General features: G+C 43.9%; 2 protein-coding genes across 3 annotated transcripts; both read right to left on the minus strand.

The window, feature by feature from the left end:
- Positions 1-4,243: 4,243 nt before the first annotated feature.
- On the minus strand, positions 4,244-102,793 carry LOC144672946 (uncharacterized). Of its 2 annotated transcripts, XM_078534950.1 has the most exons (4): positions 101,883-102,793; positions 99,504-99,686; positions 93,677-93,890; positions 4,244-4,379 (listed from the first exon to the last, which is right to left on the minus strand). In XM_078534950.1, the coding sequence occupies exons 1-4, from the start codon at positions 102,339-102,341 to the stop codon at positions 4,366-4,368; spliced, it is 870 nt and encodes a 289-aa protein (XP_078391076.1). In that variant the 5' UTR covers positions 102,342-102,793; the 3' UTR covers positions 4,244-4,365. The 2 variants fall into 2 exon arrangements, with proteins under 2 accessions (XP_078391076.1, XP_078391075.1); XM_078534949.1 differs by lacking the exon at positions 4,244-4,379 and having other exon boundaries at positions 91,683-93,890.
- LOC144672949 (EF-hand calcium-binding domain-containing protein 12-like) lies at positions 42,012-91,599 on the minus strand. The gene is made up of 5 exons (XM_078534952.1): positions 91,450-91,599; positions 84,510-84,624; positions 57,072-57,197; positions 45,280-45,405; positions 42,012-44,408 (listed from the first exon to the last, which is right to left on the minus strand). Exons 3-5 carry the CDS (start codon positions 57,134-57,136, stop codon positions 44,138-44,140), a joined length of 462 nt encoding a protein of 153 aa, XP_078391078.1. The 5' UTR covers positions 57,137-57,197; positions 84,510-84,624; positions 91,450-91,599; the 3' UTR covers positions 42,012-44,137.
- Positions 102,794-141,941: the final 39,148 nt, after the last annotated feature.

The following is a 141,941-nucleotide window of genomic DNA, read 5'->3' on the forward strand; positions in this document are numbered from 1 at the left end:
ATGTAGGCAAATGTGAAGTCATCCACTTAAGACCTAAAAGGGATAGAACTGGGTACTTCCTAAATGGCGAAAAGCTAGAAACAGTTCCCAATTCTCCTAACCTCCTCCTGTTTATCAGTATTCAATATTCCACTGAACTTGAGTTTTGTCCAATTCCATTTTGTTAAAAGTTGTCATTTCCTCTTTCTGAAGTTTTAACTTATATTCATGCGCGTATTTGCATTCCTGCAGCTCTATAACACTGGATTCAGTTTTTCTATCCTCCCCCAAAGCATGTCTTTTCTTTGTCTCTTCATTAGCTGTGAAAACTGTCTCTATCAGCCTTGCCACATCTTGCACATGCTTTTTCTGTGTTTTTTTTTATTTAGGCTGTTTTATAACTTCTTGGGATTCCAAAGATTGGACTCAAAATGTTGCTGCCAGACCTGCTGAGTTTTTCCAGTATACTCTGTTTTTATAACTACATCTCTAACTGTCACTAACTTCTCCCCCTCGGCCTGAGGCTCTAATGTCCTTTTTAAATAACAGACTGAGTTTTTGATTCGTTCAACAAATCTCTAGTCAGAACATCAATTTTAATGTCAGGTTATTCTAAGTCACTCAAATTTCCATGTAAAACTTCAGTTTCAGCAGCTTCAGCCAGCTTTCCTGAAACCACTGGAGGCACCAATCATCCCCAGCCAAGTAATTTCCCGATAAGAAATCCACCCCTTCCATAGGGAAATTAGGAACAAGTAATAAGACCATTAACATAGTCACATTTTAAAATAACCTGATACAAAGGAACAGGTAAACAATTTCCAGCAATACCCCATATCAATACTTCATTATTCACTGAGCCTTTTGGAGAGAGCTTCAAATAATCTGCCACCATCAGTGACTGAGTTGCTCTAGTATCTCAGGATAACAATCAACTTGATGAAGGCAAAACACTGCAGATGCTGGAAAAACACAAAATGCTGGAAAAACTCAGAAGGTCTGACAGCATCTGTGGAGAGAGGAACAGAAACATTTTGAGTCTGTATGACTCTTCTTCAGGTGGGACCTTATTCTTATCCTTGTCATAAGATTTACCTACTATAACAGTACTCTCTGGAGGGACACTGGGCAACTGTACTAGTGCTAACACATTTCCTTATCCAGTTCCAAAGTTCCGCCTTTACATGTGCTTTTTTTTGTGACAAAAATAACAGGTCAGTCTCCTCGAATAAGACTTATCCGCTGGATTTTCTCTTTCACTAACTTGAGGACTGCCTGCGTCTTTATCTTTGCCATCTTTCTCACCAGAATCAGATTTCTTTTTAGTATCAAACACCCCCATCTCTCCAGTTTTTCTGTTAGATTCCAAACTGGGGTCTGTTGTTAATATGCTTGAGTAATTTCCTAATTATCTCCCATTTCCTCAATATCCTTTATTTTACGAACTTTACGTTCATCTAGGTGGGACTTTTTTCCCAAAGGGACACTTTTTAAATTCTTCCACCAGAATCATTTCCTTCAGGTTCTCAAAGCCTTGTTCAACCCCCATTGATCTATACCACTTATAAAACAACATCTCCGGCAAATTCCACAATGGTTTGACTACTTTCAAATTTCTGCAATTCTGGCTGTAGGCTCCTGGTACTAACTCATTGGCATTGAGGACAGCATTCTTTACTCTGTCATAGTCACCTGACTGCTCTTCTGAGTACATCTCTATGAGTACATCTCCAAAGCTTTTCCCAAGAAAACATTCTGTAAGAGTACAGTCCACCCTTCTTTAGGCCATTTCAGTTTTGTAGCAACTTTCTCAAATGACACCTAGTACATTCCTACTCCTTCCTCACTAAATTTAGGTACCAAGAGAATATTCTTTGCTAAATCGAAAATGTGAGGTGTTGGCTCTGGGTTATCCACACCATTCCCCACCAATGTACAGGCTTTAAGCTTGTCTCTTCCCAATTCTCTCTCTTTCCTTACTCTTTCCCTCGCTTTCTAATTTCTCTCTTTCTAATTCTAACTCAAATTTTCAGATCCTTCTTTCTCTTTTCCTATCTAATTCGGATTTCTTCATTTCACTTTCAAATTCAAGTTTTAACTTTTCTCATTCTAATTCACAGAATCACACAGTGCAGAAGAGGCCCTTCGGCCCATCGAGTCTGCACCGAAACGTGAGAAACACCTGACCTACCAACCTAATCCCATTTACCAGCATTTGGCCCATAGCCTTGAATGTTATGACGTGCCAAGTGCTCATCCAGGTACTTTTTAAAGGATGTGAGGCAACCCGTCTCCATCACCCTCCCAGGCAGCGCATTCCAGACCGTCACCACCCTCTGGGTAAAAAAGTTTTTCCTCACATCCCCCCCTAAACCTCCTGCCCCTCACCTTGAACTTGTGTCCCCTCGTGACTGACCCTTCAACTAAGGGGAACAGCTGCTTCCTATCCACCCTGTCCAAGCCCCTCATAATCTTGTACACCTCGATCAGGTCACCCCTCAGTCTTCTCTGCTCCAACGAAAACATCCCAAGTCTATCCAACCTCTCTTCATAACTTAAATGTTTCATCCCAGGCAACATCCTGGTGAATCTCCTCTGCACCCCCTCCAGTGAAATCACATCCTTCCTATAATGTGGCGACCAGAACTGCACACAGTACTCTAGCTGTGGCCTCACCAAAGTTCTATATAACTCCAGCATGAATTCTCAGACTCATAATTCTCAGACTCTATCTCTTTCCTCTCTTTACCTAATTCAATTTTTGCTAAATTGACCTGAATGTTTGTCTCTTCCTTAAGCGCCAAGTGCTGATCTACTACTTCAATCTCTGCTTTCCTACTTCAAGACAACCCTTAATTCCTCTGCCACATGCTTAAAATTAACTATTCCAAGGCACGAAGTGATAAATCTATGCTCTCCAGTAAGTTTCAGACATTAAAGGTAGCAATGTTGACTTCCACTAAATACAACAAAAACAAGTGTAAAATCTTGGTTTAAATTCTGGAAAATTCCAGTGTACCTGTTTTCACATGTCAGCATTTTAAGGTTGCAACTGAGTCCCCAATTTGCTACAATACCCGTGGAGACCGATAACTTTTAAAAAGAAATGAATCACCATGTCAACAGTGGAAAGAAAACCATTGGATAAGATTTCACAAACCAATTAAAATAAACATAATTCAGGCATTACCAAGTGTAGGGTATTTCAAATAAGGTACATTTCACTTTAAATAGTCAACACAACAAAGCTGTGCCTTGCTTAGTTATGCAACCTGCATTTTTCCACACAAATGTGGGAGCATGTGTAATCTCAGTCTTTCCAACTTGGCCTCTATTTTGTAGGATTTTTCATTTCCCATCCAATAGTTTTTAGCTTGAATCACATTCACCGACAGTGGTATTCCATCCGAAGACCCCAGACACAGTTACCACCAACAAGGCACGAATCTACAAACTCGCTCTCATTCGAGTCATGAGGGCCCTGATGGCACAGAATCTTCAGAGATACGCTTTTATATGGTCTGGTGGGCTCTGACACCACTTCAACAGCAGCAATGGGTATTGTCCAATCCTCAACACCTCACTCCTGTCTTCAGTGCTCTGTCCTTTCCCATCTGTACAACAGACTGCTGTATTCTCAGAGACCTGTTTAACCATCAGAGTCTGTTCAAAGACCTCCAAACTAAAAACTCTTCCATTTGGAGAAAAACTTGATTGTTTTCTCTTTGCACAAATTCCCAGTGTTCTGAACTGTGTTATGAACTGGTTAGGAACCGTTAACATGTAAAGAGAAATTCAAACACCTTTTATTAACTAATAGAACCACACCATAAAATTTTACTTCTTTAAACAAAACAAACTTCATTGTATATAAAATAATTAAAACAAGCAGTCTTAACATTATATATTTTAACTTATGTATGTTAGGCACTGAGTTTTACTCCTTACTTTCCCCTCACCCCTGAGCCTTTTCCTCATATGTTACAATACCTTAATGTTATTTACTTCTATAGGAAACAACAATAAGTATGCCACAGTCCTCCAGAAACTATCTTTAAGTCTCCTCAACTCCAGATGTTCCATCTCTTGAGTGTAGATATGTCACTCCCTTGTTCTGGTTCCTTTTCAACACTTCTAAGCTAACCTGTTGGTGGGAGGTATTGTGGCAGAGTGGTAACGTTGAACCTCTGGGTTCAAGTCCCTGCCAGGACTTGGCCATGGAAGGTGTGTTCATAGTGTGGCCAAACAGATTGATCATCAACCTGTAAATCCTTCTGATATGGCAGGCAGTAAGAGTGGGAGAGTTTCCAGGGCAGCCATCTGCAGTCCCTTCCAAGCATAACCATGGACCAATCACAGAAGTCCATTGTTGCCAACACCCTTTCATCAGGGCATGGTACCTGAAGAGAGAAAGAGAATCTGTTGGTTGCTTTCTTTGTCACAAGATTCAGGACTACTGTAGATTCTTCCACTACTTCCAAACTAGGCAAACTTCTGGCTTCTGCTCCCATCACAACAATTGGACTGAGATTAAGCCTCACCCACATTCCACACAGTAAATTATGAAGTTGGATTTTTACTCTGCTTACAATGCAGTTATCTAATTGTCATTTACCCTGGGTATCTTATGTCAGTGAGTTACAAACTGTGCACACCAGTTCCAAGTTGCAACAACTATTTGGATGGCTCTGCGTCGCTTTATATTGCATCAACCAGTCTGCCCAGAAGTTTTGGTTTCCAAATCTGAGGTTAAGTTTCTGTTTCCTTGGAAACGGGGAGGGTCAGTTTCCTTTCTGTGTTTCCTTTTTCAGCTTCCATTTACACTTTCTGTTTTCAGTTAGGGGGAGGTGATGGTGTAGTGGCATTGTTGCTGGACTAGTAATCCAGAGACCCAGGGTAATGCTCTGGGGACCTGGGTTTAAATCCCACCATGGCAGATGGTAGAATTTGAGTTCAATTAAAAACCTGGAATTAAAAGTCTGATGATGATGATCATGAAACCATTGTTGATTGTTGTAAATACTCATCTGGTTCACTAATGCCTTATAGGGAAGGAAATCTGTCATCCTTACCTGGTCTGGTCTGGTCTGGCCTATATGTGACTCCACACCCATAGCAATGTGGTTGACTCTTACATGCCCTCAGTTGTGACAAACTGCTACAAAGTCACAAAAAAGGAATGAAACCAGACAGACCACCCGGCATCGACCTAGGCACCGGAAATGACAATGGCAATCTCAGCCCTGTCGACCGTGCAAAGTCCCCCTTACTAACATCTGGGAGCTAGTGCCAAAATTGGGAGAGTTGTCTCACAGACTAGTCAAGCAACAGTCTCATATAGTAACCCTCACGGAATCATACCTTACAGATAATGTCCCAGACACCACCATCACCATCCCTAGGTATGCCCTGTCCCACCGGCAGGACAGATCCAGCAGAGATGGTGGCACAGTGTACACTCGGGAGGGAGTTACCCTGGGACTCCCCAACATCAACTCCGGGCCTCATGGCATCAGGTCAAACATGAGCAAGGAAACCTCCTGCTGATTACCACTACCACCCTCCCTCAGCTGATGAAACTGCTCCTCCATGTTGAACACCACTTGGAGGAAGCACAGGTGGCAAGGGCGCAGAATGTACTCTGGGTGGGGGACTTCAATGTCCATCACCAAGAGTGGCTCGGTAGCACCACTGACTGAGCTGGCCAAGTCCTGAAGGACATAGCTACTAGACTGGGTCTGCAGCAGGTGGTGAGGGAAAAACATACTTGACCCCATCCTCACCAACATGCCTGTGCAGATGCATCTGTCCATGGCAATATGGGTAGGAGTGGCTACTGCACAGTCATTGTGGAGATAAAGTCCCATCTTCACATTGAGGACACCCTTCATTGTGTTGTGTGGTACTACCACTGTCTTAAATGGGATCAATTTCGAACAGATTTAGCAACTCAAGACTGGGTATCCATGAGGCACTGTGGGCTATCAGCAGCAGCAGGATTGTACTCGAACACAATCTGTAACTTCATGGCCCGGCATATCCCTCTCTCTACCATTACCATCAAGCCAGGGGATCAACCCTGGTTCAATGAAGAGTGCAGGAGGGCATGCCAGGAGCAGCACCAGGCATACCTAAAAATGAGGTGTCAATCTGGTGAAGCTATAACACAGGACTACTTGCATGCCAAGCAGCAAGTGATAGACAGGACTAAGGAATCCCACAATCAACAGATCAGATCTAAGCTCTGCCACATCCAGCCGTGAATGGTGGTGGATAATTGAACAACTCACTGGAGAAGGAGGGTCCACAAATACCCCCATCCTCAATGATGGAGGAGCTCAGCACATCAGTGCAAAAGATAAGGCTGAAGCATTTGCTACAACCTTCAGCCATAAGTGCCAAATCCATCTCGGCCTCCTCCGGTGGGCCGCAGCATCATGGTCTTTAGCCAATTCGATTCACTCCACGTGATATCAAGAAACAGCTGAAGGCACTGGATACTTCAAAGGCTATGAGCCCTGACAATATTCCGGCAATAGTACTTAAGACTTGTGCCCCAGAACTTGCTGCGCCCCTAGCCAAGCTGTTCCAGTACAGCTACAACACTGGCATCTACCCGGCTATGTGGAAAATTGCCCCGGTATGTCTTGTACACAAAAAGCAGGACATACCCAACCCGGCCAAATACCACCCCATCAGTCTACTCTTGATCATCAGTAAAGTAATGGAAGGAATCATCAACAGTGCTATCAAGTGGCACTTGCTTAGCAAGAACCTGCTCACTGACGCATGTTTGGGTTCCTCCAGGGCCACTCAGCTCCTGACCTGATTACAGCCTTGGTTCAAATATGGACAAAAGAGCTGAACTCCCGAGGTGAGGTGAGAGCCCTTGACATCAAGGTCGCAATTGACCGAGTGTGGCATCAAGGAGCCCTAGCAAAACTAGTCAATGGGAATCAGGGAAATCTCTCCACTGGTTGGAGTCATACCTAGAACGAATGAAGATGGTTGTGGTTGTTGGAGGTCAGTCATCTCAGCTCCAGGACATCACTGCAGGAGTTCCTCAGGGTAGTGCCCTTGGCCCAACCATCTTCAGCTGCTTCATCAATGACCTTCCTTCCATCATAAGGTCAGAAGTGGGGATGATCGCTGATGATTGCACAATGTTCAGCACCATTCTAAACTCCTCAGATACTGAAGCAACCCATGTCCAAATGCAGCAAGACCTGGACAATATCCAGGCTTGGGCTGACAAGTGGAAAATAACATTTGTGCCACACAAGTGTCAGGCAATGATAATCTCCAACAAGAGAGAATTCAACCATTGCCCCATAATGCCATTGCATTACCATCACTGAATCCCCCACTATCAACATCCTGGGGGTTACCATTGACCAGAAACTGAACTGGACTAGCCCTTTAAATACTGTGGCTACAAGAGCAGGTCAAAGGCTAGGAATAGTGTGATGGGCAATCGACCTCCTGACTCCCCAAAGCCTGTCCACCATCTACAAGGCACAAGTCAGGAGTGTGATGGAATACTCCCCACTTGCCTGGATGAGTGCAGCTCCCATAACATTCAAGAAGCTGCACTCCATCAAGGACAAAGTAGCCCGCTTGATTAGCACCACATTCACTCCCTCCACCACCGATGCACAGTAGCAGCAGTGTGTACCAACCACAAGATGCACTGCAGGGATTCACCAAGGCTCCTTAGACAGCACCTTCCAAACCCATGACCACTACCATCTAGAAGGACAAGGGCAGCAGATACGTGGGAACACCACCACCTGGAAGCTCCCCTCCAAGTCGCTCACCATCCTGACTTGGAAATATATCGCTGTTCCTGCACTGTCGCTGGGTTAAAATCCTGGAACTCCCTCCCTAGCAGCACTGTGGGTATACCTACACCATATAGACTACAGCGGTTCAAGAAGGCAGCTCACCACCACCTTCTCAAGGGCAACTAGGGATGGGCAATAAATGCCAGCTCAGCCAGTGAAGCCCACATCCCATGAATGAATTTTTAAAAAATTAGGCCATGCAATGTTTAAGTTTCTACATCTGCTGTTTTGATGCTCTATCTCTTCTACTCTGACCTGTTTAAGTGTAATAACCTCCCAGCTTGTTTACATTCACCCCATTTTCTGCAGTTAAAATTTTAATTTTTATAACTACAAGTTATAATCCAAAACGATATTGTAAAACCTATGAACCATGAAATAGATATTCACAACTCTGCCCCACCAGAAAAAAAAATGAAAATTCATCATGTAATGCATTTTTGTTGATACCATTTAGAATATTACAGCTTACTATGTGTTACATATCTTAATAGCTATCATGCCACATGCAATACACACAATAATCAGGCATCCATTAATTGCCCAATTAATTTCACAAGTCCATCAGCACTCTGCTGAATTCCATATGCGTGAATCACAATCCATTTAAGGTGAAAAATATTTTTGCACTGTTTTCTTGCAATAATTATAGTCCAAAGTTCCAACTGCAAAAGAAGATTTTTCGGTGCTATTTGCATGTGAAGTTTCAGGCTATTTTGAAAACAGCCTGATTGGCTGTCAACTTCTACCATGTCTTTGACTTTTCTCATTGTTTAACTCTACAAAGAAAGTCCCAGTTAAGTCCATAGTTAAGTTATCATCTCCAAGCTCCACTGTAGCTACATTTTAAGTTTTATTTTCATTTTTGAGATAATGAATTGCAAATAGCTTCTATTTGTGCCACAAACTTCTTTGATCAAAAGGTTTCTTTGGCTGCTCCAAAAATATAATTTGACATTTTTGACAAGCCTCTGTACTACCCATTACTAGAATTGTTCAATCAGTACTTTTTCTAGCACCAGTTTCTTTCTTAACAAGAACATTCCTGAACTGTGGCATCACATATTGTGGAAAAACAACATTGCCTGCTATATCACTTCCCAATGTAAAATCTACATTGTCAATGAGTAATTTAGAAACACTGCCAACCACCCTTTTACCAGAGTACAATTTATCTTAAACTAGGAAAATCACTGAGGGTAAGGAAATACACACATCTTACAAACAAACATCCTGATTATGGACTGGAAGGAACCACACAAATCCACCTGGATCACTAAGATCCTTCAGTGAAGGAAATCTGCCATCATTACCTGGTCTGGCCTACATGTGACTCCAGATTCACAGCAATGTGGTTGACCCTTAACTGCCCTCTGAAATGGCCTAGCAATCCACTCGGTTCAAGGGCAATTAGGGATGGGCAACAAATGCTGGCCTTGCCAGCGACGCCGTCATTCTAAGAAAGAAGTTTTAAAAATTGAAAGAAATGGGACTGTGTGAAATCCACCACCAGACCGTCGCATAGTGTCTAATTAAGATTAACAGATCCTTTATGATGTTCCTTAACTTTGGGTGGGGAGTACATCAGGGCTGCCCCATGTTTGGCCAGTTATATTCCATTTGCATGGAGCCTTTCCTGTGCCCCTTGCGGAGGAGGTTGTCAGGATTGGCTCAGCGTGGCCAGACATGGAGGTCATCCTCTCGGCTAACGCTGATGATGTGCTCCCCATGTGCAAATGTCAACAAATTACTTTGCAGCATCCTCTGCCGGTATCAACTGGGGAAAATGTTCTGGACTCCTGGTTGGTAAGTTGTGGATGGACTCCCTGCTGGAGGAGCTCAGGCCTTTCGCCTTTACTTGGGGTCTTATCTTAGCCTTGCTGAGGGCTCCTGGCCAACAAACTGGCAAGAGTTGGAGGCCAAAGTCACCCTTCACCCAAGGTGCTGGATGGGACTATATAGGTGCTATCCTACAGGAGTCGAGTGCCCGTCATGAACCAGCAATGTTGGACATTGGATTGCTGCAACGTTGTGGTATCAGTTGGTCACTTTAGTTTCTCCCTCTGGAGTTTGTCACTAAGATACAAAAGAAGGTCATCGACATCTGGGGCAAAAGGATGCACTGGGTCGCTGCTGAGGTACGGAGCCTCCCACTTAGGGAGGCCGGACAGACACTGATGTACCTTTACACCCAAGTGTTGACTTTCCAACTTCAGACCCTGCAGCATCACCTTTACGTCAATTCCCCTCCCCAATGGTGTGCACTGGCGATGAATTTCTTCCTCCAGGTGTGTGGCCTCAATTATGACTTGCAGTTCCTGTCTGTAGACCTGGGAGGTCTCTGTGCATTGTGGCAGGAGTTGCCTGTCTTCCCAGGACAAAGTCTGGAACAAGGTTGACTCACATTGGAGCTCTCTCCCATCCAAGAGCCGCTGCTCAGGAACCTGCATCTCCAACAATACAGATTCATGCGGCTGGCTGAAGAGAGGGCTGCTGATTCTGGGGTGACCAGAATCAGGGATGTGTTTGATGGTGGAGGAACAGGCTGGATGATTCCACAAAAACTTGATTTCCAGTCAAAGCCATCCACAATCTGAAAACTGGTGTTCAGCCCCGACTACATTCCAGGTGTCAAGGCAGCTCAAGTGTGTGGTGGACTCCTGTCTGAACTGACCCGCATTTGGATGGAATTTCACATCAGCCCTAGGTCCTGAAACCTTCCTGAGGAACCTCAGTCCCACAGTTTGAGTTGTCTAGTGGAAATTCCCTCCATGAAACCCTCCTGTACAGGCTGATGCTGCACACCCTTCACTTCCTCACCCTCGTCAACCATCTGGACATGCCGTGACATTCTTTCCTGCCATCCAGAGGTGACGGGGACCCCTAGCAGAAGGCCCTCTATGCAGGAATCCCCTCCCCTTTACCATCACGGACTTGGCATGGAGGGTGATGTACACAACAGTCCTGTGAATCAAAAAATCTAAGGTGGTTCACAGACTCCCAGCCCACTTGTCTTTACTGCGGCCTTGAAGAGTCCATGTTCCACGTGAATATAGGTTGTGTGAGGTTGCAGCACCTTTTTGAATATTTGAGGGGCCACTCCTCAAGTTTTGGTTATACTTCAGCCCCACACTCCTGATCTTTGACCACCCGGTATGGAGGGGGTGGGGTGGGCATATCGGAGGGAGTGAATGTTTGTGGATGTGGTGCCAATCAAGCGGGCTGCTTTGACTTGGATGGTGCCAAGCTTCTTAAGTGTTGTTGGAGCTGCACTCATCCAGGCAAGTGGGGAGTATTCCATCACACTCCTGACTTGTGCCTTGTAGATGTTGGATAGGCTTTGGGGAGTCAGGAGGTGAGTTACTCATCACATGATTCCTAGCCTCTGACCTGCTCTTGCAGCCCATATTATTTATATGGCTAGTCCAGTTCAGTTTCTGGTCAATGGTAACCCCCAGGATGTTGACAGTGGGGGATTCAGTGATGGTAATGCCATTGAACATCAAGGGGAAATGGTTGAATTCTCTCTTGTTGGAGATTATCATTGCCTGACACTTGTGTGGCACAAATGTTATTTTCCACTTGTCAGCCCAAGCCTGGATATTGCCCAGGTCTTGCTGCATTTGGACATGGACTGCTTCAGTATCTGAGGAGTCACGAATGGTGCTGAACGTTGTGCAATCATCAGCAAACATCCCCACTTCTGACCTTATGATGGAAGGAAGGCTAACTAATAGAAGGCAGAGAGTAGGGATAAGGGGGGCATTTTCAGGATGGAAACCTGCAACTAATGGCATGCCACAGGGATCAGTGCTGGAGCCACAATTATTTACAGTATATGTTAAGGGCTTGGATGAGGGAAGTGAATGTACTATCACCAAGTTTGCAGATGACACAATAATAGGTGGGAAGGCAAAGTGATGACAAGGAGTCTACAGGGGGATATAGGCAGGTTAAGGGACTGGGCAAAATTTGGCAGATGGAATATAATATGGGAAAATGTGTTCATACATTTTGGCAAGAGGAATAGAGGAGCTGAATATTATTTAACTGGCGAAAGACTGCAGAAAGCTGCAGCACAGAGGGATTTGGGTGTCTTTGTGAATTAATCACAAAAAGCTAACATACAAGTTCAGCAGGTAATAGGGAAGGCAAATGGAATGTTGGCCTTCATTTCAAAGAGAATGGAGTATAAAAATAGTGAAGTCTTGCTAAACCTATACAAGGCACTAGTCAGACCACACCTAGGATACTGTGAACAGTTTTGGTCCCCTTATCTAAGGAAAGATATACTGACATTGGAGGCAGTCCAGAGAAGGTTCACTAGGTTGATCCTGGGCATGGGGGGATTTTCTTATGAGGAGAGGTTGAGTAGTTTGGGCCTGTGCTCATTGGGGTTTAGAAGAATGAGAGGCATATTGAAACATATAAGATTCTTAGGGGGCTTGGGCTTAACAGGGTAGATGCTGAGAGGTTGTTTCCCTTTGTCTAGGATCAAAGGGCATAATCTCAGAGTAAGGGGTCACCCATTTAAGACAGAGGGTTGTGAATCTGTAGAATTATTTATGGCATAGCGTTTTAGAGACTGGGTCATTAAGTATATTCAAAGACTGAGATGGACAGATTTTTAATCAGTAAGGGAATCAAGGGTTATGGGGAAAAGTCAGGAAAGTAGAATTGAGAATTATCAGATCAGCCTTGATCTCACTGAATGGTGGAGCAGACTCAATGGACCAAATGGCCTACTTCTGCTCCTATGTCTAATGGACCCCTCAGGATCTTATACGTTTCAATCAATTCACCTCTTACTCTTCCAAACTCCAGTGGATACAGGCCTAGTCTGTCCAACCTGGCCTCATAAGACAACCCACCCATTCCAGGTGGTAATGCTAATCATTCTCTGGACTTCTTCCAACGCACTTACATTCTTCCTTAAATAAGTTGACCAATATTGTATACAGTACTCCAAATGTATACAACTGAAGCATGACCTCCCTACTTTTGTATTCAATTCCCCCCACAATAAATGATAACATTCTATTAGCTTTCCTAATTACTTGCTGTACTTGCATACTAGCCTTTTGTGATTCATGCATTAGGACACCCAGGTCCCTCTGCACTTCAGAGCTCTGCAATCTCTCACCATTTATATAATATGCTTCTCTTTTATTCTTCCTGCCAAAATGGACGATTTCACATTTTCCCACATTATACTCCATTTGCCAGATCTTTGCCCACTCACTCAACCTATCTATATCTTTTTGTAGTCTCCTCATGTCTTCTTCACAACTTACTTTCTTACTTATCTTTTTGTCATCAGCAAATTTGACAACTATCCCTTCATCCAAGTCATTTACATAAATTGTAAACAGTTGCGGTCCCAGCACTGATGCCTGTGGCTCACCACTCGTTACATCTTACCAACCTGAAAAAGACCCATTTATTCCAACTGTCTGCTTCCTGTAAGCCAGCCAATCTTCAATCCATGCTAATATGTTACCCCCTAAACCATGGGCTTTTATTTTCTGCAATAACCTTTGATGTGGCACTTTATCAAATGCCTTCTGGAAATCTAAGTACAGTATATCCACCAGTTCCCCTTTATCCACAGCACATGTTACTTCCTCAAAGAACTCCAATAAATTGGTTAAACATGATTTCCCTTTCACAAAACCATATTGACTCTGCCTGATGACCTTGAGCTTATCCAAGTGCCCCGCAATAACTTCTTTAATAACAGTTTCTAACATTTTCCCTATGATAGATGTTACGCTAACTGGCCTGTAGTTTCCTGCTTTTGATTTCCCTCTTTTTTTGAATAACGGAGTTACATTTGCTATCTTCCAATCTAATGGGACCTTCCCCAAGTCTAGGGAGATTTGGAAAATTAAAACTAATGCATCAACTATCTCATTGGACACTTCTTTTAAGGCCATATAGGGGTGAAGTCCAGGACTGGGCTCTTGTCAGCCCACAGCTCCAACAATTTAACCTGTACCACTTCTCTGGTGACTGTAATTTTCCTGACTTTGTTCCCTACTTCCATTTCTTGGTTTATAGCTGCATCTGGGATGTTACTTGTATCCTCTGTAGTGAAACTGATGTAAAATATCTGTTCAATTCATCTGTCACCTCCTTGTTTTCCATTATCAATTCTCCAGACTCACTTTCTGTAGGACCAATGCTCACTTTGTTAACTCTTTTCTTTTTAAGATATTTACAAAAACTCTTACTATCTGTTTATATATTTCTGGCTAGCTTTCCCCGCTACTCTAATTTTTCCCACCTTATTAGTCTTTTAGTCATTCTTTGCTGTTCCTTATATTCTGTCCAATCTTCTGGTCTTCCACCTATCTTTGCACAGTTATATGCTTTTTCTTTAAGTTTGAAACTATCTTTAACCTTTCTAGTTAACTACAGATGGTATGTCCAACCCTTGGACTTTTTCTTACTCGTTGGAATGTATCTATTCTGTGCATTCTGAAATATCCCTTTAAATATTAGCCACTGCATTTCTATTGACCGATCCCTTAACCTAATTACCAATTCACTTTAGCCAGTTTAGCTTTCATGCCCTCATAATTGCCCTTATTTAGGTTTAAAAACTTAGTCTCAGACCCACTCCTCTCTCCCTCAAACTGAATATAAAATTCAATCATATTATGGTCACTGTTACCTAGGGGCGCTTTCACTATGAGATCATTAATTACTCCCATCTCCTTACACAACACTAGGTCCAGTATAACCTGCTCTCTGGTTGGCTCTAGAACATGTTGTTCTAAGAAACTATCCTGAAAACATTCAATGTACTCCTCATCTAGTCTATTTTTGCCCATCTGACTTTTCCAGTCTATATGTAAATTAAAATCTCCCATGATTATCGCCATGCCTTTCTGACAAGCTCCAATTATTTCTTCCTTTATGCTCAACTCTACCATGTGGTTACTGTTAGGGGGCCCTGTACACAACTCCCACAAGTGACTTCTTGCTTTTCCTATTTCTCATCTCTACCCAAACTGTTTCCACATCCTGGTTTCCTGGACTTAGGTCATCCCTCTACTCAACTTTTAAGAGGCCAGAACAGAAAGGCTGAATGGTTCACAACTGTATCTGTGTTTTCTTGAACAGCAAGTGTGAAGACTTTGCTGATTGCTGCTTCTCCCTACCATATACTTTCAATATCTGCAACACAACTTTATTACAGTATTTCAATACCTCAAAAAGCTCATAAAAGCATCAAGATAGAGTGGGATAGTAGGTAAGTAGACAAAAGGACAAGGTTGAAGTCAATGAAAATACTCAAGAAGCATGTGCAGTGTAAAACAGGTTACTGAATCACTATGAGCCCATTACATACTCCCGTTGTGACAATTCCATCCCACAAAACCTGCTCACAGTAAACTTCTATTAGCAACAATGAACAGAACTCCAGCCAAGATACCATCTGTTCGCAAGGTAATTATGGATGACAAAGGCCAGTTAGCCCAGTTCATCTCATCCATCCAAATGACATATAAAGATATGTATTAGAAGCAAGAGGAAGGTATTCAGCCCCTCGAGCCTTCTTGGCTATTTGACAATTTTGTCTATGTTATACCAGTGACTACTATAATTCAAACATACTTAATTGTTTATAAAGTGATTTGGGACACTGTGAAAGATGCTGTATAAATGTAGGTTTTGTCTTTCTTTCATTATACCTGCATGCAGTAGGCGGAGTGACTCTAGCAACGGTGAAATTGATGGCCCAATACTGATTCTCTAAAGATAATCAATCACAGAGCAATCAAATGATGTTGGAATTTGGCTACAAGGAAGTCACTACATTTACAAAACAATGTAACTCTGTAGCTAATGCAGCCTTACCATTCTGACTTCTCTGGCGCCAACCAACAATATACCAAAAATGGCATCTGCTCCTTTTACACTACACTCTCCCCAGGATTTGTCAATCAGATTTGTATCAGCAGTTCAGGAAAAATACACTTTGAATTATTGATTTGAATTTTTCAGAGAAGAATGATACAGTGTACAAAAACTCAGTATGGCCTTAACTCAAGAATTGGATTGTCTCCCCTTCCCCCAGAAGCTGTCACGCCAGTTGTGTTGTACACTGTAAACTTTCAGCCTATCTGGGATGAACCTAGGATGGTGTAGAGATTTGTAAAGCATTTCTTTAAGCAACCACCCAGTGACAAATAGGGATTTCATTCCCAAACTTTGCAAGAGTAATAAAATGGGTGATAGTCAGTGTTCCATCAATCCCAGTTTTTACTTTCTCACATTTACTTTGATAAAGCAAGCAATCCTTACAAAACTGGAGTTGATGGGAATCGGGGAAAACTCTCCGCTGGTTGGAGTCATGCCTAGCACAAAGGAATGTGGTTGTGGTTGTTGGAGGTTGGTCATCTCAGCTCCAGGACATCACTGCAGGAGTTCCTCAGGGTCGTGTCCTTGGCCTAACCATCTTCAGCTGCTTCATCAATGATGTTCCTTCCATCATAAGGTCAGAAGTGGGGATGTTCGCTGATGATTGCACAATATTCGGCACCATTCGTGACTCCTCAGATACTGAAGCAGTCCATGTCCAAATGCAGCAAGACCTGGACAATATCCAGGCTTGGGCTGACAAATGGCAAGTAACATTCGCGCCACATACATATCAGGCAATGACCATCTCCAAGTGAGAGAGTCTAACCTCACCCCTTGACGTTCAGTAGCATTACCATCACTTCAACATCCTGGGGGTTACCATTGACCAGATACTGAACTGGACTAGCCATATGAATACTGTGGCTACAAGAGCAGGGCAGAGGCTAGGAATCCTGTGATGAGTAACTCAGCTCCTGACCCCCCAAAACCTGTCCACCATCTACAAGGCACAAGTCAGGAGTGTGATGGAATACTCCCCACTTACCTGGATGAATGCAGCGCCCCATAACACTGAAGAAGCTTGACACCATCCAGGACAAAGCAGCCCACTTGATTGGCACTACATCCATAAATATTTACTCCCTCCACCACTAACACACAGTAGCAGCAGTGTGTACCATCTACAAGGTGCACTTCAGGAATTCAACAAGGCTCCTTCAACAGCACCTTCCAAACCCATGACCACTACCATCTAGAAGGATAAGGACAGCAGATAGGTGGAAACACCACCACCTGGAAGTTCCCCTCCAAGTCACTCACCATCCTGCCTTGAAAATATATTGGAATTCCTTCACCGTCACTGGGTCAAACTCCTGGAACTCCCTTCCTAAGAGCACTGTGGATGTATCTACACCACATGAACTGCAGCAATTCAAGAAAGCAGCTCACCACCACCTTCTTACGGGCAACTAGGGATGGGCAATAAATGCTGGCCCAGCCAGCGAAGCCTACATCCAATGAATGAATAAAAAATTTCACTGCAGGAGCTCCTCAGGGCAGTGTCCTTGGCCCATTCACCTTCAGCTGCTTCATCAATGACCTTCCTTCCATCATAAGGTCAGAAGTGGGGATGTTCGCTGATGATTGCACAATGTTCAGCACCATTCATGACTCCTCAGATACTGAAGCAGTCCATGTCCAATTGCAGCCAAGCCTGGACAATATCCAGGCTTGGGCTGACAAGTGGCAAGTAACATTCGCACCACACAAGTGCCAGGCAATGACCATCTCCAACAAGAGAGAATCCAACCATTGCTCTTTGACATTCAATGATATTACCATCACTGAATCCCCCACCATCAACATCCTTGGGGTTACCATTGACCAGAAACTGAACTAGACTAAATACCGTGTTTACAAGAGCAGGTCAGAGGCTAGGAATCCGGCAGCAAGTAACTCACCTCCTGACTCCCCAAAGCCTGTCCATCATCTAAAAGACACAATGCAAGAGTGTGATGGAATACTCTCCACTTGCCTGTATGAGTACAACTCCCACAACACTCATGAAGTTTGACACCGTCCAGGACAAAGCACCACATCCACAAACATTCACTCCCTCCATGTTATGGCACAGCTGATGGTAAGTGCTGAGTTGTTCAAATCCCAAGTAGAATCTTGTTTTGCCACAACTTGTTTTGCAATTTGTATAAATTTCGAGATACGTGCCCTGAATTCAGTTGTAATAAGACCACCAAGCCTTATAGGTTTTTACAAAACTAGATTAAACATTTATTAATTGAGGAAATTACTTTAAATACATACATAGATCTACAAATTACAACTATGACTTCTAAATCCTCTAATCAATCTAACTCCCAGTTCCACTTTTGTTAAAGCAACAGTAAGACACATATTTTTAAAAGATCCAGGCAAAGTAAATGATACCCTGAACAGTCGAATTCAAAGTGAGTTCTCTTAATTTCAGCCCCTGAAGGCAATAGTTTGGTACATACAGGCTGAAGGCACTGCACACATGTTGAGTCTTAGATTGCCTTTTCCTTACACACAGCCTTCGGTCCTTTATACATATTTTCCCCTTTGAATGCTGTCACAACTCACTGAGGATAGTGTGCCGTAGTATCAAGCCCCCACTGCTCTCTGAGCCATGACAAATATGAGAAGTTTAATCAGACCACCCAATTGCCCCAATTCTACCTCACCTTTTAATTTAGGTTAAAAAAATATGAGCACCAGGTTTGTAAACCTAACAAGTAAATAACTGTTTATTAAACAAATTGCCTGTAGCCAGTGGCAAAAGAAAGAAATATGAACTGCTAATCTTTAACTCCATAACTTAAACTGTTCCCCTTCTTAAGCCTCTATACAGAAACATGTATACACACACACACACACATAAGACACACAAAACATGGGCCAGGACTTTTGCTATGGTGTTCTGGGAGCGGGCGGGGGCGGGTGTGGAGCCGATTGCCACCTACAATTGGCTGTGCACCGCCAGTTTACACGGGCAGGCCAATTAAGGCCTGCCAAGCGTAATACGCGGCCAGTAGTGCTCAGCACTACCTGTGCATGTGGGGGGAGGAGGCAGAGTCAGGGCCAGCGCTCTTTCACGCATGTGCGCAAAAGAGCGCAGCAACCTCCCTGAGGCACAGAGCTGACTCAGGGAGATTGAATGGATATTAAAAGGATTGAATAAATGAGTTTAAAATTTATTTAAACATGTTCCCTCATGTGACTGTGTCATATGAGTTGGGACATGTTTTTAAATTTATGAAAATTATTCATTTAATAAAAGCTTCAGGAAACCTCATTCAGCAGCAGGAGAGAGTAAACTGGAAGGAGTGGAGGGTGCCTACCCAGATGGATTCAGATCAGGGAACTCATTTCACAGGGAGAGTCATTAAAGAAGTGTGTAATCTTATGGAGATTAAATAGAAATTCCATATTCCTTACCACCCCCAGAGTCCAGGGATGGTGGAAAGGATGAACTGAACTTTAAAAAAAAACGCCAATCAAGAGACAGGGAACAGCCCAATATTCTAATGCGCCGTGGGCTACCCCAAGCAGGACCGCCAGGTACACCCCATTTGAAATGATAACAGGAAGGGCCATGCAATTACCTGAAGGTATTATAGTAGGAGGTGTAGGGCCACTGAAAGGAAAAATACAGGACAATGTAAGGGAATTAAGTATGCAATTGCATGAGTTAAGGAAGGAAGTCAGAGACCGACAGGTGATTAAGGATATGGAAACAGGCAAATCCAAAGAGAAAGATACATGACAATTGACCAAGTGGTAACCCAGAGAATGGGAGCCGATGTTAATGTCTCCACAGATCTACGATCCTGGTCGTGGGCCTATCAGTACTGGCAACAAGGTCAGGGATCATCACTGCTCATCCTGCACCGCAAGAGGAACTTTGGTACAGCACGGACAGTGCCGAATGCGACACGCAATGGGGAATGATAAATGTAACAGTAGGAGAACAAGTGCTTTCAAATTGTAGTAAGGGTTTGCTTCAGATCGGGCGTTGGAGGTCTGCCCAAAAGAGCCACTACCCAGCCACCTCCCACCTCTACTTCCACAGTCTGAGTAGAGATAATTGAAGCCCCTCAAACCACACCGACTGACCCATCTTGTCCAACTATGCATCCAGGACCGACGAATGGTCTGGTACTGGTTAATCAGAAGTTTTGTATGATAATGTACACCATGAGCTGGTACCCGTAGTCTTGAATATATCTGGAATCGTCCTGCTCAACCCATACCCAAGCACTCTATACGGCTCTGACGCGCCAGTTGATGACTGAAGCAGTTCAGTTCAGTGGCAAGATGCGATCAGGCTTGGGAGGGAACCGCGTTAAGCGCAGCCTGATAAATGATGCCACTATGATATTCAATATAGGGACATCATTGGTTAATCCAAAGTCTGGCTACCGTGCTCGAAAGTCATGCGGGGACTATCAATAAATTAATTGAAATAGGGAAAAATATTTCAGACAAAGCGAGCAGAAATGATGTATGCAGCACCTATGTATCTTGGGCACTGGAACAAGCCCGAGAAAATTTAAGACAGATTAATGAAGGGGTAGTCCCTTTATGGGTAACTAATGAGCATCTATTGAATCTCTCACGACACAAGAATCATGACTTGACCGGTTGCCAGCTCAGGGGTTTAACACGTGTATGTAGAATGAATGTTGAATGTATAGTGAATATGCTAATATAGTGAATATGCTAATAGGCATTGTATTAGTAATACCTGTCATACCTATGTCAATGACATAACCCAGGTAAGACGCCCACAGTGACTGCTGGTACGGGACCCCAGCCATGGGGCCCATTTGTACACCTACAAATGGACTTTATACAAATGCCTAAATGTATGGAATATAATTATGTTTTAGTTCTAGTATGTTTGTTCTCGCGATGGGTGGAGGCGTATCCCACCCGACGAAATGATGCTGTTGTTGTTGTAAAATTGTTGTTTATTTTACTGCTAAAGTGATAAAGGAACTGTTGAAGGCCTTACAATGCAACCATCACCTTTCCTGCCCATACCACCCCCAGTCTACTGGAGCTTGGAAAGACAAAATGGTATTCAGAAAAACAAACTAGCTAAATTATGTGAAGAAACCAGCTCTACCCTTGGCTCTCATGACTATGCGCTCTCACCCTAACTGTACCACCTCCCTCTCTCCTTATGAACTTGTAATGGGACGTCCTATGCACCTCCCAGTGACCCCACTGCTAGGAAAATGGACATCCACGCTATGGCTGAGGGAATGATTACATACTGTATAGCACTCACTAATTCTCTCAAGAGCTTGCATATGCAGGTAGTAGAAGCTCAGAAAAAGCCCACCATTGAAGATTGCCATCAATACCAGGCCGGGGACCTAGTCCTAGTAAAGACCTTCAGGAGAAAGAACTGTTTGGAACCTCGATGGGAAGGGTCTTTCCAAGTCCTGCTCACCACCCATATGGCCGTGAAGGTTGAAGGACGCCCTTGTGGATCCACGCATCGCACGTCAAGTGGACGCTGACCTCGGACGGAAGTGCTTGTGCAAGAACTTTAACTGAGCTGTCAGAATGCTGACTCTGATTTGGATCCTGTCCTGCGTGGTCCTTGCGGGGGCATGGACTACCAATTCTGCGGTTCAACGAATGCAGGCCGTAGCCTCGCAAGTTATTCGGACTAAAGGTTGGATTTGTACTCATTTTCCTCTACGCAAAACAGCAGCTGAATTGCATGAGAGGGTGGAAAAGACCCTACCTTGTGCTGCTAACAACTCGAACGGCCCTGAAGGTTAAAGGGAAGGAAGATTGGGTCCACGCCACTCGTTGTAAAAAAAATACATTGTCCGGCAGTCCTATAACCGTCGTTACCAGTGAACTAATTTGCATTATGTATCGGATACTGCCTTTTGCTATATTCTGTGAAGTATACCCAAAGGATTCTCACCCCAACACCTTTTTGTCTTTATGCCGTGCCTATGCTAGACAAGTAGGACAGGGCGCCTGTTGGATATGTGCCCAGACTCCCCAACATGGAGGTGAGTCAAGCACCTATCAGGCAAAACCAATGACTGAGGAAGAAGTGAAGGATCTCACAAATTTCCACACCCAGTCAGATGATTCAGAATCCAATATGTTCAGGGGATGGTTCCGTCGCTCTCCACCCACTAATGGGTGGAACTATACAGATCATGGAATAAGAATCAAGCCTCCTCAGGAGCTGATAAACGCCACCTGTTGGCGTTCGAACCTTGCAACCGGTACCTATAACCTGGGAAACAGTAGTTGCAAAAACACCAAATCTACTAGACCTGGCAGTTATGACCCTCAAAATCCTCTAAATGGTACGTACTGGGTTTGTGGGGAAAAAGCATACCCCTGGCTGCCTGGGATGCTGCAATTATCTTCCTTCTTTAATCAAGATACTGGAAGTTTGGGTAAGGGCACTACCACTCCTACCTGGAGTGGTTGCTGCTACCTAGCATATTTGAATCCCTATCTTCGCTATATAAGTAAATTAGATATTCACCCACATCGGCGTCTACATCGCCGTGACATCTCGGAATCTGAACGATTTTGGATGATTGATATCCCCTCTTATGGAGCTGCTCGTAATTCCCGAGAGATTATCAACCTGGCAGCTGCACTTGGAAAACTAACAGTGTCTCTACTGGATTAGGAGGAGCTCCAGTTGTCCCTCAAATGATGTGCACTGGTCCCAGTGAGGCCCACTGGTGGGAAAAAAAAAGCTTTATCCTGCCGGAGATCGGCCTTTTCCTTATAGTTATGAACCCCCATATGATAATGAAGATACTATTCCTCATTGGTGTTAATCTTGAAGATTAACAAGGAGGGATTGTGGGAGAATACAGGATAACAATGGGTTAAGTGGTTAAACTATATAATGGAATATTACAACTAAGTGTCCTTGAAACTAGGCCCATCCGTTTTCTCACTAGCACATAAAATAATAGACTGGTCGCGCTATCAGCTACCTTCCCAGACTAATGGGTGCCAGATGGGTTGTACAAGTGTCAGATGTGGTTATAAACTAAAAGAACTATTGTGTGCATGCCAAAAGATATGTACTTTTTTGCTATAACTGTGTGTGTACTCTAATGCTTCTCAGAGTGCCGGCTAGCTCCGTTGTATGCTGCTGGGCTCTCCATGATATCATGATTCAATAAAGACTTCCGAGGCAAACCTCCTGGGTCTGAGTGTTCACTCCGTTTTCCGCGACACTATCTATATATTTAAAAAACCCCTTTGGGTTTTCCTTTATTCTACCCACCAATGCTTTCTCATACACTTTCTTAGATTTCCTAATTCCCTTTTTAAATTCCCCTCTGCATTTTTTATACTCCCCCAGGGACTCTGCCGTATTGAGCCCTCGATATCTGCCATAAGCTTCTCTTTTCATCTTAACCCTTGACATCCAGGGTTCTCTGGACTTGGTTCCCTGGCCCCCACATTGTCTTTATGAGAACATGTTTGCCCTGTGCTCTCGCTATTTCCTCCTTGAATGCCTCCCACTGCTCTGACACAGTTTTATCTGCAAGTAGCTGCTCCCAGTCCACTTGGCCCAAAACGTATCGCATTTTAGTAAAATTAGCCTTTCCCCAGTTTAGAACTTTTTTCCCAGCCCAACCTTATCCTTTTCCATAATTATCCTAAATCAAGCTAAGTTATAGTCACTATTTCCAAAATGCTCCCCTACTGATATGCCTTCTACCTGGCCGGGCTCATTTCCGAATATTAGGTCCAGAATTGCCCCCTCCCTTGTTGGGCTATCTCCGTATTGGCTAAAAAAGTTCTCCTGGATGCAACTGAAGAATTTTGCTCCCTCCCTACCTCATACACTAAAACTATCCCAGTTAATATTTGGATAGTTAAATCCCCTACTATTACTGCCTTATTATTCTTACACATCTCTGAAATTTGATTACATATTTGATCCTCTATCTCTCCTTGACTATTTGGGGGCTTATATCACACACCCTACAGCATGTTTGCCCCTTTTGTGTTTTTTATTTCTACCCATGTGGCCTCATGTGATGATCCTTCCAAGATATCATCCCTCATCACTGCTATAATTGATTCCTTGATCAATATTGCGGCCTCTCTTCTATCCCCCTCTCTGTCTGGTCTGAACACCTTATAACCAGGAATGTTGAGCTGTCAATCCTGCTTTTCTTTTAGCCAAGTCTCAGTTATAGCTTTGATATCATGCTCCCACATGCCTATCTGTGCCCTCAGCTTGTCTGTCATATTCCTCAGGCTCCTTGCATTAAAATATATTCCATTTAGCCTTGCTAAACTCACTTCTTTCTTATCTAGCCTATGTTTCCTCTGCCTTCCAGACTCACTTACTCACGTTTTAACTTTTAATTCCATCTCAACTTCTCTCCCCTCTGAAATATTTTTCAGGATCCCACCCCTCCTGTCAATTTAGTTTAAATCCCCCCAACAGCATTAGCAAACCTCCCCACGAGGATGTTGGTCCGGTTCGTGTTCAGATGTAATCTGTCCAACAAGTCCCACCTCCCCCATAAATGGTCCCAATGCCCCAGGAATCTAAAGCTCTCCCTCCTGCACCATCTCTCCAGCCACGCATTCATCTGCTCTATCCTTCTGATCCTATACTCACTACTGTGTGGCACCGGGAGTAATCTGGAGATTACTACCTTTGAAGTCCTGCTTTTCAATTTCCTACCTAACTCCCTAAAGTCTGCTTTCAGAACCTAATTTCTCTTTCTTCCTATGTCATTGATCCCAACATGGAGCACGACCTCTGGCTGTTCACCCTCCTCTTTCAGAATCTAGTCTGGTTTATTTAAAAATGCAAATGTTCCCTTGACACCGATGTTTTTAAACTTCCTTCATGTTTACCTAATTAACGCTTGAAACCTAACTTCTCTTCTTACATAAAAGCACCCAGGCTAGCTGCCTCTAATTCAATTAAGTCTCACACACACACACACACAGACACATAGACACATCCTACTATTACTCCATTTTACAATAAATACCAATAACATTATGAGAATTATTATATCTCCCTGACGCCTCACCACCAAGTCACAGTGGCAGCAGTGTGTGTCATCTACAAGATGCACTTCAGGAACACACCAAGGCTCCTTAGAGAGCACCTTCCAAACTCATGACCACTACCTTCTAAAAGGACAAGACAGCAGATAGATGGGAACACCACCACCTGGAAGTTCCCCTCCCAGCCTCCGTTCCTTCACTGTTGCTGGGACAAAATCTTGGAAATGCCTTCCTAACGGCACTGCAGTGAAGGCAGCTCACCACCAGTGAAATGCAGTGAGAAAGGAACTGGGGGAATAAAAGAGTGCGAGCAGGAGAAAGATAGCAGCTGGGAGGGTTAAACAGCATGAGAAAGAGCAAGACAGAAGCTGGGAGATAAAACAGTGCAAGAAGGAGTGAGAGAGGAGGCAGGGAGATAAAAGAGTGTGACAGGAGCAAGCGAGGAGACAGGAGATAAAAAAGCATCAGAAAAGGACAGAGATGAGCCAGAAGATAACAGTGCGTCAGAAGGAGCAAGAGGTAAACCAGGAGATAAAGGGAGTGAGAAGGAGCGAGAGAGGAGCCATTGAATGCGAGGTAATGCATTTTGGAAGTTCTAATACAGGTAGGAATTATACAGTAAATGGCAGAACCCTTAAGTGCATCGATGGGCAGGGGGATCTGAGTGTACAGGTCCACAGGTCACTGAAAGTGGCAACGCAGGTGGATAAGGTAGTCAGGAAGGCATATGGCATGCTTACCTTCATTGGCAGGGGTATTGAGTATAAAAGCTGGGAAGTCATGCTGCAGCTGTATAGAACCTTGGTTATGCCACACTTGGAATATTGCGTGCAATTCTGGTCGCCACATTACCAAAAGAATATGGAGACATTGGAGAGGGTGCAGAGGAGGTTTACCAGGATGCTGCCTGGTCTGGAGGTTATTAGCTATGAGGAGAGGTTGGAGAAACTCGGATTGTTCTCACTAGAGCGACGGAGATTGAGGGGCGACTTGATAGAAGTTTACAAAATTATGAGTGGCATGGACAGAATAGAAGCTTTTTCCCAGGGTGGAAGAGTCAATTACTAGGGGACATAGATTGAAGGTGAGAGGAGAAAACTTTAGAGGAGATGTGCGGGGCAAGTTTTTTACGCAGAGGGTAGTGAGTGTCTGGAATTCGCTGCCAGAGGAGGTGGTGGAAGCAGGTACGATAGTGGTGTTTAAGAGGCAGCTTGACAAATACATGAATAGGATGGGAATAAAGGGATACGGACCCCAGAAGTGCAAAATGTTTTAGTTTGACAGGCAATATGATCGGGGCAGGCTTGTTCTTTGTTCTTTGTTCTTTGAAATAAAAGAGCACGAGAAGCAGTGAAAGAGGAGCTAGGGAGATAAAAGAGTGCAAGAAAGACCAAGAGTGGAGACAGGGAGATAGAAGAGTGTGAGAAGGAGTGAAGGAGGAGCCAGGAGATAAAATAGAGCGAGAAGAGCTCGGGAGATAAAAAGAGCAAGAGAAAGAGGAAGAAAGGAGATGGGAGATAAAAGAGTGTCAGAAGGAGCAAGAGGTGAACCAGGAGATAAAGAGAGTGAGAAGGAGTAAGAGAGGAACCAAGAGCTAAAATAGCACAAGAAGGAGCACGAGAGGAGCCAGGTGAAAAAAGAGTGAGATAAAAGAGTGTGAGAAAAAGCGAGAGATGATCCTGAGTTAAAAAACCATCAGAAGGAACGAGGGCGGAGCCAGGAAAAAAACAAGAGTGAGAAGGAGTGAGAGAGGCGCTGGGAGATAAAAGAGTGTGAGAAGAAGCGAGAGATGAGCCAGGAGATAAAGAGAGTGAGAAGGAGTAAGAGAGGAACCTGGTGATAAAAGACTGAGAAGAAGCATGAGAGGAGTTGGGATAAAAGAGAGTGCAAGAAGAAGCGAGAGAGGAGCCAGAGAGAAATGAGTATGAGAAGAAGTGAAAGAGGGGCCAGGGAGATAAACCAGTATGAGAAGGAGCGAGAGATGTGCCAGGAAATAAAGAGCATGAAAAGCTGTAAAAGAGGAGTTGGGAAGTTAAAAGATTGAGAGAGGAACTGGGAGATAAAGGAGTGCAAGAAGCAGCTAGAGAGAAATGGAGATAAAAGTGAGCAAGAGAGGAGCTGGGAGATAAAATAGCATGAGAAGGAGCGAAAGAGGACTTGAGGAGATAAATGATGGTGAGAAGGGGCGAAAGATGAGCAGGAAATAAAGGAGTACCACAAGCAGCGAAAGAGGAGCCAGAGAAATAAACCAATGCAAGAAGGAGCGAGAGATGTGCCAGGAAATAAAGAGCATGAGAAGCCATGAGAGAGGATTTGGGAGATAAAGATTGAGAGAGGAACTGGGGGATAAAGGAGCGCAAGAAGCAGTTAGAGAGAAGTGGGAGATAAAAGTAAACAAGATGCAGCAAGAGAGGAGCTGGTAGATAGAGGAGTGTGAGAAGGAGCGAGGGACATGTGGGGATATAAAAGAGCATCAAAAGGTGCGAGGTAGGAGCTGGGAGAAAAAATAGAGTAATAAGAAGAAAGAGAGAAGCCGGGGGGATTAAACAGAAAGAGAAGGAGTGAGAGGGTAGCCAGCAGGTAAAACAGCATGAGAAGGAGTCAGAGAGGAGACGGGTAGGTAACAGAGTGTGTGAAGGAGCGAGAGTGGAGCTGGAAGATAAATGACAGCGGGAAGGAGTGAGAGAGGAGTTGGAAGATAAAAGAGCATGAGAAGGAGCGAGAGAGGAACTGGGAGATAATGGAGCATGATAAGGAACGAGAGAGGAGCTGGGAGGTAAAAGAGCACGAGGAGGAGTGAGAAACGAGTGGGGATATAAAAGAACACGAGAAGGAGCAAGAGAAGATCCAGAAGATAAAAGAGCGTCAAAAGGAGCAAGGTAGGAGCCAGGAGAAAAATAGAGCGATAAGGAGAAAGAGAGGATTAAATAGGGGATTAAAGAGCATGAGGAGTGAGAGAGAAGCCAGGAGATTAAACAGTGTGACAGAGGAGTGAGAGAGGAGCAGCAGAGAAAAGAGCATAAGAAGCAGTGAAAGAGGAGCCAGGGAGATAAGCCAGTGTAAGAAGGAGCGAGAGAAGTGCCAGGAAATAGAGTGAAAAGGAGTAAGAGAGGAGCTGGGCAAGAATAGGGCACGAGAAGGAGCCAGAGATGAACCAGGAGGTAAAGAGAGGGAGAAGGAGTAAGAGAGGTACTAGGAGATAAGAGTAAGTGATAAAAAAAAGTGAGAGATAAAAAAAAAGTATGAGAAGGAGTGAGACAGGAGTCATTGGAATAAAAGAACATAAGAAAGAGTGACAGGGGAGCCAGGGAGATAAAAGAGTGTGAGAAAGAGTAAGAGTGGAACTGGGAGATAAAAAGGTGTGAGAATGGAACTGGGAGATTAAAGGATGTGAGAAGGGTTGAGAAAACAGGTGGGTGATAAAAGAGCGTGAGAAGGAGTGAGGGGGGAGCTGGGAGATGAAAGAATGCAAAAAGGAGAAAGAGAACAGCTGGGGGGATTAAACTGCATGAGGAGTGAGAGAGGAGTAGGGAGATAAAGGAATGCGAGAAGGAGTGAGAGAGGAACCGGGTAGATAAAAGAATGCAAGGAGGAGTGAGAAGAGCCGGGAGGTAAAAGACCATGATAAGGAACGAGAACGGCTTGGGAGATAAAGGAGTGTGAGAACGAATGAGAGATGAACCAGGAGATAAAGAGAGTGAGAAAGAGTAAGAGAGGAACTGAGAGATTAAAGGGCACATGAAAAAGTGAGCGATGAGCCTGGAAATAAAAGAGCATCAGAAGGAGTGAGGGTGGAGCTGGGAGAAAAGAAGAGAGCAAGAAGAAGAAAGATGTTAATATGGCAATCATCTTGTTAAAGCCAATTGGTAGTAAAACAGGTGATAGGCATTAATTATCCCAACTGAATAGAATAAAAAGGTACAGCTGGAACACTTTGGGCTGGATTTTACCGTCGGCGAGCGTTCCCGATGTCACTGCGCCCCAGTTAACTTTTCAGGAAGGCGGGGGCACAGCAAAATCAGCTGCACGCCCGCCGACCTGTCAATGGCCAATTGAGGCCATTGACAGAGCAATTAAAGTAATTAGTGGACCTGCCCGTCCAACCTTAAGGCTGGTGGGCAGGCCAGGAGTCCCAGCGGGGAGTAGAAACAACATGAAACCTCATCCACAGGCAGGATGAGGTTTCATGTAGGGTTTTAAAAATTTTAAGGAAGTTTTTTGGAAATTATGAAAATGTCCCAACTCGTGTGACATTGTCACATGAGGGGATATGCAAGGGAATTTTTTTTTCCTATTTTTAATATTTTTGAAATCTCCCTGAGGCAGCACTTAGCCTCAAGGAGATGAGTGCGCTCTTTCGTGCGCATGTGCAAAAGAGTGCACTCTCGATTTTAGGCATTCCCCCCCGCTCGCACAGGGAGTGCATAGTGCTTCCGTGCGGACATCACGCTAGGCGGACCTTAATTGGCCCGCCCACGTAAAATGGTGTCGTACCCACCCATCAACTCCCCACCCCGATGGGGGGAAAATTCAACCCTTTGTGTGGAAGCTACTGCAGTGCCAGTGCGGGAGTTGTCTTCGAAATAAACCAGCTTTAACCAAGAGACCAGCCTGGATTAATTCTTCCACCACAACCTCTTATTGTGAGTAACATGGTAGCAGAGGATGAACTTTAAGCTTTGCTAATTGATTGCTGTGTATGAAGATGTTTGTCTCAGTCCTCTGAAGGAAAAGAAGTGAACTGTTGCTGACAATTTAAGTTATGGAATGGTGGAAGGACGGTGTAAAATCACAAACTTTGACTATCCACCAATTTTTTCTGACTCTGAACCTTATCAGCAATGGAAGGCTAAAGTTGAAATGTGGACCCAGGTTACTGCTATACCCTGGAAGAAGCAAGGTATGGCTTTGGCGTTATCATTACCAGCCAAAAGTAAGATAAGGGGTAAAGTATTTTCAGAGTGGAAAGTGGATGGTTTGGATCATGAAGAGGGATTAAACCGTCTGACGCAATTTTCGGATAAGTTTTACAAAAAGGATGAGTTATTGGAAGTGTATGAAGCTTGGACGATCTTTGATAGGTTTAGGAAATCACATGATCAGTCCATGGAAGAATATATCATGGATTTTGATAAATGGTACAGGAGACTACAGCGATTTGAACTGGAAATTCCAGAATCGGTATTGGCATTTAAATCACTGGACTGTGCTCACATTTCCCATGTTGATAGTCTTTTAGTGTTAACAGGGGTTCAGTTCTGAGGGAAAGAATCTCTCTTAGATCAAATAGCTGCTGCCCTAAAATTTCTGGGGAAACACTCGTACCCTGCCACTTTCTTAGCAAATGTGAACAACTATGCTGTAAAACAAAGGATAGAAGATTCAACGGTGGCCGAATTTCACGGTCAACCAAATATTAGATGAACATTCCAATACAAAGATGGGATTAATGACAAGAGGTCTGAAAATGATCGTAGCCCTAGCCAGTTTGAGAGTTGGGATAAAAAGTGTATCTGGGATGGTGACCGTAGATGTTTAAATCCAAAAAATGCACTGGAAATGGTTAATCAGTGTTTTCAGTGTGATTCCCAGTGCCATAGGGCAAAGTCAGCATGGTTTCATCAAGGGGAGGTCATGCCTGACAAATCTGTTAGAATTCTTTGAGGAGGTAACGAGTATGTTAGACAAAGGAGAGCCAATGGATGTTATCTATTTGGACTTCCAGAAGGCCTTTGACAAGGTGCCATACAGGAGGCTGCTCAGTAAGATAAGAGCCCATGTTGTTAGAGGCAAGGTACTAGCATGGATAGAAGATTGGCTGTCTGGCAGGAGGCAGAGAGTGGGGATAAAGGGGTCCTTCTCAGGATGGTAGCCGGTGATTAGTGGAGTTCCGCAGGGGTCAGTGTTGGGACCACAACTTTTCACTTTATACTTTAATGATCTAGATGAAGGAACTGAGGGTATCCTGGCTAGGTTTGCAGATGATACAAAGATAGGTGGGGGGACAGGTAGTATTAAGGAGGCGGGGAGGCTGCAGAAGGATTTGGACAGGTTAGGAGAATGGGCAAAGAAGTGGCAGATGGAATACAATGTGGGGAAGTGTGAAGTCATGCACTTTGATGGGAAGAATAGAGGCATAGACTATTTTCTAAATGGGGAGAGAATTCAGAAATCTAGAGTGCAAAGGGACTTGGGAGTCCTAGTCCAGGATTCTCTTAAGGTTAACTTGCAGGTTGAGTCGGTAGTTAGGAAGGCAAATGCAATGTTGGCATTTATTTCGAGAGGACTAGAATATAAAAGCAGGGATGTGCTGCTGAGGCTTTATAAGGCTCTGGTCAGACCACATTTAGAATATTGTGATCAATTTTGACCCCGTATTTCAGGAAGGATGTGCTGGCCCTGGAGGTGGTCCAGAGGAGGTTCACGTGAACGATCCCAGGGATGAAAGGCTTAACATATGAGGACATTCCTCATATCTTGAGGACTCTGGGTCGATGGAGTTTAGAAGGATGAGGGGGGATCTGATTGAAACTTACAGAATACTGAAAGGCCTGGATAGAGTGGACGTGGGTAAGATGTTTCCATTAGTAGGAGAGTCTAGGACCCAAAGGCACAGCCTCAGAGTAAAGGGAAGGCCTTTTAGAACAGAGATGAGGAAAAACTTCTTTGGCCAAAGAGTGGTGAATCTATGGAATTCATTGCCACAGAAGGCTGTGGAGGCGAGGTCATTGAGTGTATTTAAGACCGAGATAGATAGGTTCTTGATTGGTAAGGGGATCAAAGGTTACGGGGAGAAGGCGGGAGAATGGGGTTGAGAAACTTATCAGCCATGATTGAATGGCGGAGCAGACTCGATGGCCGAATGGCCTAATTTCTGCTCCTTTGTCTTATGGTCTTATAACACAATGAACTGCCCACAGCGAAGGAATCGTGTTTTTGAATTGACCCATGAGACAGATTCATCTGAAACTGAAAATGATGATGGTGACTGCCATGATGGAATTGTATTAATCACTGAGAGTTTGAATCCGGTGATGAGTATCTTGACGGTAGATTCCTTCAACTGTGCAGTTCTGGACAGTGGCTGCACTTCTATAGTGTGCAGCATGGACTAGCTTGACTGCTATCTGGAATCTCTCAATGAGGCAGACCGGCGGAAGGTCAAGGAGTATGAAAGCTCTACCTGCTTCAGGTTCGGAGATGACAATACATTAGCATCCTCCAAACGGGTGGTCCTTCCTTGTAAGATAGCAGGGATCAATCTGTTTATCAATACTGATGTGGTTTCTAGCGAGATACAGCTATTGTTGAGTCGATCTGCGATGAAGAAGGCTCAGATGACGCTAGGTATGAAGAATGATAGAGCAGTCATGTTTGGGAAAAATGTGGATCTACATTTTACTCGGTCAGGCCATTACTGCTTGCCACTAAAGAAGCCAGAGATTTCTCATCAAGAAGTTCACGAAGTTTTGTCAACTGCTGAAAATGAGAATTTGGTGGACAAAAAGATCATTTGGAAATTACATAGACAGTTTGTACATCTGGTGCCACAGAAACTGAAGACTCTGCTTCGAGATGTGGGAGCGGTCGATAAAGGATATGATGATCTTATTGAACAAATCATTGCTCAGTGTGAAATGTGCCTTAAATATCACAAGACACCACTGAGACCTGTTGTGAACTTGCAACTAGCCAGTGAGTTTAACGATGCAGTGGCAATGGACTTGAACGTTTGGGACAAGGATAGGGTTTTTTTTACTACACTTCATTGATATGGCAACCAGATTTAGCCTATCCACTGTGATACATAGTAAAGATAAAAGGACCATTGTCAATAAGGTCCATGGAGAAATGGGTAGGAACAGGATTAGGAACACCAACGAAGTTCCTCACAGATAATGGTGGTGACTTCACCAATGAGGAATTTTGAGATATGTGTGAAAATTTAAACATCATAGTTATGCACACTGCAGCTGAGTGCCTGTTTAGTAATGGTCTTTGTGAAAGAAACCATGCAGTAATAGACGACATGTTACATAAAATATTAGTTTAAGGTGAGAGGAGAAAACTATAGAGGAGATGTGCAGGGCAAGTTTTTTTACGCAGAGGGTAGTGAGTGTCTGGAATTCGCTGCCAGAGGAGTTGGTGGAAGCAGGTACGATAGTGGTGTTTAAGAGGCAGCTTGACAAATACATGAATAGGATGGGAATAGAGGGATACGGACCCCGGAAGTGCAAAATGTTTTAGTTGACGGGCAATATGATCGGCACAGGCTTGGAGGGCTGAAGGGCCTGTTCCTGTGCTGTACTTTTCTTTGTTCTTTGTTCTGATCAACCGGATTGTAAATTGCAAACGGCGCTAGCATGGGTGGTGCATGCGAAGAACTCTCTGCAAATGGACGGGGGGTACAATCCGTATCAGTTGGTGTCCGGAAGAAATCCGAAGTTACCTTCTGTGTTGTCAGATGCTCCCCCTTCTCTAGAAGGGACTGGCATTAGCTCCATCTTTTCTGCTCATCTAAACGCTTTGCGTGCGGGCAGAAAAGCTTTCATTAAAGATGAGGTTTCGGAAAAAATTCGGCAGGCCCAACAGCACCACATAAAACCATCGGGAATGCAGTTTAGACAAGGAGACATTGTACATCATAAAAGGGAAGACCAGAAAGAGTGGAAAGGACCTGGCAAAGTTATAGGGAGTGATGGGAAAGTAGTAATTGTGCAACACGGTTATCAAACTGTGAGGGTACATTCTTAACGGTTAATTGGTACTGACTATACCTTTACAGGTTCTGAACAGGACATAGAACGTGAGGAACCACCATGCACTTCACATACCCATACACTGGGGAGTCATGAGGAGCAGACGACAGCAGATACAGGATTGACTGACCATGAACAAAGTAACACTGAGGTACAGGATAACGCTATTCATCCAAAAGGGCTTCACCCAAAGTAGGAACAAAGGTAACATACATGCCAGAAGGGACCAGTGTGTGGAGGGATGTCAGGGAGAGCAGGAAAGGCCACTGGTAAAGACAAACAACGGCTAAATATGCAGGATGAAGGGCAGGAGACAAGACCTATCGATTGGCAAACCAAGGTAAAGATGTGGGAACTCAGAGAGCGCCCTGAGTCCTGACAGTGGACCAGAAAGTGGTCGTGGCCCTAGAAAAAGATCACGGACTTGCAAACAGAGTTCTGTTTGCATGGGAGGATGATCATTGTCCAGAAAGGGAGAGGAATGTGAGTAGAGGCCGTAACTTAACAAGGAGGACTAGAGAGCAAGCTAGCAATCTCAATAGGAGTAGAAGTCCTTATGACAGATTCTAGTAGCTGCTAATAAATTGGAAATAAGCTGATAAAGGAAGCCAAATGGAAAGAGTTAGAAAGTTGGGAGGAATTTGGGGTATATTCTGAAATACCTGACAGAGAGCAGCCAGCTTTATCTCACAGGTGGATCTGGACAGAAAAGGTACTCCCAGACAGCACATATAAGGCACAAAGCGAGATTAGTAGCCTGAGGCTTTGAAGAGAGACTAGGAGATCAGGATGTCAGAGTAGACTCACCTACTGCGGGGAAAGTGAGTTTCGAGATTTCTTTTTAGCTATTTTGGCATCCTATTCCTGGGAATGCAAATTGATTGATATAAAGACTGTTTTTACAGGGGGAGAAGTTTCAAAGGGAAGTTTTTTTGAAACCGCCCAAAGAAGCCGGGGGTGTAGAAGGAAAGCTATGGAAATTGAACAAGTGTTTATGGGTTAAATGATGTGTCAAGAGTTTGGTATTTTTCTGTGATGTCTGTCCTGTTGAAAACAGGTTGCGTTCAGTTAAAGGCAGATCGCACGATGTTCTACTGGTACCATAAGGAGAAACTAGCTGGAATCTTTATCATACATGTTGATGATTTCCTGTGGGGAGGCTCTGTAGAATTTAAATAATGGGTAATTAAGAAGATGATGAATGAATTCCAGGTTGGAAGTCAGGCTTCTGGGGCTTTTAAATACATAGCTTTAGGCATTAAGCAGAGCAAGTTAGGAGTGACATTGAATCAACGATCATATCTAGAAAATGTTAATTATATCCCAATAACTCGTGGGAGATCCTCAAAGAAGATCTTGCTACCAAGGAAGAAATGGAACAATTGAGAAGTTTGATTGGGCAGTTGAACTGGTTGTGCACTCAGACTAGGCCTGACGCTAATCATGATGTGTTGGAGATGAGTACTATGATGAAACATGTGACAGTTGAGCAAGTTCTGAGAGCAAATAAAACGCTTAAAAAAATAAATTCTGAGATGTGTGTTCAAGTTTCCAACCTCGGGTGATCTAGGAGATATGAGGTTGGTCATTTTTAGTGACGCTTCGCATGCCAATCTTCCAGATGGGTAGCGTAGCACAGCAGGGTTCATCATATTCTTGGTGGGAAATAACGATAAATGTTGCCCACTGGCTTGGGAGGCCACGAAAATAAAAAGGGTAGTGAAAACCACCTTAGCTGCTGAAACGTAAGCCTTTGTAGAGGCATTAGATATGGGGGTTTACTTACATAGAAACATAGAAAATAGGAGCAGGAGTAGGCCATTCAGCCCTTTGAGCCTGCTCCACCATTCATCATGATCATGGCTGATCATTCAACTCAATAGCCTGCTCCCACTTTCTCCCCATATCCTTTGATCCCTTTCGCCCCAAGAGCTATATCTAACTCCTTCTTGAAAACATACAATGTTTTGGTCTCAACTACTTTCTGTGGTAACAAATTCCACAGGCTCACCACTCTCTGGGTGAAAAATTTCTCCTCATCTCAGTCCTAAATGTATCCTTGTAATAAACCTTGTATCCTTGTAATAAACCTTGTATCCTCAGACTGTGACCCCTGGTTCTGGACTCGCCCACCATCGGGAACATCCCTGTTGCATCTATCCTGTGTAGTCCTGTTAGAATTTTATAGGTTTCTATGAGATCCCCCCCTCATTCTTCTGAACTCCAGTGAACATAATCCTAACCGACTCAATCTCTCCTCATATGTCAGTCCCACCATCCCAGGAATCAGTCTGGTAAACCTGCGCTGCACTCCCTCTATAGCAAGAACATCCTTCCTCAGATAAGGAGACCAAACCTGCACACAATATTCCAAGTGTGGTCTCTCCAAGGCCCTGTAAAATTGCAGCAAGACATCCCTGCTCCCGTACTCAAATCCCCTCACTATGAAGGCCAACATACAATTTGCCTTCTTTACCACCTGCTGCACCTGCATGCTTACCTTCAGCGACTGGTGTACAAGGGCACCCAGGTCTCGTTGCACATTCCCCTCTCTCAATTTATAGCCATTCAGATAATAATCTTCCTTCCTGTTTTTGCTACCAAAGTGGATAACCTCACATTTATCCACATTATACTGCATCTGCCATGCATTTGCCCACTCACTCAGCTTGTCCAAATCACACTGAAGCATCTCTGCATCCTCCTCACAGCACACCCTCCCACCCAGTTTTGCGTCATCTGCAAATTTGGAGATATTACATTTAGTTCCCTCATCTAAATCATTAATATATATTGTGAATAGCTGGGGTCCCAGCACCGATCCCTGCAGTACCCTGCTAGTCACTGCCTGCCAATCGGAAAAAGACCCGTTTATTCCTACTCTTTGTTTCCTGTCTGCCAACCAGTTTTCTATCCATCTCAATACACAACCTCCAATTCCATGCGCTTTAATTTTACACGCTAACCTCTTATGTGGGACTTTGTCGAAAGCCTTCTGAAAGTCCAAATAAACCACATCCACTGGCTCCCCCTCATCAACTCTACTAATTACATCCTCGAAAAATTCCAGCAGATTTGTCAAGCATGATTTCCCTTTCGTAAATCCATGCTGACTCTGTCCGATTCTGCCACTGTTTCCCAAGTTATTAAATCTTTTATAATGAACTCTCGGATTTGCCCAACTACTGACGTCAGGCTGACTGGTCTATAATTCCGTTTTCTCTCTCCCTCCTTTTTTTAAATATTAGAGTTACATTAGCTACCCATCCAATCTGTAGGAACTGTTCCAGAGTCTATAGAATCTCGGAAGATGACCACCAGTGCATCCACTATTTCTAGGGCCACTTCCTTAAGTACTCTGGGATGTAAATTATCGGGCCCTGGGGGTTTATCAGCCTTCAATCCCATCAATTTCCCCAACACCATTTCCCTACTGATACTGATTTCTTTCAGTTCCTCCCTCTCACTAAACCCTGTGTTCCCCAACATTTCTGGTATATTATTAGTGTCCTCCATTGTGAAGACATAACCAAAGTATGTATTTAGTTGGTCAGCCATTTCTTTGTTCCCCATTATAAATTCCCCTGTTTCTGACTGTAAGGGACCTACATTTGTCTTCAGCAATCTTTTTCTCTTCACATACCTATAGAAACTTTTACAGTCAGTTTTTATGTTCCCTGCAAGCTTACTCTCGTACTCCTATTTCCCCCTTCTTAATCAATCCCTTGGTCCTCTTTTGCTGAATTCTAAACTGCTCCCAATCCTCAGGTCTGTTGTTTTTTCTGGCCAATTTGTATGCCTCTTCCTTGGATCTAATACTATCGCTAATTTCCCTTGTAAGCTATGGTTTGGCCACCTTTCCTGTTTCACTTTTGAGCCAGACAGGGATAAAAAATACTTAAGAACAACAACAAAGAAAAGTACAGCACAGGAGACCCTTCGACCCTCCAAGCCTGTGCTGATCATATTGCCTGTCAAACTAAAACATTTTGCACTTCCAGGCTCCGTATCCCTCTATTCCCAACCTATTCATGTATTTGTCAAGCTGCCTCTTAAACACCACTACCGTACTGCTTCCACCACCTCCTCTGGCAGCGAATTCTAGACACTCACTACCCTCTGCATAAAAATACTTGCCCCACACATCTCCTCTATAGTTTTCTCCTCTCACCTTAAATCTATGTCCCCTAGTAATTGACTCTTCCACCCTGGGAAAAAGCTTCTGGCTATCTACTCATAATTTTGTAAACTTCTATCAATCTCCGTCACTCTAGTGAGAACAATCTGAGTTTCTCCAACCTCTCCTCATAGCTAATAACCTCCAGACCAGGTAGCATCCTGGTAAACCTCCTCTGCACCCTCTCCAATGTCTCCATATCCTTCTGGTAATGTGGCGACCAGAATTGCATGCAATATTCCAAGTATGGCCTAACCAAGTTTCTATACAGCTGCAGCTTTTATACTCAATACCTCATACCATATGCCTTCCTGACTACCTTATCCACCTGCGTTGCATCTGATCCCGTGCGACTTTACCTTCTGTACCAATCTGCCATGAGGGACCTTGTCAAAGGCCTTAATGAAATCCATGTAGATAACATCCACTGCCCTTCCATCGTCAATCATCTTTGTCACTTCCTCAAAAAACTCGATCAAGTTAGTGAGACGACCTCCCCTTCACAAAACTATGCTGCCTCTCACTATTATGCCCATTTGCTTCAAAATGGTAGCAAATCCTGTCATGAAGAATTTTCTCCAATAATTTCCCTACCACTAACATAAGGCTCACCGGCCTGTAATTGGCCATTCTCCAGTCCTCTAGGACCTCACCCATAGTCAGTGAGGATACAAAGATTTCTGTCAAGGCCCCAGCAATCTCCTCCCTTGCCTCCCTCAGTACTCTGGGGTAAATCCCATCCACCTTAATATATTCTTCAAGACGCCTAACACCTCTTTTTTGATCTCAACATGATCCAAGCTATTCTACACACTCTTCCCTAGATAAAGTGACCGCTAAGTTCTTCTCTTTGGTGAATACTGACGAGAAGTACTCATTTAGTATCTTTCCCATTTCTTCTGGCTCCACTCATAGATTCCCACCTCTGTCCCTGAGTGGGCCTACCCTTTCCCTGGTTACCCTCTTGCTTTTTACCTGTGTATAAAAGGCCTTGGGATTTTCCTTAATCCTGGTTGCCAATGACCCCTTTAAGCCCTCCTGACTCCTTGCTTAAGTTTCTTCCTACTTTCTTTATATTCTCCACGGGTTTCATCTGCTTCCAGCCTTCTAGCCCTTATGAATGCTTCCCTTTTCTTTTTGACTAATCTCACAATATCCTTCGTTATCCAAGGTTCCTGAAACTTGCCATACTTATCCTTCATCCTAGCAGGAACATGCCGGTCCTGAATTCTTATCAACTGACGTTTGAAAACCCCCCCATGTCAGTTGTTGATTTGCCCTCAAACATCCGCCTCCAGTCTAGATTCCTCAGTTCCTGCCTAATACTGTCATAATTAGCCTTCCCCCAATTAAGCACCTTAACCCGAAGACTCCTGCTATCCTTATCCACCAGTACCTTGAAACTTACTGAATTATGGTCACTTTTCCCGAAATGCTCCCCTACTGAAACTTCGACCACCTGGCCGGGCTCATTCCCTAATACCAGGTCCAGTATTGCCCCTTCCCTGGTTGGACTATCTACATATTGTCTCAGGAAGCCCTCCTGGATGCACCTTACAAATTCTGCACCGTCCAAACCCCTAGCACTAAGTGATTCCCAGTCAATATAGGGAAAGTTAAAATCACCCACAACAACCCTATTAATTTTACATCTTTCCAAAATCTGCCTAATATATCTTGTCCAATATATTGACAGAAATATTATTTAGGGGGCAATGTGGGAAAAGTTTGCCCATAGAATGTTATGTTGATAACCGGTCTCTTTGGGACAACGTTCATTCCATAAAGTGTCACTGAAAAAAAGACTACAAATAGACCTAGCCAGCATAAAGGAAATGTTAGAAAGAAGAAAGATCTCTAAGATAAAATGCATTGACACAAGTCACCAACCATCAGACTGTTTTACAAAAAGAAGTGACTGCTCTAAAAAATTATGTGTTGGAAGAGGGGTGTCTTCATAATGATGCAATGAAAAAAATTGTTTTTGCTTTATAATTGTGTATGAGTGTGATGTGGAAATACGTGACATTATTTCCTTCTGTTTGATTAAAAAAGTGTTCAAGTTTTTTTTAGTTTTAATTTAAAAAAGAAAAGAGGGGAATCTGTTAATATGGCAATCATTTTGTTAAAACCAATCGGTGGTTAAACAGGTGATGGGCACTAATTATCCCAACTGAATAGAATAAAAAGGTGCAGCTAGAACACTATGTGGAAGCTACTAGGAAGTCAGTAGCACTGAGAAGTTGGCTTGGAAATAAACCAGCTTTAACCAAGAGACCTGCTTGGATTAATTCTTCCACCACAACCTTTTATTGCGAGTAACAAAAGAGAGGAGCTGGGTGGGATTAAAGAGCATGAGATGAAGGGAAAGAGGAGCTGGGAGATGAGTGCGAGGAGAAACGAGAGATGAATCAGGGGATAGAGCGAGGAGTACGAGGGGCCTGCTTATAAAAGACTTTGAAGAAGTGAGAGAGGAGCTGGAGAGAAAGAGTATAAGAAGCAGTGAAAGAGGAGCCAGGGAGATAAACCAGTGTGAGAAGGAATGAGAGATGTGCCAAGAAATAAACAGCATGAGAAATGTAAGAGAGGAGTTGGGAGAGCAAAAAGCAGATAGAGAAATGGGAGATAAAAGTGAGCAAGATGTAGTGAGAGGGAGGTTGGGAGAAAAAAAGTGTGAGCAGGAGAAAGAGAGCAGCTGGGGGATTAAACAGCATTAGAAGGAACAAGAGAGAAGGATAGGAAAAACAGCGTGAGAAGGAATGAGAGAGAAGACAGGAGATAAAAGGGCATCAGAAGGAGTGAGATAGTGAGATAAAACAGCATAAGAAGGGGTGAGAGTGGAGCTGGAAGATAAGAGCATGAGATGGAGTGAGGGAGGAGTTAGGAGATAAAAGAGCCGGAGGAGGAGAGCAGCTGGGGGGGATTAAACAGCATGAGAAGAAATGAGAGGAGCTGGAAGGTAAAAGTGTGAGAAGGATCGAGAAAGCAGGCAGGAGATAAGAGTGTAGGAAGGAGCAAGAGAGGAGCTGGGAGATAAGAGCATGAAAAGGAAAAAGAGCTGTGGGGAGGAGTGAGAGAGGAGTTAGGAGATCAAAAGAGCCTGACAAGGAGTGAGTTAGGAGCTGGAATGTGAAAGAGCATGGGAAGGAGTGAGAGGAGCCAGGAGCAAAGTGAGAAGGAAAAAGAGTAGCTGGGGGAGGGGATAAGAGCGAGAGAAGAGCCAGGAGATCAAAGAGCCTGAGAAGGAGTGAGACACGAGTCAGGAGATAAAGGAGTGAAAGAGGAGCTGGGAGAAAAGGGAGTAGTTGGGAGGAATTAAAGAATGAGGGGAGCGGGAGATCAAAGATCATGAGACGGAGTGAGAAAGGCCCAGGAGATAAGAGCGAGAAGGATCACGAGAGGAGCTGGGAGGAATAAAAGAACGAGAGACGAACCAGCAGATAAAGGGATGCGAGAAGTAGCGTAAGAGGAGCTGGGAGATAAAGGAATGCAAGAAAAAGTGAGTAGAGCTGGAAGATAAGAGTGATAAGGATTGAGAAAGCAGGTGTTAGATAAAAGAGCATGGGAAGGAGCAAGAGAGAAGTCGGCAGATAAGAGTGAGAGGGGCCAGGAGATATAGGAACACGAGAAGGAGCGAGGGTGGAGCTGGAAGATAAATGTGGGAAGAATCAAGAAAACAAGATGGGAAATATAGGAGTGTGAGAAGGAGAAAAAGAGCAACTGGGGGGGGTTAAAAAGCATGAGAAGGAGCAAGAGAAGCCAGGAGATAAAGCAATGTGAGAAGAAGTGGGAGAGGAACTGGGAGATAAGTGTCAGAGCAAGAGATGAACCAGGAGATAGAGACTGAGAAGAAATGAGAGAGGAACCGAGAGATAAACGAGCATGAGAACGAGAAAGGGAGCAGCTGGGGGGATGAAATAGCATGAGAAGCAGTAGAGAGGAGCAAGGAGATAGAGTGAGAACGAGTAAGAGAGGAACCCGGATGTAAAAGAGGATGAAGGAGTGAGAGGAGCCAGATGATAAGAGTGAGAGCTGAGCCAAGAGATAAAAGGGCATCAGAAGGAGTGAGGGCTGAGCCAGGAGAAAAACGAGAAGGAGAAACAGAGGAGCCAGGGCTCTGGGCCCTCGCTCTGTGTTGGAGCATTGTTACAACACAATAGTTGGTAAATGCTGAGTTATTAAAAATCCCAGAAGGAAATTTTAAACAACTGTCATAACTTATATTTTTAATTGGTATGTTTTGAGTTGCAGCTCTAAATTCAGGAATAAGACTACCAAGTCATAAGTGGTCTCTATATCAAAGTAAATGAAACATTTATTAACTTACAACAAATTAAACACATGGCTACAAATTACTACCATAACTTTTTAATAAATTCCCAAATTAATCTCCACTAAGGCAAGTTGTTCTATTAAGCAAAGACTTTAAACAGATACCAAGCAAAGTATATGTTCACCTTATGAATTCAAAATGAAGTTCCTTTCAATTTTGTTCCTTTGCAGACAGCCTTACAACTGCTTAGATCTTCTGTGCCTCTGACCTGCACACACTAACTCCTGAGGTTATACCTAGCCTTCCCTTTGAATGCAAATTCTCATTGTATCACCACACCCTTTGAACTCCATCTCTTCTAACAATAAAACCCCTTTCATAGTACCAATTTTATTAGTAATATAAACATATTGCTTGGTCTCTGCTAGCTAGGTGCAAGATTTCACCCCCAGTCTTTGAATGGTTTATTCAACAAAATGCAAATGCACCCTTTACCTTAACTACCTTAAGTTTAAAATCTAAGCTACTATACATCAAAGCAACCAGGCTAGCTGTCTTAAATCCAAATAAGACACAGACACAAGCGCAGACTAAATCTCTATTTAAAAAAAAAAAATTTCCAATAACATTATATACATTGCTATCTTTTCATGACAGCCCTGCTCTCTTGCTCGGTCTGTGCAGAGCTCTGGTGTCTCTCGCTTGGTCTGTGCAGAGCTCTGTTGTAGAATTCTTAGGGTGGCTGGGTCTGAGCACCCACCATCCGAAGAGTAGGCAGCGAGCACATCCCTGTTGACTCCTGAGGGGCCCCGCTGCCCTTTTACACTCTAACAAGTGTTGTTTGTCAGGAAGGTGGATCTTCCCCACCCGACTCAGGGGGATGTGCCGCCTCGGGGATATGCCAGCTTCATGGACATGTGGCGGCCAGAAGAGCCTCTGCGAGACCCTTTGTGAGGCTAAGTCAGAGGAATCGGAGGGAAAGCTAAGTGTCAAGGGTCAGGCTGGGGATGGTAGGGAAGACCTGCAGGATCGCAAAGGGGCGATCAGGGTCTCGGGGCATAGGCTGTGGGGGAGAGGGAGGACCGCAGGTCACCGGGCTTTCAGGGAACAGCGCCCCCAGTCAGAAGGGGGCTTCTGATGGAGTCATTCACCCCCCCACCCCACCCCCAACCTTGGTGCCCGAGATCTCACTCCCTTCATTTCTAGCCTTACCTCTCACTGAGCTGTCATTCGCCCGCCAGCCTAAAAATTGAGACCACGCAGGAAGCAGCCCTTAAGTGGCCATTAAACTCTGAGGTCGGGGCTGCCGGGAACCCAGAGGGAATCCCATCCATGCAATTTGACAACACCCACCCCACCCTGCCTCAGAACCCGCTGTGGGGGGTGGTGAATGTGAAATTCTGCACCTGGTCTCATTTTGTATAGAGCCTTGTTGGTCCCAACAATTTGGACTTTTCTCACTAATTGGCCCTCAGAGTTGTCATACAAGGGATGAGAATCACTGAAAGAGCAATTTGGTTAAATTTAGGACAGTCATATAATCATTGCTGCACAAAAGGAATGCATTAGGTCCATTCCAGCTCTCTGTAGAGTGATACTATCAATCACATTCCCCCACTCTATTCCTGAAACCCTGCAAGATTGTTTCTCTCAAGTGCCTGTTTCCTTTTGAAATCATTGATCACCGCTGCTCCCATTACCCTCATAAGCAGTGAGTTCCAGGTCATTACCACTTCCTCACATTGCCGTTTCTCTTGCCTAAACCTTAATCAATGCCCCCTCATTCTTGTACGATTAGCTAATGGGAATAGTTTTTGTCAGTAAACCTTAGCAAAAAAATATATGGTGGAAATGTAAGTAAAACATTTTATTTGATCTAAGATGTCTTCCTGTCAAAAGATGATGTATACTTATTACTATTGGGCACAGGTGCTGCTTCAGTTGAGAAGGAGAATATTTGTAAGGAAGGTGGCCAAGGAATTAAAAGTCCTGGTCTCTTGGTCTGTGCAGAAGCTTTTAAGTTGTACAACTTTTGGCACCAATTCATGCTGATGACAGGAAGGAGTCGATGGATTTCTGCAATGTCCAAGTGCCACACGGTTCCAAGGAACATTCCGCAGGCCCAGTCTGACTGCAAGTGGGTGGGTCACAGCCAGTAGCGCTTGTTCATTTCTATGTCCCCATATGTAAGATATCCCTGGTCGCTGATGGGCCAACTCTTGTCATAGTGGTAGTAATAGGGACGGAGGCTTGCATCTTCATGGGTGCTACTAATGAACACTTCTTTGTGCTCTAACTGGGTGTGCGGGAGGTACATACGTACTTTATCCAAAATGCGGCCAGGCCAGAAGGCATTTGTGTTGGTCTGGATGTTGGTAGACGAGCCTGGCACAGACTGAAGCTTTGCCTTTAACTTTCTGAAAAACACAATCAAGAGAAGGCATTGATAACAGCAGTTGTGTTTTAACCTTTCCAGCTCAATTTATTCTTGTGGATTTTGATGGAGTCAATGCAATCATGAGTGTTTTGTCAGATGTGGGTGCCACAAGTAAGGCCAGCATTTGTTGCCCATCCCTAATTGCCTTTAAACTGACACCTGAAATGGCCTAGCAAGCCATTCTGTTCAAAGTCAACCACATTGCTGTGGGTCTGGAGTCACGGCCAGTTCAGGTAAGGACAGCAGATTTTCTTCCCTAAAGGACAATAGTGAACCAGATGGGTTTTTACAACACTTGATGATAGTTTAATGGTCACCATTATCGAGACTAGCTTTATATTCCGTGTGTACGCCTGTGGGCGTGTGTCTGCGGGGCTGTGTGTGTACCTGTGGGTGTGTGTCTGAAGGGCTGTGTGCATAGCTGTTGGGGGGTGCTGTGTGTGTGTGCGTGAGTTGGGCTGTGTGTATCAAGTTTTCTGCAGTACTTTTCTCTGGAATCTGAGGATTGATTCATCCCTGTTGAGTTTGGAAGATCTGGTAATGTCACTGTGTGAGGTAAGCCTCATTAATGATGCACCAGGAGTTCACTCCCCACAATCTGTCCACACACATTGACTCTACAGCTGGTGCAAGAGCTCGGAGTTTGATCTCTCAACACCATGCCAACTGATGACTGCTCACTCTTTGCAGAATGTGTCCGCATTGCAGGAAACTCACAGCATGTACTTACATAGAGGGCTACATTCATCTGCAGTCAGGGCCCAGCTTTGCCAAGCGAGCTCCTACAGAATGTTAAAGCACTTTGCGAAATGACTACAATATTCCAGAAAACAATACATGGGGAACTTAACCTTGTGTATTTCGTATAGTCATCCAGTGTCATGTGTAGTTTCTTGTTGCTAGGTGAAAGGGCTCCACCATCCTTCTCTTTCCCACGGCTTTTCCTGCGGGATTGGAGTGAGGTAGTCTTAGGCACTCTGAGGAGAAATCCAGAGAAATGAGAAAAATTGAAATGAGAGGAAGATTGAAGTTTTGAGCCCAGCACTGAGTTGCAGATCCCCAGCAGTGTTGTGGGAAGTCAGGATCCGAGGTCAGATCTTTCATAACTGTTTGGGCAGTAGAATGTCAGTGTTTGTGGACACGTGAGATGGTCCCAAGCAAACACATCAGCAGTTAGATAACTCGGTTCCAATCATCGTGGGGAATGTGAGTTGGGGACACTTTGATACTTAATGGGGGTGGTGCAGGGTCTGGACAGTTTACTCCAGACTTCAGTCACACCTGGTAGAGGTACAGGTTCAGAATGGGTTTGGTGCGACCAACAGCATGCAGAGTAAGGGGAAACCAGGTGAGCTAGTGAATGAGGATCCTCAAACAGCTATAATGACATTGCTATTCCTGAGGATAAGGATAAAGACTGTCCTAAGGATTGTCAGAGGCTGGACCATAGCACCTTGGAGCAAGTGGCTGTCCAAAGGAGCAGAGATGATGGAGGAGGAGGAGTTTATTAATTACCCCAGTATTGATTGGGATGTTGTAAGAGTAAAGTGAAAGGAGGGCGGTAATTTCTGAAATGTGTGCAGCAGAACTTCCTTGAACGGTATGTTAAAGGTCCAACTAGAACAGAGGCACTGCTGGATCTAGTGCTGGGGAACGAGGTGATTTTTTTTTCCCTTCATAGGATGTGGGCGTCGCTGGCAAGGCCAACATTTGTTGCCCATCCCTAATTGCCCTTGTTCAGAGGGCATTTACGAGTCAACCACATTGCTGTGTGTTTGGAATCACATGTAGGCCAGCCCAGGTGATTTCCTTCCTAAAGGACATTAGTGAATCAGATGGGTTTTTACGACAATCAGCAATGGTTTCATGGTCATCATTGGACTTTTAATTCCAGATTTTTAAAAATTGAATTCAAATCCACCATCTGCCAGTGGCAGGATTCGAATCCAGGTCCCCAGAGCATTACCCTCTGGATTACTAGCCCAGCGACAATACTACTACACCATCGCCTTCCCTAATCAAGTTGACAAAGTGACGGGGGGAGGGGGAGACAGATGGTCAGAGTTTTTAAAAAATTGTGGGCTTCGCTGGCTAGGCCAGCATTTATTGCCCATCCCTAATTGCCCTAGAGAAGGTGAGAAGGTATTTTTCCTTCTTGAATCGCTGCAGTCCCTGTGGTGTAGGTACACCCACAGCGCTGTTAGGGAGGGAGTTCCAGGATTTTGACCCAGCGACAGTGAAGGAATGGCGATATATTTCCAAGTAGGGATGGTAAGTGACTTGGAGGCGAACTTCCGGGTGGTGGTGTTCCTATGTATCTGCTGCCTTTGTCCTTCTAGGTGGTAGTGGTCGTGGGTTTAGAAGGTGCTGTTGAGGACCCTTGGCGAGTTGCTGCAGTGCATCTTGTAGATGGTACACACTGCTGCTACTGTGCGTCAGTGGTGGAGGGAGTGAATGCTGAAGGTGGTGGATGGGGTGCCAATCAAGTAGGATACTTTGTCCAGGATGGTATCAAGCTTTTTGAGTGTTGTTGGAGCTGCACTCATCCAGGCAAGTGGGGAGTATTCCATCACACTCCTGACTTGTGCCTTGTAGATGGTGGACAGGCTCTGGGGAGTCAGGGAGTGAGTTGCTCACCACAGGATTCCCAACCTCTGACTTGCTCTTGTAGCTATAGTTATATGGCTGGTCCAGTTCAGTTTCTGGTCAATAGTAACCCCCAGAATGTTGATAGTGGGGGATTCAGTGATGATAATGGCATTGAACATCAAGGGGTGATGGTTAGATTCTTTCATTGGAGATGGTCTTTAGCTTGCATTTGCCAATGTTACACCAACATGTGGCTGATCTGCGACCTAACTCCATATACCTGTCTCTGCCCCATATCCCTTAATACCTTTGGATAATGAAATCTATCAATCTCATTTAAAATTTACAATTAATCTAGAATCTGGTCTAGTTTGTGGAAGAGTTCCAAACTTCTCCCACTTTTTTGTGTAGATATGTTTCCTAACGTCACCCCTGAAAGGACTGGCTCTAATTTTCAGACTTTGCCCCCATGTCCTATATTGCCTAACTAGCAGAAATAGCTTTTCTAAATTTACCCCAGGTCTATATCATGTCTATATCTGTTCTACCTGCACCGAATAATTTGTTCAGAGAAGGCTGCGTTAGACTGATTTTTTGAGGAACACGAGGCAGGAGCAGAAGTAGACCGTATGGCCCATTGAGCCTGCTCCACCATTCAATACGATCATGGCTGATCTTGGGATTCAACTCCACTTTCCTGCCTGTTCCCCATGTCTTTTAATTCCCTGAAACTGAAAATCTCTCTCCCAGTCTTAAATATATTCAACAATGGAACATCCACAACCCCTCTGGGGTAGAGAATTCCAAACATTCACAATCGTTTGAGTGAAGAAATTTCTCTTCATCTCAGCCCTAAATGATCATTCCCTTATCCTGAGTCTGTGACCCCGTGTTCTAGATTCCCCACCCCAGGGGAAACAACCTCTGTGTCTACCCCGTCAAGCCCCTTCAGAATCTTGTGTGTTTTACAGAGATCACCTCTCATTCTTCTAAACTCCAGAGAATATAGACTCAGTTTACACAGCCTCTCATCATAGGACAACATCCTCAATCCCAGGGACCAATCTAGTAAACTTCACTTTACAGCCTCCAATGCAAGTAGATCCTTCCTTAAATATGGAGACCAAAACTGCATACATTACTCTAGATGTGGTCTAATTAGCCTGTACAATTGTAACAAAACTTCTTTATTCTAGTACTCCAATCTCCTTGCAATAAAGGCCAACATGGCATTTGCCTTTGTCATGTCCATAAGACATGAATGAATTCAAAAACTGTGCAAATCAAACCTTGCTTTCTGCTTTTTTAAAAATGGGCTTTGCTGGACCAAAAACATGGCTGCTACAGGTCACATGATTTGCAAGTTGACTACAATTCTGGAAACTTCCAACAGTAATTCCAGGTCAAAACTCAACCCTCATCTTTGTGAAATCTCACATGAATCATTGTGTAGACCCATTACAATCAACAAAACAAGGGAGGAGCAGATGTTCTGACACCCTAGCCTGGGCTTATAACAGAGGGAGCCATCGAAACTTGTTATACATGTGGAGGCACTAATAGCCACCATCTATCTCTAAAGTTGAATAATGGATTTTGACCAGAGACAACAGAACTGACTGAGGTTCTGACACAACAAACTGAGGTTGATATACCGAGACTTGGTCTGCTCTACAGGTAGTGGCAGGAATCTTCCAGAGAACCAGGCTTCAAGAAGGTTTAGACTTGAGGCAGACTTTGTTGTCAGCCTGGAGTCCTGTTTTGGTGTTGACAGGCTGGATGTTAAAGGCAGACTGCCCTGTGAGTCCAGGAATGTAATGCTCAGCTGGGTTCAGGTGGTTAAAAGCTGGAGTTGCTGAATTCCTTCAAAGTTGATAATGACACAACATTGGACTCACTAACGGGCAACACCACATGACCTTGGCTCCTTCAGCTTTTGGAAAGTTTTAATGTTACATTCCTGGACTCACAGGGCAGTCTGCCTTTAACATCCAGCCTGTCAACACCAAAGCAGGACTCTAGGCTGACAACAAAGTCTGCCTCAAGTCTAAACTTTCTTGAAGCCTGGTTCTCTGGAAGATTCCTGCCACTACCTGTACAGCAGACCAAGTCTCGGTATATCAACCTCAGTTTGTTGCGTCATTATCAACTTTGAAGGAATTCGGCAACTCCTGCTTTTAACCACCTGAACCCAGCTGAGCATTAATTCCATGAAGGAACTGACAGTCGTGTGAATTAATGTCCATATCTTTGGTGGGTTTTTAAAAAAAGTTATTCCCAGTTATAAAACCCTAGTTGTGAATAAGCTATACTTCTGATTCAATCCTAAAGAGAGTTTGCTGTGAGTTCACTTCATAATTGACTTCACAAACAGTGGACTTGGGGAAAGACATCACAGCCTATTTCAAAAATTAAAACATCTCTGCTTACAGACAGATGGCGAGAAAAATAAAAGGGGTTCAGTTTGCCTCTTTGTCCCGTCTGTAATACAGTGCAACATTCCAAACATTACATAACCGGGTCTTCGACAATGGAGACCTCCATAAGAGGAGAAAGGCTTTAAGTCTACAATGCTGATGTTTTCACCACCCTTATATATAGGGCAGTGAGACCTGGGTCACCTACAAAAGGCACCTCTGGATGCTGGAGAATTTCCACCAGCAGTGTCTCCAAATGATACTCAAAGACAAGTTGAGCAAACTCCAGCATCCTCACCGAAGCCAAATTCTCCAGCATTGCAACCATGATCATGTGAAATCAGCTCTACTGGTCTGGACACTGTATCATCAAATCAAGTATCAATCAATTCAAAACTTCAAATAAGCAGCTTCCAAAACAGATCCTCCTTTCACAAATCAAGGGTGGTACCTGATCTCAAGGAGGATAGAGAAAATGTTTTAAGGACACTCTGAAGGACTGATTGAAAAAGGGACAAATTAACATTGGTACATGGAAGGGACTTGCTGCTGATCATGCACCTCACCCAACAAACCACAACACAGTCAGAAACGGAAAGCATAAGCTCTGCCACTGAGAAGCGATGGAAGTGATAGGAGAGAGAGCTGAACCCTTACAAGGTTATTGTTATGACCCTTGATTATTAGTGTCTTCCCCACAACTGATATTAGATTACAGGTGTAAAATTTTCTTGTTTCACTATCCTGTAACTTTCCAAACCAGAGGGATAATTTCTACATAGAGACTGTTTAGAAGTTCATATCCAATGCACCAACCATTTCCTCAAGTCATGTCAATAAGATACGAAAAGAAATCCGAACCATGTACATCAAACTTTATTCTTCTTTTTCTATTTTCAAAATAGACTTTTGCTAAATCAAAAGATGGCTGCTACGGGTAACATGACTCACATGATTGGCCATCTGTCCTGGAAGCTTCCAAAAGGAGTTACAAGAACAAGAGTTCCCTTCTCATCCTTGTGGAATCTCACACCCCATTATAAGGGCATTATCATCATGAAACAAGGAGACTCGCAGAAATCGAAACTTGTTATTCCTGCAGAGTTGTTAACAGACCCATCGCACACATAGAACTGTCTGGGACTATTGAGGGGACAATGGACACCATCTGCATCTTGATAAGCTTACCCCTCTAGCAGAGTCAGTGTCTGCCCATACAATGGCTCCCCAAAACAAGATCCTCAACATGGATGGTGACTCTTTCAGAGGCTAATGACTGGGACATTATAAGCCACAAAACAGAGTTCAGACATAGACACCAGAATCCCTTTTGAAATCACTGTGGAGAAAGAAGGTTACGTGACTCAACTGACCATTTTGAAATCTCTATATTCATTTGAGAACTGAGAAACAAGCAGTCTGCTGAATTAACACCAACAGAAAAGATCTCCAGCAGGACTCCCAGCTGACTATGCAGTTGGTCACCACGTCTTAATTCCTTAGAGTCTGCTTGATTTCAAAAGTCTCTGATCATTGTCTGCCAAGCGGTCTAAGCACAGAAATCCCATCGTGCTGCATCGTCACTTGTTGAATGATTTTCATGCTGCCGTACTCAACCAGGAACTCGCCTGAACTAACTCCACTACAAAGGAAACACCTTTTGGGCTTTGACTTTCTGGACTCTGGAAATCACGAACTAATATTTATTTGTGGTTCTTTTAGATTGAAAAGCAGGACCTCAAATGTAATAACCTCAGGATTACTCCCAGAGCAACGTGTTCGGGAGATCAGGGCCAAAATACTGCCGTCGGCGTGCGGGGGCAGGCCCGACGTGAAAAATGATGCACTATGGCATCGGGCATGCGTCCCAGCATCATCGCGCGTCATTTAGATATTTCGTTTGGTGGGCGTGTGCTGGAAGTGGCTGCGCACCTACTGAACTGTCAATGGCCTATTAAGGTCATTTAAAGTAATTAACCTTATTTACAACGCTGCCCATCCAACCTTAAGGTTGGTGGGCAGGCGAAGAGCCCAAGCCGCCTTCGCTTTTTTCAGGAAAAAGGTTTTATAAAATAATTTAATAAATTTTGCTAAATGCATAAACATGTCCCAGCTCATGTGACACTGTCACGAGGGGACATGTTTAAATAATTTTTTAGATCATTTATTGAAAATTTTCATTATCAATTTAATCTCCCTGAGGCAGCTTCAGTGAAGAAGGGGCTAGCAGCAAAAATGGCCATAGAACAAAAAAAATGCATAAAAAGACAAGTCTACAGGCACTGTATCTAAATGCATGAAGCATTCGCTATAAGGTAGACAAATTAACAGTGCAAATAGATGTAAATGGGTATGAAATGATTGCGATTACGGGGACATGGCTGCAGGGTGACTAAGGCTGGGAACTGAATATCCAAGGGTACTCGATATTTAGGACGGATGGGCAAAAATGAAGAGGAGGTGGCGTGGCATTGCGTTGTTAGTTAAGGATGAAATCAGTGCAATAGTGAGAATATGGGCTCAGAAAATCTAGATGTAGAATCAATCTGGGTGGAGTTAAGAAGCAACAAGGAGCAGAAAATATTAGTGGGAGTTGTCCATAGGCCTTCAAACAGTAGTGGTAAGTTAGGGGATGGTATTAAACAGGAAATTAGAGATGCATGTAACAAGAGTGCTACAGTAATCATGGGTGGCTTTAATCAACATAGACCGGGCAAACCAAATTAGCAATAATACTATGGCAGATGAATTTCTGGGCCAGAACCTTACAGCCCAGTTGAGGCAGGGTCGAGCCGAGGCATTCTAAACTCCATTGACTTTGGCAGGACCAGAAAATCCCGCTGGCGTAAAATTCTGCCCCTGGAGTGTGTACGAGATGGTTTTTTAGACCAGTACGTCGAGCAACCAACTAGGGAACAGGCTATCCTATATTTGGTTTTGTGCAACAAGAAGGGGTTAACTAATAATCTTGTTCTGCGGGGTCCTTTAGGGAACAGTGACCGAATTCTTCCTTCGGCTGGAAAGTGAAGTAGTCCAATCGAAAACTAGATCTATCCGAAACAATCCTAAACCTAAAAGGAAGCCATGAAGGTATGAGGTGTGAGTTGGCTAAGATAGATTGGGGAATTTCATTAAAAGGCATGACGCTGGATAGGCAATGGCTAATATTTAAGGACCGAATGCATAGTAACAGTTATATATTGCTTTCTGGCGCAAAAACACAGCAGGGAAAGTGGCTAACCATGGCTAACAAAAGAAATTAAGGATAGTATTAGATCCAAAGAGGAGTCATATAAAGTTGCTTTAAAAAGTAGCAAGCCTGAGGGAGCAGTTTAGAATTCAGCAAAGGAGGACCAAGAAATTGATTAAGAGGGGAAAAATTGAGTATGAGAGTAAACTTGCATGGAACATAAAAGCTTGTAAAAGCTTCTACAAGTATGTAAGAAAAAAATCATTGGTGAAGACAAACGTAGGTCCCTTATAGTCCAAAGCAGGCAAATTTGTAATAGAGAGCAAGGAAATGGCAGAGCAATTAAACAACTACTTTAGTCCTGTCTTCACAGAGGAAGACACCAATATCTTCCCAGAAATACTGGGGAATCGAGGGTCTAGTGAGAAGGAGGAATTGAAGGAAATTAGTATTACTAAAAAAAGTGCTGGAGAAATTAATGGGACTGAAACAAAAACAAAAAATGCGGGAAAAACTCCACAGGTCTGACAGCATCTGTGGAGAGAGAGACAGAGATAACATTGAGTCCGTTTCCCAGATCTGGGACTGAAAGCTGATAAATCCCCAGGGCCTAATAATCTACATCACAGGAGGTGGCCAGGGAAATAGTGGATGCGTTGGTTGTCATCTTCCAAAATTCTTTAGATTCTGGAACAGTCCCGGCAGATTGGAGGGTGGCAAATGTAACCCCACTATTTAAAAAAGGAGGGAGGGATAAAACAGGGAATTACAGACTGGTAGCCTAATATCAGTGGTAGGAAAAATGCTAGGGTCTATTATAAAGGATGTGATAACAGGACACTTAGAAAATATCAATGGGATTAGACAAAGTCAACATGGGTTTACGAAAGGGAAATTGGAGGTTTTTGAGGACATAACTAGCAGAATTGATAAGGGAGAACCAGTGGATGTGGCATATTTGGATTTTCAGAAAGCTTTTGATAAAGTGCCACATAAGAGGTTAGTGCACAAAACTAATGCACATGGAATTGGGGGTAATATATGGGCACGGATTGAGAATTGGTTAGCAGACAGGAAACAGTAGGAATAAATGGGTCTTTTTCGGAATGGCAGGCAGTGACTAGTGGGGTACTGCAGGGATCAGTGCTTCAGCCCCAGCTATTCACAATATATATCAATGAGGGGACCAAGTTTGCTGATGATACAAAACTAGGTTGGAATGTGAGTGGTGAGGAGGATGTTAAGAGGCTTCAATGTGATTTAGACAAGGTGAGTGAGTGGGCAAATACTTGGCAGATGCAGTATGAAGTGGATAAGTGTGAAGTTATCCACTTTTGTAGGAAAAACGGAATGGCATTCAGAAATAGTCCGGGCAGGTGGAAGGTGTATCAGTAAGGGAGCACTTTGGAGATAGTGACCATAACTCAGTTAGATTTAGAACAAAAACAAAAATACCTGGAAAAACTCAGCAGGTCTGGCAGCATCTACGGAGAGGAACACAGTTAACGTTTCGAGTCCGAATGACCCTTCAACAGAACTAAGTAAAAATAGAAGAGAGGTGAAATATAAGCTGCTTTAAGTGGGGGTGGGACAAGTAGAGCTGGCTAAAGGGCCAGTGATAGGTGGAGATAACCAAAAGATGCCACAGATAAAAGGACAAAGAGGTGTTGAAGGTGGTGATATTATCTAAGGAATGTGCTAATTAAGGGTAGAAAGCAGGACAAGCAAGGTACAGATAGCCCTAGTGGGGGGTGGGGTGGGGTGAAGGAATCGAAAAAGGCTAAATGGTAGAGATAAAACAATGGATGGAAATACATTTAAAAATAATGGAAATAGGTGGGAAAAGAAAAATCTATATAAATTATTGGAAAAAAAAGGGAGGGGATCGGAAAGAGGGTGGGGACGGAGGAGAGAGTTCATGATCTAAAATTGATGAACTCAATATTCAGTCCGGAAGGCTGTAAAGTGCCTAGTTGGAAGATGAGGTGCTGTTCCTCCAGTTTGCGTTGAGCTTCACTGGAGCAGGCCAAGGACAGACATGTGGGCATGAGAGCAGAGTGAGGTATTGAAATGGCAAGCAACAGGGAGGTCTAGGTAATGCTTGCGGACAGACCAAAGGTGTTCTGCAAAGCAGTCACCCAGTCTGTGTTTGGTCTCTCCAATGTAGAGGAAACCGCATTGGGAGCAACGAATGCAGTAGACTAAATTGAGGGAAGTGCAAGTGAAATGCTGCTTCACTTGAAAGGAGTGTTTGGGCCCTTGGACGGTGAGGAGAGGGGAAGTAAAGGGGCAGGTGTTACACCTTCTGCGGTTGCATGGGAAGGTGCCGTGGGAGGGGGTTGAGGTGTAGGGGGTGCTGGAAAATGGGATTAGTGTATGGTATGAGAATATGGGACATGATGGGCCAAATGACCTTCTCTGCTGTAAACGCCTGAGTCTGAGGCAGAGTATTATTTAAATGGTGATAGATTGGGAAATGTTGATGTACAAAGGGACCTGGGTGTCCTTGTACACCAGTCACTAAGAGCAAGTATGCAGGTGCAGTAAGCAGTTAAGACAACAAATGGTATGTTAGTCTTCATTGCGAGAGGACTTGAATACAGGAGCAAGGATGTCTTACTACAACTGTACAGGGCCTTGGTGAGACCACACCTTGGAGTATTGTGTGCAGTTTTGGTCTCCTTACCTAAAAATGGATATACTTGCCATAGAGGGAGTGCAGCGAAGGTTCACCGGACTGATTCCTGGGATGGCAGGATTGTCATATGAGGAAAGATTGGGCTGACTAGGCCTGTATTCACTGGAGTTTAGAACAGGATGGGATCTCATTGAAATGTATAAAATTCTGACAGGGCTGTCAGACTGGATGCAGAGATGATGTTTCCTCTGGCTGGGGGCTGTCAAACAAGGGGTCACAGTCTCAGGATACGAGGTAGGCCATTTAGGACTAAGATGAGGGAAACCTCTTCACTCAAGTGCATGCGTGTGCGTGTGTGTGTGTGTGTGTCCCACCCCCTCTGCGATATTTCAAATAAACTAACTTTCTCAATTAATCATTATGTGACTTTGCTGCAAGTGATTATTGAATTGGATCAGACAAATTGAGCGATTGGGTAAACATGCCACAGCCTATTTTAAAACTAATTCAAAAATATCTCTTACGGACAGACAGTGAGAGGATAAACAAGTTCACTTTGCCTCTCTCCTGCCTGCAACACTCACCTACTTCTTTTGCATACCTACAGGTTCATGTGTAAAGCAAATCACCTACTCACACAATCAGTTGTTCATTTACAGAGTAGGCCATCCACTCACACCTATGCATACTCACTGGTTTACATCCAGAGTACGCCACAAACTCTCACTCGTACACATCCATGGCTGGTATCCAAAGAAGGACACCCACTTGCATTCCTCGAGTTCACGTCTGGATCAAGTCGCCCGTACACGTGCTTACACACCCGCTGGTTCACATCTAGAGTACGACTCCCACCCACAGTCTTAGTGAATAGGTGTGATATCAGGTATGGAATACGATAGGTGTCTTGCCCAGCTGGCGTTTTTTTTTTTCCCCAGACACCTAATAGGAAACAACAATGTTCGGGAGAGCAGTAAGGTTAAGGGTTGAAACCTTGGTTCATGCTGAGTTTTGACATTTGAGCCTGGGTGGCTGCTGGGCAGTATCGACTACAAGAACTAGCTTGACTGACCTGAAACAAAAACAAAAAATGCTGGAAAAACTCAGCAGGTCTAACAGCATCTGTGGAGAGAAAGACAGTTAATATTTCAGGTCCGTATGACTCTGAAGAAGAGTCATACGAACTCGAAACGTTAACTCTGTCTTTCTTTCCATAGGTGCTGCTAGACCAGAGTTTTTCCAGCATTTTTTGTTTCTATTTCAGATTTCCAGCATCTGCAGTGTTTTGCCTTTATCTTAGCAATTGACCAGGGCTGGGGGAGGTTCCAGTTTTGATCTACCCAATAACATAAGGCAGGATTGGGCTCATCTGTGAGGCAGTCCATTGCCAAATAATAATGAGTTCAGCATTCAGCTTGTAACCTGTCTCTCAGTTTTGTCTCAATACTCTTCACATGAAATTAAATACAATCTTATGTGGGCATTTGTGCCAATCTGTTTGCGAACAGAAGTTCCCACAAAGAACGCAGAGATAAATAACCTGCTAATCTGTTTGTGGTGGTGTTGGTTGAGGGAGGAATGAAGAGCACCAGGAAAATTCCCTGCCAGTCCTCAAACTATGCTTGTGGAATCTTCAAAACAAAGCAAGGCAGGCAGACATGGATAGTTGAGTGGACAACTAAGAGTGACCAGCTCAACATTCAAAGAGTTGGCACTTGTATTCCAGCAAGAGTTAGCAACTTCAGGACTGAACTTGGAAATATGGAGGAGGTTGTGGTGAGCAGGTGGGAAAAGAAACAGTCACATTACCTCAGCTTTCTCTCTGGCTCTTCAATGACTTCCTTCAGGAAACTGTGTTCCACTTCTAACTGCATCTGGAGGGACCCCTCCTTTTGTGCCAAAGCACAGTTGAGCTGATCCAAAGCGATTTGCCGTCTAGGATTTTGATAAGATGGAGAAATATTCACAGACAATCCTGTACTCTTTGGTACTCAGTGTTTTCCTGAAGTTATCTCAATAGAAACTCTCAAATTTGACGTAGTCTACTTGGGCTTCAGCAAGGTTTTGATAAGGTCCTGCATGGGAGACCGATAACGAAGGTAAGAGCCCATGGGATCAAAGGCAATTTGGCAAATTGGATCCAGAATTGGCGGAGCAGCAGGGAGCAAAGGGTGATGGTTAAGGGGTGTTTTTGTGACTGGATGCCTGTGTCCAGTGGGGTTCCACAGGGATCGGTGTTGGGTCCCTTGCTGTTTGTGGTATGTATAAATAATTTAGACTTGAATGTAGGAGGGTTGATCAGTAAGTTCGCAGATGACACGAAAGTTGGTTGGGTGATAAATAGTGAGGAGGGTAGCCTTAGACTACAGAAGGATATAGACAAGCTGGTCAGATGGGCTGATCAGTGGCAAATGGAATTAATCTGGATAAGTGTGAGGTGATGCACTTGGACAGGACAAAAGGCACGGGAATGCACAATGAATGGTAGGACCCTGGGAAGTACCGAGGATCAGAGGGACCTTGGTGTACATGTCCACCGGTTCCTTAAGGTAGCGGGACAGATAGATAAGGTGGTTAAGATGGCAAAAGGGATACTTGCCTTTATTAGCCGAGGCATAGAATATAAGAGCAGGGAGGTTATTCTGGAACTGTATAAAATGCTGGTTAGCCCACAGCTAGAGTATTACGTGCAGTTCTGGAATCTGCATTATAGGAAGGATGTGATTGCACTAGAGAGAGTGCAACCAGGATGTTGGCTGGGCTGGAGAGTTTTAGTTATGAGGAGAGATTGGATAGACTGAGATAAAAGCAAAAAACTGCGGATGCTGGAAATCTAAAACAAAAACAAAAATACCTGGAAAAACTCAGCAGGTCTGGCAGCATCTACGGAGAGGAGCACAGTTAACGTTTCGAGTCCGAATGACCCTTCAACAGAACTAAGTAAAAATAGAAGAGAGGTGAAATATAAGTTGGTTTAAGGGGGTGGGGGGGAGACTTAAAGAGCTGGATAGAGGGCCAGTGATAGGTGGAGATAACCAAAAGATGTCACAGACAAAAGGAAAAAGAGGTGTTGAAGGTGGTGATATTATCTAAAGGAATGTGCTAATTAAGGGTAGAAAGCAGGACAAGCAAGGTACAGATAGCCCTAGTGGGGGTGGGGTGGGGGGAAGGGATCGAAATAGGCTAAAAGGTAGAGATAAAACAATGGATGGAAATACACTTAAAAATAATGGAAGTAGGTGCGAAAAGAAAAATCTATATAAATTATTGGAAAAAACAAAAAGGAGGGGGAAAATCAGGAAGGGGGTGGGGATGGAGGAGAGAGTTCATGATCTAACATTGTTGAACTCAATATTCAGTCCGGAGGGCTGTAAAGTGCCTAGTTGGAAGATGAGGTGCTGTTCCTCCAGTTTGCGTTGAGCTTCACCGGAACAATGCAGCAAGCCAAGGACGGTCATGTGGGCATGAGAGCAGGGTGGAGTGTTGAAATGGCAAGCGACAGGGAGGTCTGGGTAATGCTTGCAGACGGACCAAAGGTGTTCTGCAAAGCGGTCACCCAGTCTGCGTTTGGTCTCTCCAATGTAGAGGAAACCGCATTGGGAGCAATGAATGCAGTAGACTAAGATGAAGGAAGTGCAAGTGAAATGCTGCTTCACTTGAAAGGAGTGTTTGGGCCCTTGGACGGTGAGGAGAGGGGAAGTAAAGGGGCAGGTGTTGCACCTTCTGCAGTTGCATGGGAAGGTGCCGTGGGAGGGGGTTGAGGTGTAGGGGGTGATGGAGGAGTGGACCAGGGTGTCCCGGAGGGAAAGATCCCTGCGGAATGCCGCCAGGGGTGGGGGTGAAGGGAAGATTTGTTTGGTGGTGGCATCATGCTGGAGTTGGCAGAAATGGCGGAGGATGATCCTTTAAATGCAGAGGCTGGTGGGGTGATAAGTGAGGACAAGGGGGACCCTATCATGTTTCTGGGAGGGAGAAGAAGGTGTGAGGGAGAAGAAGGTGGGAGGGAGAAGAAGGTGGATGCGCGGGAGATGGGCCGGACACGGTTGAGGGCCCTGTCAACCACCGTGGGTGGAAAACCTCGGTTAAGGAAGAAGGAGGACATGTCAGAGGAACTGTTCTTGAAAGTGGCATCATCAGAACAGATGCGACGGAGGCGAAGGAATTGAGAGAATGGGATGGAGTCCCTACAGGAAGCGGGGTGTGAGGAGCTGTAGTCGAGGTAGCTGTGGGAATCGGTAGGCTTGTAATGGATATTGGTGGACGGTCTATCACCAGAAATTGAGACAGAGAGGTCACGGAAGGGAAGGGAAGTGTCAGAGATGGACCATGTGAAAATGATGGAGGGGTGGAAATTGGAAGCAAAATTAATAAATTTTTCCAGGTCCAGATGAGAGCATGAAGCAGCACGGAAGTAATCATCGATGTACCAGAGAAAGAGTTGTGGGAGGGGGCTGGAGTAGGACTGGAACAAGGAATGTTCCACATACCCCATAAAGAAACAGGCATAGCTGGGGCCCATGCGGGTTGGAGGAATCACGGATGTAGTTGGGAAGAGACAGGACAAGGGGAGAGAGTATGGAGTCAAGATAGCAAGAAATGAGTTCCGTGGGGCAGGAACAGGCTGACACAATCGGTCTGCCAGGGCAGTCCTGTTTGAGGATTTTGGGTAGGAGGTAGAAGCGAGGTTGGGAGACTATCAGGTTGGAAGCTGTGGAAGGAAGATCTCCAGAGGAGATGAGGTCAGTTACAGTCCTGGAAACAATGGCGTGATGTTCAGTGGTGTTCATTTCTTGCTATCTTGACTCCATTCTCTCTCCCCTTGTCCAGTCCCTTCCCACCTACATCCGTGACTCCTCCGACACCCTACATCATATCAACAATTTCCAGTTCCCTGGCCCCAACCGCCTCCTCTTCACCATGAACGTCCAATCCCTCTGCACCTCCATCCCTCACTGGGATGGTCTGATGGCTCTCCGCTTCTTCCTCGAACAGCGGCCCGAACAATCCCCATCCCACCACTACTCTCCTCCGTCTGACTGAATTTGTTCTCACACTGAACAATTTCTCCTTAAACTCCGCTCACTTCCTCCAAATAAAAGGTGTGGCTATGGGTACCTGCATGGGCCCAAGCTATGCCTGTCTCTTTATGGGATATGTGGAACATTCCTTGTTCCAGTCCTACTCCAGCCCCCTCCCACAACTCTTTCTCCGGTACATCGATGATTACTTCGGTGCTGCTTCATGCTCTCGTCTGGACCTGGAAAAATTTATTAATTTTGCTTCCAATTTCCACCCCTCCCATTTTCACATGGTCCATCTCTGACACTTCCCTTCCCTTCCTTGACCTCTCTGTCTCAATTTCTGGTGATAGACTATCCACCAATATCCATTACAAGCCTACCGACTCCCACAGCTACCTCGACTACAGCTCCTCACACCCCGCTTCCTGTAAGGACTCCATCCCATTCTCTCAATTCCTTCGCCTCCGTCGCATCTGTTCTGATGATGCCACTTTCAAGAACAGTTCCTCTGACATGTCCTCCTTCTTCCTTAACCGAGGTTTTCCACCCACGGTGGTTGACAGGGCCCTCAACCGTGTCCGGCCCACCTCCTGCGCATCCGCCCTCATACCTTCTTCTCCCTCCCAGAAACATGATAGGGTCCCCCTTGTCCTCACTTATCAGCTCACCAGCCTCTGCATACAAAGGATCATCCTCCGCCATTTCTGCCAACTCCAGCATGATGCCACCACCAAACAAATCTTCCCTTCACCCCCGGCGGCATTCCGCAGGGATCTTTCCCTCCGGGACACCCTGGTCCACTCCTCCATCACCCCCTACACCTCAACCCCCTCCCACGGCACCTTCCCATGCAACTGCAGAAGGTGCAACACCTGCCCCTTTACTTCCCCTCTCCTCACCGTCCAAGGGCCCAAACACTCCTTTCAAGCGAAGCAGCATTTCACTTGCACTTCCCTCAACTTAGTCTACTGCATTCGTTGCTCCCAATGCGGTTTCCTCTACATTGGAGAGACCAAACGCAGACTGGGTGACCGCTTTGCAGAACACCTTTGGTCTATCCGCAAGCATTACCCAGACCTCCCTGTCGCTTGCCATTTCAACACTCCACCCTGCTCTCATGCCCACATGACCGTCCTTGGCTTGCTGCATTGTTCCAGTGAAGCTCAACACAAACTGGAGGAACAGCACCTCATCTTCCAACTAGACACTTTACAGCCTTCCGGACTGAATATTGAGTTCAACAATTTTAGATCATGAACTCTCTCCTCCATCCCCACCTCCTTCCCAATTTTCCCCCTCCTTTTTGCTTTTTCCAATAATTTATATAGATTTTTCTTTTCGCACCTACTTCCATTATTTTTAAATGTATTTCCATCCATTGTTTTATCTCTACCTTTTAGCCTATTTCGATCCCTTCCCCCCACCCCACCCCCACTAGGGCTATCTGTACCTTGCTTGTCCTGCTTTCTACCCTTAATTAGCACATTCCTTTAGATAATATCACCACCTTCAACACCTCTTTGTCCTTTTGTCTGTGACATCTTTTGGTTATCTCCACCTATCACTGGCCCTCTATCCAGCTCGTCTTGTCGTCCCCCCACCCACCCTTAAACCAGCTTATATTTCATCCTCTCTTCTATTTTTACTTAGTTCTGTTGAAGGGTCATTCGGACTTGAAACGTTAACTGTGCTCCTCTCCGTAGATGCTGCCAGACCTGCTGAGTTTTTCCAGGTATTTTTGTTTTTGTTTTGGATAGACTGAGGTTATTTTCCCCGGAGCAGAGGAGATTGAGGGGGACATGATTGAGGTGTATAAAGTTATGAGGGGCATAGATAGGGTAGACAGGAAGGAACTTTTCCTCTTGATGGAGAAATCAATGACATGGGGGGATAGATTTAAGTAAGGGGCAAGGAGGTTTAGAGGGGATGTGAGGAAGAATTTTTCAACCCAGAGGGTGGTGGGAATCTGGAACTCACTGCCTGAAAGGGTGGTAGAGGCAGAACCCCTCATAACATTTAAGAAGTATTTGGACATGCACTTGCGATGCCATGGCATAAAAGGCTATGGGCCTAGTGCTGGAAAATGGGATTAGAATAGTTAGTTTGACCAGCACAGACTTGATGGGCTGAAGGGCCTTTTTCTGTAGACCTTTATGACTCTATTTACAAAATATAATGGTTCTTGAGGAGGCTGGGCATGACCACTGGTAGGAACATAATTCCTGCAAGATGTAAGGCCATTGAGTCCATTAGTACCACTCATTGTACAATCCATATCCACTTAAATTTGTCATGGATGGCTGTTTTAGTTGGGGACTTGTACAATTGTCCTATCCGTATATTTGTTAAAGTGAAATATTGTGCTTTAAATTGGAGCACTGCAAATACTCTTTCCTCTCCGCGAGGACCCAAGAGATTTAAATTAGAGATTCATTAAAATAGAGATGTTCTTTAATCTGACTGCATACTCATTAATTATCGGAAAATCAGTGCATGAATTTCAGGCATTCTTTATATCTGAATAAACTTCAAAACTGTTAAAGATTTCATAGAATATTTTTATAATGGCCAAATAAATGGTTAATGGCCAACAAGTTTAAATAATTTTAAAAATCCAAAGAATTCTGCTCCTTGGATACACTTATAAAATACATTTCCATCTTCAACCAAACCCACAGCAAAGTAAGCTAAACACAGATATAGCTCAGAGTATATGTAAAAGTATCGTTTCTCTGCTCAGGCATAGAGCTATGACACAGAAAGTGACTCCAGACCCACAGCAATGTGGATGACTCTTAAGTGCCCTCTGATTAAGGGCAATTGGAGATGGGCAATAAATGCTGGCCTAGTCACATCCCATGAACAAATAAAAAAAAAATCAAGACAATAATGGTGAAACTGGTTGTAATTCGGCATGAGTTAAGACAAAGCTGTGTACTATCGCTATTGCTCTTTAACATCTATACAGAAGGCATGATAAAGAAGCAAAAGATGTAGTACAGAAGGTAAGAGGTCTATTGAAGGTAGCGATAGTTTTGGATGACCAGGCCCTAGAGACTAGCGCAGCAGGTGATCTACAGATACTAATGGATAGAATGAATTAAGTGGTCAAGGCTTATGAAATGAAATTTTATGTAAAAAAGACGAAAGTTATGAAGATTGGAAGAAATAATGGTGAGATGGCAGAGGTCAAGATAAATTGTCAACAGCTGGATCACAATTTACATACCTGAGAAGCATCTTGTCAGAAGATGTTTACTGACTTAAAGGAGTCAGAGCTAGAATAGCAATGGCAAAGAATGCATTCTCCAATAAAGTGAATAGTTCAGTAGAGTGCATGCTATGCCATGCTCAAAAGATGGACAAATGAAAGAATACCAACATTCAAAGGGAACAATAATGTGCGGACTCACAATGTGGCTCACTTGCACTTTCTAGAAGCAGGACCTGGACCTCAGCAGGCAAAAAGAATTTATCCAGGCATGGCACCTTTTCAAATCACACAAATGCTTGGGCACACTGCTCCTTGAACATTCCCATGGCACGCCTCAACCAATCAGAGGCCGCTTGCCTTTTTTGAATTTAAACAAAAGCTTTGGGATAACTGTTGCATTCTCCATGCCAATGCCTTGACCAGAGTCCACTTTCCAGCCAATCAGCAGCCTGTTTCTCATTACAAACTGTTGTTCCCTTTGAATGTTGGTATTCTTGCGTTTGTCCCGATGGGTGTAAGATTAAAATCTTCGATAGCATGCTCAGCATTTATTCAGCTCTTCCTCGAGGCTTTTACCTGATTCATTGATGCTCTGTAACTACAAAGCTGAAAAAAGAAATCTTTTTACTAAGAATTTTCATCTCAGTGAGGAGGCTTTAGGCCAATCCACATCCAATGACCTGCTCTGAAAACTCTGCTCACATATTGAAAGCTGTGACAAATTCCACTACAGCAGCTGAGGTAACTCGCAACATTCTAAAATTATCAACAACATTCTAAAGCAAACAACCCGCAACATTCTAAAATAAAAGTCAATTCACCCCATCTCCCAATGTTTATAGATGCTTAAAAAATTTCCAGGAACTGCAATTTCGAAAAACTAATCAGTTCTTCCTTAGGCCATATCCTTTCCGTGTAAAAGGTTTTGTTAAAATCCATTCATTAGTTTTTGAGATATATTGTTTACAGACTAACAGGGTAAAAATATTACCTTCACCAACCTTTAGTGATGGAGGTAATAAAGAATTGCTCAGCATAGGAATTAGTAGAGATTTTAAGAAAAGAGTTATCAAGACTGTGATTTTGAGTGTCTTGTTGTGTCTGGCTGAAGTGTGGACCTGGGTATATGTGCACAAATCGTTAAAGATGGCAGGGCGGGTAGAGAAATCATTTAATAAAACATACAGGTTCCTGGACTTTAAAAATAGGGGCATAGAGTACAAAAGGAAGGAAGTTATGATAAACCTGTATAAAACACTGGTTTGGCCTCAACTAGAGGATTGTGTTGTTCTGGGCTCCACACTGTAGGAAAAATGCGAAAGCATTAGACAGGTGGGCAAAAAAGATTCACGCGAGTTACCAGGTTCAGTTATTCTTAAGCTCTTTTTAATTTGGACTGTAGCTCATCAGAATTCCCTCAGAACCCCATTCCTAGTTCTATTTATAGGATCATAGAATGGTTACATCACAGGAGGCGCCAATTTGGCCCATCGTGTCTGTGCTAGCTCTTTGCAAGTGCAATTCACCTAGTCCCATTTCCCCACCTTTACCCAAAGCCCTGCAAATTCTCTGAGGTTCTAGGGATGAGACATTACAGTTACATGAACAGATTGGAGAAACTGGGTGCTGTTCTCGGAGGAGAGATGATTAAGAGGAGATTTGATAGGAGGGTTCCTATCAAGAACAAGAGAGCACAAATACAAGGTGATTGACAAAAGTAGTAACGGCAACATGAGGAAAAACCTTTTCACGCAGCAATCTGTAGGGATCTGAAATGCATCACCTGAGAGCATGGTGGAGGCAGGTTCAATTGTGGTTTTCAAAGGGAATTGGATAATTATCTGAACTTAAAATTTGCAATGCTAAGGGTAGATGATTTACACTTGCTGACCCTTCTGTAATAGAACCAGGAATGAGGTTCTGTTGAGGGAATTTGAGGAGTTAGGGACCAAATTAAAGAGACCCTTAAACATTACCGAATTACTACCTGAGCCTCACACACACTGTCATATGGATAAGCAGATTAGAGATATAAATGGTTGGTTGAAAGACTGATGTGGGGGGCATGGGTTTCTTTTCATGGGACACTGACACTTCTGAACATAGAGGGAACTGTTCCTTTGGGATGGAGTCCACTTAAACCAGACTGGGACCAGTGTCCTGATGAAACAAATATCTAGGGCAGCAAACAGGGGTTTAAATTCATAAGGAGAAAGGAGGTCTCATGCAAGGATATATTTATGTCTGAAAAGGTTAATCAAAATCAAAGTTATAGAGCTGAATAGCAACTTCTGTAAAATATAGCAGATTGCATCAGGAAAGGGCAGAGAGTTTAACAATGGTAATAGGGCACTGTAACTCTCCTGAGCTTCTCACAACATGCAAATTCTACTTTTTAATGCAACAGCTCCTGACCCTAGTGCAGAACTGCTCCGGTTGGCAGGGAGTTATCACAACACAATATTGACATTGCTGCTTTAAGTGAAACGCACCTAGCAGAGGGGGGCCAGCTAACAGAGCTATCAGTGGGCTACACATTTTTCTGGATAGGCAAGCCAAAGAATGAGAGGTGAGTGCAAATGTCAGCTTTGCTCTAGGTACATAAGTGATCCCCTCATGACTCCACAACTATGATTGTGAACAAGAATGCGACAATCATCAGTGCATACTCTCCAACAATGACTAGTCTGGAGGACAAATTCCATCAGAACCTGGTTAGAGCCATTGCAAATACTCCACAGGAGGGCAAGCTGATTGTGATGGGGAACTTCAGTGCAAAGCTAGGAGATAACTATCAGACCTGGGATCATGTCCTGGCGAATCCTGGGTTGAGACAGAGACAGAGACAGTCCACAGTAAAGTGGGCAAATCTGTTGATGGGTAGGACAAAAAAAAGTGGGAGATGTTCAAAAACCTTTTCAATATGATACAAGAAACAGTTTATTATGCCTCTAGGGGCAAGAAACAAAAAAAAAAGCCATGGACAACTAAAGAGATGAGAGACAACATAAATCTAAAACAAAAAAAAATACAAAAGCCCATAAAATTCCTGGCAAATGAGAAAGATACAAAAGCAGCAGACAAAACAGATAGTATGAGTTACAAAAGGGGAGTTTGAAAAAAAACTTGTAAGGAATATCAAAAGCAACATGAAGAGTTTTTACAATTATATCAGGAAAAAGAGAGCAGTCAAGAGCAATGCGAACTGATAACAGTGATACTGTCAATGAAAGTAAGAAAATGGTGCACATGTTGAAGAATTATTTTGTATTAGTATTTACATTAGAGCATGCGAAGATGAAGACTATACTCCTATGCATTACTGACTGTGTGCTGTCTGCCATATGAGATATTAAACCTAGGTCCAATTGGACTGTTTGGGTGGGTGTTAAAGATTTCATAGCACTGTTTTGATAAAAAGCAGGGAATTCTCCCTGGTGTCCTGGTCAATATTTATCCTCAATCAACACCTATGCTGGACAATGATATAATTAAAGCAAGTCAAAGTAACTGGAGTCCTTCTAGTTGTCCGGGTACCAAACCTGATGGACGACTAAGATTCTGTGCTGATTACAGGAAAGTGAATGCTGCAAGAAAAACTGATTTGTATCCAATTCCCCGACTTGAGGAGTGCATTGCTGGAGTTGGAAATTCAGGCTTTGTTAGCAAGGTTGATTTGCTGCAAGGTTATTGGCAAGTTCCACGAACAGGTCAAGCCTAAGAAATCTTTGCTTTTGTAACCCAGACAACCTGTAAGATTATGCCATTTGGAATAAAGAAAGCACCAACTACTGTTTGAAGATTGACAAACCAAGTAGTTGCCAGATTACACAACAGTGTTTTGTATATCAATGATCCACTGGCCTACAGTCCCACTTGGAAAGAACATGTGGAACACCTAAGTGCACTATTTGATAGAATACAAAAAGTTGATTTGGTGATAAATTTGGTGAACAGTGGGTTTGAGAAAGCCAAAGTCACGTATTTTGGGCATGTCATGGGGCAAGGTTGAATGTTGCCCAGAGAAGCTAAAGTTAAAGCAATTATGGACCTTCCTGTCCCTAAACAAAATGGGTAGTACCACAGTTCCTCAGGATAAATAGATTGTACAGGAAGTTTGACCCAAATTTCAGTGCGCTGGTCACTCCATTAATGAACTTGTTGAAGAAAAATATAAAAGTTAACTGGATAGTCTTGTCAGACCACCTTTGAGAGGTTAAAGGCTGTATTAGTAAACGAACTTGTTTTGCCTGCTCCACATTTCAATGCAGTCTGTGCCAGGGTGGGGAGCAGGGGTAGGGGAGCGGGGCGGCGGGGGTTGGAGAGGGGGGGGTGGGGTCTGGAGAGCTTGGTGGGCGCTCTGGTGCCTCTGCATTGCTTGCGTGGGTAAAGAGGCGAGGTGCCTGACCCCAATCATATCACTGCGGCTATGCTGGCTACGCCTGAACTGTCTCAGTTGCAGAGGAATGGTCAGTTTATACAGGTGTCCCTATTGTGTGGCCACTTCCCTTGCCTACCCTGCCCCCCACCTCGATTTCTCATGCACAGGATCTAATGCCAGGGCAGCAGTTGCTCCCCCCACACCCCCGACAACAGCAACAATCATCTCCGAGGCTGGGCACAGTTGCCCCTGGATACCACCCCCCTGACAACAGTCGCCTCCGAGGCTGGGCATCAGTTGGTACTCCCCCCCCCAACAACAGACACCTCCATGGCAGGGCATCAGTTGCCCCTGGACACCACCCCACCGAAAACAGTCGCCTCTGAGGCAGGGTGGCACACAACCCAGGCCCCACAGCGCCCCTAAAGCCTGCAAAGTGACAGGTGACCCTGGCAAGCTGTGGAAAACAAAGCTGTTCACCCACCTCAGTTCCCCCAAGGTGAAGTCCGCCAAGTGCACATCACCTATGTGCTGTTGTGAAACGTGGACACCGATGTAGACGGACGATACGGTGTGGGTCCAAGGACCTGGCGGGATGGCCTTTTAAGGATATGCTGATGTATTATAATGAGCTCCCTGATGACCATTGGCGGGAAATGCGTCCCGACATTGGCAGGCTGAGCGGATGATCGCGACCTGCCTTCCCGCCGTCATGAAACTGATCATGCCATATTGTCCGCGCACGCCACCTGTCACCAGCGGGCATGGAAAATTCCACCCATTATTGCAGCAGTGGTAAGGGTGACCTGGTTAGTCACCTGGAAGTCGTGCACAGAGGGCTCGTTGATATACTGACCACTGAGACGGAATCCGGCTCGCAGAGAAACAAAGCAATTATAGTTGAGTATGTCCAGCTTAGTGGTTAATAAAGTTGTACAACATTTAGTGGAACAATATCCAAGTTGTTGCATGCCATTGATGCCCAGAGTAAAGGCTAGAACTGTTATGAGAATCCAACTTACCTTAAAGTTGAGAGCAGAGGTTGGGAATATCAAGTCCCTACAATCATTGGAGTTTCCGCTCATGTGTAGACTGGGAACGGGCTGCACATTCGCTTGTTCTGCATTTTTAAGTTCTTTGGGCCCAGTGCATCTGCCCATCAAGGAAAATGGTATGACAACCCAGTTCATGTGGCCATGGAGTGGAGTGCCATTGAAGACAAATGTCCTAGGCAGGGGACAGGGAGAGGGGTCAAAGAGAGATCCCAAAGGGAGAGGGGACTGGGATAGATTTCAAAAGAAGTGTCCCAGAAAGGGGACAGGGACAGGATGAGGTCCCAGGCTGGAATTTTGTGGCCCCATTGGCATTGGGCATCATGGTGGGCGTCAGCAGAGAATGTGGCAAGAAGGCAAAAAATCGGTTTCATGCCATCGTGAAACCAGTTAGCGATCGTCCGCTTCACCTGACAATGAGGGGCCAGGTTTCATATTGGGAACTTAATTTAGCATCTCATTATAAGTCCTACTCATTGGAATCATTCCCTCACGTCAAATTTACCACCCATGTTGGCGTGACTTCAGAATGGCGTGCTTCACGGCTGCCTTTAAAAGGCGGGCACTTGGCGATCTGAATTTTGAGGGGGACTCAAAGGTGAGTGCACACAACCTTGCACAGTGCTCGCGAGCATCATCCAGGCGACATCAAGGAAGAGGTGCTGTGCAATCTGGTGGCGGGGGGAGGAGTGGGGGGCACAGGCGAGTCGCTTTTTTCTGGCTGGCTTTCAGTCCAGTGCTGGTGCAAGGGCTCTGGTGCAGGTCAGGCCACGTGGTGGGGGTGTGGAGGGGTGATGGCAGGGCAGACCAGACTGAAGGAAGTACTCAAGCACATGCCAGGAGGGGGTGGGGGTGATGGGTGGTGAGGGAAGCGGCCACGCACTTGGAAAAGCTTGTCAAAAGTGAGCATTCTTCCGCAGCTGAGACTGCTCAGCTGCAGTTCCAATGGAGTCAGCCTCTGAAACTTTTCTGCCCACTCAAGCAACGCAAAAGCATGAAAGTGCCACCAAATGTTCCAGAACTTTTTGCCCTTGGGTGCAGACTGCAAATTAATGTGCATTTTAGGGGGCAGCAGAGCAATTGGCCGACTGGGCAAGTTGTAGAATCCTTTTGCAATGTTGACCATGGCACAGTCACTGGTAGAGGCGCTCACAACCCTTTGCAATGTCTCTATTAAAGTTTGGACCAGTATCCATCAAGGTTCAAGCTACAGTGCAGCCTTGCAGCGCAGGTTAGGAGAATGCCTGCGCCTGAGCTGAGAGCACAGCATGCTGTCCAATGGCTGAAGCTGCCAGCAATTGGTCAGGTGGAATGGGTGGGGTTTCGGACAGCCAATAAGCACACTACACACTGACCATCCAAGTGGTGGCCAGCACTCTCCTGCATGCACGAAGGGGCCTTCAGACTTAACCAAGAGAGGTTCTTAGAACACATATGCTAACCCACACATCTCCCCCTTTGATCCTGTAGGAGAACATCAGGATCGTGGAGTCTGGTGATTTAGCAGGATGCCTCCTGGTTTACAAGGAGCAGAGAAGAAGAATAATAGAGTGGCGTAGGCACCTGGCTCAACAAAGGGAGGAGCACCTCCCTCAAGATGAAGGGGTGGCAGGGCCTGCTTCACATACAGCTGAAGATCCAGAGGGAGCCGTTGCTCATAGACGCCTCGCTGGACACAGAGTCTATAGATGGCGCTCTTCATTCCTGCAGATGACTGAGAACCAGTTTCTCCGAAGACTTTTGCAATGTTGGCCATGGCACAGTCACTGGTAGAGGCGCTCACAACCCCTTGCAATGTCTCTATTAAAGTTTGGACCAGTATCCATCAAGGTTCAAGCTACAGTGCTTGAAGACCTGCGCATGTCTAGGGATAGGCATATGCCACCTGCTGCAGGATTTGGTGCCACGGGGGGCAATCACTGCTGGGAAAGTGACCGTGGCACTCAATTTTTACAGCAATGGCTCCTCCCAGGGCTCCACAGGTAAGACCTGTGCAAGATCAGGCAAGCCTCCGTGCGCATGTGCATCCAGGTCACGGATGCCATCTTCACAAAGGCACAGAACGTTGTGCAATTTGCCTGGGATCAGGAAAGCCAGGAAATAAGAGCACTGGGATTTGCACAGATCTCATGTTTTCCACAGGTGCAGGGTGCCATCAACTATACTCACATGGCACTTAGATCTCTGTGGCTGAGAGAAATGGATATAAAAAAAAATATTTTTGCGGAATATGGTGTTATACTGTGAAAAAGGCTGCGTGTGTCTTTGTGTATGATTCAATTAACCTGGGCAGAGATTAATAGGAGACAGGTTGTCTGGAGGGGGGGGGGGGGTTAAAATATGAAACGGATGGAGGTGTAAGGTTTGAGGTACAAGTGATTAGGTTAGATCTAACATTTGCATTTTCAGATAAGCTGAGAGTATGTTTGAATATCAAAGGGAAGTCAGAGATAACAAGAAACATGCTTGCATCTTGCAGGAGTTCGATAGGTAAATAGAAATGTGGATATTATATTTTATTGACCTGAAAGCAAAGACAAGATAGAAACATAAATCCTTCCAAATATAAGATCTTTCATGTTTCAAAGAGATGTGAGAACCTGAGATGAAAGGGGGAAAAAGGTATTTTCGAGCTACGGTGGAGAGTTTAGGGTAGCTGTAGCTTTTGGGCGGTTGAGCTGGAACTGTGAGATGTAGCAGCTGGAGCTATAGCTAGACCTCTGGGCTGGGAGGGGATGCAGTTTGAATCAACCATCCAGTCAAGCCAGAAGAGTCTAGGGCCGCAAAAAGCAGTTTATTCTGAAGTTTGGATCTCCACCGCAGAGTAGAAGAGGGTTAGAGGTCATGTGGTATGTCTTTATTGAGGCTACAGAAGTTTGATTTGGATAATATTACTGGATTTTTTATAGTTAAACATCTATAAGGGTGTGTTGCCTGGAAGGTGTTTACTTGTGGGTCTGACCAAGCAGAGTCTTTTTGGGGGAACGTTGTGTGAAACTAAGTTTAACTGTGTCACTGTAATCTTTTGTGCATAAGTTTTCTTTTGAACTTTTATCAGATCTAAGCTCTGCAGTCCTGCCAAATCCAGTCGTGAATGGTGGTGGACAATTAAACAACTCACTGGAGGACAAGGCTCCACAAACATCCCATCCTCAATGTTGGGGGAGCCCTGCACATCAGTGCAAAAGATAAGGCTGAAGCATTTACTACAATCTTCAGCCAGAATATTGGCCTCAATCCATCTCAGCCTACTCCAGAGGTTCCCAGCATCACAGATACCAGTCTTCAGCCAATTCGATTCACTCCATGTGATATCAAGAAGCGGCTGAAGGCATTTGATAGTGCAAAGGCTATGGGCCCTGACAATATTCTGGCAATAGTACTGAAGACTTGTGCTCCAGAACTTGCTGCACCCCTAACCAAGCTGTTCCAGTGCAGCTACAACACTGGCATCTAGCAGGCTACGTTGAAAATTGTCCAGTTATGTCCTGTACACAAAAAGCAGGACAAATCCAACCCGGCCAATTACCGCCCCATCAGTCTACTCTCAATCATCATTTAAGTAATGGAAGGGGTCAGCAACAGTGCTATCAAGTAGCACTTGCTTAGCAATAACCTGTTAACTGACGTCCAGTTTGGGTTCTGCCAGGTCCACTCAGCTCCTGACCTCATTACAGCCTTGGTTCAAACATGGCCAAAAGAGCTGCACTCCCGAGGTGAGGTGAGAGTGACTGCCCTTGACATCAAGGCAGCATTTGACCGAGTGTGGCATCAAGGAGCCCCAGCAAAACTGGAGTCAATGGGAATCAGAGAGAAAGCTCTCCACTGATTAGAGTCATACCTAGTACAAAGGAAGATGGTTGTGGTTGTTGGAGGTCAGTCATCTCAGCTCCAGAACATCACTGCAGGGGTTCCTCAGGGTAGTGTCCTCAGCTCAACCATCTTCAGCTGCTTTATCAATGACCTTCCATCATAAGGTCAGAAGTGGGGATGTTCATTGATGATTGCACAATGTTCAGTACAATTTGCAACTCTCAGACACTGAAGCAGTTCATGTCCAAATGCAGCAAGACCTGGACCTGGACATCCAGGCTTGGGCTGACAAGCGGCAAGTAACATTCATGCCACACAAGTGCCAGGCAATGACTATCTCCAACAAGAGAGAGTCTAGTCAGCACCCCTTGACATTCAATGGCATTACCATCACTGAATCCCCCACTATCAACATCCTGGGGGTTACAATTGGCCAGAAACTGAACTGGGCTAGCTATATAAAAACTGTGGCTATAACAACGGGTTAGAGGCTAGGAATCCTGCGGCGAGTAACTCACCTCCTGACTCCCCAAAGTCTGTCCATCGTCTACAAAGCACAAGTCAGGAGAGCGATGGAATACTCTCCACTTGCCTGGATGAGCGCAGCTCCCACAATACTCAAGAAGCTTGACACCATCCAATACAAAGCAGCCCGCTTGATTGGCACCACATACACAAACGTTCACTCTCTCCACCACCGACACACAGTAGCAGCAGTGTGTACCATCTACAAGATGCACTGCAGGAATTCACCAAGACTCCTTAGACAGCACCTTCCAAACCTACGACCACTACCATCTAGAAGGACAAGGGCAGCAGATATATGGGAACACCACCACCTGGAAGTTCCCCTCCAAGTCACTCACCATCCTGGCTTGGAAATATATCGCTGTTCCTTCCCTGTTGCTGTGTCAAAATCTTGGAACTCCTTCCCTAGCAGCACAGTGGGTGTACCTACACCACATGGACTGCAGTGGTTCAAGAAAACAGCTCACCACCACACAAAGGGGGAGATCTGAATTGGACTTATGTTTTGACAGGGAGAGGGAAAGGAAGAGGAACATCTGAGGGGTGTAGGCGTTTTTGTGAACTGGAAAGACCTTTGTGCATTCACCCCACCCCACGGACCTTCTGTTCACATCCGGGTTAGCTGGGGCTGCCCAGTGAAGAACACATTAGAGTGAGAGAATGTGTGCAGGCAGTCCCGGTTACCCTGGCGCGAAGACACTCTCCTATCCCTGTCTGACGAAAACCAAGAATCAAGACACCTCCTCATTCTTCTCCCTGCCCCCCTCCATCCACCTGTGGCACTTGTCCACCTTGTGCCTCATTGTCCTCCCTCCTGTGCCCTCCTCCTTCTTTCTATCTCTCCCTCCCTTTACACCGGAGGGATTCAACCCCTCCATACCACCATCCCCCGCACCCCTCCCCCTGCCCCACCCCACTGTTGCTTTCTATTGCATTAACACTTTTTGGAGTGGGTCTAGCTCTGGGAACCCATGGCGACACCATCAGCGCTGGTGGCAGGGCCATCCAAGGCCACCTATACAGGGGCAGTGGCCTCCTCGGCTCCTGCGGCCCTGTCACCCATTAAACTTGTGACAAAACAACTCGGGGTCAAGAGCTAGACTCAGCCCGACATGACAATTGAGGTGCACGTCAAGGCTATGGCTGCGGTTGTCTGCCCCTCAGCCGTAGCTGCCGCCTCAAAGCAAAGCCGTATTTTTCTTGAGGTCAGAGCTGGTGGTGCACCTGGCCCTTGAAAAGGGGCTCACTGTGGGCAGGACATTTGTGGCGGTGGACCCTCTGGAAGCCACCGCCCAGAGGATCATAATCTCAAACATCCCGCCCTTTGTTCCCAGTGAGCTCCTCCTCCCCCACCTCCATCAACTGGGGGGGGAGGTTAGGTCAGGGGTCACACCGATTCTGTTCATCCTCAAGGATGTGGCCCTCCGACACATGTACTCCTTCCGGCTCCATGTTTCCATCTACCTGGCCCGGGAGGATAACGTGGAGCGGGGTTTAGTGTGGAGTATGAGGGAGTCGCCTACAGGGTCTTCCGGTCGGCGGACAGTATGCGGTGCCATGCCTGCACCTGCAAGGAGGTGGGCCTCGTCCTTAAGAATTGCCCCGCCTCCAAGGCTGCCAATGTCACTCAGGTGGCCGCGGCTGGCACCGCCGCTCCTCCCTCCGCCACCACTCCATCTTTCTCCCCACAAGGGGAGGTGCCACCAGCAGTCACCGCCATCTCAGCTGCTGGCAACGAGGGAGGAGAGACCCACGCCAGAAGAAGGTACAACAGAAGACTTGCCACCCGGACGCGGCCCTGAAACCTCTCGAACACCTCAAAAACACCCTGATCCCTAGACTACTGAAGACAGTGGCTTGGGGGATAAAACACCATCCAGCCCCGGCGACACCCAGGTTCGTGGGTGCCTCAGCGCCGAACGTTGGGCCTGAAGTTGTCCCCAGTCCGGCGGCGATGGGGTGCACGATTCCGAGCCGGTGGTCTTATTATAGAAGGTGGACATGCCCAATTCCCAGAGGGTGGATCGTCTGGTGGTGGTGGTGGTGGCGGGGGGGGCTGGAGGAGGCGGCGGGGGCCTCGGAGATGGAGGTTTCCCTAGCCCCCAGCCTACCCTGGAAGAGGTGCCACCCCTTAGAGGGGGCGGATCTCGCCACTTGTGAGGTCGGAAATGTCCCCTCCCCCAATGATAAGGTGGTGGCGTCTCCGCCCCATAAGTCCTCGCTCTGCCCTCTGGGGCAGCCCAAATCCACGACCCCTTGCCGCAGTCCTCTGAGCAGGGCCCCTCGGGGGCCGACGAGAGTACCGCCCTTGCAGCGGTGCCCCACCCCGACCAACCTTATACCCCGGGTGGGTCATCGGGCGGCGGTGGCGAGGAAGGCCTCCCCGCATGCTCCCAACATTTAGCGCCGGGTGCCTCCGTGCTCAGATCGGAGCTTTTTCCAGACTCTCAGAGCAACCTGGTGGCCTGGGGATGAGCGGAGCTGAGCCACTGCCGCTCTTTGGCCTATATCCCCCCAAGAGGAGACCAGAGAGGACTGCTTTACCCTTGATCCTGGGGGTGGGATTGAGGTGGAGGTGGAGCCGACTGGCAGCTTCCCATCCTTGAGGCTATGGTGGGACGTGGACAAGGCTCACGTCCACGTCTTCTGTCAGGAATGTGCGAGGGGGTTGACAGGAAGGCAGAAATCCAGGGTCGAAGAGTTGGAGAAGGAGGTGCTCGGCCTGGAGGCACGTCTCCGTCAAATCGACGCGGACCCGGCCCTGCGGTTGGTGTATGATGAGAAGAAGGGCGTGCTGCGGGACCTGCAACTTGTCGGGTCCCGTGGCGCGTACGTGAGGTCGTGGATCCAGTTCCTCCGGGACCTGGACTGCGGTTCCCCCTTCTTCTACTGGCTGGAAAAAAGGCACGGGGTCCGACAGCAGCTCCTTACGCTGCTGGCCGACAACGGATCCCTTGACTCGGATCCGGAGGGCATCAGAGCCATTGCCCAAGACTATTACGCTCTCCGGATCTGTCCAGCGAGGATGCTCGCAGAGTTTTGTGGGAGGACCTGCCGCAGGTCGGCCCGGAGGGCGCCGGAAAGCTTGACTCCCTTATAAGTCTGGGGGGGCTGACTAGTGCCCTCGACAGCCTCTCCAGGGGCAAACTGGACGTGGAGTTCTTCAGGGCGTTCTAGGACGTCCTTGGGAACGACTATGAGGGTCCTAGGGGAAGAGTACTGCTACCGGGGAGATGCCCCTCTCGCGGCACAGGGCGGTCATTGTCTTAGAAGGGGGATCTCTGCCAACTTAGGAACAGGCACCTGGGCTTCCTCAGCACAGATTACAAGATCTTTGCTAGGGCAGTGTCTTCGCGCCTTGGCGCTGTGCTGGACCTCATGATTCACCCTGACCAGACCTACACCATCCTGGGCCGCAATATTTTTGATAATATCCATCTGGTCTGGGGCATCATCCACTTTTCTGAGAGGACTGGTCTGTTGAGCGCCTTCATGTCTCTTGACCAGGAGAAGAGATCCAGGGTGGATCACGAATATCTTTTCTGGACTCTGCGTGCATTCGGATTCGGGACACATTTCATTGCCCGGATCCAACTTCTAAACGCTGCCTCAGAGTGTCTAGTTAAGGTTAACGGGTCCCTGAGGGTGCCCCTTGTCTTTGGGAGAGGAGTGTGTTAGGGCTGCCCCATCTGGCCTCTCACAGAGGAAGTTGTTGGGATTGGTTCTGCACGGGCCAGGCATCGGGGTGGTCCACTAGGCTTACGCTAATGACGTGCTCCTTATGTTCACCATGACCTGCGGAGGATGCGCGAGTGCCAGGAGGTCTACTCTGTCATGACCTCAGAGGATCAACTGGGGTAAGTGTTCTGGACTCCTGGTCAGTCAGTGGCAGATGGATCCCCTACCTGAGGAGCTCAGGCCTTTCACCTGGAGCAGGACCAGTCTTCTCTACCTGGGGGTCCACCACTGCACGGCTGAGGAATCCTGGCTGGTGAACTGGCAGGAGCTGGAGGCCAAAGTCACCACTCGCCTGGGGCACTGGACAGGACTGCTCTGAGTGCTGTCTTACCGGAGTCGAGTTCTGATCATAAACCAGCTGATTGCCACCATGTTGTGGTACCGGCTGGTCACTTTGACCCCTGCCCCGGATTTTGTCGCAAAAATCCAGAGAATGCTCGTTGACTTCTTCTGGGACAAAAGGCTGCACTGGGTCGCTGCTGAGGTTCGGAGTCTCCCGCTTAGGGAGGGCGGTCAGGCACTGGTGTGTCTACATACCCAGGTGGCTACTTTCCACCTTCAGGCCCTGCAGCGATACCTTTACGTCGAGCCCCCTCCGAGATGGTGTGCCCTGGTTCTTTTCTTCCGCCAGGTGCGCGGCCTGGATTACGACGTGCAGCTCCTGTTTATAGACCTGAGGGGCCTTCGTGGTTCCTCGCAGGCATTGCCTGTCTTTTACCAGGACCCGATCAAAGTCTGGAACATGGTCGCCTAACGCCGCAGCTCTCCATTGTCAGAGAGCCTCTGCTCAGGAATCCACACCTCTCCCCTTCTGTGTCTGGCAGAGAGGAGGGCTGTGGCTGCTGGGGTGACCAGGGTCAGGGACATGCTGGGTGGAGGGGGACTGGGCTGGATGATTCTTCAGGAGTTGGCGCATCTTGTGTTGGCCAATGTCATCCAAGGCTTTAGGACGGTTGTTCTCAGCCCCAACGTCATACTGGGTCTCGAGATGTCAGAGGTGCATGGTTATCTTACGTCTGAGCGTACCCTTGTTTGGATGGGATTCCACATTGGTCCCCAAGCCCTGAACCCTCCTTCGGGAGCCAGTGCCCCGCAACTTGAGTCGCCTCATGGAAATGCCCTCTCTGTGCCCTTTAGCACGGCACGGAGGGTTTTCCTGTATGGGCTGTTGCTGCACACCCTTCATTTCCTTGCCTTCGCCCGGACATATCCTGGCATGCCTTGTTGCTGTCCAGTGGCGGAGGTCCCCAATGGGGGCCCTCTACTGTGGTGGAGGGTGTTGCATGCAGCAGTCCCATACAATTGTAGGTTGTGTCGGTGCACGGACTCCCAAGATACCTGTGTTTTTTGTGGCCTTGTGGAGTCTGTGGACCACGCATATGTAAGTTGTTGTAGGCTGCACCCCCTTTTTAGTTACTTGAGAAACCTTTTACTGTTGTTTTGTTTGCACTTCAGTCCCACGCTCCTGATCTGCAAGCACCTGGTGCGGAGGGGGGCCGGAGGGAGGAGGACCTCCTCGTGAACCTGCTCCTGGCCAAGTTGGCCATTAACAGGTCCAGGCAACGGGCGGTCGAGGGGGTCATCTGACTTGATTGTCTTTCACTTCTCTGCGGCTATGTTCACAGCCTGGTGTCCAGGAGAAGGAGCACAAAGTGTCTGCTGGCATGGCCCTGCGGTGTGCACTTGCTGATCCTCCTCCCTATGGATGCCCAAGGGCCCCTGGCTGACTTCTTGAGGGGAAAGGGTAGCTGAAGTGAGATCGAGCTGACCCACACACCTCTCACATTGACACTGTTGGAGGCCAACTATGGCGTCAGCAATGGAGTTCAGCCCGTGCAGCAGCGATGCCCTGGACTAAGGTCTCCATGGCGACCACCATCCTACCAGTGTTGACCTCATTGCGTTGGCATGCCGGAGCTATCACCTCAGTCTGAAGGCAGACGGACTCCATCGTGTCTTTCAATCTGAGGAGTGCAGCGAAGGGACATCCCTTCCTGATGTTCCCAAGCTTGCCTTTGCAGCTCCAGCAACTGCAGTATGACTCAGCCCAGAGGCTCCTCATCTGACTAGGGCTCGGCAGACTTCTGGCCTCCAGCAGTCCCCCAAGTGCTGGAAACCTAGAAGTCCCCAGTTGCCACCTGCTGTGGATCAGACTGTGCAATTTGCTTATCAGGTTGTGACCTTGAGGCTACTCTAGAACTAGGTCCCACTGAGGTGTGCATCTCTGCGCTGGTGGAGGGTGTGGGTGAGCGCTGTGACGGGTCTTCAATGAGGACATCATCAAATTCTTTTTCTGAGGTGTCTTCAGGGCTTGAGTCAAGGACCTGACTTGTGGACCTCCTTGGCTCCTTCCCAGATGTGCCTGCAAAAGCAAGGAGATAATTAGTGCATTGCAGGGGACTGCGGAACAAGGGAACTGACTCACAGCATGATTGTCTGATGGATGTTGCACTGCTGGATCCTCACTTAGTGGAGCAGCGCCAACCTCACTGTCAGCATTCCTCCACCAGTCTGTGACCTCTCCCTTTTGTTGTGTGCCAGCTTGTCCTGCATGAATACAGATAGAGCGCAAGCAGGACACCTGCCAGGCCAGGAGAGAAGGATGCCTGGCAAGTGTGGACGGTGGGTGATGCCATAGACGGGATGACAGGGCAGGTGAAGGTGTGTGTGAGAGAGAATGGTGGTGTCCCTTGAACTGGCAGTGAGCGAGGGGTTTGTGAGTGTGTGAGTTGAGAGTGAAGAGAAGAGTGACTTACGGAACAGAGGAGATCATTTGTCCTCTTTCAACACTGGGTGGCTGTCCTCTTTTACAGGGCATTGGCATTGACCACTGCTGCCACCACCTCCCATGCTGGATTGGTGACCTTTCTTGCTGGTCTTTGCCCAGAGCAGGGATAGTGGACTTCATGGTGGGTCTCCTCTGCGTCCAGTGGGTGCACAAGGGAGGTGTTGCTAAATTTGGGGGCAGCATGTTTCCTCCCTTTGGCAGCTATGACTTTCCAGCTGTTTACGATCCCTTAGAGAGAGCTAGCTCTGTGCAGGGGTGCCCTTTAAATATAGTGCCGATTTACTGAAGGCCTGAGGTGATGGTGGGGCGGGTGAAACAGAGGCCACCCCGCCAGCAATGCAGCATGTTTCCCAGGAACGCATTATTAACAAGGCTGGGAACGTGATGATGATATGGCACGAAAACCCACCATTGCAGCCGGCAGGTAAAGCAACATTTTTCCCTTTTGCTACTGCACTTAGTGCAAACCTTGGACGATTCTTCCCCCAGTTCAATTAAAAAGAGAGGAACAAGAAAGAGGCTTCAAGTAGGAAAAGGGCTGTGGTTAGCAAACTTCAAGTGAAGAGGACTCAGGAGAATTGCTGACAATCTAAACGAGCTTGGGAGAAGCCCTAAATATCCAAGAAGGCAGCAGGACTTTGGTGACCCTGTGCTGCAGGTCGTTGGAGCAAAGCTACCCCTTTGGAGCAGTAGTGTTTTGCTCAGTGTGGGAGTTATGCCTGTGAGTTGGTGCCTGAGTGCAGATTCAGGGATTCAGGGAACAGAATCTCAGGAGATGAAACTGAAGCCCTGCAACATGGGGGACGTTGTTGACGCCGTCCAATTTGGAGTGACATTTGGAGAAAATTCCCAGGTTAGGTCTTCGAAGGTGAAGATGGGAATCCCTCATGAGAGAGTCAGAGTTTCAGTGAGATTGGTTGGCTCACAGTGCTTACTGACACCACTAATTTCATTGAGAAATTATTGTATTCTGTCTTGGTCGCATTTGCCAATTATTGTGCAGTCAGGTTTGACCTGTTTGCCTGTTAATTCACACATACCTCATATTAATCCTGAATGTTAGAGCATAAGATAGATACTGTAAATTGTTTTATCTTTCTGGCCTTGTTTAGTAAAGTTTATTTTTGTTTGTTCAAAATGTGTGGAATCTTGTGCTTTTATTCGCTGGGCAACTGTCCTGAATCTCAAACTTTGTCTACTTTAAACAAAACATTATCAGTCCCTAACTGAATTTTACCAAAAACTTGGGTGTCTGGTCAAGGATCATAACAAAACCTTTAGATCAGGAAGAGGGTCTTACAAACTTGGGTTCATTATGCATTGCTGTCAGCTGATGATCAGGCTAGCTCTGAGGAGAGGAGCTGAATTTTTTCATAAGGAAGAGTTTTGAAGGACTTTGTGACTGAGTCTGATGACCTACATACAGAGTAGACTGCTGAACCAATTCGTAAGATCTGTCTTAGTTGTATCTGACAAGTAATGTATAATAGCTTATAATCAACTGCAATTTACCTGTTAATTCATGTTTAATATTTTGATTCTGGATGTTTGAGTCTAGGTGGTTTGCTAAAATAGTATTTCATGTTTGCTTTATTTGACTCTTGTATACTAAAAATTCTTCCATTTTAAATGGAATTTTGTGGGTTCATTCTTTTAGTAAATAACTTGGCTTTCAGATAAAATTTCAAAAAACAAGTTACTGCTTTTTATCTAACTGAAGGTCCCAACATGGCTATAATTTTTGCAGCTATCTGTAGTTTGCTTACAAATGCGTTCCCCTTAATTTTCCTGACTAACTGGTGGCCTATAGAGTACAGAAAGTAGTTTAACTCTTTTGATGAACCAAGCAAAGTAAATCAACAAAATGAGGGTCAAATTAAAAGGCAGCCCCTTAAAGGGATACTTCAAAAAAAGAGAAACAAAGCCTTAAAGGAAGCTTATAAATGTCAAATCAAAATGTGCTTAAAAGGGGTCGATAAAACATTCCAGACCTCGTGGTGCCCACCGAATACAGAAGGCCTTGATCGTGCTGCGTGCTCCCTCTCCAAGGAGTCTGGCCGGATGACTCCCACGATTGCCTGGACCTGACCTGTTGATGGCTAATTTGGCTAGGCCCAGTGGCGGATTCACAAGGAGGTCCTCCTCCCCCAACCAACCTCCGCACTGGGTGCCCGTTGATCAGGAGCGTGGGGCTCGAGTACAAACAGAACAGAAGGGAAAAGTTTTTCAAGCAACTAAAAAGTGGTTGTAGCCAACAACAACTTATACATCCTTTCTTTCTTTTTATATCTTTCCTGAAACCTTTTATTTCAGAATATTTATTACCTTCCCTCTTTGGAGCCAGGTAGCTGTTACCATGACATTACATTAGTATGTGGCTATTTGCATCTTAAACTTAATGAGTATAGGAACACAAGAAAACAGGTTAATATATCGTTGGGGAAATGCTGCAGGAGGGAGCTCTTCATATCCCTGGGGTATTGAGAGCAATACTGGAGCAGAAAGGGCCTGTAACATAAAAGGGAACTACGAAGTCTTTTATAAGAATATTAGTTAAAAAAAAGTAAACGAATAGTCAAATGAAAGGTGGGGTACATTAAGGATGAAAATGAAAATCTTGTGGAGGCATGGAATAAAAGGGACAGGAGCAACATGGATCCAAAATTGGTTGAATAATAGGAAACAGCAAGTAATGGTTAATGGATATTTTTCGGGCTGGAGGAAGGTTTGTAGTGGAGTTCCTCAGGTATTGTGACCCTTGCTTTTTCTAATATATATAAATAATATAGATCTTGGTGTGCAGGGGACAATTTCAAAGTTTGCACAAGATACAAAACTTAGAAGCATTGTAAACTGTGAGGAGGACAGTGTAGAACTTCAAAAGGACATAGACAAGTTGGTGGAGCAGGCAGATAAGGTGGCAGATGAAGCTCAATACAGAGAAGTGTGAAGTGATTCATTTTGGTAGGAAGAACAGGGAGAGACAACATAAAATAAGGAGTACAAGACCTGAGTATATATGCGCATAAGTCACTTATGGTTACAGAACAGGTGGAGAGGGCAGTTAATAAAGCATACAAAATTCTAGGCTTTATTAGAGTACAAGAGCAAGGAGGCTATGCTGAATTTATATAAGACACGAGTTAGACCTCAGCTGGAGTATTGTGTACAGTTCTGGGCACCACACTTTAGGAAGGATATGAACACACTGGAGAGGGAGCTGGAGTTTACAAGAATGGTTCCAGGGATGAGAAACTTCAGTTATGAAGATAGATTGGAGAAGTTGGGATTGTTCTCCTTGGAGAGGAGAAGGCTAAGAGGAGATTTGATAGAGGTGTTCAAAATCATGAGGGGGCTGGACAGAGTAGATAGGGAGAAACTGTTCCTCTCATAAAAGGATCACGAACGAGAGGGCACAGATTTAAAGTGATTTGCAAAACAAACATATGCGATGTGAGAATTTTTTGTCCCCTACACAGCCAGTAGTTCAGGTCTGGAATGCACTGCCTGGAAGTTTGGTGGAGGCAGGTTCAATCGAGGCATTCAAGAGGGCATGAGATGATTATTTAAGTAGAAACAATGTGCAAGGTTACAGAGAAAAAGCACTGAATCATAATGCTCATTCGGAGGGCTGGTGCAGATATGCTGGGCCGAATGGCCTCCTTCTTCACCATAACGATTCAGAGGGCATGACTGAGGTATTAAATGAATACTCTGCAACACTAGTTACTAATTAAGCTCATGCCAGTGTAAAGGAAGAAGTAGAGAAATTGGATAGATGAAAATAGAGTATGTAATAAAATGGTTGGCAGTGTTCAAAATAGAAAAGTCACCTGGTCTGGACAAGATGTATCCAAGATTGCTAAGGGAAGTAAAGGCAGAAATAGCTGAAAACAATCTACCAAACATACTTGCTGATGGGCGAGATAGCTGAGGAATGGAGGGTTGCAAATATTACAACCCTGTTCACAAAAGAGAGGAATAAATCAGTCACGTTGAATACCCTTGAATATTGAGTTCCCAGTCTTGGTCATCCTGCAACCAGGTAATAGCTATCAAGTCATATTCATTTATTTCTCTCCCAATTTTCGCACACAACCTCAGACATTAGTGAGGAGGACTTTTCAGGGTCAGTGACTTGATTGAAAATGATGATCTGTCTGATTTTCTGAACAGTAGCTGTTTGGTACAACTGCATGGCTTGCTAGACCATTACAAAGGACAGATAAAGGTCAGCCACATTGCTGTGGGTCTGCAGTCACAGGTAGGCCACATTGAGTAAGGACGGCAGATTTCCTTCCTTAAAAGAAATTAATGAACCAGATGGGTTTTTACAAAAACAATATAGTTTCATGATCACCATTACTGATATTAGCATTTCATCCCAGACCTATTTCATAAATTTAATTAAAGTTCTCTAGCTGCTGTGCTGAGATCTGAGTTCCTGCTTCTGGCCATTAGTCCAGGCCTCTGGATTACTAAAGCAAAAGCAAAAACTGCAAAAGTTAGAAATCTGAAATAAAAACAAAAAATGCTGGAAATACTCAGCAGGTCTGGCAGCATCTGTGAAGAAAGAAACAGAGTTAATGTTTCAGGTCAATGATCCAAAGGCCCCATCTAATTTAAAGCCCTGTGCACCATCAACTCAACCTCTACAAGATCTGTACCTCACCAGGCACAACCTAAATGCTCAGCCTGGCTCTCCCTTTTACCTGGTGGAATGCCACTGCTCCACAGCATCAACAGATAACACAGCAGTCCCAGGCTGCCTTAATTTCAAATGTACCTCTGGCTCTTGCGTCAACTTGTCTCCAGGGTGAAGTAAGGCTGCAAAGAAAAGACAAATCTACAAATGAATTTGAATTTTACAACCTCAAAGTGGCAATTTCCACTGGTCCACTTCAACAACAATAACTTGCATTCATATAGCACATCTAACATAGCAAAATATTTCAAAGCGCTTCACAAGAGTGATGCTCAAGCAAAATTTGGCAGGAAGAATAAAAGAGAAGCATATTATCTAAATGGTGAGATTAGATGCAGAGAGAATTGGTCCTAGCAACTCACTTTGTCCTACTCCCCAGCCATTTTTCAGTAGCCCTGCAAATGTTTTCCCTTCAGGTGATTACCCAATTTCTCAGGCAGTGCATTCCAGGTCCTAACCACTCACCGTATAAAAAAAGTTTTTTTTCTCAGTTGCTGTTGCTTCTTTTGTCAATCATCTCAAACCTGTGCCCTCTGGTTCTCAATCCTTCCACCAATGGAAACAGTTTCTCCCTGTCTGCTCTGTCTAGATCCTTCATGATTTTGAACACCCCTATGAAATCTCTCAACCTTCCCTTCTCCAAGCAGAACAGACCCAGTTTCTATAATCTAGCCATGTAACTGGAACATCTCTGGAACCATTCTTATAATCTTTTCTGCACTCTCTCTAATGCCTTCTCATTCTTCCTAAAGTGTTGTGCCGAGTGCTGGATGCAATACTCCAGTTGAGGCCAAACCAAAGTTTTATCTTTTATCATATAGTTTCAGGTTTCTCATAACTTCTTTGCTTTTGCACTCATGCTCCTACTGATAAAGCCCAGGCTCCCAAATGCTTTATTAACCGCTTTCCCTACCTGCCCTGCGACCTTCAATGACTTGCGCTCATATACTCCAAGTTCCTCTGCTCCTGCATGCTTTTAGAATTATATTCTTTATTCTATTTTGCCTCTCCTCATTCTTTCTACTAAAATGGATCATTTCACACTTCTCTGCATTAACTTTCATCTGTCACTTGTCCACCCATTCCATCAGCCTGTCTATGTCCTTTTGAAGTTATTATCCTGCTAACAGTTCTCAAAATTTCCAAGCTTTGTATCATCTGCCAATTTTGATTTTGTGCTCTGTGGACCCGAGTCTAGTTTGTTAATATATCAAGAAAAGCAGCCGAATACTCAGGGAACTCCACTATAAACATTCCTGCATTCACCACTACTCTGCTTCCTGTCACTCAGCCAATTTCATATTCATGCTGCTACAGTCCCTGTTATTCCATGAACTCTAACTTTGCTCACAAGCCTATTATGAGGCACTTTACAAAATGCCTTTTGGAAGTCCATGCACACCACACAACAACCGCAATACCCTCATCTACCCTCTCTGTTAACTCATCAAAAAAACTCAATCAAATTAGTTAAACATGATTTGGCCAGAACAAACCTGCACTGGCTTTTCTTAATTAATTCACATTTGTCCAAGTAACTGTTAATTCTGTCATGAGTTAACTTTTCTAAAAGTTTCCCCAACACCAAGGTCAAACTGACTGGCCTGTAGTTGCTGGGCTTATCTTCACACCCTTTTTTGTACCAAGGTGCAACAGTTGCAATTCTCCAGTCCTCTGAGACCACCTCTGTATCACAAAATCCAGCTTGACAGAATACTTACTTAACTTGGGGAATTTGGTGAGCGAGGGAATTCGACACAAGGAGGGAAGAATTATTCTGGTCTTTTACAGAGCAAGGAGTGGTCTGAGAGAAGGAGCAAGTGAAAGTGAGAACTGAGAGATGAAATCCAGAAGCATTAATTAGGTAAGCAGGTAGGTGATTGGTGATTTTTAAGGTTTCTTTTTTTTCTCTAAAGTGGGGCGATTGTTTAAACTCATACTGGGGAGAAATAAATATTGCATAAAATTTATTGCTTAGCTAGTTAAACTACAGGGGTGCTGTTTACCTAATTTGCCTAGATGGCTAGCATATGGATCAGAATAATGCCAACAGCATGGGGTTTGATCCCTGATATGGCTGAGGTAGGCCTGGGGGGCCAGCCTCTTCGTCCTGCCCCATAGCAATATCATGGCATAAGCTGTAATTTGGCAATCCTCAAATACTTAGAAGAAAACATTAAACTATTTGATATAACTACAAATAATCACAGTGATATTTCTGAACTTAAAATCAGAATTAGTTAAACAAAATATATTAGAGATGGCAGGGCAGGTGACGTGTTGCAGCTGTAGCATGTGGAAACCAGTGTGATCCACAGTAACCACATATGTAGCAAGTGTCTCCAGTTGCAGGAACTTTGATTCAGACTTGAAGAGCTGGAGTCCAAGCTTCGGACACTGCGATGCATCAGGGAGGAAGAAAGTTATCAGGAAATTCAGTTCCGGGTGGCAATAACACCCCTGTGGCTAGGTACTTCAGATTTGGTCTATGGTCAGATTCAAGAGTGTGCAACTGAGACAGAGGTAGTTATGGGAACCAGTAGGTAGCACTGGAGCAGCCACAGCCCTTTGCATATGTCCAGCAGGTCCAAGGTTCTTGCTACCTGTGTGGATGAGAGCAGTAATTGCAGGGAGGATCAGCAAACTGACAGAGCACTGTGGTACAAGGGCATTTCAAGTCGGGGGAGTGAAAAAGAATATAGCTGTAGTACGGGACAGTGTGGTTAGCAGAATAGACACTGTTCTCGTAGCCGAAAGTGAGACACCCGAAGGCTATGTTTACTGCCTTGTGTCAGGATTAAGGTCAGCTTGCTCGGGGCTGGAGAGGAATTTGGAGTGGGAGGGGAAGGATCCAGTTGTTGTGGTCCATGTGGGTACCAACAATATAGGTAGCACTAAAGAAGAGATTCTGCTGAGGGTGTATGAGCAGCAAGGGGGCTAAATTAAAAGGCAGAACCACCGAAGTAATAACAAAAATTGCTGGAAAATCTCAGCAGGTCTGACAGCATCTGTGGAGAGGAAGACAGAGTTAACGTTTCGAGTCCGTATGACTCTTCATCAGAACTAAAGAGAAATCGAAATGTGGTGAAATATAAGCTGTTCAAGGGAGGTGGGACAGGTGGAGCTGGATAGAGGGCCAGTGATAGGTGGAGGCAAAGGAGAGATTGCCAAAGATGTCATAGACATAAGGTCAAAGGGGTGTTGACGGTGGCCGTGTATTCATCACACTCCCTGACATTCCCCTCTCTGATGCTGAACGTTCAGTGCTCAGAAAAGGACTCAGTTTCATACCCTTACACCCTCACCTCAATGAATTCCGGGCTCGGCACGATGCTGAACTCTTCTTCCACCACCTTCATCTCCGTGCTCACTTCTTTGGGCAGGAGTCCTCCCCCCGTTCAACGGGTCCTTTCACCCGCTTCCAATATTCTCCCTCAACTGGACCCCTCCCTCTGGATTCTTACCTGCTCTTGATCTTTTCATTGAGAACTGTCGGCGTGACATCAGTCGTCTCAATTTCTCTGCTCCTCTTACCCACTCTAACCTGTCTCTTTCTGAACTTGCTGCACTCCGTTCTCTCAGGTCCAACCCTGACTTTGTCATCAAACCTGCTGACAAGGACGGTGCTGTTGTTGTCTGGCATACTGACCTCTACCTCGCAGAGGCTGAGTGCCAACTCGTAGACACTTCCTCCTACCTCCCCCTGGACCATGACCCCACCGCTGAATATCAAACCATTGTTTCCAGGACTGTCACTGAACTCATCTCCTCTGGAGATCTTCCCTCCACAGCTTCCAGCCTCAGTCTCCCAACCTCGGAAGGCCCGCTTCTACCTCCTACCCAAAATCCACAAACAGGACTGTCCCAGCAGACCGATCATGTCAGCCTGTTCCTGCTCCACGGAATTCATTTCTTGCCATCTTGACTCCATTCTCTCTCCACTTGTCCAGTCTCTTCCCACCTACATCCGCGATTCCTCTGATGCCCTACATAATATCAACAATTTCCAGTTCCCTGGCCCCAACCTCCTCCTCTTCACCATGGACGACTAATCCTTCTACACCTCCACCCCCGACTGGGATGGTCTGAGGGCTCTCTGCTTCTTCCTTGAACAGAGGCCCGAACAATCCCCAACTACCACCACTCTCCTCTGTCTGGCTGAACTTGTTCTCTCACTGAACTCATCTCACTTCCTCCAAATAAAAGGTGTGGCCATGGGTACCCACATGGGCCCCAGTTATGCCTGTCTCTTTATGCTTGTTCCAGCCCTACTCAGGCCTCCTCCCACAGCTCTTTCTCCGGTACATCGACGAATGCTTCAGTGCCGCTTCATGCTCTCGTCTGGACCTGGGAAAATGTATTAATTTTGCTTCCAATTTTCACCTCTCCATCACTTTCACATGGTCCATCAATGTCACTTCCCTTCCTTGACCTCTCTGTCTCAATTTCTGGTGATAGGCTACCCACCAATATTCATTACAAGCCCACCAACTCCCACAGCTACCTCGACTACAGCTCCTCACACCCTGCTTCCTGTAAGGACTCCATCCCGTTCTCTCAGTTCCTTCGCCTCCGTCGCATCTGTTCCGATGATGCCACTTTCCAAAACAGTTCTTCTGACATGTCTTCCTTCACCGAGGTTTACCACCCACGGTGGTTAACAGGGCCCTCAACCGTGTGCGGCCCATCTCCCGCGCATCTGCCCTCACACCTTCCTCTTCCTCCCAGGGCCATGATAGGATCCCCTTGTCCTCACTTATCACCCCACCAGCCTCTGCATTCAAAGGATCATCCTCCGCCATTTCTGCCAACTCCAGCATGATGCCACCACCAAACACATCTTCCCTTCACCCACCCTGGCGACATTCCATTGGGACCGTTCCCTCCAGGACAACCTGGTCCACTCCTCCATCACCCCCTCCACCTCAACCCCCTCCCATGGCATCTTTCCATGCAACCGCAGAAGGTGCAACACCTGCCCCTTTACTTCCCCCCTCCTCACCGTCCAAGGGCCCCAAACGCTCCTTTCAAGTGAGGCAGCACTTCACTTGCACTTCCCTCAATTTAGTCTACTGCATTCACTGCACCCAATGCAGTCTCCTCTACATTGGGGAGACCAAATGCAGACCGGTGACCACTTTGCGGAACAACTTCAGTCTGTCCGCAAGCATGACCCAGACCTCCCTGTTGCTTGCCATTTCAACACACCACCCTGCTTTCATGCCCACATGTCCGTCCTTGGCCTGCTGCAATGTTCCAGTGAAGCTCAACGCAAACTGGAGGAGCAGCACCTCATCTTCCGATTAGGCACTTTACAGCCTTCCGGACTTAACATTGAGTTCAACAACTTCAGGTCATGAACTTTCTCCTCCATCCTCGCCCCTTTTTGATCCCCTTTTTCCTAATAATTATTATATATTTTTTATATATTTTTTTCTTTTCTATTATTATTTTAAAAATTTATTTCCATCCATTGTTTTATCTCAACCTTTTAGCCTATTTGGATGCCTTCCCCCCCACCCCACCCCCACCAGGGCCATCTGTCACTTGTTCATCCTACTTTCTACCCTTAATGTCACCATTAGCACATCCTTTAGCTAATATCACTACCATCAACACCCCTTTGACCTTTTGTTTATGACATCTTTGGCAATCTCTCCTTTGCCCCCACCTATCATTGGCCCTCTATTCAACTCCATCCCCCTTAAACAGCTTATATTTCGCCACATTTCTATTTCTTTAGTTCTGATGAAGAGCCATATGGACTCGAAACATTAACTCTGTCTTCTTCGCCACAGATGCTGTCAGACCTGCTGAGTTTTTCCAGCAATTTTTGTTTTTGTTTCAGATTTCCAGCATCCGCAGTATTTTGCTTTTATCACCAAGGTAATAATCTCTGGATTACTACCTCAGCCACAAGCAAGTTGGCATCGGGTAAATAAGATCAGACAGTTGAATGTGTGGCTCAAGGATTGGTATGGGAGAAATGGGTTTTGTTTCACAGGATACTGGCAGTACTGAGGAAAGAGGGAGTTGTACTGTTGGGATGGCCTTCACTTGAACTCCCCTGGGGCCAGTGTCCTGGAAGATCAAATAACTAGGGCTGTTGAGAGGGGTTAGGGATCATGTAGGTTTCATGTGAGGTGAGATTTAGAAAGTCAATGAGAAAGGACAAGTCACTAGTGCAGGGTACATGCTAACATACGAATTAGGAGCAGCAATAGGTCATTCGGCTACTCGAGCCTGCTTCGCCATTCAATAAGATCATGGTTGATCTGAGTGTGGCCTCAATTCCACTATCCTGCCTAACCCCCACACCCTTTGACTCCCTTGTCAATCAGGAACCTATCTAACTCAGCTTTAAAAATACTCAACAAACTCAACCTCCACCGCTCTCTGCAGAAGAGAGTTCCACAGACTCTCAACCCTCAGAAAACAAATTCTCCTCATCTCCGTCCTAAATGGGAGACTCTTATTTTTAAGCTGTGTCCCCTAGTTCTAGTCTTTCCCACATGGGGAAACATTCTTTCAGCATCCGCTCTGTTAAGTCCCCTCAGGATCTTATGCTTCAATAAGATTACCTCTCATTCCTCTAAACTCCCACGGAAACAGGTACAATCTGTCCAACCTTTGCTCATAGGATACCCTGCACCCCCACTCCCCACCATCCCAGGAATCAGCTGAGTGAACCTCCTCTAAACTGCCTCTGATGAAATAATGTCCTTTCTTAAATAAGGAGACCAAAACTGCACACAGTATTCCAGGTGCGGTCTCACCAATACCATATACAACTGTAGCAAAACATCCCTACTTTAATATTTCATTCCCCTTGCAATAAACGATGACATCCATTTGCCTTCTTAATCACTTACTGTATAGCCCTTACAAATGATGAACCACAAAATAAGACCTTAAAACTATAAGCAATAAAAGTAGTAAATACTTACCCGACCGTACTCACGGTACTCAAAGGATCACCTCGTTCCCTCCTCGCCGAACTCCCTCAGTCGCCTCTGCTCTTCCAGCTTCTCTTCACCTCCTACTCCTCTTGCGCTTCTCTTCAACTCCTGGCTCCTCTCGCGCTCCTTTTCAACTCCTGGCTCCTCTCGCGCTTCTCTTCAACTCCCAGCTCCTCTTCAACTCCCGACTCCTCTCGTGATCCTCTCCTACGACAGCACCTTCCAAACCCACAATCACCACCACCTAGAAGGACAAGGGTAGCAGGCACAAGGGAATGTCACCATCTGCAAATTCCCCTCCAAATCACACGCCATCCTGACTTGGAGATGTATCGTCAATCCTTCACTGTTGTCGGGTACTCACTGTTGTTGGGTACTTCTTGTGGGTGCATTTACACCACATAGTCTGCAGCTCAACACCACCTGTTCCCGTGGACAATTAGGGATGGGCAACAATTCTGGCCTAGCCAGCAACACCCAATTCCCAAGAAAAATTTTTTTTTTAAAAACTTGAAATAAAACACTGGTTTGGCTTCAGCAGGAGTAATGTGGTCATTTCTAGGCACCACACGTAAGGAAGGTGGTGAAGCTATGTATCAGAGAGGGTGCAGAAAAGATTTATGAGAATGGTTCTGAGTTTGGGGTGAGTGGATAAATTGGAGAATCTAGAATTGTTCTCCTTCAAATAAAGATTTGAGAGGAGATTTAATAAATGTTCAAAATCATTAGGGTTCTACACACAATAGAGAAAAACTGTTCCCATCTGTGGAAGGTTCCAGAACCAGAGGTTACCAATTTAAGGTAATTAGCAAATGAATCACTGGTGACATGAGGAAAAACTCTGTTACACAGTGAATGGCTCATATCTGTTGTACACTGCTTGAGTGGGTGATGCAGGCAGATACTTTGAAAACCATGATGGTGAAGAGCATAAGCAACTGAAGAGGAAACGCTTGCAATCTGGCCAGTGTCCACAAGGCGCAAGTCAAGAGTGTGATGAAATACTCTCCACTTGTCTGGATGAGTGCAGCTCGAACAACACTCAAGAAGCTCAACATCATCCAGGACAAAACAGCCCGCTTGCTTGGCACCCCATCCACCACCTTCAACATTCAATCCCTCCAACAGTGGCATCATATACAAGATGCAGTGCAAGAACCCACCAAGCCTCCTTCAACAACAACTTCCAAAGGGGAAGGGTGGTGGAGTGGGGCTAACTGAAATGCTCTTGCAGACAGCCAGCACAAATAAGATGGGCCAAATTGCCTCCTTCTGATTGTATGTAACTGTAGGCCATGGGAGCGAATCTCTTGTTATGAATCCAGGAGAGTGAGGGCAGAGGAATGAAGTAATTGTGGGGCCATGTGTAGTGAAGCCATTGGGATTAAAAATATGGCAGCGAGGCCATTGGGAGAGAGAACAGGGAAGTGCAATGTATTGCGTATATGGAATGCTGATATTTGTGTTAAGCATATGGAACGTACCCCACCCCTGCTTTAAAGCACTTAGCATCATCTTTCACCTCTGCATCCAATTCCTACTCTCACCAAATTCCCATTCTCATCAAATTCCCATAACCAATCTATTTAGCAAATACTCCAAGCTCACACCTCAGTCCATCAGCAAATATCCCTCTAACAAATGCATTGTAGAAATGTATAGTTACAACTGGTTAGACAACAGCCACAATAATTAGCATCTGGTCATGGAACTACTTACAGCCGTTTGGCTGCTAACTGCCACTGATTTGTAGTTTACACAAAACGCTTTGAAGTAAGGAAGCCAATGACATTTCAGTTTTATAACAACACCATATCTGTACTACTTACCAGAGATTTCTTTGAGTTGAAAAGGGATCTGGCCCAAGTGGATTGAAGTCAAGAATTGATAGGGAAAACAGCAATTGAACTGAAAAGGAGATGGTTCTGGTGCAGAATAAACACATTCACACGAAAGAAAAGTTATACTCCCTAGATAACTAAAGACTCTATGCTGTAGCATTCTATGGAATACTGGTACATGTGTCATGAATATTGAATATTTTTATGGATGTTGAAAAGCAATGAACCCAAGGCCAAGAAGCTAGTTCTCAACTCAGTTTCTTAGTTGGAAAGCATGTGACTAAATAGCAATCTGCAGGTCATGTTTAAAGTTGAGGTTGTGGTGTGTGGTAGCTTTGTGAAGCAGGCTGCAATAAATTAGATTTGAACGTCACCTTTCTCAAGCATCCTTTCAGTAAAAGCAATGCCATAGTATTGGCACATTTCCAGAATTTTCTTATAATCTGTCAGGCAACGTTGTCGATATGTGTTGGTTGCCTCCCCCATCTCTCCTCCCATTGTAGTTGGTAGAGAATGGCAGGCCATGGAACGCTCCTCTCCACTCAAAAGCAGACATTCCTCTATCAGGTCCATGTGATGCATTTTGCTCTACAGGATTAAGATCAGACCCAATGAGTGGCAAATACTGAATCTTATCTTTCAGAACAGCTGATGTTTCAGTGGGTAAATTGACTGTAACACAGCAAAATCATAAAGTCTCAGGGCAGATTGCTCTTGTTGACAGGTGCCCTGAGTGCCTCCAAGGCAATAGCCCTGTTCACTGTCATGACCGTTACTGAGTGACTCCTACAGAAAGTGCTAGTCCGTGAATGTTGATTATATGAGAAAAGGTTGGACTAGTTGAGATGCATGCTAACAAGGCCTTAAAAAAAAAGCAAATCAAGCACAAGGCCTTATTGCTTGGGATAGTGAGTGAAAAGCAGGGAAGTTATTCTAAACTGGTATACTGAAGATGTGCTTCCAAAGAGGGAGCAAATACATACAAGCCAGAAAAACAAAAATGACCAAACCGTTTTGGGTGTTCTCTCCTCAACAAGAGGCACAGGCTGCTGGGGGAGGGGAGTCGGGGAGATAATAAGTAAGGTAGGTGGAGTAAGTAAGGTAGGTGGAGTCTGCAATGAGGGCAGTGGGGTGTTCAGGAAGGATCGGAGCAGTTTGAAATTTTACTCGCTACACTTGTCCCAGGGGTGAGGCAATGTGAAGGCAGCTTTACTTTGCATCAAATTTGTGCTGTACCTACCATGGTAACAGAGAGGCTTGACAGAAGTAGTGTTGTCGATGCTTGGCTGTCAAAGGGAAATGATGAGGTAACTAAAGGTAAAGGTAGATAGAAAGGAACCAGTAGATGTCTGGATTTCCAAGAGGCATTCGATAAGGTGGCACAGAAGAGGTTAATAGGCAAAATAAAGGCTCATATAGGTGGGGGTAATATATTAGCATGGATAGAAAGCAAAGAGTGGGCATAAACAGAGCTTTTTCAAGTTCTCAGGTAGTGAATAGTTGAGTGCCGCAAGGATCAGTGCTGGGGCCTCAGTTATTTACAATCTTAATGAAGAAACAGAGTAACGTATTAAAGTTTGCTGATGATACCAGACTAGGCTGAAAGGTAAGCTGTGGGGAGGACACAGGGAGGCTGCAAAGAGATATCATCAGGTTAGGTGAGTGGGCAACAAGATGGCAGATGGAATATAATCTAGGGAAGTGTGAAGTTATTCATATTAGTTGTAAGAATAGAAAAGAAGAATATTTTTAAAAGGTGAGAAACTTGTGTGTGTTGATGTTCAAAGAGACTTGGGCGTGCTTGTGCAAGGAACGCAGAAAGTCAGCATGCAGATGCAGCAAGTGATTCGGAAAGCAAATGTCTTGTTGGCCTCAGGATAAGGGACCGATCATTTAGGGCTGAGATGAGGAGAAATTTCTTCACTCAAAGGGTTGTAAATCTTTAGGAATTCTCGACCCCAGAGGGTTGTGGATACTCCATTGTTGAATGCATTTAAGGCTGGGATAGACAGATTTTTGGTCTCTCAGGGAATTAAGGGATATGGGGGGTCGGCATGAAAATGGAGTTGAAGCCCAAGATCAGCCATGATCGTATGAATGGCAGAGCAGGCTTGATGGGCTATATGGTCTAGTCCTGCTCCTATTTCTTGTGTTCTTGTATTAGCCACAGCTAACTTAGCAGCCCCCATTTCTCATCTGCATTCTGCCCTCACCAACATCATCCATAAGCACAGTGCTAGTTTTCACATTCACACAACACCCAGCTCAACCTCACCACCAGCCTCTATTCATTCCTGCATTGTTGCTAAATTATCAGAATGATTATCTGATATCCAGTACTTGATGAACAAAAATTTCCTCCAATTAAATATTGGGAAGACTGAAAACATGGTCTTCCATCCCCACGCTAAACTCTTTTCCCTAGCTACAGATACTGAATGCAGCAAGATCTGGACAATATCCAGGCTTGGGCTGACAAGTGCCAAGTAACATTCATGCCACAAAGTGCCAGGCAATGACCATCTCTAACAGGAGAGAATCTAATCATCACCCCTTGACATTCCATGGCATTACCATCGTTGAATCCCCACTATCAATATCCTGGGGGTTACCATTGACCAGAAACTGAACTGGACTAGCCATATAAATACTGTGACTACAAGAGCAGGTCAGAGGCTAGGAATCCTGTGGCGACTAACTCGCCTCCTGACTCCCCAAAGGCTGTCTACCATCTACAAGGCACAAGTCAGGAGTGTGATGGAATACTCCCCATTTGCTTGGATGAGTGCAGCTCCCACAAAAGTTTGACACCATCAGGACAAAGCAGCTACCTTGATTGGGACCCCATCCACAAACATTCACTCCCTTCACCACCGATGCACAGTGGCAACAGTGTGTACCATCTATAAGGTGCATTGCAGGAATTCACCAAGCGTCACTAGACAGTGCCTTCCAAACCCACGACCACTACTATCTAGAAGGACAAGGGCAGCAGGCACATGAGAACATCACCACCTGGAAGTTCCCCACCAAGCCACTCACCATCCTGACTTGGAAATATATTGCCATTCCTTTACTGTTGCTGGGTCAAAATCCTGGAAATCCTTTCCTAACAGCACTGTGGGTGTACCTACACCACAGGGACTGCAGCGGTTCAAGAAGGCAGCTCACCACCACCTTCTCAAGGGGAATTAGGGATGGGCAATAAATACTGGCCCAGCCAGTGTCACCCACATCCCATGAATGAATAAATAAAAAAGCCCGCAACACTCCGAGATAGCTGTGCTCCTTTAATTCCGACCACTTTAACAGCCCTGATTTTTAAGTGCTCCACCATTGGTGGCTGTGCCTTCCGTTGCCTCGGTCCCAGGCTCTGGTATTCCATCCCTAAACCTCTCTGCCTCCCTACCTTGCTTTTCTGCTTTAAGACACTGCTTAAAGCTTAACTCCTCATTTAAGCTTTTAGTCATCTGTGGCACGGTCTCATATTTTGTTTTATAATGTTCTGGTGAAGTATCTTGGGATGTTGAGATTGTAAATTTGAGTTTTCATTAGTTGTGATATGATACTGCTTATACTGAACTATATTCCTGTTTGTGATACGCCCTGGGTAAAATAGTTGAGAAGTGACTCGATGGGAAACTGTGATATGAGCCTTCATTGGCCAATTGTTGGCCCTGAAGTTTTTGAAAGGAACCAAATAATCAAAAACTAAATTTTAGCAGAAATTTAGTAAAGCATGAAAATGGGCAAAAGAACGAGTAGATAAACACCTTGGGAGAATCCCAAAAGCCCAGATGTAGGCAGAGAAAACAATAGTGCCTTGAATCTGAGACAAGATAGTCAAATTCTAAGGTCATTGTATTTCTCTTGCTTTAGTCAAGTTTGGCATTGGAATGTTTTTAGGACCTGACAAATGTTAAGCGAGGGAAGCAAGAGATCCTGAGTCTTTGACCTGGCTAGGGAAGGTAGATAGGTACATGACAGCTCAAAAATAGCAAGGTGACATGAGATTAAACTAGTCTCCAGAGGCTTTCCTGTGCTCTGAAGGGATGGTTGATGTGACAGCACCAGGGGCCCGGCCAGGGAATAGTTCCATGGAGACCACGCTTCTACTCAGGTATAATGGTAATGTTGTTACACTTTGACACTCAAGCAGAGATATGAGCACTCTGAACAAAATATAATCACCTTCACTGTTAGGGAGAATTAAATGTATTCAAAGAAAATAGTGAGAATTTACTGAAAATACTTAAAATCTCCAGGCAGCTAGTGCTACTAAGCAACCTTGCACAGTCTTGGGAGTCAGACTGGAGACAAAGCATGACATCAAGAATAGATTAAGTGTGCTCTTCAACAGATAAGGAAGGGGCAGATAGTTTTAGCTTAGACATGGGAAGATGAACAATGGACAAAGAGGGGCTTTGATGAAACACAAACAATCTGGAGTTACAAAACCAAGGTTCATGTATTCTGATTGGGTAATTCAACCATGAATATGTACCTGAATATGATTGGATAGTATAATCATGTATACATATTTTGGAATGATTGGATAAACATAGTCACATGTATACGAACTCAATAGAGTAGAGATAGTAGAGCATCAGTTGATTAATCAGTGTGTTAGGCATTGATTTGATGTATTCAAGTGTACTCAACTGTATTGTGATAAGAAAATAGTACAAAAGTAGTGGAATGTAATTATCAGGGAGCTGTGTCCTCATTTTACAGAATGGCTGCAGCTCCCTTGCATATGCTCGAATAAAGCTGGTTTAAAGAAGCCTGAGTCTAGTGCGGTTGCTACAGAATCGGAGAGGGTTTGAGCTCCACTACAGACACCAATAAGGGTTATCATTTCAAATAATTTCAGAACTTGAATGTAAAATGTAAAATAATTAATTGACTAAAGCCCTGAATTCTACACACCCATTCTCTGTGCAGGAACAAATTTGTTCCGAAGTCTACCTCTTTCTTGAATGCTTGCCACTGTTCTGACACTGATTTACCTTCAAGTAGCTGTTTCTAGTCCACTTTTGCCAAATCACATCTCAGCTTACCAAACTTGGGCCTTTCCCATTTGAAAACTTTTACTCCTCATCTATCTTTGTCCCTTTTCATAACTCTAACTCATAAATCATAACACTAACTCTGACTGAATTATGATCACTACCACAATAATGTTCTTCCACCGACGCAGCTTCATTCCATAAAACTAAGCCCAGAGTGACCCTTCCTCTTGCTCAGTTTGTTATGCACTGGATAAAACGTTCTGGAATGCATTAAGAATTCTGCACCGCTACACCCTTTACAATGAATTTATCCCCAATTAATGTTCAGGTGGTTGAATCCCCTGCTGTTTCCATCCTTTTGCTTCTGCACTTCTTAGCAATTTGCGTACGTGGTTCCCTATCTCCTTCTGACATTCTGGGGTTCTACCATATACATTCAGCAATGTAATTGCACTTTTTTGTTTTTCTGTTCAACCCATATGGCCTCGTTTGATTAACCTTCTGGCGTATCATGTCTCCTCACAGCTGTAACCAATATTACATTCCCCTCCTTTTTAATCACTGCCTCTCTTGTCTGAAAACCCAGCAACCAGGAATGTTGCGCTGCCACTTCTACTCCTTTAGGCCATGTTTCAGTGTTAGTTCCAAGTGTATATCTGTACCCACAACTCATCTGCCTTATACACTAGTTTTCTTGCATTATTAAAGTATAATTGCTTAAAAACTTTTCTAGTCTTTTTTTCCACTTTGTCTGACATTCACTAATTTCCAGTCTTCAATTTCCAACTTTTCTTTCCTCCATCTTGAATCATTGTTCAAGTTCCCATCCCTTTGTCAAGCAGCTCTACACAATGGTGCTGTTACCTCAAAAAATATTACACGGAATCTGATTTCCATACTTTCAGATTTCCAGCATCTGCAGAATTTATTTTGCTTCTGTGACCTGTGCTATTCTTAAGAATAGTTCTATAAATACTCAGCCGATTGCATGAAAGACACTTAACACAGTCACCATTCTGACAGAGAACACCACAGGAGATTTAAGTTATATGTAAATGTTAGAAATGATATTACACTATATATGTCACTATATAAAACTCACAATTGGGATGACATATTGGAAATTCAGGGGCATGACCCTGTGACATTTCGTACCATTGACCTCAAATCCTTGAGTGTCTGTGCTCACCTTTTCAAACAACATGAGGTCATCTTTTGAAAGTTTCCCTTTCTTTCCTTTATCACTGCTTTGGAAGGAGTCTACAGATCTCAGCTGTTTTTTATCTAAATCTTCATGGAGTAATTTCTTTGACTCCAGAGAAGGCAAATTAATCAACTTGTTTGATGCCTGTTGTTGCTGCGATGTGTATCTCTGCAAAACATGTCAAAATTACTGCATTAACTCAAGCATTAAATTTCTTTGTTGTCATTACCTATGTCAGGAGTAGGAACTCAATGTTTCCTGGTCTGTAAAATCAGCCATACTGCTCAACTGTATTGCATTGCGTTCCATGCATATAGTGAATTAAACTTGGTTTGGCACCATTTTACACCTCAGGCTGATTATTTCTTAACACTTGTGATCAGCAGTGTTTCTTGCTACATACTTCTATCAGTACTGCTTTTTGAAATGTTGTTCAGTGATTAAATATAACTCTTATGAGTAAGTGCTTTGTCACAGATCATCTCCATCTCCAACCTGCACTGTCTTCTCATGCAGTGTAAATTGTTGTTCCCCTATTGCAGTTAGTAATTTCTTGAGCTATCCTGATGAGTGCAAGATGAAAAATTTTGATAGCATGTCTCTTTTTTCAGCAACACAGTTATGTGTTATCAATAAACACAATGTTCAATCATACAAGACTCAGAGCCTCTTCATGAAACATACTGAACATACAACATGGTGGCAGCGAAGGGTAAAATTCAGATCCTCAGAGAAGCTGGAGCAGAAATTCAAATGCTGGAAAATTAAAGAAACAGAATTCTGACCTCAATAGAAACACTTGAAGTGAAGACACAGAGGGAGATCGTCTTAAAGAAGCTCCATTGCAGAATTGGAAGCAGAAAGGCTGAAGAAAATCTCCATTGTGCAGATGAGAGCTCTACAACATCTCGTGGAAGTCCACTGTGAATGCCCACAGAGTGCATATTAAAAGGAGCTAGCACAGGGTGAGCAAAAATTCAGTGCTATGCCAGGAGCAGTTCAAAAAGACTCAGTGCCGTAAAAAGGTCAGAGCAGCTCATTTCTGAAAGTACGAGGGCCATCCCATGTGGCAGCCGAGCTCATTGTGCAAAAAAAAATCCAGAAGATTTAAAAAAATCCAGAAGCCAAAGCCAGGAATTGATTATAAAACATCCAGAAATCCTCTGATGTTGCAGGTAAGGCCCAGGATAGTTGATTGAGTAAATCACTGCACAAAACTAAAGACAAAGAGGTCAGGGCTTCCATCGCCACAGAAGCCCGCCAAAATGCGGCAAGCATAGACCCTTTGACCCTTCAAGAGTAAGAATAATCAACTAGCAGAAAGCGGACTTCAATGGGGCAAAAATGGAGCTGGGCCGGATAGACTGGAACCAAGGGGATAATTTTCCCCGTCAGAGTGTTGGGCGAGGGTGGGCGCGGACCCGATCGGTGCCCCCGGTTGGGTCCGCGCCGCCATTTTACATGGGCGGGCCAACCAGAAGCGCTGAGCGCTCCCTGTGCAGGCAGGGTGGGATCCCTGGGTCGGGGCCTGTGCTCTTTTGAGCATGCGCGCAAAAGAGCACAGAAATCTCCCGAGTTCCCAAAATTTTAATAAAGAAACAGAAAAAAATTTAATACATGTCCCTTCATGTGACAGTGTCCCATGAGCTAGGACATGTCAATGAATTTTTATAAAAATTTTCATTCAATTTATAAACACTTCATGAAACCTCATCCTACTTGTGGATGAGGTTCCATGAAAACTGCGAAGGCCGCCTGGGCTCTTCGCCTGCCCGCCAACCTTAAGGTTTGATGGGCAGCTCAGCTAATTGCTTTATTGGCTATTTAAATTGCCTTAATAGGCCTTTGATAGTTTGGTGCAAAATCTAAATGACACGCGCCTGACGTCACCGTGCGTCATTTTACGCCTCGGTGAGCGGGACCCACCTCCACTCACCGAACTGAAGATTCAGGCCCAAAGATTGGTGGGAAAAACAGTAGCTGAACAATGGGCTGCCTTCAAAGAGGAGATGGTTTGGGCACAGACAAGGTATGATCCCTCAAAAGGGAAGGGTAGAACAAATAAATCCAGAGCTCCCTGGATGACAGAGGAGATAGAAATTAAGTTAAAGAAGAAAAAGTGTGCTTACAACAGGTATCGAGTAGCAAATGCAATTGAGAACCAAGGTGAATACAGAAGATTAAGAAGGGATCTGAAAAAGCAAATACGAGAAACAAAGAGGGGTTATGAAAAAAGACTGGCAACTAACGTAAACCACACAAACTCAGAAACTCTTTGAGAGACCTATTGAGCATACAACATTAAATGGGGGGGGGGGGAGGGCAGGAGAGGGACACAGTTGGGCTCAGGATGTGGATGCTGACCTCAGGCTCGGCCTGCTGGGTGGGGGTTTTGTCCTGGGCTCGGAGTCTCCGCTCACGACTCTCTAGAGTCTCCAGGACGCGGAGCTCCAGGTCGTTGGCTGAAATTTTGCTGTTGATCCACCTCTTGACATCGGCCATCATTTCCAGTTCTGCTCTCTGCCGCTTCCGCACCGATAACCACTCAGTGTAATCGGTCACCCCCCAGCCAGCCTCACCCTGTTCCGTACCATCCGGCTCCTCCGCCACCCCGGCCGGCTGCAGCCGGGGCCAGGCCCGGGGTTGGGGCTGGTCTGGAGCTGGCACTGCGGTTATGACCCTGAGCCGACATTTTGGGGAGCCAAAGGTCTTGGAGGCCATTCGTAGAAAGTGGGCTTGGACCATTTGCCGTCGGCGGCGGCGCCAGAGACACAGATCCTCCCCACTCCCCGGCTCCCCCCTCCCCGGCTCCCTCTCCCCCATAAACAGCTCCTTCCTCTCCCCTTTACCCTCCTCTCACCTTTACCCTCCTCTCCTCCCTCTCACCTCTACCCTCCTCTCCTCCCTCTCACCTCTACCCTCCTCTCCTCCCTCTCACCTCTCCTCAACTCCTTCTCTCCCCCCCTGTCCCGCTTACCTGGATCCCTCTTTCTCTTCTCCCCCTCTCCCCCGGTTCTATCTTCCCGTTCCCCCTCTCGGAATCCTTCCCCCTCGCCCCCTGTCTCATCCCCGCTGCCAGTTACTGCTCCAGCTCTGAAGGATCAGTTTGGTTACCAGGGCGACTGAAGAGGGATTTGTTTTCCGGAACAGTTCGCAATGGGACAGCTTTTCGTTTAATGATTGGTTTACTGTTCAGTGCGCTTATTGGCCAATCCATCAGAACGCTCCGATTGGCTAATCAGGAACAGGCCGGCTTAAAGGTGATTGGCTATGGATCAGAGGCGGGCACCTCTGAGCAACGCCCCCTCAGACCCCGCCCCCTCACAGACCCCGCCCCCTCTAAGCTACGCTCAGAGCCCCACCCCCTCTGAGACTTGTTCCCCTCAGAGCCCCGCCACCTTACAGCCACGCCCTCAGTGCCAACCCCCACTGAGACCCTCCTCCTCAGTGCCTCGCCCTATCATAGCCCCGACCCCTCATTGAGGCCGTTTCCCTTTCAGAGCCACGTCCCTTTCGGCATGCCGCCTCCTGAGACACGGCCGCTTCACTGGACCGCGCCCCCTAAGAGCCTCATCCCTTTCTGCCCCGCCTCCTTTGAGCCACGCCCCCTCCCTGAGGTCCGACCCCGCTCAGCCTCTCAGGGTTCGCAATCTCGTCATGACCTGACATGGCCTCTGATCCAATGCAGCTCAGTGATTGTCCTGAGGGGAATCTCCTCTCCGAGCACTGAGATAGGCTGACTGCCTTTGAAATGACCCTCTTACCTTCATTATGGGCTGCAGAGCGACATGGTAGGGCTACAATTTGGAGTACAAAAACAAAAACAGAATTACCTGGAAAAACTCAGCAAGTCTGGCAGCATTGGTGGAGAAGAGAAGAGTTGACGTTTCGAGTCCAATGACCCTTCAACAGAACAGTTCTGTTTTTGTTTTTGTTTTGGATTTCCAGCATCCGCAGTAGTAGTTATTTGTTGTTATCTCTACAATTTGGAGTGCTTGTCCAGGAGAATGCCAGCTCTAGTGGTGAGGCCTAGTTGAAGCAAAACCACTCTATCTTCCTCCTCATGAACTGAAGCTCTTGAGGCCTGTCTTCAGTGTTTCCAAGGGTTTTAACATCAATTTTTAATTTGAGCTCCCCCCCACCCCATGAGATCTCCAGTGTTTCTCACGCCCCCACAGACCCCATGTCATTCACCCCACCCCGTCATCCCCAACTCCCATCCACCCATCACTTAGCCTCCTAACAGCACCACCAGCTCTGGTCCGATATCAGCAGAACAAAGGAGTTGGGGAATGTCAGGGCAGGAGGGCATTGAGCCAGGGTGTGGGGTGTTCAGATCCCCAAGAAGGAGACCCTGTTGGATCAGATGTCTGCTGTCTTGAAAAATTCCTGGCGAAACAGTCATTTCCTTAAGTCTTCAAAGAAATGAGACATTTCATATGACACAAAGGAGGAAGAATTGCCAGATTTTGAAATGGTCCAGATACTGAGTGCAGTTGTCAGTACAATAGAAAGATTAAAGGTTGGCTCCTTGGTAGCATCTTTAATAGATTTGGCTATTAAAACAAAAGACACAATTGGAACAGCAATGATAAGTGCCTGAATTCCAGGATTAACCCAGGAACGTTATTAGATGCTTCAGGTGTGACTCAAAGTATTGTTATGTGGTGAACTCCCCAAAGCAGAGAGGAAGGGTCCTCAAAGGCACATGCAAAGAGAATTCTAAGGAAGCAGATGAAGATAATAATGAATCTGAATGAATTCTACTGGTCACATGGAACTTTAGTCCTGTGATGAATGTGTTGGCTGTGGATCCTTCAATTGTGTAGTGCTGGATAGTGTTTATACTTCAACAGTGTGTGGAACAGGTTGGTTAAAATATTACCTGGTATCACTAAGTAGTGAGGATTGATATACGATGAAGGAATATAAAGTACTACTTGCTTTAGGTTTGCTGATGACAACATATTGAGGTCACTAAAGAGAGAATTCCATGTAAGGTAATGGTTGCAGTCTCTAGTGAGATACCTATGCTGTTGTGTAAACCTTCTATGAAAAAGGGATAAAAGAAACTTGACATGAAGAAAGAAAGTCAGTCGGCTGATTTTTATCATGGAGGCTGAAACTCTGGGGAGGCATATTCTGTCAGTGGCCAATTAAGTGGCTGCCCCTCAGCAGTGCCACTGCTAATTATGGCCAGTACTGGGACTGCAGCTGCAGTGGGGGTGTACTGATAGCCAGGTGCCCTCGGAGAGTGCCAAGCGGGGTCAGAGGGCATTGGTGCCACACAGGCAGGCCCCCAATCAGGGTGGAGGAGTTGCTGAGGGAAGGCAACATTATTGCTGTGGAAGCGACCTGTTGCTGGGGGCTCCTAAGTCACGGAGTGCCTAAAAATGAGGCCCCTCCTCCCACTTGGAAACTTAGATTTGACTGCATGGCCTATCCATGTGGCAACAGGCACCCCCAATGTGAGAACATGCCTGCTGAGATGCAAAGAGTTCCTTAATTGTCCACATAAGTGGTTCAGTTGGACTACTGGTGGCCTGCCAATCTGCCACTTTTCCTGCCATTGGCAAAATGGCCCCCTCCCCATATCTTCCTGCACTATTTTGCCAACCTTCCTGTCTCCCAGCCTGTCGCTAAAATTCTGGCCAGTAAATCTGCAGTTTATCCAGTCAAGGCATTATTGTCATCGGAGTATTAGATGGCATCAGGTGATAAGAATCAGAGAGGAATAAAGCAAACTGTCTTAAAATTAAAAGGAAATTTTCTCACCCTACAGGTCAAAGGTTAAAAATCCTGCAAAGATTTAAATGGTTCAGGTGTAGTTGCTGAAGAGTATGCAAGGCTGATAGAATAGTGCAAAATGTGAAACCTGTCAAATATATCAGAGGAAGCCAGCATATTCTAAGCTTTCCATTGACACACAACGTTAACGAGGTAGCTGCCATGGATCTAGATGTATGGCAAGTGCAAAAATATTTTCATTCCACATTTTGTAAACCTAGCAATGAAATTTCATTTTCCTACAATAATACACAGGATGCACAAAGGATAATTACTGATAAAAACATGGAGAAAGGGACAGGAACCAAAGTTAGGAGACAAGTGAAGTTTCTGGTTGAAAATGGAAAGTGAAATTGAAAATGCCAATCGTGAGTTCAGAGATGTGTAAAAACGTGAACATCATGGTCATGACTATCGAAGCTGAAGTCCTTTTGGCAGTGGAGTCTAGGAAAGGAATCATGTGGTGATCGACGAAATGCAATTTTAACAAGTTGACAACCTCACTGGGACAGGTGGTTCATTCAAAAAATTCACCCAAGAAGGTAGGAGAGTATAGACCTATCAGTCTCTGGGCAATCGTCTTCTCTGTTGTATGATGGTCCTCCTGCTGTAGAAAGTACTGTAATTATTTCAATTGTTTTGCACATTTGAATGCTTTACATGCAGGGAGTTGGGCTTTCATCAAGGCTGAGATCTCGGAGAAAATTTGGAGAGTACAGAGGTGTATTTTACTGCCAGCTGAGAGAGAATTTGTTTCAGGAGGTTTAGTGCTTTAGGAAAGAGGGGGTTATAGGAAATGGATAGGCCCTGGTAAAGGTAATAGGTCCTGATGGTGAGACAAACTGTTGAGCTTCGTTTCTCACGTTTAATGAAATTAATCACAAAATCTCAGACTCAGGGGAGCTGATAAGACTAAATGAGGTATGTATACAGACAGTGCTTAATTAAAGAGGTACTTTGTACAGTAAGTCCTCAATTAAAGAGGTCCATTATACAGGAAGTCCTCAATTAAAGAGGTATTTTATACAATAAGTCCTCACTTCAAGAGGTACCTTATACAGTCCATCCTCAATTAAACAGGTACTTAAACAGTAAGTCCTCAATTAAAGAGGTACATTATACAGTACATCCTCAATTAAACAGGTTGTTTATACAATAAATAAATCCTCACTTAGAGGTTCTTTCTACTGTAAATCCTCAATTATAGAGGTATTTCATAAAGTAAGTCCTCAATTAAAGAGGTACTTTATACAGTCAGTCTTGAAATAAAGAGGTGCTTTTACAGTAAGTCCTCAATTAAAGTGGTAATTTGTACAATAAATCCTGAAGTAAAGAGGTACTTATACAGTAAATCCTCAAAGAATAACTTAATACAGTAAGTCCTCAATTAAAGAGGTACATTATACAATAAATCCTCAATTAAACAGGTTGTTTATACAATAAATCCTCACTTAGAGGTTCTTTCCACTGTAAATCCTCAATTATAGAGGTACTTCATACAGTAAGTCCTCAATTAAAGAAGTACTTTATACAGTGAACCCTGAATTAATGAGGTACATATACTGTAAATCCTCAATAAAAGAGCTACTTTACACAGTAAGTCCTCAATCAATGAAGTACTTATACAGTAAGTCCTGAATTAAAGGGGTACTTTATACAATAATTCCTCAATTCAAAAAGTACCTTATACAGTAAGTCCTCAATTAAAATGGTAGCTATACAGTAAATCCTCAATTAAAGGGGTACTTATATAGTAAATTCTCAATTAGAGTTACTTCATACAGTAAGTCCTCAATAAAAGAGGTACTTTACACAGTAAGCCTTCACTTACAGATGTACCTTATACGGTAAGTCCTCACTTAAAGAGGTACTTTATACAGTCAATCCTGAATTAAAGACGTACCTTATACAGTAAGTCCTCAATTAAAGAGTTTTAATACAGTAAATCCTCAATTAAAGATGTACCATAAAGTAAGCCCTCAATTAAACAGGTACTTAAACACTAAATCCTCAATTAAAGAGGTTGTTTATACTGTAAATCCTCAATTATAGAGGTACTTCATATAGTAAGTTCTCAATTAAAGAGGTTCTTATACAGTAAGTCCTCAATTAAAGAGGTATTTTATACAGTAAGTCCTGAAATAAAGAGGTTGTGTATAGAGTAAATCCTCAATTAAAGAGGTACTTTATACAGTACGTCTTCAATTAGAGGTACTTTATACAGTAAGTCCTCACTTAAAGAGACACTTTATACAGCAAATCCTCAATTAAAGACGTACCTTATACAGTAAGCCCTCAATTAAAGAGGTTCTTATGCAGTAAGTCCTCAATTAAACAGGTACTTATACAATGCACTCAATTAGAGGTACTTTATTCAGTAAATCTCTATTAAAGGGGTAGTTTGTACAGTATTTCCTCAAATAAAGAGGTACTTATACAGTAAGTCCGCAAACAAAGAGGTATTTTATACAGTAAGTCCTCAATTAAAGAGATTCTTAATACAGTAAATCCTGAATTAAAGAGCTACTTTATAGAGTAAGTCCTCAATTAAAGAGGTACTTTATACAGTGAACCCTGAATTAATGAGGTGCATATGCAGTAAATCCGCAATAAAAGAGGTACCTTACATAGTAAGTCCTGAATAAAGGGGGTACTTTATACAATAATTCCTCAATTCAAGAGGTAACTTATACAGTAATTAATTAATTAAAGGGGTACTTATATGGTATTATATAGTAAATTAAAGAGGTAGTTATACAGTAAATCCTCAATTAAAGGGGTACTTATATAGTAAATTCTCAATTATAGAGTTACTTTATACAGTAAGTCCTCACTTACACACGTACCTTATACAGTAAGTCCTCACTGAAAGCGGTCCCTTATACAGTAAGTCCTCAAATAAAGAGGTACCTTAAACAGTAAGTCCTTAGTTAAAGATGTACTTTATACAGTAAGTCCTCACTTAAAGAGGTACTTTATACTGTAAGTCCTCACTTAAAGAGGTACCTTATACAATAAGTCCTCAATTAAAGAGATACCTTATACAGTAAGTCTTCAATTAAAGAGGCATTTATACAGTCAATCCTGAATTAAAGAGATACTTTATATAGTAAGTCCTCAATTAAAGAGGTACTTTATACAGTAAATCCTCAATTACAGACGTATCATACAGTAAGTCCTCAATTAAAGAGGTACTTTATACAGTAAATCTTCTATGAAAGAGGTATTTTGTACAGTAATTCCTCAAATAAAGAGGTCCTTATACAGTAAGTCCATAATTCAAGAGGTATTTTATATAGTAAATCCTCAATTAATGAGGTACTTTATAGAGTAAGTCCTGAATTAAAGCAGTAATTTATACAATAAACCCTGAATTAACGAGGTACATATACAGTAAATGCTCAATTAAAGAGGTACCATACACAGTAAGTCCACAATTGAAGATGTACCTTCTTCAGTAAGTCCTCAATTAAAGAGGTACCTTATACAGTACGTGCTCAATTAAATGGCTACTTAAACAGTAAGTCCTCAATTAAAGAGGTACTTTATACATGGGTCAGGATCTTCCAGTCGGCGAGCGGGGGAGGGGACCGCTTGCTGACGCGTAAAATGGCGCAGAATGACATCGGGTGGAACTCCCGATGTCACTCCCTGTCATTTCCATTTTCAGGTCGGCGGGGGAGCAGACGAGTTAGCTGCGTGCCCGCCGACCTGTCAACAGCCTATTGAGGCCATTGAGAACGAATTAAAATCATTAGTGGACCTGCCCGTCCAACCTTAAAGGTGGCGGGCAGGCCGGGAGCCCTGGCGGTCTTCAGAAAAAGCGTGAGACCTTATCCACGGGTGGGATGAGGTTTCGTGAGGGTATTTAAATTTTTAATAAAGGTTTCAATTAAAGTTATGGGCATGTCCCAACTCATGTGATAGTGGTCAGGATCTTTAGGTCGGCGAGCGGGGAGGCGGGGTCCACTCGGCAACACATAAAATGATGCGGGATGATGTCGGGCAGAACTCCCGATGTCACCCTGCGTCATTTCCATTTTCAGGTCAGCGGGGGCACAGCAGAATCAGGTGTGCGCCCGCCGACCTGTCAACGGCCAACTGAGGCCATTTAAAAACTGAGATACTTAATGAATAAGGTTGGCGGGCAGGCCGGGAGCCCTGGCGGGCTTCAGAAAAAGCATGAAACCTCATCCATGAGCGGGATGAGGTTTCATGAGGGTTTTTAAAATTTTAAGAAATGTATGCTTTAAAGTGATGGACATGTCCCAACTCATGGGGCAGTGTCACATGAGGGGACATGTCAGGGAAATTTTATTTTTGCCCCTTCACCATTTTAAAATTTGTCGCCTATCTCCCTGAGGCAGATGAGTGCATTCTTTCGTGTGCATGTGCGAAAGAGCGCACTCTCGTCTGAGGGAATCACCCCCACCCCCCCCCCCGCACCGGCCGCACAGGGAGCACATAGCGCTTCCTGGCAGACATCACGCTGGGCGGGCCTTAATTATCTTCCCAGTGTCACATGAGGGGACATGTCAGGGAAATTTTTCTATCATTTGTATTGCAGATTTTAATTCAGAGCCAATTTCCCTGAGGCAGCACTTTGCCTCAGGGATATGAGTGCGCTCTTTCGCACGCATACGCGAAAGAGCACGCTCCCGGCTGAAGGTATCACCCACCCGCCCGCACAGGGAGCGCAAAGCGGCACCGACTGCTGGCCCGCCCGCACCCGCTCCGGCTCCTGCAGTCCTCCCCAACGGGGAAACTTTTTCCCATGAAGTCTTCAATTAAAGAGGTACTTGTACAGTAAGTCCTGAATTAAATAGGTACCTTATCCAGTAAGTCCTCAATAAAAGAGGCACTTTATACAGTAAGTCCTCACAGATGTAACTTATACAGTAAGTCCTCACTGAAAGAGGTCCTTGATACAGTGAGTCCTCAATTAAAGAGGAACTTTATACATTAAGTCCTCACTTAAAGAGGTACTTTATACTGTAAGTCCTCACTTAAAGAGGGACTTTATACTGTAAGTCCTCACTTAAAGAGGGACTTTATACTGTAAGTCCTCAATGAAAGAGGTACTTATACAATAAGTCCTCAATTAAAGAGGCAATTTATACAGTCAATCCTTAATTAAGGAGGTACCTTATACAGTATGTTCTCAATTAAAGATGTACTTTATACAATAAATCCTCAATTAAAGAGGTACTCATACAGTAAGTCCTCAATTAAAGAGGTACATTATACAGTATGTCCTCACTGAAAGAGGTCCCTCAAACAGTAAATCCTCATTTAAAGGGCTACCTTAGGCACGAAGTCCTCAATTAATGAAGTACTTTATACAGTAAATCCTGAATTAATTAGGTGCTTACACAGTAACTTTAAACAGGAAGTCCTCAATTAAAGAGATACTTTATACAACAAGTCCTACTTAAAGAGGTACCTGATACAGTATGTCCTCTATTAAAGAGGTAGCTTATACAGTAACACTTCAATAAAAGGTACTTTAAACAGTAAGTCCTCAAATGAACAGGTACTTTTACAGTAAGTCCTCAGTTAAAGAGGCACTTTATACAATAAATCCTCAATTAAAGAAGTACTCATACAGTAAGTCCTCAATTAAAGAGGTACATTATACAGTATGTCCTCAGTGAAAGAGGTCCCTCAAACAGTAATTCCTTATTTAAAGGGCTACCTTAAGCATTAAGTCCTCAATTAACGAAGTACTTTATACAGTAAATCCTGAATTAATGAGGTGCTTCTACAGTAACTTTAAACAGGAAGTCCTCAATTAAAAAGGTACTTTATACAACAAGTCCTACTTAAAGAGGTACCTTATACAGTAACTCCTCAATTAGAGGGACTTTATATAATAAATCCTTAATTAAAGAGATACCTTTTACAGTAAATCCTCAATTAAAGTGCTTTTTTACACTGTAAGTCCTCAATTAAAGAGATAATTTATACAGTAAAATTTCAACTAAAGATGTACTTTATACAGTAAGTCCTCAATCAAAGAGGTAACTTATACAGTAACTCCTCAAGGGGTACTTTCCACAATAAATCCTGAATTAAAGAGGTACTTATACAGGAAATCCTGAATTATTGATGTACTTATAAAGTAAATCCACAATTAAAGAGGTACATTATACAGTATGTCCTCAGTCAAAGATGTACTTTATACAGTAAATCCTCAATTAAAGAGGCACTTTATACAGTAAGTCTACCATTAAAGAGGTACCTTATACAGTATTTCCTCAATTAAAGTGGCAATTTATACAGTCAATCCTGAATTAAAGAGGTACCTTATACAGTACGTTCTCAATTAAAGATGTACTTTATACTGTAAATCCTCAATTAAAGAGGTATTTGATACAGAAAGTCCTCAATTAAAGAGGTACCTTATACAGTATGTCCTCTATTAAAGAGGTAGCTTATACTGTAACTCTTCAATTAAAGGTACTTTACACAGTAAGTCCTCAAATGAACAGGTACTTTTACAGTAATTCCTCAGTTAAAGAGGCACTTTATACAATAAATCCTCAATTAAAGAGCTACTCATACAGTAAGTCCTCAATTAAAGAGGTACATTATACAGTATGTCCTCAGTGAAAGAGGTCCCTCAAACAGTAAATCCTCATTTAAATGGCTACCTTAGACACTAAGTCCTCAATTAACGAGGTACTTTATACACTAAGTCCTCAGTTTAAGGTGCCTTATACAGTAAGTCCTCAATTAACGAAGTACTTTATACAGTAAATCCTGAATTAATGAGGTGCTTATACAGTAACTTTAAACAGGAAGTCCTCTATTAAAGAGGTACTTTATCCAACGGGTCCTACTTAAAGAAGTACCTTATTCAGTAACTCCTCAATTAGAGGTACTTTATATAGTAAATCCTTAATTAAAGAGATACCTTTTCCAGTAAATCCTCAATTAAAATGCTTTTTTATACTGTAAGTCCTCAATTAAAGAGATCATTTATACAGCAAAATTTCAACTAAAGATGTACTTTATACAGTAAGTCCTCAATCAAAGACGTAACTTATACAGTAAGTCCTCAAATTAGAGGTGTGTTATACAGTAAATCCTCAACTAAAGATGTACTTTATACAGTACGTCCTCAATTAAAGAGGTATCTTATACAGTAAGTCCTCAATTAAAGCGGTACTTTATACAGTAAGCCCTCAATGAACTAGGTACCTTATACAGTAACTCCTCAAGGGGTGCTTTGCACAATAAATCCTGAATTAAAGAGGTACTTATACAGGAAATCCTCAAATACAGAGAAAATTTATACAGTAAGTCCTCAATTAAAGAGGTACTTTATATAGTAAATCCTGAATTAGTGAGGTACTTATACACTAAATCCACAATTAAAGAGGTACCTTATACTGTATGTCCTCAATTAACGAAGTACTTTATACAGTAAATCCTGAATTAATGAGGTGCTTATACAGTAACTTTAAACAGGAAGTCCTCAATTAAAGAGGTACTTTATACAACAACTACTTGAAGAGGTACCTTATACAGTAACACCTCATTTGGAAGTACTTTATATAGTAAATCCTTAATTCAGGAGGTACCTTATACAGTAACTCCTCAATTAGAGGTACTTTATATAGTAAATCCTTAATTAAAGAGATACCTTTTACAGTAAATACTCAATTAAAGTGCTTTTTTATACAGTAAGTCCTCAATTAAAGAGATAATTTATACAGTAAAATTTCAACCAAAGATGTACTTTATACAGTAAGTCATCAATCAAAGAGGTACCTTATACAATAAGTACTCAAATTAGAGTTACTTTATACAGTAAATCCTCAACTAAAGATGTACTTTATACAGTACGTCCTCAATTAAAGAGGTATCTTATATAGTAAGTCCTCAATTAAAGGGGTACTTTATACAGTAAGCCCTCAATTAACTAGGTGCCTTATACAGTAACTCCTCAAGGGGTACTTTGCACAATAAATCCTGAATTAAAGAGGTACTTATACAGGAAATCCTCAAATACAGAGAAAATTTATGCAGTAAGTCCTCAATTAAAGAAGTACTTTATACAGTAAATCCTGAATTAGTGAGGTACTTATACAGTAAATCCACAATTAAAGAGGTACCTTATACAGTATGTCCTCAATTAAAGATGTACTTTATGCAGTAAATCCTCAATTATAGAGGCACTTTATACAGTAAGTCTACAATTAAAGAGGTGCCTTATACAGTATGTTCTCAATTAAAGTGGCAATTTATACAGTCAATCATGAATTAAAGAGGTACCTTATACAGTACATTCTCAATTAAAGATGTACTTTATACAGTAAATCCTCAATTAAAGAGGTACCTTATACAGTATGTCCTCTATTAAAGAGGTAGGTTATACAGTAACTCTTCAATTAAAGGTACTTTAAACAGTAAGTCCTCAAATGAACAGGTACTTTTACAGTAATTCCTCAGTTAAAGAGGCACTTTATACAATAAATCCTCAATTAAAGAGCTACTCATACAGTAAGTCCTCAGTTAAAGAGGCAATTTATATAATAAATCCTCAATTAAAGAGGTACTCATACAGTAAGTCGTCAATTAAAGAGGTAAATCATACAGTATGTCCTCAATTTAAGAGGCACTTTATACAGTCAGTCCTCAAAAAAAGGGGCACTTTATACAGTACGTCCAGAATTAAAGATGTACTTTATACATCAGTCCTCAATAAAAGAGGCACTTTATTCAGTACGTCCTGAATTAAAGAGGTACTTTATACAGTAAGTCCTCAATTAAACAGGTAGTTTACACAGTAAGTCCTCAATTAAAAAGGTACCTGAGACAGTACATCCTCAATTAAAGAGGTGTCTTATACAATACATCCTCAATTAAAGAGGTACTTTATACAGGAAGCCCACAATTAACTAGGTACCTTATACAGTAACTCCTCAAGGGGTACTTTGCACAATAAATCCTGAATTAAAGAGGTACATCTACAGGAAATCCTCAAATACAGAGAATTTATACAGTAAGTCCTCAATTAAAGAGGTACATTATACAGTATTTCCTCTATTAAAGAGGTAGCTTATACAATAACTCTTCAATTAAAGGTACTTTAAACAGTAAGTCCTCAAATGAACAGGTACTTTTACAGTAATCCCTCAATTAGAGGTACTTTAAAATGTAAGTCCTCAAATAAACAGGTACTTTTACAGTAAGTCCTCAGTTAAAGAGGCACTTTATACAATAAATCCTCAATTAAAGAGCTACTCATACAGTAAGTCCACAATTAAAGAGGTACATTATACAGTATGTCCTCACTGAAAGACATCCCTCAATCAGTAAATCCTTATTTAAAGGGCTACCTCAGGCACTAAGTCCTCAATTAACGAAGTACTTTATACAGTAAATCCTGAATTAATGAGGTGCTTATACAGTAACTTTAAACAGGAAATCCTCAATTAAAGAGGTACTTTATACAACAAGTCCTACTTAAAGAGGTACCTTATTCAGTAATTCCTCAATTAGAGGTAATTTATATAATAAATCCTTAATTCAAGAGGTACCTTATACAGTAACTCCTCAATTAGAGGTACTTTATATAGTAAATCCTTAATTAAAGTGCTTGTTTATACTGTAAGTCCTCAATTAAAGAGATAATTTATACAGTAAAACTTCAAATAAAGATGTACTTTATACAGTAAGTCCTCAAATTAGAGGTACTTTATACAGTAAATCCTCAACTAAAGATGTACTATATACTGTACGTCCTCAATTAAAGAGGTATCTTATACAGTAAGTCATCAATTAAAGCGGTACTTTATACAGTAAGCCCTCAGTTAACTGGGTACCTTATACAGTAACCCCTGAAGGGTACTTTGTACAATAAATCCTGAATTAAAGAGGTACTTATACAGGAAATCCTCAAATACAGAGAAAATTTATGCAGTAAGTCCTCAATTAAATAAATACTTTATACAGTAAATCCTGAATTAGTGAGGTACTTATACAGTAAATCCACAATTAAAGCGGTACCTTATACAGTATGTCCTCAATTAAAGATGTGCTTTATACAATAAATCCTCAATTAAAGAGGCACTTTATACAGTAAGTCTACAATTAAAGAGGTACCTTGTACAGTAAGTCTTCAATTAAAGTGGCAATTTATAGAGTCAATCCTGAATTAAAGAGGTACCTTATTCAGTACGTTCTCAATTAAAGATGTACTTTATACAGTAAATCCTCAATTAAAGAGGTATTTGATACAGAAAATCCTCAATTAAAGAGGTACCTTATACAGTATGTCCTCTATTAAAGAGGTAGCTTATACAGTAACTCTTCAATTAAAGGTACTTTAAACAGTAAGTCCTCAAATGAACAGTTACTTTTACAGTAACCCCTCAATTAGAGGTACTTTAAAAAGTAAGTCCTCAAATAAATTGGTACTTTTACAGTAAGTCCTCAGTTAAAGAGGCACTTTATACATTACATCCTCAATTAAAGAGGTACTCATACAGTAAGTCCTCAATTAAAGAGGTACATTATACAGTATGCCCTCACTGAAAGAGGTCCCTCAAACACTAAATCCTCATTTAAAGGGCTACCTTAGACACTAAGTCCTCAATTAACGAGATACTTTATACAGTAATTAACTCAATTAACACCTTACTTTATATAGTAAATCCTGAATTAATGAGGTGCTTATACAGTAACTTTAAACAGGAAGTCCTCAATTAAAGAGGTACTTTATACAACACGTCCTACTTAAAGAGGTACCTTATACAGTAACACCTCATTTGGAGGTACTTTATATAGTAAATCCTTAATTCAAGAGGTACCTTATACAGTAACTCCTCAATTAGAGGTACTTTATATTGTAAATCCTCAATTAAAGAGCTACCTTTTACAGTAAATACTCAATTAAAGTGCTTTTTTATACAGTAAGTCCTCAATCAAAGAGGTAACTTATACAGTAAGTCCTCAAATTAGAGGAACTTTATACAGTAAATCCTCAACTAAAAATGTAGTTTATACAGTACGTCCTCAATTAAAGAGGTATCTCATACAATAAGCCCTCAATTAACTTGGTACCTTATACAGTAACTCCTCAAGGGGTGCTTAGCACAATAAATCCTGAATTAAAGAGGTACTTATACAGGAAATCCTCAAATACAGAGAAAATTTATGTAGTAAGTCCTCAATTAAAGAAGTACTTGATACAGTAAATCCTGAATTATTGATGTACTTATACAGTAAATCCACAATTAAAGAGGTACCTTATACAGTATGTCCTCAATTAAAGTTGTACTTTATACAGTAAATCCTCAATTAAAGAGGTATTTGATACAGAAAGTCCTCAATTAAAGAGCTACCTTACACAGTATGTCCTCTATTAAAGAGGTAGCTTATACAGTAACTCTTCAATTAAAGGTACTTTAAACAGTAAGTCCTCAAATGAACAGGTACTTTTACAGTAATCCCTCAATTAGAGGTACTTTAAAAAGTAAGTCCTCAAATAAACAGGTACTTTTACAGTAAGTCCTCAGTTAAAGAGGCACTTTATACAATAAATCCTCAATTAAAGAGCTACTTATACAGTAAGTCCTCAATTAAAGAGGTACATTATACAGTATGTCCTCAGTGAAAGAGGTCCCTCAAACAGTAAATCCTCATTTAAAGGGCTACTTTAGGCACTAAGTCCTCAATTAACGAAGTACTTTATACAGTAAATCCTGAATTAATGAGGTGCTTATACAGTAACTTTAAACAGGAAGTCCTCAATTAAAGAGGTAGTTTATACAACAAGTCCTACTTAAAGAGGTACCTTATACAGTAACTCCTCAATTAGAGGTACTTTATATAATAAATCCTTAATTCAAGAGGTACCTTATACAGTAACTGCTCAACTAAAGATGTACTTTGTACAGTACGTCCTCAATTAAAGAGGTATCTTATACAGTAAGTCCTCAATTAAAGCGGTACTTTATACAGTAAGCCCCCAATTAACTAGGTACCTTATACAATAACTCCTCCAGGGGTACTTTGCACAGTAAATCCTGAATTAAAGAGGTACTTATACAGGAAATCCTTAAATACAGAGAAAATTTACACAGTAAGTCCTCAATTAAAGAGGTACTTTATACAGTAAATCCTGAATTAGTGAGGTACTTATACAGTAAATCCACAATTAAAGAGGTACCTTAAAAAGTATGTCATCAATTAAAGATGTACTTTATACAGTAAATCCTCAATTATAGAGGCACTTTATACAGTATGTCTACAATTAAAGAGGTTCCTTATACAGTAAGTCCTCAATTAAAGTGGCAATTTATACAGCCAATCCTGAATTAAAGAGGTACCTTATACAGTTTGTTCTCAATTAAAGATATACTTTATACAGTAAATCCTCATTTAAAGAGGTACCTTATACAGTATGTCCTCTATTAAAGAGGTAGTTTATACAGTAACTTCAATTAAAGGTACTTTAAACAGTAAGTTCTCAAATGAACAGGTACTTTTACAGTAATCCCTCAATTAGAGGTACTTTGAAAAGTAAGTCCCCAAATAAACAGCTAGTTTTACAGTAAGTCCTCAGTTAAAGAGGCACTTTATACAATAAATCCTCAATTAAAGAGGTACTCATACAGTAAGTCGTCAATTAAAGAGGTACATTATACAGTATGTCCTCAATTTAAGAGGCAGCTGATACAGTCAGTGCTCAATAAAAGAGGCACTTTATACAGTACGTCCTGAATTAAAGAGGTACCTGAGTCAGTACATCCTCAATTAAAGAGGTGTCTTATACAATACATCCTCAATTAAAGAGGTACTTTATACAGGAAGCCCACAATTAACTAGGTACCTTATACAGTAACTCCTCAAGGGGTACTTTGCACAATAAATCTTGAATTAAAGAGGTACTTATACAGGAAATCCTCAAATACAGAGAAAATTTATACAGTAAGTCCTCAATTAAAGAGGTACATTATACAGTATGTCCTCTATTAAAGAGGTAGCTTATACAGTAACTGTTCAATTAAAGGTACTTTAAACAGTAAGTCCTCAAATGAACAGGTACTTTTACAGTAATCCCTCAATTAGAGGTACTTTAAAAAGTAAGTCCTCAAATAAACAGGTACTTTTACAGTAGGTCCTCAGTTAAAGAGGCACTTTATACAATAAATCCTCAATTAAAGAGCTACTCATACAGTAAGTCCTCAATTAAAGAGGTACATTATACAGTATGTCCTCACTGAAAGAGGTCCCTCTAACAGTAAATCCTTATTTAAAGGGCTACCTTACGCACTAAGTCCTCAATTAACGAACTACTTTATACAGTAAATCCTGAATTCATGAGGTGCTTATACAGTAACTTTAAACAGGAAGTCTTCAATTAAAGATATACTTTATGCAACAAGTCCTACTTAAAGAGGTACCTTATACAGTAACTCCTCAATTAGAGGTACTTTATATAATAAATCCTTAATTCAAGGGGTACCTTATACAGTAACTCCTCAATTAGAGGTACTTTATATATTGTAAATCCTTAATTAAAGTGTTTGGTTATACTGTAAGTCCTTAATTAAAGAGATAATTTATACAGTAAAACTTCAACTAAAGATGTACTTTATACAGTAAGTCCTCAATTAAAGATGTACTTTATGCAGCAAGTACTTAATTAAAGAGGTACTTTATGCAGTACATCCTCAATTAAAGAGGTATCTTATACAGTAAGTCCTCAATTAAAGCGGTACTTTATACAGTAAGCCCTCAATTAACTAGGTACCTTATACAGTAACCCCTGAAGGGTACTTTGTACAATAAATCCTGAATTATATAGATACTTACACAGGTAATCCTCAAATACAGAGAAAATTTATACAGTAAGTGCTCAATTAAAGAGGTACTTTATACAGTAAATCCTGAATTAGTGAGGTACTTATACAGTAAATCCACAACTAAAGAGGTATCTTACATAGTAAGTCCTCAATTAAAAAGGTACTTTATACAGTAAGTCCTCATCTATAGAGGTACTTTATACATGGGACAGGATCTTCTGGTCGGTGAGCTGGGGCGGGCATGAAAGAGCGCACTCATCTTCCTGAGGCTAAGTGTTGCCTCAGGGAGATCGGCTATACTTTCAAAAGTATTAAAAATAAAAAAAATTTCCCTTACATGTCCCCTCATGTGACAATGTTGCGACATGTTCATAATTTCCAAAAAAACTTTATTAAAATTTTTAAAACCCTGCATGAAACCCCATCCTGCCTGTGGATGAGGTTTCATATTTTTTCTAGTTGCTGCCGGAGCTTCTGGCTTGCCCGCCAACCTCAATTGGCCATTGACAGGTCGGTGGATGCACAGTTGATTTTGCTGCGCCCCCGCCTTCCTGAAAAGTTAAATGGGGCCCGGTGATGTTGGGAGTTCCGCCCGACGCCCCCGCGCGTCATTTTATGCATCGACGAGTGGGCCCCGCCCCCGCTCGCCAACAGTAAAATCCAGCCCACTATATGAAGTACCTCTTTAATTGAGGTCACTGTATAAGTACCTCTTTAATTGAGGACTTACTGTATAAAATAACTCTTTAATTCACCTCTTTAATTGAGGATTTTTTGCATAAAGCACCTCTTTAATTGAGGACTTACTGTATAAATACCTCTTTCCTTGATGATTTACTGTATAATGTACCTCTTTAATTGTGGACTTACTGTATGAGCTACCTCTTCAGCTGAGGAATTACTGTATAAACTACCTCTTTAATTGATGACTTACTGTATAATGTACCTCTTTAAGTGAGGACTTACTGTATAATTTATCTCCCTAATCGAGGATTTACTGTATAAAGTACCTCTTTAATTGAGGACCTACTGTATAAGTTACCTCTTTACTTGACGTACTGTATAAGGTACCTCTTTGATTGAGGACTTACTGTATAAAGTACCTCTTTAATTGTGCACTGACTATATAATTACCTCTTTAATTGTGGACTTACTGCATAATGCCTCTTTAGTTGAGGACATACTGGAAAACGTATGTCTTTAATTGAGGACTTACTTGATCAGACCTCTTTAATTGAGGACTTACACTGTGAAGTACCTCTAATTGAGGATTTAATGTAAAAAGAACCTGTTTAATTGAGGACTTACTGTATAAAGAACCTCTTTAATTCAGGATTTACTGTATAAAGCACCTCTTTAATTGAGGACTTACTGTATAAGGGTCTCATTAATTCAGGGTTTATTGTATGAATTGAGGCTTTACTGTATAAAGTGCCTCTTTAATAGAGGACTTACTTTATACAGTACCTCTTTAACTGAGGACTTGCAGTGTAAGGTACCTCTTTAATTGAAGACTTACTGTATAAAGTACCCCTTTAAGTGAGGACTTACAGTATAAAATACCTCTAAATGAGGACTTACTGTATAATGTGCCTCTTTAATTGAGGACTTACTGTGTAAGGTACCTCTTTTATTGAGGATTTACTGTATAAGTACCTCTTTAATTTAGGGTTTACTGTATAAAGAACCTCTTTAATTGAGGCGTTACTGTATAAAGTACCTCTTTAACTGAGGACTTGCTGTATAAAGTACCTCTTTAATTGAGGACTTACTGCATTTTATTGAGGATTTACAGTATATGTACCTCATTAATTCAGGGTTTACTGTATAACATATCTCTTTAATTGAGGATTTACCCTATAAAGTCGCTCTTCAATTCAGGATTTGTTGTATAAAGCACCTGTTTAATTGAGGACTTACTGTATGAAATACCTCTTTAGTTGTGATTTACTGTATAAGTACCTCTTTAATTGAGGAATTACGTACAAACTATCTCTTTAATTGAGGATGTACTGTGTAAAGAACCTGTTTAATTGGGGGTTTACTGCATAATGTACCTCTCTAATTGTGGACTTACTGGGCAGAATTTTCCATTGTTGGAGGAGGGAGAGCGGGTGCGGGCATGGGCACAATTGGCGCTCACGACCGGTTCTGTGCCGCCACTTTACGCGGGTGGGCCAATTAAAGCCCGCTCAACGTACTTGCCGACTCCCAGGGATAGCGGGAGTGTGCGAGTGGCAGCGGGCATGCACAGACCACCGGGTCCAATGGCGACCCGGCAGTCTGTTTAAAATAAGGCCTAGCAGCCTCCTGTAGGCTGGTGACAATGGCCAATTTGATGGCGCACCACATGGGGTTGGCTGAGCAGGCCAGGCTGAAGGGAAGGGCAGAGGAGCAGGCCAGGCTGCAGGGTCTGCCACAGGAGCAGGGCAGGCTGCAGGGTAGGCCAGCCTCTCACTTTTCAGATTAATGCCTTGCTGCCCTCCTCGAGGAGGTGGCAGCACGGCAGTAGGTGTTGGTCCCCCAGAACGGGAGGAGGAGGCTCCCCCACATGACGAAGCGTGCCTGGGAGAAGGTGGCGGAGGTGGTGAGCTTCCGCGACGTGGTGCGGCGCACCTGGATCCAGTGCCGTAAGCGCTTCAACGATTTGTTGCGCTCTGGAAGGGTGAGTACCATGTTGGCATTGGGCATTTAACCCAACAGGTAGCCTTAGCCTTTGAGGCCATCCACCCCCCCACCTTGTTGTGACTGCATTGAATCATGTTGGGCATTTTTCCTACGCTGGGTGGGCAAGCAGATAGTGCCCATGCTTAGATTAGTCTGAGTGGTTCCTGAGGAAATGGGTTCTCCCCCGCACCATGTGTTGCTCTTAGTCACACATGACTAGTCTGGGGGCAACCTGCAGGAGATGCAGCTAGGCGCATACTCAGAACTCCAGCACATGACCTATTCAGGGTGATGAGATGGTGGAAGGGGAGCCTCAAGGTGTCGTGGCCAAGAACCAGCTGCTGCCCTCAACGCTGCAAATAATTGCACCTCCTTGCTATGGGAGCAAAGACCGTGTGGTTCCTAAAGTGATGTACGCAGCATGTGTCCAAGGTGGCTGTTGGGGGTTTGGGAGCAGGCGTACTATCTTTGCCATGCACCCAGGTCAACTGGTGTCGGTGAGGCTGGGGTGGAATGGCCAAGTATTTGAGGTGAACAGTGACATCCGCTCTGTCTTCCCACCATCCATAGCACTGGTGATTGTTTAATTTGTTATTGTTGCAACATTGTTCGGTCACAGACTGATAGAGTCAGAGGTGTAGCTCATAGAAAAAGGTCCTTCAGCCCTTCGAGGATGCGCGGGTCAAACACACACCTAAGTCTTCTAATCTCATTTTCCAGCACTATGCCCATAGCCTTGTATGCCATGGCATCACAAGTGCACATCCAAATACTTATTACATGTTAGGAGGGTTTCTGCGTCTACCACCCTTTCAGGCAGTGCGTTCCACATTCCCACCACCCTCCGTGTGCAAAGGTTGCTCATCACATCCCCTGTAAACCTCATGCCCCTTACCTTAAATCTATGCCACCTGGTTACTGATCCCATCGCCAAGGGGAAAAGTTCCTTTCTGTCGACCCTATCTATGCCACTAAGTTTATACACCTCAATCATGTCACCCCTCAATCTCCTCTGCTCCAGGGAAAATAACCCCAGTCTATGCAATCTCTCCTCATAAGTGAAACTCTCCAGTCTATGCAACATGCTGGTAAACGTCCTCTGCACTCTCCATTGCAATCACATCCCTCCCATAAAGCACATTTCAGAACTGCATGCAGAACTATAGCTGTGGCCTAAGCAGTGTTTTCTGCAGCTGGAACATTACCTCCCTGCTCCTATATTCTATGCCTCGGCTAATAAAGGCAAGCATGGCATATGCCTTCTTCAACATCTTTTGTACCTGTCCTGCTACCTTAAGGGACCAGTCGACATGCATACCAAGGTCCCTCTGATCCTCATTACTTCCCACGGTCCTAACAGTCATCATGTATTCTCGTGCCTTGTTTGTCCTGCCCAAGTGCATCACCTCACACTTATCCGTTCCGTTTGGCATTCATCAGCCCATCTGACCAGCCCGTCTATATCCGCCTGTAATGTAAGGCTATCCTCCTCATTATTTACCACACCACCAATGTTCATGTCCATTGGTTCTGGAAGGTTGAGCGCATAATGAGCTTGGGGAAAGGGTTGAAGTGTGTCACTGTGTGCATGCTAACTGATCCACTGTCCTTGTTGTTCATTTCAGCATCATCAGAGCATGGCCGGCAGGAGGAACTGCAAATGCCCCCTCTCACACCTGAGGGCCCTCAAGTGTCACCTGCGTCACACCATTTCTGCGAGGCAGGCACCAGCACACATGCTAGCACCTCGGTGGGCATTGGAACATTAGCTAGTGTCCCAGGGCGCGGTGGGCACATTCACTGGAGGAGCTGGCAGAAGCAGAGAGTGCTGATGGCGCCAGCAGTCAGAGGACTGTAGGGGACCAGACACATGCTCAGTCAGTGCGTGATGGTGTGCCTCTGGAGTCGTCCGCCACGCAGCAGCTGCAGGAAATGCGGTCGGGTGTGTGGGAGCATCTAGGAGTGATATATGAGGCTGTGCTCCGCTTGGTGTCCGTGGTGGAGGAATCCACACGGAGCATCAGTAATGCAATGAGCCTCATGGCAGAGCGTCATGCTTCCTCCATGGAGAGAGTGGCGACTCTTGTGGAGAGGGTGCCTCCAGAAGAACAATCAGGTCCTCCTGGGGTTATGCTCGGACTTGCAAGCCCTCACAGTGACACTGGCCACAGCTGGTCAGTGCCAATGCGGGAGATGGTGTGGGCTTCAAGCTTCCCAGCTCGTTGCCCGTCCATCCACAGTGAGCAGGGAGGTCCGAGGCGACCTCACGTCAGTGCAGCAGCTGCCTGTCATATCTGTGGGCTCCTCTCACGGCGCTCCGGATGAGGGCACCAGCTCCTCCACCCCTCTCCCAGTGAGTGTTTCATCCGGTAAGGTTGCGACGACTGTGGAGATGCCAGCTGTACAACTGGCAGATCCCCTCCCTGGTGGGCCAGAGGACGATTGCCAAGGTCATCGAGGCCAACAGGACAGCAGAGTCAGCAGGCTGTCGCAGATGCCATCTGAGATATGGGGCAGCACCAAGACATAGCACCTGCAAACGGAAACATAAGGCACATTAGGCACACCACAGGTTTCTCACTGGTGCTTTTGTGTTGGCCTGCGATTAGGTCCTTATAATTTTTGCTTGCTTACAGTATTGTTTTGCAATTGGGAGAACATCTGACATTAAAATTCAAAATCAGATTTGTGACCATGGCCGAGGGTGGCTCGTTTGTTCTGCATGTGTATGTTTAAGAAAAATGTCATGAGTGTTTGTTTGGACATTCAAATTTATGTCCAAGGCCCTTAGTTCCTGCTGATGACTTGGCAGATTTTACACTTAGGTGCCGAGTATGGATGCACCAGGCAATGCTGATCCATTTGTGTTATGCTAGCTGAAAGTTCATTGGATTAAACCCTCCCGGGTGTCCCTGCCTCCTTGGTGTTGTCCCGGGTCAGCGTTTACCCCTTCAGCATTTCCCTGTGTGTGCTCATCCTCAAAATCAGTGCTGAACTCATCGTGTGCAGCCGCAGCCACAGCGTCTACATCTTCGTCGTCCACTGCATCCCCCCTTTTGAGCGCAAGATTGTGGAGAGCGCAGCATGCAACCACTATTACCAACACACGATCTGGGGGGTACTGGAATGCTGAGCGATCCAGGCATTGGAAGCGCATCTTGAGAAGACCGATGGCTCTCTCCACCACAGCCCTTGTGGAGGTGTAGTTCCTATTGTACCGCTCCTCAGCTTCTGATATTGGATGGTGGAGAGGTGTCATGAGCCACCTTCTGACGGGATAGCCCTTGTCACCCAGCAGCCAATCATCAAGCCGGGCCGGAGCACTGAAGAGCCCCGGCACCTGGGAATGTCTGAAGATGTAGGCGTCCTGGGAGCTGCCTGGGTACCTTGCAAAGACTTGCAGAATCTGCATCCTGCGATCACACACTATCTGCATGTTCATGGAGTGGAAGCCCTTCCTGTTGACGAAGGCACCGGGCTCACCCGCTGGCGCCTTGATGGCCACATGTGTGCAGTCTATTGCACCCTGGACACAGGGGAAGCCAGCAATCGCCGCGAAGCCTCTGGCTCACTGTGTCTGGCTTGCCTTGTCCCAGCGGAAGTGGATGAAGGTCAATGCTCATCTGCACAGAACGTCTGTGACCTGCTTGACACAAGTGTGGACAGCTGATTGGGAGACACCGCAAAGGTCACCCACCGAGCCATGGTAGGATCCAGAGGCATAGAAGTTGAGGGCAGCTGTGACCTTCAGAGCCACTGGCATGGGGTGTCCGCCCACACAGCTAGGGGAGATCTCAGGACCAATCAGCTGACAGATGTAGTTGACTGTCTCCCTTGACAGTCGGAGCCTCCTTTGGCACTGCACCTCAGACATATTGAGGTAGCTGCTTTGTTGCCTGTATGCCCTGGCAGCAGGATAGTGGCGTCTTCTGCGGCCCCTTCCACCTTGGACTATCTCTTGCCCTTGCGCCCCTTGAGGTGGCTCCCCTGGAGGCTGAATGTGCACTCCTGGCCTCCTCCCCCTTTGAGCTCTCTCTTCCTCCTCAGAGGAGCTGCCTCCAGTGGACACGTCAGATCCCATACCCAGGATAAGAGGAGGCCTCTGGAAAGCTGCAGGCCTGATAAAGATTCCTGACTGCAGAGTGCAGACCTGAAGGTTCAAAGTACACAGAAAGCTGCTGGAATGTGTTCTGAACTACTGCAGATCACACAGGCAAGTTTAAAATACTTTCTCCAAAAATACGCCACAAAGCAGATTGACGACCCCACTGAGCCCTCTTATCCCGCCCGAGGATGAGGTACATAGAAAAGTCTCTTACCCGCCTGCCTGTTGCACTCGTGCGCCAACCTGAAGATCGCACGGGCGCCTAAAAATCACAGTCGTTGACGACTAAAGCGCCTTAACTGGCCCATTAATTAATGGCAGGTGCGCGTCGGACCTCATCGCGATGATATGCGGTGACATCGGGATGCTCGCCCAACGTCACCATGTGTCATTTCACATGCAAACGTGTGGGGCCCGCCCCCTGCACATTAAACTGAAAATTCTGCCCACTGTATAAGTACCTCTTTAATTGATAACTTACTGTATAAAGTACCTCCCTAATTCAGGACTTACTGTACAAGGTACCTCTTTAGCTGAGGAATTACTGTATAAGGTACATCTTTAATTGAGGATATAGTGTGTAAAGAACACATTTAATTGAGGATTTCTGTATAATGTACCTCATTAATTGGTGACTTAGTGTATAAAGTACCTCTCTAATTGAGGCATTACTGTATAACTACCACTTCAATTGAGGACTTACTGCATAAGGTACCTCTTTTGCTGAGGAATTACTGTATAAAGTACCTCTTTAATAGAGGATTTACTGTATAAAGTACCTCTTTAATTGAGGATTTACTGTATAAAGTACCTCTTTAATTGAGGATTTACTGTATAAAGTGCCTCTTTAATTGAGGAATTACTGTACAAAATATCTCTTTAATAGAGGATTTACTGTATAAAGTACCTCTTTAATTGAGAATTTACTGTATAAAGTGCGTCTTTAATAGAGGACATACTGTATAAGGTACATGTTTAAATGAGGATGTACTGTATAAAGTACCTCCTAATTTGAGGGTTTACTGAAGAAGGTACCACTTTCATTGAGGACTTACTTTATAAAATACCTTTATTATTGAGGATTTACTATATATGTACCTTATTAATTCAAGGTTTACTGTATAAGGTACATCTTTAATTGATTTACTGTATAAAGTACCTCTTTAATTGAGGACTCACTGTATAAAGTGCCTCTTTAATTGAGGACTTACTGTATACAATACCTCTTTTGTGGACTTACTGTATAACTACCTCTTTAATTGAGGAATTACTGTGCAAAATATCTCTTTAATTGGGGACTTACTGTATAAGGTACATCTTTAATTGAGGACTTATTGTATAAAGTACCTCTTTAAGTGAGGACTTACTGTATAAAGTAGCTCTTTAATTGGGGACTTACTGTACAAGGTACGTCTTTATTGATTTACTGTATAACATACCTCTTTGAGGATTTACTGTATAAAGTGCCTCTTTAATAGAGGGCTTACTGTATAACTACCTCTTTCATTGAGGACTTACTGTATAAAGTATCTCCTTAATTGAGGACTTACTGTATAAGGTACCTCTCTAATTGAGGATTACTGTATAAAGTACCTCTTTAATTGAGGACTTATTGTAAAGGGTATTTAATTGAGGATGTACTGTGTAAAGAAACTCTTAAATTGAGGATTTACTGTATAAAATACCTCCTTAATTGAGGATTACTGTACATGTACCTCTTTAATTCAGGATTTACTGTATAAAGCACCTCTTTAATTAAGGACTTACTGGGTAAACACCTCGTCAATGGACGATGTACTGTATAAAGTACCTCTTTAATTGAGGACTTACTATATGAAGTACCTCTTTAATTGAGGACTTATTGTATCAGGGACCTCTTTAATTGAGGGCTTACTGTATAAAGTACCTCTTTAATTTAGGACTTACTGTGTAAGGTACCTCTTTTAGTGAGGATTTACTGTATATGTGCCTCATTAATTCAGGGTTTACTGTATAATGTACCTCTTTAATTGAGGATTTACTGTATAAGGTACGTCTTTAATTGAGGACTCACTGTATAAAGTGCCTCTTTAATTGAGGACTTACTGTATACAATACCTCTTTTGTGGACTTACTGTATAACTACCTCTTTGAGGAATTACTGTACAAAATATCTCTTTAATTGGGGACTTACTGTATAAGGTATGTCTTTAATTGAGGACTTATTGTATAAAGTACCTCTTTAAGTGAGGACTTACTGTATAAAGTAGCTCTTTAATTGGGGACTTACTGTATAAGGTACGTCTTTATTGATTTACTGTATAAAGTACCTCTGAGGATTTACTGTATAAAGTGCCTCTTTAATAGAGGATGTATTGTATAAAGTACTTCCTTACTTGAGGATTTACTGAAGAAGGTACCTCTCTAATTGAGGATTACTGTATAACTACCTATTTCATTGAGGACTTAGTATATAAAGTACCTCTTTATTGAGGACTTACTGTATAGGGTACCTCTCTAATTGAGGATTACTGTAAATGGTACGTTTTTAATTGAGGATGTACTGTGTAAAGAACCTCTTAAATTGAGGATTTACTGTATAAAATACCTTAATTGAGGATTACTGTAAAAGTACCTCTTTAATTCAGGATTTACTGTATAAAGCACCTCTTTAATTAAGGACTTACTGGATAAATACCTCTTCAATTGACGATGTACTGTATAAAGTGCCTCTTTAATTGAGGACTTACTGTATAAGGTACATCTTTAATTGAGGACTTACTGTAAAGGTACATCTTTAATTGAGGATGTACTGCATAAAGTACCTCTTTAATTAAGTAATTGCTGCATAAAGTACATCTTTAATTGAGGACTTTCTGTATAAGGTACGTCTTTAATTGAGGACCCAATGTATAAAGTACCTCTTTAATTGAGGACTTACTGTATGAAGTACCTTTTTAATTGAGGACTTTCTGTATAAGGTACCTCTTTTATTGAGGATTCGCAGTGTAAAGTACCTCTTTAATTGAGGACTCACTGTATAAAGTACCTCTTTAATTGAGGACTCACTGTATAAAGTACCTCTTTAATTGAGAACTTACTGTATGAAGTACCTCTTTAATTGAGGACTTTCTGTATAAGGTACCTCTTTAATTGAGGACTCTGTATAAAGTACCTTTTTAATTGAGGACTCACTGTATAAAGTACCTCTTTAATTGAGGACTTACTGTATGAAGTACCTCTTTAATTGAGGACTTTCTGTATAAGGTACCTCTTTTATTGAGGATTCGCAGTATAAAGTGCCTCTTTAATTGAGGACTCACTGTGTAAAGTACCTCTTTAATTGAGGACATACTGTATGAAGTACCTCTTTAATTGAGGACTTTCTGTATAAGGTACCTCTTTTATTGAGGATTCGCAGTATAAAGTGCCTCTTTAATTGAGGACTCACTGTGTAAAGTACCTCTTTAATTGAGGATTTATTGTATAAAGAACCTCTTTAATTGATGTCTCTGCATACTGAGTAGGTGCTGTGATCTCTCACGTGTTGGTTAATGGTGAGGAGAGACTGATTTGCCTCATGCACCCTCAGTGCCAAATTATGCTCAGATAGAACTTGAAGCATTGTTTTTGATTTTTGCAGTAGGAAGATTTCATTAATACTTCTTTGGTTGTACTTTGAAACTGATCATTAGCCACTGACAGCCATATTGAACCCAAAGTCTCAGTCCCTGCTTTATCTGCAGCCCGAATGCAGAGATGGGCTTTGATTTTGTCTGTTTATTGGTATAACATTAAATACAGATGAACAGATCAATGTAATGCCGATGGAATGTCTAGGTTACCATCCCGCTCAGAGGTACAGGTCAACGGGGAGATGTCTTTTTCTGTTCACAGGTAGATGAGTTGCCAGTCACAGCAGATGACATTGGTAGAACAACCCACAGGGGCCCTGTATTCACAAGGGTATACAACTATATCACAAATGAGTGGCCAACACAGTTACTGGATTTAGAAATCAGGCCATTTTTTTTATGTGTAAGAATGAGTTGTCAGTTGATAAAGGTTGTGTTATGTGGGGAGCCAGAGTTACAATTCCTGAAAGGTAGACTGCAGTTGCTATGTGATTTTCATCATCAACACTTGGGCCAGAATTTTTTCCTCGTTGGGCGGGTTTGGCTGGAGTAGGCGGGGGCGGTCAGGAAGCCTCAATTGGCTCCGCATCGCAATTTCACGAAGGTGGGCCAATTAAGGCCTGCCCTGCGTGGATTGCGAGCGGCAACGCTGAGTGCTATCTGTGCGGGCGGGGGGAGGAGGGAGAGCGGGCCTGGCGTGCAGGTCGCACATACGCGCGAAAGAGCATTTCAATCTCCCTGAGCTGCCTCTGGACCGTCTCCAATGCAACTACATCCTTCCTCAAGTAAGGGGAGCAAAACTGTGCACAGTACTCTAGGTGCGGTCTCACCAATGCCTTGAAAAGTTGCAACAACACTTCCCTTTTTTATACTCTATTCCTTTAGCAATAAATGCAAAATTCAATTTGCCTTCCTTATTACCTGCTGTACCTGCTGGTATACTAGCTTTCAGCGATTCATGTACGAGGACGCCCAGATCCCTCTGCACTGAAACATTCTGAAGTTTCTCTCCATTTAAATAATAAGTCGCTTTTTTATTCTTCCGACCAAAATGGATAACCTCACACTTATCCACGTTAAACTCCATCTGCCAAATTTTGGCCCATTCACCTAACCTGTCCATATCCATTTGTAAATTTCTTATTTCTTCATTGCAACTTACTTTCCCACCTATTTTGGTGTCATCTATAAATTTAGCTATAGTACCTTCTATCCCTGAATCCAAGTCATTAATATAGATTGTAAATAGTTGGGGCCCAAGGACCGAACCCTGTGGCACCCCACTAGTTACAGCTTGCCATCCAGAAAAAGACCCATTTATCCCGATTCTCTGCTTTCTGCTGGTTAGCCAATCCTCTATCCAAGCTAATATATTACCCCTAACTCCGTGTGATCTTTTCTTGCATATTAATCTTTTATGCGGTACCTTATCAAAAGCCTTCTGGAAGTTCAGATATACTACATCTACACCCCCATTATCCACTTTGCTTGTCACATCTTCAAAGAGCTCTCACAAATTAGTCAAACATGATTTACTCTTCATAAAACCATGCTGACTCTGATGGACTGCATTTCAACTTTCCAAATGTCCCATTACTACTTCCTTAATAATGGATTCCAACAATTTCCCAACGACAGACGTTAAACTAACTGGTCTATAGTTTCCTACTTTCTGCCTCCCCCCATTTTTGAATAAGGGCGTTATATTAGCATTTTTCCAATCCACTGGAACCTTTCCAGAAACCAGGGAATTTTGGAATATTATTACCAATGCATCCACTATCACCGCTGCTACTTCTTTTAAGACTCTGGGATGTAGGCCATCAGGTCCTGGGGACTTGTCACCCTTTAATCCCAATAGTTTGCTCAGTACTTTTTCTCTAGTGATGGTGATTGTTCTAAGTTCCTCCTTCTCTATACCCTCTGCTCTACCTGTTACTATTGGGGTGGTACTAGTATCCTCCACTGTGAAAACTGAGGCAAAATATTGATTAAGCGTCTCTGCCATTTCTGCATTCCCCACTATTAACTCCCCAGTCTCATTGTCCAAGGGACCAACATTCACTTTAGCTACTCTCTTTCCTTTTCTATACTTGATAGCTTTTGCTATCAGTTTTTACATTTTGCACTAGTTTTCTTTCATAATTTACCTTTGCTCTTTTTATTACTTTTTTAGTAACTCTTTGTTGATCTTTAAAAGTTTCCCAATTTTCCAGCCTGCCATTGACCTTCGCAATTTGGTATGCCTTAGCTTTTGCCTTTATGTTATCTTTAACTTCCTTGCTTAGCCATGGATGCTTTTTCCCCCTCTTACCATCTTTATTCCTCTTTGGAATATATTTTACTTGGGAGTAATTGAATATCTCCTTAAATATCTGCCACTGTTCATCAACTGTCCTACCTTGTAGTCTTCCTGCCCAGTCCACTAGGGCCAAATCTGCCCTCATGGCTATGTAGTTACCTTTAACTCCAGAACGCTAGTGTGGAACTCAAGTTTCTCACTCTCAAACTGAACTTGAAATTCTAGCACAAAAACAGAATTACCTGGAAAAACTCAGCAGGTCTGGCAGCGTCGGCGGAGAAGAAAAGAGTTGACATTTCGAGTCCTCATGACCCTTCAGCAGAACTGAGTAAAGTTAGGAGAGGGGTGAAATATAAGCTGGTTTAAGGTGGGGGGCGGGGGGCGGAGAGAAGTTGGGGTGGGGTGGTTGTAGGGACAAGCAAGCCACAGTTTTCAATGAAAAGATCAAGAGAAGGTAAGAATCCAGAGGGAGGGGTCCAGGTGGAGGGAGAATATTGGAGGTGGGTAAAAGGATCCATTGAACGGGGAGAGGACTCCTGCCCAAAGAAGTGAGCACGGAGACGAAGACGGCGGAAGAAGAGTTCAGCATCGTGCCGAGCCCGAAATTCATTGAGATGAGCTAGCACGCTATGATTACTCTTCCCTAGAGGATCCTTCAGCCTGCTCCCTGGTTGGTTCCACAACACATTGCTCTAAGAAACAACCTCTAATACACTCTGTGAACTCTCCCTTGAGACTACCCTTGCCAATTTGATTAGTCCAGTCTATATGTATATTAAAATCATCCATGGTTATTGCCGTGCCTTTCTTACATGCTCCCAGTATTTCCTGGTTTATACTGTGCCCTACTGCTGAACTACTGTTTGGGCACCTATAGATTACTCCCACCAGGGACTTCTTTTCCTTGCTATTTCTTATCTCTACCCAGACTGACTCTACGTCTTGCTCTCCAGTGCCTATATCATTCCTCACTATAGTACTGATCTCTTCCTTTACTAACAAAGCTACACCACCTCCTTTTCCTTCCTGCCCATCCTTCTGAAACACTTGGATATTCAACTCCCAAACCCCTGTTCTCCCTGTAACCTTGTCTCAGTAATCGCCACCAAATCATACCTATTTATCTCTATTTGCGCTGTTAACTCATTCGTTTTGTTCCGAATGCTACGTGCATTCAGATACAAAGCCTTTAAGTTTGCCCTATTGTCAATTTTCCCTACTCTTATATGATTCTTTGGTGGAATATGGCGTTCACACACTCTGTTGCTTCCTTTTACTTTTTGGTAACAATCAGCCTTGTCACTAACCTGCACTCTTACCCTCTCCTTAAACTTTGATTTTTTATATTTCCATGCAACTGAACCCTCCCCCCAACTATTTAGTTTAAAGCCCTATCTACAACCCTAGTTATGTGATTTGCCAGGACACTGGTCCCAGCATGATTCAAGTGGAGCCCGTCCGAACGGAATAGCTCCCCCTTTCCCCAGTACTGGTGCCAATGTCCCATGAATTTGAACTCATTTCTCCCACACCAATCTTTGAGCCACGCATTTACCTCTTTAATCTTATTGACCCTGTGCCAATTAGCCCGTGGCTCAGGTCATAAACCGGAGATTGTCAATTGTCATTGAATCGCAAGCTGGCAATTTTTTTGTCTATTTATCGTAACACAACTCACACTACTACCGGCAAAACGCCAGTCTAAAATGAGGTTTTCATCTTTGAAGCCACATTTAGCACAGTCAGTGGAAGAGAAACAACCCAGGCAGAACGAGAGTCATGGTGAGGGTAAAGTGATAGAAAGAACTCTTAAGTTGAACCAGAAGGTTAAGGTGAAATATCATCATCATAAGTGGTTGAAGTGGTCCTCGCACATATTTGGTCAAAAGCAAAATGCTGCGGATGCTGGAAATCTGAAATAAAAACGGAAAATGTTGGAAAAACTCAGCAAGTCTGGCAGAACTCTGAAGAAGGGCCATATGGACTCGAAACATTGACTCTGTTCCTCTCTCCACAGCCGTTGCCAGACCTGCTGAGTTTTTCCAGCATTTTCTGGTTTTATTTGGTTAAGATGTTTGGTGATGGAAAGATTAGGTTTGAACATATAGATCATGTTTTATTTTCAAAGGTTCACAAAGAAGAAGGAAGTTGGGAAGAATTAAATGAGTTAGATGTACTGAATAGTTGCGGTACGAGTACAATATCAATAGTTACTCCAACACAAGTTGTGTCTGAAAGCCGTTCATATCTAAGTCAAAGTCAGACAGATATGTCTCATGAAGTGGAAAATTCAATGAAGGTCAAGGGAAAACCAGTCTTTGTTGGAGAACACTTCTCCCCAGACTCAGGCCAAGATGGGTCAAGGACCTCTCCAAGTTTTGAAAGTTTGGGTCAAGAAGGGAGGTATCCTCTTAGGAATAGGAAACCAGAGGTTAAAGTTGAATTTGTAGATCAATGAAAACAAGAAATGTATAGTATTGAATTTGAACATTGTGTAACTTTTTCATGAAGGAGGGAAGAGTGTAATAGCACCCTCATGTGGTCATTTTGAATAAACTAGTTCATTTTTGTACTCAAACTCAATGGGCAGAACTTAATGGCGCAGGTGTGGGCGCACAGTACTCCTGATGTGCCCCGTTGACCTGGATGACCTTGCTGGTAACCCTCTGGTTGCCAGAGGCTTTGAGGGCCCTGACTAGGTGGGAGAGTCCCGCACAGTGACAGGTTACTCCTCAGTTGTCATGCATTCTTCAGACAATATTGTCACTGGAAGAGGAGCAGACGAGCTGCTGTCATCATCAGGGTGCATGGAGAAGTCTCCAGATGCAGATAGCTGCTGCTCATCTGCCAACACGAAGTTTGCTTGGACCCCCCTGCTCACCATAGATGGACTAGCAGCTAGCAGAGACACCAGGTGCCTCAACCATCTCAATGCCCAGCTGGCAACTGCCAGTGCATGGGTTTGCAGGTCTAAATGCAAGCCTAGAAACCATTGATAGGACTCCTCCATTGTACGGACCAGGGCATGAAAACCCTCTGGAAGCTCTGCCAGTTTTCCGTGAACCTCCACTGGACCTCCAGCATTTGCTGCTTGATGTACGACTTCAGAGGTTTGTCATCTGCCTGGGGTTGAACATCTTCCTGGTCCCCAGCACTCTTCTGACTGTTAGAGGCTTGAGAATTCTCAGTCTCTGACAGCTGCTCAAGCAAATGTTAAGTATTTCCTCCAGTATGTGCTACCAATGGACTCAACCCCACTGAGGTGCCAGTGTGTAAGGTAGTGTGAAGTGTGGAGCAAGGATGTGATGCAGCAGCATCTGAAGGTCCCCCCTCCTCCGATGTTGATGGTGGACTGTCTGGATATTCAATTTCTCTGGACAATGACCCTTTTGATGGATGAAAAACAGCAGTTGAGTATACAGGAGCATTAAAAAAGCAGCTTTAGTAGTTGCTGCTGAATTCTTCACATGGGCATGGCGTAATTCCGATATATACTTGATGCAAGAACACAGAGGGACAGCAAACATCACCTTCCACCCCTTTCCCCGAGCCCTTCATTTCTGAAGGTCCCCCCATCGAAAATGTATCCCCTTCACTTTCATCCTCCTCAAAACCCCCTGCTTCACCTTGACCAGCAGATCTCCCCGCCCTGCCATCATGCCAACTCTAAAATGTCCTCTTCCTCTTCCATCAGCATCAGCACTGCCAGAGTTGGAACTCCACCACCTGTACAACTTTGTTCGATCATATTGTGCTTCCTTTTCTCCTGTGAAGGCAAGATCATATTCATGTCTCCCTATTCTACATAGCTGAGGTTTACTTGTTCCTCCCTAACATCGCTGATCCATGTACCCAACACATTGCAGAACTTCTCCCTTCAAGGTGTGCCTGCCATCCTACCTAGTCCTAAGCAGCCTTGCGAGGCACAGGCCTCTTCTGTGTCTGGAGCCGATCGGGTAACACTTTCCAGTCCCACCAAATACACATCCCCACACATAAACATTCATTCAAGATGGTCATTCACCCTTTTCCAGCACTGCATCCAGATCCTTCGCACGACTCCATGGGTGCCCACTATTGGCACCACCTCGGTCCAGGTTTTCTTGGTTAAATGTGGAGGCTTCCTCTTTCCATCACTTGGCAGCAGTATCGACTTGAGGAGTCATCAGAGAAACAAGGGGCTGCTAGCATGCGGACATTTCCATTGCCATTTGCTTGGCTTTGTCCTCTGGCCGCCATGCGACAAATCCCTTTACAGGTTGGTCCTGCCTGTGCTGCAGGATAACAGAAAGTGACTTTCTTTGAAGAGGGTCCTGCCAAGGCACAATCCCAAATTTGTTCCCTCTGTCTTCCCAGCATCCTTCTTAGTGTATTTTAAACTTCCCGCCCACAGCTGGCTTCATGGAGGAGCCCACTCTGTTCCGACAGCGCTGGCCCATTCAGTGAGTGATTTTCATGCTGGCCAGTTGTTAATTGGCCAGCCAGCATGTACTGTTGGCTGCCAGTGTTGGGTGGGAGTTGACTTTGCATCCGCTTCCCAGCCCACCAATCCAGCATGCGCTCTGAGAGAAAAATTCAGGCCCACGTGTATGCACCAGTGTTTTTGTCCTCCCAAGGTATTGCAGGTACAATTCTGACAGTATTTTTACATAAATCATTGAAGGTGGCAGGACAGGCTGAGAGAGCAGTTAATAAAGCCTATAGTATCCTAGGCTTTATTAATAGGGGCATAGAGTACAAAAGCAAGGAAGCTATTGTAAACTTGTATAAAATACTAGTTCAGATTCAGCTGGACTATTGTGTCCAGTTCTAGCCTCCACACTTTATGAAAGGTTTGAAGGTGTTAGAGAGAGTGCAGAAAAGATTCATGAAAACGGTTCCAGGGATGAGGAACTTTAGTTATGTCGAAAGATTAGAGAAGTTGGGACTGTTCTTGGAGAAGATAAAGTTGAGAGGAGATTTGATAGAAATATTCAAAATCATTAGGGAGAAACTGTTCCCATTGGTGGAAGGATCGAGAACGAGAGGGCACAGATTTAAGGTAATCGGTAAAAGAAGCAATGGCGACATGAGGAGAAACCTTTTCACCAGTGAGTGATTAGGATCCGGAATGCAGTTCCTGTGAGTTTGATGGTGGCAGGTTCAATTAAGGCATTCAAGAGGGAGTTGGATTATTATCTGAAAAGGAAGAATGTGCAGGGCTATGATGAAAAGGTGGGGTAGTAATACTAGGTAAATTGCTCCTTTAGAGAGCCAGCACAGACACAACAGGCCAAATGGCCTCCTTCAGTGCTGAACCATTCTGTAGTTTTGTGATTTTAAATATGATCCACAGCTATTCAAGTCAAATCAAATCAAAAACATATTCAATTTATTGTCCACTCCTTTCAGGTTCCTTTCATTCATTTAAAAGATTTCATATAAATAAATAATAACAATAAAAAAATTAGTCTACCACAAAAGTCTAACTTGGAATAAAATATATGTTAAAAAAAGTTTTTAAATTTGTTCATGAGATGCGGACGTCGCTGGCGAGGCCAGCATTTATTGCCCTTGTTCAGAGGGCATTTAAGAGTCAACCACATTGCTGTGGGTCTGAAGTCACATGTAGGCCAGATCAAGTAAGGGCAGCAAAATGACATTTGTGAACCAGGCAGGTTTTTACAACAATTGGCAATGGTCATCATCAGACTTTTAACTTCATTGAATTCAAATTTCACCATCTGCCATGGTGGGATTTGAATCCAGGTCCCCAGAGCATTACCCTGGGTCTCTGGAAGATTAGTCCTGTGACGATACCACTATGCCACTGCCTTCCAGTACATTAAAATAAAATTGAAAAGGAGTAAAGGGTGAAAAACATTAAAAGGGGGGGAAAATTATAAACTATCATAAATGAATATCTTCACCTGTTCATCATCTCCGTTTATGATCTCCGTTCATCAACTCCGTTCATCACCTCCGTTCATCAACTCCATCCATCAACTCCGTTCATCACCTCCATTCATCAACTCCATTCATCAACTCTGTCCCTCACCCCCATTCATCAACTCCGTCCCTCACCTCTATTTATCAACTCCGTCCCTCACCTCCATTCATCAACTCCGTTCATCACCTCCTTTCATCACCTCCATTCATCAAATCCGTCCCTCACCTCCATTCATCAGCTCCTGTTAAAAGTTCTTATAGAGAAAGGCATGGACGAGTTCAAGAACTGATTTTCCTAACATCTGAGGTATTATAACCTTTTCCTGAACACATCCAACAAGGGGTGATTCCAACTGTTCATAATACTCTTTACTTTCCAGAACTGGAAGATCCTTTGACAGCAGATTTCATCAAGAAAGATCTGCTCATCAAATGTCCTCCCTGCCTGGTTCAATAATTTCTGTGCCCTTAAAGAGTCTACTTTCCGAAGACAACTGTGCCCAGCTGATGTAATACTGGACAAGTTTGATCCCAGAGTGAAACCTGGCTCAATAGAAAAGGTGGAGGAAAGTTACTGAACAAATTCCCATGAGTCTGCTGATGAACTTTTAACACAAAGAATAAAAATTTTATTAAAATAAGAAAAACAAACCATATTACAGCACACAAAAAGGTTGGAAAGATCTCAGTACAAACAAGGTGGACAGTGTAAAACTTCAAAAGGACATAGACAAGTTGGTAGAGTGTGCAGATAGGTGGCAGATGAAGTTTAGTGCGGAGAAGTGTGAGGTGGTGCATTTTGGTAGGAAGAACATGGACAGACAATATAAAATAAGGGGTGAAATTTTGAAGGGGGTGCAGGAGCAGAAAGACCTGGGTGTTTATGTGCATAGATCATTGAAGGAGCAGTTAATAAAGCATATAGTATCCTGGGTTTTATTAATAGGGCATAGAATACAAGAGCAAGGAGGCTATGCTGAATTTATTTAAGACACTCATTAGACCTCAGCTGGAATATTGTGTACAGTTCTGGGCACCACACTATAGGAAGGATGTGAACACATTGGACAGAGTGCAGAAGAGGTTTACAAGAATGGTTCCAGGGATGAGAAACTTCAGCTATGAGGATAGGTTGGAGAGGTTGGGACTGTTCTCCTTGGAGAGTAGAAGGATAAGAGGAGATTTGATAGGGATGTTCAAAATCATGAGGGGGCTGGACAGAGTAGATAGGGAGAAGCTGTTCCCGTTTATAAAAGGATCAAGAATGAGAGGGCACAGATTTAAAGTGATTTGCCAAATAAGCAAATGTGATGTGAGAAAAAACTTTTTCACACAATGAGTGGTTCGGGTCTGGAATACTCTGCCTGGAAGTGTGGTGGAGGCAGGTTCAATCGAGGCATTCAAGAGGGCATTAGATGACTATTGAATAGAAACAATGTGCAGGGGTATGGGGAAAGGCAGGAGAATGGCACTAGGTCATAACACTCATTTGGCGAGCTGATGCAGACACGATGGACCGAATGGCCTCCTTCTGTACCGTTAAAATTCTGTGTTTCTATGAAACACAAGAAGATGATTCAATTTCCCGATATTCCTTTACTCAACAATATTTTTGCAGACACATAAACCAGTGAAGAGTTACCACTAGCTTGACACAAAGGCTTCTAGCTTGGGACTGGCACATTTGGAAACTGTTTTCTTCTGGTGAATTCTTGAGCATTCACTTGATGTTTCTCATTCAACTTGTATCTCTCCCCGAGACACCCAAAAGCTGCACTCTAAATTCACTGTTTCAGTAGTAACACCACTAAACTGATCACATTACTGAGTCCTATACCTGACTATTCAGTTAACTTAGCCTCATAATTTTTCTTCTCAGAGAGCCGAGAAACCCTGTCTTCCCTCTCTGACACACTAAGACTGAACTGCCTCTCGGCTCCCCTCTTTCTCTCTGTCTCCATGTCACTTGACCACTGTCATTAGGCAAATGTAAGGCTTTTCTACTTTGCTTTTGGATCCCTGAACTCTCAACCCCTTCAATTCATCTCTTGAACCTCTGGGATTGTAAAACCTCATTAAAAATGTAGATATAAAATTAACCCAAAAGACTGACCTTTCAGCCATGGGTCCATCCAGACTTCTAGGCACCAAGGCTCCTAACCCAAACCTACATGAGACTGAATCCACTCTACTTTCCTTAACACAAAAATACATATATATATATAAAAATACAACTTCAAAATTATACATTGTTTATCACAAGAGACATCCAAAAAGGATAATGCTCTCAACTGCAGACATATAGAAACGTTTCATGATTATGAGATCTACTCAAAAGGATTTTAACTTTCTGAAATAGTATAATTACTTATGTCCCTTGGCCATCACATCTCAACACTGTTCCCCGCAATTCAACTTATCATCTACTTTGATACCTAGATACTTGTAGCTGGTGACAGTTTCAATGAGCACATCATAAATCTTCAGGGGAACAATATCATTAACTGGCTTTTTCCTAAAGTCCACAACTATTTATTTTGTATTTTGTGAGGTTCTTGGGACTTCTACTGTACTGTTGTTCTGTATGGCAGCTTTAAGTGAAAACCATGTACAACTTAGATAAAAACAAAAAACTGCGGATGCTGGAAATCCAAAACAAAAACAGAATTACCTGGAAAAACTCAGCAGGTCTGGCAGCATCGGCGGAGAAGAAAAGAGTTGATGTTTCGACAAGGGCCCAAACACTCCTTTCAAGTGAAGCAGCATTTCACTTGCATTTCCCCTAACTTAGTCTACTGCATTCGTTGCTCCCAATGCGGTCTCCTCTACATTGGAGAGACCAAACGTAAACTGGGTGACCGCTTTGCAGAACACCTGCGGTCTGTCCACAAGAAAGACCCAAACCTTTCTGTCGCTTGCCATTTTAACACTCCACCCTGCTCTCTTGCCCACATGTCTGTCCTTGGCTTGCTGCATTGTTCCAGTGAAGCCCATCGCAAACTAGAGGAACAGCACCTCATCTTCTGATTAGGCACTTTACAGCCTTCCGGACTGAATATTGAATTCAACAACTTTAAATCTTGAACTCCCTCCTCCATCCCCACCCACTTTCCATTTCTTCCCCCTCCCTTTTGTTTTTTCCAATAATTTATATAGATTTTTCTTTTCCCACCTATTTCCATTTTTAAATCTATACCTTTAATGCCCTGTTAGTCTTTCCACCCTACCCCCACTAGAGCTGTACCTTGAGTGTCCTGCCATCCATTCTTAATTAGCACATTTGTTTAGATAATATCACCACCTTCAGCACCTCTTTGTTCCTTTGTCTGTGACATCTTTTGATTATCTGCTCCTATCACTGCTTGCTTGTCCCTACAACCAACCCCCCCCCCCCCACCAACTTCTCTCTCCACAGCCCCCCCACCTTAAACCAGCTTATATTTCACCCCTCTCCTAATATTACTCAGTTCTGTTGAAAGGTCATGAGGACTTGAAACGTCAACTCTTTTCTTCTCCGCCGATGCTGCCAGACCTGCTGAGTTTTTCCAGGTAATTCTATTTTTGTTTTACCATGTACAACTTGCTATTTCAAAACATTACAACACTACACCCCTCCCCTTCTTAGTAAATGAGAAACATGCGTGCCAAGTCAGCGGATGCAGAATCCACTCCTGGCTGCGTTGCAAACGTGATTTCACCTGGATGGCCAATTAAGGTCCACCCAGTGTGAAACGTGCCCTCTCGGTTGTCAGGAAGGGCCAGGCAGGCAGGAGCCTTTCAGGCGCCAGATCCAACGGTGACTCTGTGGGAGCTTTAAAGCCAGCAGAGGCAGCTCCCTGAAGGCTACCAGGGGAGAATCTTTGGAGTCTGTCCAGGAGGCTGGAACAATGGCCTTACCAGCGACTGGATAACAACTCCAGTACCATACCAAAAAGCTATTATATCCTTGGTGAATCCCAAAGATGAATAATCTTCTCAGTGCCATGCCTCTTGCTGGGAGTGTGGCAGAAATTCTGTTTCTTCTCTATAAATTATTCGTCCTTTTTGTCTTTTCTTACTTGCCATATTCTCCATTTCACCACCAAAACATTACAAATCACTTTTGTACAGGCTTGCTTCTATTTGTTAGAACAGAAAATTTGAATAATTTCTCAGTTAACTTATTGTAGTAAATTAAACTCTGGTGAAATTAAATCTTTG

This window comes from Cetorhinus maximus, unplaced genomic scaffold (assembly GCF_964194155.1).
Source record: "Cetorhinus maximus unplaced genomic scaffold, sCetMax3.hap1.1 HAP1_SCAFFOLD_162, whole genome shotgun sequence".
Classification (NCBI taxonomy): domain Eukaryota; kingdom Metazoa; phylum Chordata; class Chondrichthyes; order Lamniformes; family Cetorhinidae; genus Cetorhinus; species Cetorhinus maximus.

Bases quoted from the DNA above. Each gene is read 5' to 3' on its own strand.
- LOC144672946 (XM_078534949.1), bottom strand. From the start codon at position 102,341: ATGGGGGAGAGGGAGCCGGGGAGGGGGGAGCCGGGGAGTGGGGAGGAT. The intron at 99,687-101,882 runs GTCAGCATCCAC...CATGTTTTGCAG, and splicing joins CCCAGCAGGCCGAGCCTGAG to AGATACACATCGCAGCAACA. The intron at 93,891-99,503 runs GTGAGCACAGAC...TTAATCCTGTAG, and splicing joins ACCTCATGTTGTTTGAAAAG to AGCAAAATGCATCACATGGA.
- LOC144672949 (XM_078534952.1), bottom strand. From the start codon at position 57,136: ATGCAGTTAGAAGTGGAACACAGTTTCCTGAAGGAAGTCATTGAAGAG. The intron at 45,406-57,071 runs GTAATGTGACTG...ATTTCTCCTCAG, and splicing joins GAGCCAGAGAGAAAGCTGAG to AGTGCCTAAGACTACCTCAC. The intron at 44,409-45,279 runs GTTAAGTTCCCC...TGTGTTTTTCAG, and splicing joins GACTATACGAAATACACAAG to AAAGTTAAAGGCAAAGCTTC.